Source organism: Adiantum capillus-veneris, chromosome 10, assembly GCF_014529385.1.
Source record: "Adiantum capillus-veneris isolate H3 chromosome 10, ASM1452938v2, whole genome shotgun sequence".
Classification (NCBI taxonomy): Eukaryota; Viridiplantae; Streptophyta; class Polypodiopsida; order Polypodiales; family Pteridaceae; genus Adiantum; species Adiantum capillus-veneris.
The window spans coordinates 134827590-134971768 of NC_140940.1; the positions used below are offsets into that span (position 1 = coordinate 134827590).

Genomic DNA, 144179 nt, shown 5'->3' on the forward strand with positions numbered 1-144179 from the left:
AGAGAGAGAGAGAGAGAGAGAGAGAGAGAGAGTTGTTGTCATTCTAAATCTTCGTCATCCATGTGGACAGTCCCCACTCCATACTAGGGCCTTTTTTCCAGCACTAGACTTAAAAATGAATGCAGCTTTGGGAAATAGCATTTGAAATGACATGATGTTTTTCTCTTCAAGATTTTTTAAGCTTTCTCGAGGGACACATGTCAAACAATGAGAAATGAACGACCTTCACCCCTATGGATAATAAGGCCTTTAGCAGGCCAAAAACGGGATCAAACCTCAAATTCAGCACTCCCAGTTCAACGTGCCCAACTAGAGAGAGAGAGAGAGAGAGAGAGAGAGAGAGAGAGAGGAACACAGAGGGCTTTAAGAGCAATTCAGCTCTGAAGTTGAAGCTTAGGAAAAGAGAATGATCAAGCAATATCTACTATTTAAAACCTATACAAGAAAATCTGAGGCGAAGAATTCCTGTCATTCACCTCGAAAATGCTTGTTGAGTTTTCAATCTAGAATGTGCATCCTTTTACGTGTTGCATGATGCATCCTTGGTGATCGTGAGGGTGGTGTACATTTAGTGACAATCATAGAGACTCAGTTTCTTGCCAAAAAAATTCCCTTGTCAAACAACTTACTTTCAAAATTTAGGTACAATATGTTCAACAACAAAGGGCATCGATAATTACTTGGAAAAAATTGACCGGCTTCAAAGCTTCTCTCAAGTTTTCAACTTACACAGCTGTGGCAGTGGCAAGGGTTGGGGTATACCATCCCTGCTCCACTTCCAAAACCCTTTTCGCCCGTGACAATCTAGACTTCCTGCGGGCTCCAGTATTCCTATGAAGTGTTCCAACTTTCACTGATTTGTCAATCGTCGAGAAAGCCTCACCAATGAGAGTTTCAATGGGGGATAGCATCTGTTCAGAAGCACTTGCATCCTTCTTCAGGCCCTCTATCGCAACAAAAACCTGTTTCAAAAACAGCTCAAACACAAACAGTATTAGTTGCTATCATGGCGTGTCAGGCCCAAAGAAGAGAGATGTAAAATTTAACAAGAATGAATCAAGCTATTCACTAAGGCCAGAATCTATCTGGAGAGACTTAATCCTCAAGTTTCCTTGCTTGAAGGTAAGGCAGACAAAACATGCTTGGAAGGAAAAAATTATGGGGAAAAAAATCTCTCTATGTAAGAAAACATTTCTTCCATATTCAAGGAAAATTAAATTACCCTTTTTATTTATAACCAATGACTTTCCACTTGCAAATTTTAGGATCAGAACTCCCATCAACTAGCTTTACAATGTGGGTGGTGCAGAATCTGAAAAAGCTAAAAGTTTATACCAATTGTGCTTCGCTGGTACTTGAGTTAAATTCCCGATTGATAGTGGCTTGGCAAATATATATATAGAGTTTTAGATTATTAACTTGACATAATTGCTGGACAGTGGTAGACCTTGAGTTCAAAATCCTATATAACAACGCCTAACGGCATAACTCTTAGCACAAGTAGCAGCAGAAGGCAAAAAGCTCTCAAAATTGGGGCTCCATCAGTACAGCCATCCTTGGCGTTTTGTAGCAGCACCCAGTCAACCTCATCTCTCACGGGGCAATCGTTCCCAGCCAGATTCACAGTAGACATACATGCCAGCCCATCACGACACAATTTAAGTTGCTCAAAGAAGTTTTGTTGCCAGTTTGCAACCCCAGCTTTCAGCCTCCTTGTGTCACAGTTTCATCGCTAAGGAAGGCCCCTTATTCAGCCCTCCCATCTACTCTTTCAGTCCAAAGCTAAGTATGAGATGTTGGGTTAAAGGCCAAAATAACCCCTTTTTGTACATTTTTATACTTTGTCCAAGTTCGCATTGAACCTGGACACATTTTTTTTAAGTCACTTATAATAAAAGTAGGAAAATCCAAAACTCACTTATTGAGTTTTCCCCAAAAATGTACGAGCTCTCTCTCTCTCTGCTTCCGATTGCTAGCGCTAGCTCTCTGCTGCACCTTGTCTCCCACTTCTTGCCCCAATGGTGCACTACATTGTGACGTGCACCTATCAGTACCCTCTGATTCACGCTTTCAACTGGTATCAAAGCCCTAGGGTTTCAAAACAGCCTTGCGCAGTCTACTGGACAGCAAGTAAATATTGCTCTCCCGCGATCAATTTCGCTTCCATCGCGAAGCCCCTTGCTTCCGGGGTCGAAAAGGTTACCAAAACTACCAAAACAGCCCAAAACATGCTGTTTTTAGGTCAAAAAATGTGATTTACAGGTTATTACAAGTCAAAACAGCAATACGCAGTTGTCCCAAAGTTGTGGGATCAAATGTATTGATGTTTGTCGCAACAAATTGAGTGAAAAGCTGAGTACAGGTGCTTAAAATTGCACATTTGAGCTGAAATTTCAGATTTGGATTGTTTCATGTAAAGAAACTGCGGCTCTTTGTATGCAAAGTCTTCTGGTTGCTACTATTTGCTGAAATTTTCAGCCTATTGCATCTCTCTTGTATACACACTTGTGATTGAATGAAGACGGCTTCTTCCTCTTCCGCATCTGACACTAAAAGTTTGATGGAAATCAAACGGTTCGATGGTCAAGGCTTCGATCTTTGGCAAGAAGGCATGCAAGGTATCCTTTTTTTAAAGGATTGTGAAGATGCATTGGAACAGAATAAGCCACCAGGTTTGTCTGACGAAGAGTGGACCAGGTTAAATAAGAAGGCTATAGCTTACATCAAAATGGCTATCAATGATGACATTTTGACGGACATCAAGCGTTTGGACTCTGCTTATGCAATATGGCAAAAGCTAAAGCCCAATTATAAAAACACGATGCCTGTGAACCAGGTGCATTTGATGCGAAAGTTGGTGAATATACAGTTTGATGACTCGAAGTCAGCTTCTGAGCATTTGAGTGCTTTTACATGTGTGTTGAGTCAGTTGCAGGACAGTGGGCTTCAGCAATCCGATGATAAGCTGAAAACTATTTTCTTGCTTATGACATTGCTAGATACTTGGGAAACTTTGGTTGTCTCCTTGAGCAACAGTCCCACCCTCACTTATGACGGTGTGAGAGAGTCTATTCTCAATGAAGAGATTGGACGCAAGTCTAGTGGGAAAGGTGGCAGTTCTGCCTACAATGCAAAAGGTAGAAATCAAAAGCGTGATGCAGACAATAGGACTCAAATTAGAAGTAAGAGCAGGACAAAAGATAAGGATGTCACTTGTTATCAATGTGGCAGAAAGGGTCACAAGAAACCCGATTGCAGGTATTTCAAGAAAGAGCAAGAAAGGAAGAAGGAAACGCAAGATAAGAAGAAGAAAGATGAGAAGAAAGGGGAAAAATCAACAGGTGATTCCTCCAGGGATGCTGAGAATGCAAATATATCCTCTAGTGTGGTCATTGAGGAGTTGTCAGACGTTGAGAAAATTTTGGTTGCGGCTTTATGCCCCTCAGATTTGGTGATAACTAATACAAAAGACATGCTTATCTCGAAGAAAGATGTCATTGATGCATTGCTTAGTGCTAATGATGACCTATCCCAGTCTTGGATAGTGGATTCTGGTGCTTCATTCCATGTGACTCCATCTTTGGAGTGTTTTGCAACATATGCTGCAGGCAATTACGGCAAGGTGTACCTTGGTGATAATTTTGCTTGCAATATTGAGGGAATGGGTACTATGCGTTTGGCTCTTAACAATGATCAAGAGCTTGTGTTGGCTTTCTCGGTTGGCAGTGCTCCTGTGCCAGATTGGATGCCAGGAGAGGGTTTCAGGTGGATTTTTCCAGGGACTGCAGTTCGGTACTTGGGTTGTCAGGTTGGTTTGGACTTGTCCCCCGAGCAGCAGATTGCTCCTCTTCTCCTGTCCATCAGGAGAAAGCTGTTACATTGGAGCTCAGCACGACTTTCGCTGGTTGGTAGAGTAGTAGTTGCCAACCAAGTGTTGTTGGCGACTATGTGGTACATCACTTCTTGCTGGATCTTCTCGAGTTCTTGTATCAGCCAGGTAGAGAGGCTGATCAGGAACTTCCTTTGGTCAGGTCGCGACACTCAGATTGCCCGAGCCAAGGTGGCTTGGTCGGTCATCACACTTCCTTGTTCTCAGGGAGGGCTTGGGATCATTGATCCAGCACAGCAGAGCAGAGCCCTTCTTGGGAAGTTCGTCGTCAGAGGACTTCTTCCAGGCGAGGAGCCCTGGAAGGAGTTCTTGCTGCAGAGGCTTCGTGCCAAGGTGCCTCAGTCAGGAGGCCCTTGGCAACCTTCGACCAGATGGATCTTTACAGAGCTGCACCGAGTTGGTTTCAACAGGAGACTGGAGGACCGATTTGCTGTGAGTTTGCTTCGATCGTGGGAGCTCTTACGGCGTGGCCTAGAGCAGAGACCGCCGGCGTGCACGGAGGAGCGCCTACGGCAGCCCCTCGTCTGAAACCGCATGGTTAGCACTCAGAGAGGCCACTTGGTTGGGAGTCGGCCTCATGTTTCTTGGGGTCCCATGGCAGCTGGTCCAGCGCGCTCTCTAGGTGACTGGCTAGAGTTCACAGGTTTGTCGGAGGAGGCGCAGGCTGTCCAGCTACAGGGCATGAGAGGGGTGCAGAGCATGTGTCAGGACATCTCAGAGTCAGTTCCAGCTGAGTGGCTCACGCCTCTCGAGCCAGTAGCACCCCGGTGGATGGGAGCCTTCACACGATTGGAGGTTCTCATTTCAGTCAGGGCTTGCTCAGAGACTGTCCCAACCCTGTTCTTCGAGCTTCAAGGTGAGGGACACTTACAACGAGTTGCAGTAGAGGCCCTGCAGGTAGCAGAGTGTTGTTTCCAGAGGATCCGAGTTGTGGGCATCTGTGGGAAGACTTGCGTCTTAGACCCTGACCCAGCAGCTCTTGAGACAGGACACTGGAGGCTATGGGCTTGGGAGTGCTGTCCACTGGCACGAGTACAGTGGGATCCTGGTGAGTGGCTATGGCGGGACCCCTTCTCTTCTGCAGACCGCCCAGGAGTCCCCTTCTTTCACTACACTGTTCGGCTTGGACGTCATATACTTGCAGCACAGAGAGAGGCCCGCCCCGCTGCAGCACGTCATTGGCAGGAGGAGGGCCTCACAGTCGAGTTCTTGGCAGCTTTTTGGCAGAGGCTGTGGGACTCCAGACAGCCGAGGCGAGTCACCTTGTTTCAGTGGCTGGTCGCACATAGAGCCACAGCTGTAGGGAGCTGGCTTGTGCATAGTGGTCTCTCGGCCACATGTGCAGCTTGTGACCATTTGGTGGAGAGTCAGCGTCACTGTCTTTGGGACTGTCCCTCGGCCCAGCAAGTGTGGCTACGAGTTCTTCGGCTGATGCCTGCTCTCTCCACGGCTCGACAGTACACTTGGGGGGCAGCGGCTTGGTCCACCCTCACGGGCCCGGCACTTCAATTTGAGCTATCTTCCACCAGCAGGATGATAGTGATACAGGGGGGGCGACCTACACTTCAGCCTGCTATAGAGCTTACTCCACCGGAGTGGTGCAGTGAGAGAGAGGAGTGTTGGGAGCTCATCAGTGGCCTGACACTTTGGTTCATTTGGCGGGCCCGTTGTTTCCGCATCTTTGAGGCTCGCCCTGTGCCACCAACAGAGACTGTTCGTGACTTTTGGCTAGAGCTGATCCATACTCTCAGAGGACAGCTTGAGGGACTACAGGGCAGCTCCGACCGCATGCGGGAGCGCCGCGAGGCTTTCCTTCGACTCTAGCACCCTGGGCCTTTCTACACCATAGTCCAGGGGGTGCTCAGATGGCACTACTGTCCACCTGTGTCGCTTTTCCCTCCTCCCATCTCTTGATTTAGCCCCATTGTTTATATGTTGTTTTTTCATTGGGAGAGTCTCCCCATCATGCTTGTTGTAGCCCTCTCTTGCAGAGGTGGTTGTAGCCCTATGGGCAGTTTTCATTAACTAATAGAAGGATCTTTTTCTCGGAAAAGAGCTTGTGTTGAATGATTTCAGGTTTGTACCAAGCATTAAGAAAAGTCTACTATCCGTTGGCCAATTGGATGCACATGGTTATACGACCATTTTTGTTGGGGGTTCATGGAAGTTGCTTAAGGGCTCTATGCTTGTTGCAAAAGGGTCTAAAAGAGGTACTTTGTACTATCTTCGATGCAAAGCTTTGCCTGGCAAGTTTCTTGTTGTTGCTGAAGTTGCTTCACACACGGAATTGTGGCATAAGAGACTTGGCCATATGAGCCAAAAGGGTATTGATGTGCTTTTCTCTCTGAAGAGGGTTGATGTAAAAGGCAAAAACTTCGATTTTTGTAACGATTGTCTTTATGGAAAGCAAAAGAAATCTTCTTATTACTCTGGTGTCTCTCGCAAAGCTAATCCTCTTGATCTGATTCACTCCGATGTATGCACTATGCCTGTTAAGTCTTTTGGTGGTGCATTTTATTTTGTTACATTCATTGATGACTGTACTAAGAAAGGATGGGTGCATTTGTTGAAAAGTAAGAGTGAGACTTTTAATGCTTTTAAGAAGTTTCATGCTTTTGTCACTACGCAAAAGAGTACTAAGCTTAAATGTTTCAGATCTGATAATGGAGGAGAGTATGTATCTGCTGAATTTCAACGTTTTTGTGATGAAAATGGGATTAAAAGGGCATTGACAGCCCCTTATAATCCGTCTTCTAATGGTGTGGCTGAGAGGTCGTACTTTATGCAAGAGAGTGCGTTGCATGTTGTCCACCGCTAGTCTTTCCCAAGAATTTTGGAAGGAGGCATTGAAAACTGTAGTTCATATTTGCAATCGCTCTCCTAATAGTACGCTGAAAAATGACATTCCAGAGGAGGTTTGGTCTGGCAAACCTGCCTCTTATGATCATTTGAGAGTATTTGGCTACGAAGCTTTTGTTTATGTACACAATGACTTGAGAATAAAGCTTGATATGAAGTCCATTAAAAGAGTCTTCCTAAGTTATAGGAAAAAAGGTGAAATGGGTTATAGAGTGTGGTTACCACAGTTTAGAAAGTAATACGCAACCGAGATGTAGTGTTCAATGAGGCAAAATTGCTTAAGAATGCTACAAAATCTGATGTTGACAAGAAAACAGTCAAATTTCAGCCTTCCGTGCCACCCATTGATGTTGAAAAAGAGCCTCATGATGCATTACCGCAAGCTGAAATTGATAATCAGCCGGTTAACCTTGAGCCAGAAGAGGTAGGACATGATTTTGATGCTCCTAATGAGGATGGACAACCACCTCAATTGGCTGAAAATGATTTTCAGCAACATGATAGAGCTGAAAATGAGTTGCCTTATGATGTAGAACCGTTGCCAAAGAATGTAGATCATTGGGTATACAGATCAACTCGTTTGAAAAGGCAACCGCAGAGATTTAATCCCTCTTTGCATCATGTAATGTTGATAGATGAGGGTGAACCTCTTACTTATAAAGAGGCTAAGTCATGTGAGTCAAGCAGTAAGTGGGAGCTTGCAATGCAAGAGGAAATGAAATCCTTGTATGCAAATGATACTTGGGATCTTGTGCCATTGCCTAAAGGGAGAAAGGCTCTTCCTAATAAATGGGTATACAAGATTAAGATTGTGAATGAAAAACCCAAGTACAAGGCAAGATTGGTTGCAAAAGGATATGCACAGAAAGAAGGAATCGATTTTCAAGAAATCTTTTCTCCTGTTGTAAAGCTTACAACTTTAATTGTCCTTTTTTCTCTCGTTGCGGTTCTTGATTTGGAATTGAATCAAATGGAAGTAAAGACAGCGTTTTTGCATGGTGACATTGAAGAGGACATATATATGAAACAACCTGAAGGTTTTGTAGTTCCTACACGCGAGGAACTTGTATGCAAACTGAAAAGGGCTCTGTATGGTTTGAGACAATCATCACGGCAGTGGTATAAGAAGTTTGACACTTTTAACGCAGCCATGAAGATCATTGTTTCTATACGAAAAGGGATGAAGATGGTAGTCCCATCTTGTTCTCTATGTTGATGACATGCTGCTTGCCGGGAAACATAAGACTAGTCTTGATGCTCTGAAACGTACGCTAAGTTCAACATTTGCTATGAAGGATTTGGGTGATGCAGAGCATATTTTGGGCATGCGTATTAAAAGAGATAGAAAGCTGAGATTGTTGTTTTTATCTCAAGAAAGGTACATTGCAAAAGTACTTGACAGGTTTAATATGGCTAATGCTAAGCCTCTTGGAGTACCTTTACCTCCATACACTAAGCTTAGCAAAGCAGATTGCCCAAAGGATGAGGTGGCATTGAAAGCAATGAAGGGAATCCCATATGCATCAGCTTGTGGTTCTCTTATGTATGCTATGGTTGCCACTCGTCCCAACATTGCTTATGCAGTGGGAGTTGTTAGTTGATACATGTCAAATCCTGGCAAAGTGCATTGGGAAGCTGTCAAATGCATTTTGAGATATTTAAAAGGTACACAATCAAAGTGTATTTGTTATGGAAAAAGTGACTTAAAAGTTGCAGGGATATTGTGATGCAGACATGGCAAGTGACATGGATACCGAGAAATCTACTAGTGGATATGTATTTGCCATTGCTAGTGGTGCAGTCTCTTGGTGTTCTAGGTTGCAAAAAATTGTGGCATTGAGTACTACTGAGGCTGAATATATTGTGATAGTCAGAGTGCTGTTTATTTAGCCAAAAATGCCATGTTTCGTACGCGTACCAAACACATAGATGTGCGGTACCACTTCATACATCAGGTATTGGAGGATGGTCTAGTCACCTTGACTAAGATCCATACATAGGATAACCATACAGATGTTCTCACCAAGAGTCTTGCTAAGGCTCAACATGAGCATTGCATACAGCTCGTGGGAGTTGGTTAACTTAAAGACGTCATTTATGCCTTTAAGTAGGAGGTTGTCGGGTTAAAGGCCTAAATAACCCCTTTTTGTACATTTTAATACTTTGTCCAGGTTCACATTGAACTTGGATAAATTTTTTTTTAAGTCAGTTATAATAAAAGTGGGAAAACCCAAAACTCACTTATTGAGTTTTCCCCCAAAAAGTAGCAGCTCTCTCTCTCTCTCTCTCTCTCTCTCTCTCTCTCTCTCTCTCTCTCTCTCTCTCTCTCTCTCTGTGCTTTTGAGAGCTAGCGCTAGCTCTTTGTTGCACCTTGCCTCTCGCTTCTTGCCCCAATCGTGCACTACATCGCGACGTGCACCTACGGTACCCTCTGCTTCGCGCTTTCATGAGATACTATGGCCCTTTCCAAATTCAAGAGAAGATAAATGATGTATCCTTCAGACTGAAGTTGCCAGATACTTGGAAGATTCACAATGCTTTTTATGTGAGTCTCTTGAAACCTTTTAAGGGTGTGAGGAGCTAGTCATAGAAGAGAGCGAGGAGATACTCATTCCTGAACAAAATAAAGCGCAGCCTACTGACCTGGCAAGACCTCCGCGAATCGCACTCACTGGCTAACGTGGCACGCTATACAGACGCCACAAAACACACTGACTACTGACGTGGCACAGAGAACGGATTTCTGCGATTTGCACTGCCAGCTTTTGGGACCTGAAGCTTTTGAGTTTGAGGCTTTTTCATGTACTGCTTCTGAGAAGCCATGGGCCTTTAAATATGTACCTAGGGCCAGTCTTCCACTCAATTTGGTTGACGATCACTGAGCAAAGAGGATCCGTGGAATTTGTAACTTTGCTCAAGCGTTAATATAAAAATAAATACCGAAAGGGATGCCAGACTTTGGGCCAACACCTCTGGGCATGGAACTACGTCAGGCCGTGTCGACTCTATTGAATTGAGATAAAGTTTGTGAAGTGTTTTCAAGTGACCTCAGATTTTGTAACTTTGCTCAAGCATTAATATAAAAATAAATACCGAAAGGGGCGCCAGACTTTGGGGCCATACCTCTGGGCACAGAACTACGTCGTGCCGTGTCGACTCTATTGAATTGTGATCATAGCAACCACGATAAGGGACGAGACGTTTAATACGCAGTGTACTGTCACCACATGGACACCGCGTGCCAACAGAAAAGAACAGACTGAACAAACTTTTAGCACTTCAAATAACAATTGAACGGAAAGAGATAGACCACACGGGGAGTAGCGAAGTTCCACCCCAGAGAGCATTGGCCCCAAACCTTGGCGCCCCTTTCGGTATTTCTTTATATTACTTGAACTCAATACAAGGCCGGTACTCCACCCTTTGCACCTTCGTGCTCAAGCATGCCAAAGAATGAACCCTTGGCTCATATTTGAAGACCCTTGGCCATAAAAAGTAGTTACATGAAAAGCAACTCAAAACTCAAAAGCAATTGGTCCAAAAGCAGGTGCTCAAAAGTTGCCAGCGCAAAAGCAAGAATCCGTACAGCTCTGCCACGTCAACAGCGAGTGCAAATCACGAAAATCCGTACAATCTTCAACGTCAACAATCAACGTAAAATCCGAAAATCCGTACAATCTGCCATGTCAGCAAGCCATCGCAAAATGCAAAATTCCATACAGGATGCCATGTCATCAACTTCTACGCTTTTTTTGTAAGTGTGTGTGTGTGGGCTACTTTACTTTAGGCCCCATCGGGAAGGAACCTTAAGTTGGTTGAATCTTCTTCTGCTGCTTCTGTTGCTTCTCTTAGGGTTTAGGCATGTCAGCAATTTGTGACATCCCTCCTTCTTTAAAGAAAGTAAATGTCCGTGATTACAACATATCTGCAAAACAACTCAAGTCAGCTCAAAAATTTTTGAGGGACATTCCAAGGGACAATCAGTTTTCTCATTCCAAATCGGAGCTCTTGATTTCTTGGGTCATTGGCTTCCCAAAAGAATCTCCTCCAATAAGAAGTCTCATTCCATATCAAAACTCTTGATATCTTGGGTTGTTGGTTTCCCAGAAGTATCTCATCCAAAAAGGAATATTCAATGGATGGCACATCGTAATGCAACACAAAAACTCACCTATGCATGTTACAAGACACAACGAACAGCGCCGCTGAGCACTCCCCGACGGTATAAAGCTACTCAACAACTACCTCGTCACTCCACCCACAAATAACCTAAGAGGTCTGCGCCATGAGTTCAGAGAACTAGTACAACCAAACGCTCCCCAGACAACCCGTCTGCTTCGTTCGGAAGTTTTCCAGCATACAACGAAACGCTCCCAGACATCCCATCTGCATCATTCCGAGGTTCAAACAATACCAAAACAACATTTCTCACTACTCCACCAGGGAGTAAAATCACCAATCATTGAAACCAGTATTGAAACCAGAGTCAAACGGTTCAAATTGGCACCAAGATAGGTTTAAAACAGATACCATCCATTTCAAACAACTTGCAAACAGGATCACCAAACAAGTTCTCAAACAGATTCAAATTTAAGAAGAAATCTCGACATCAGTCAAGCTCGAAAAGTCAATTGACTTTCCATCTTGAAACCTGCAGCAAAAATTAGGGTTAGTGTCACAAATGGGTGACGTGGCATGGCCTTGGACACACTCACAGAGTGAGGCAACATACCGGACACTCACCCTGACTGGCAACAGTGACACGTGGCAACTGTAAGACAATTCCGAATTTTCCGCCGCAAATCCAGCTGACTTGCTGACGTGGCAGAGCGTACGAACTTCTGCTTTTTATGCTCCTATACAGAAATCCCTGGATTTGCGTTGAGTTGCTTTTTGGGCTCAGTAGCTTTATTTTTGGAGAAGCTTTTGATTACTGCTTTTGAGGCTTTGCTTTTGGGCATCCCTTGTAACCTATAAATAAGTGGGCAAGGCCTCACTTCTCAAAGCATCTTCTCACTCTCTTGTACTTAAACACAGATTAATACAAAAAGAAATACCGGCGCCAGTCTTTGGGGCCAATATCTCTAGGCTCGGAACTCTGCCGGGCCGTGTCGAATCAAGTGTGAATTGTGAATTGTTTTGACGTGAATCTCTGTTGTGTTGCGGTAAAATCTTCACTTGGAGTGTCCAAGTTTGTTACAATGGTATCAGAGCGCAGCCGATTTCTCTTCTACCGGAAAATCCGATCTTTTTCTTGCGACACTTATGGATTCCAACAAAGAACAGTCGACTTCTTCTGCATCTGGGGATGCAAGAAGAGATCACGAAGAAGATTCGCATGAAGAGTACGGCCCACCTCGGCCTACTCAAGCAGAGATTGAAGAGATGAAACGTCGACAATTGGTTGACGACGCGACAAAGATGATGATCAACGTTGCCAAGGATGCGAAATTTGTAAAAATTTTGACTCAGACATCCTTCGAAGAGGTGTACACCCAGTGACAGAAGGCCACAGAGCCACCCATCAAACCAGCACTCAAGAAACCTCCTCCTCCAAGGATGTTTACAAAACAAGAATTAGAAGAGGTGGTTGATGCATGGATTAGTCATCTTTTTTACGCAAACAACAAAGCCAAAAAGCATGACAAAAAGCAGAAGAAAGGAACCGACTTCCCGGGTTATTTGGGTCGTCAATCTACCTTTGCATCGGCAAGAAAGCAAAAAAAGCGTGTACGATTTGAGGGAGTATCGAGTTCTTCTTCTTCTTCTTCTGACAGTTCTTCTAGCTCTTTTGACTCGAGCGAAGAAGACACAAAAGGGAAAAAGGCAAGCAAAAAGCAAAGCTTCGGAAAGGGCAAGAAAAAAGCAAAGAAGCCTAAGTTTCCCCCAGTTTCTGACAGTTCTATAGAGGACTCGTCCTCAGATAATTCGGACTCCAACGATCACAGATTTTACGCAAAGAAGAAGCATTTCTATAAAGCCAACAAATATGACTTCCTCGAAGATAAAAGCAAGAAAGTTGGAGAATTTAAAGGAGGAGGACAGTCAATTAAGTTTGACACTTTTTCTGGATTCCGAGATGCTTCGAGGGCTTTGGCCTTCATACAGCAGTTTGACATAGCTTTCTCTGGAGGGCATTACTCAGAGCACTCCAAGATTCGGAGGGCTACCTCTTTCTTCAAAGGAAATGCGCGAACATGGTGGTCCACCCTTCTACTGAGAAAGGAAGCGCCAGTTAAGTGGCTGAAATATGAAAGGCATTTTATTTCTTCTTGGCTGACTCGGGAGTACGAACGAGATATACGAACTGCTTGGAATCAGCTTCAAATGACCAAGAGAGATTCTCTGGACACATATTGCGAGAGATTTTGAAGCTCTTTTCTACCAATTTCTTCATTTAAGAAGATCTCGTTTAAAGAACCGATTGAGCGGTTTTGCTACGGACCTCCTACAGAGATCTGAGATCAGTGCTTAGAACAAAAGTCAGATTCTATTCAAGAATGGATGGGTCATGTGAAACTGGGTTTTGCCATACGTTCAGGCAATCTGACTTACCCCACAGATGAGATCATGACTCAGAGAACCGAACAGACTTCTAATAATGAAAGTAGAAAGAAGAAGAGCCCCCAAGAAAAGAAAGATAAGGATTCACGACCCCGGCTCACTCTTCAAGAGAGGGCCAATTACATCAAAGAGAGGAAGTGTTTTGGATGCCGGGAACATGGGCACATCTCCGCGACGTGCCCTAAAAAGGCACAACAAGAACAGAATGAAGAAATGCTAGAGAGTTTGAAAGCAGCTGAGGAACGTGGACGAAAAGGCAAGATGAAAGCAGGCCTGGTTCCAAATTGCATGGGTATTGACCCAAGCACGATTGATGAAAGTACAGAACTTTGTCGAGCTTGGGGCAAAGTGAAAGATCAAGAAGCCTTGATTTTCTTTGATGGAGGAGCCAAGGCCAACTTCATTTCACCTGAATTGGCGGCGCCGTGTAACAGACTTGGACACTCCAAGTCGAGAATCTACCGCGACACCACAAAAGATCACTTCAAACAGTTCACAGTTCACAATTCACAATTGATTCCACACTGGCCCGGCGGAGTTTCGTGCCTAGAGATATTGGCCCCAAAGACTGGCGCCCCTTTCGGTATTTCTTTTTGTATTAATCTACAACTCAAAGTACAAGCGAGTAGCCGGAACTCACTCTCAGACTCTGCGTCCAGATGCTCTGAGTTGTGAGAGCCCGAGCTACCAATTTAAAGACTTACAAGGGATGCCAAAAGCAAAGCCCAAAAGCTGAAAATCAAAAGCTGTCCAATAAAGCACTTTCAATTTTCTCTCATAAGCTCTCTTGAGCTAAAATAAAGCAAGGCTTTCAAAATAAAAACTCTCTTAATCTCCTTGTGTAGAATAAAGCAGCAAAAGCTGCCCCAAAATCTGCCCCAAAAGCTGCCGTAGAACAGCCCGCCAAAAGCGCCGCAAAATACGGGCCAGCTTGTACGGACTTGCCACGTGTCATTATTTTCACAGAATCCGAGCAGCCTCGCCACATCAACATTTCAGCCTCTTACAAGGCAGCCACGTCATCATGTCACAGGCGGGTATGTGTGTATATAGCAGCCGCGTCCAATTTGTGACATACCCCATACCCCCCTCTTGAAAGCATTGTAATCGCCCTCGATTACGCCTGCAAAACAGACGGAAGCCAGAAACTGTCTTAGCAAACACTTACTGTTAGTACCGACGCAATAGGAACACACATCTAGCACATGTACCGATCAACAGTCACATCACAGGACATCACAGGACATCACAGATGTCCGATCGACTAATCCCTATTGCAACCATGTCTATCGAGATCATTTAGACCAAAATGCTGCAGTCATTTCGTCTATCAGTTCCTGCACTTCAGCAAGTCAAGAACAAATCAATTTCATATAATCCAGAATTCCATTTCATAAAGTCGTACAACAGAATACTGTCAGCTCTCAGTATCCCTGAAGCTCAAAGAGACATCATTGACTCTAGTACTCAAAAATTAAGACATCTGTTGACAAAGGAGCGGAGCAACTCCCCTCTTGTGCAAACCCACTGCACCAAATCTCCGGCCAAGCTGAATTCGGGATTCCATTTGAAGTAGACTATGTTAAACCAAAAGCTTCAAGGTAAAGGTTCACAATCTGAGGAGTATCTGCTAGGTCCTCCTCCTCCATCCACTTCGCATCCAATGCAGGATAGTTCTTGAATTTAACCAAGAACCGCCTTCTTGCTTTAACCTTATTCTTTCTGTCCTTATGTGCCAAAATCTGTTCAGGAACAAGGATCTCCTCGTTTTCTTCCACTTCGGGTTGCTCATCAGGCTCCCCATCTACAGACACATCACCTTTAAAAGGTTTCAAGAGACTCACATGAAATGCATTGTGAATCCTACAAGTGTCAGGCAGTTTCACTCAGAAGGACACATCATTTATCTTTTCGGAGATCTGGAAAGGTCCGTAGTATCGCATACTAAGCTTTGGAAAAAGCCTCTCCTTTCCCTTTTTCTTTCTCAGGCGTGCCTTTTCAAAACGTAAGAGCACCCAATCATCCTCCTTCAATTTCAAATCACGACGATGACGATCTGCTGCCTTTTTCTGTCTTTCTTGAGATTTTTGCAAAGCCTCGTGGACCTTGGCAAAAGCCGTGTCCAAGTCGCACGTGTACTCATCGGCTTCAAAAATCTTATCTTTCGTGCTTAGGAAGGGTGGAACCTTCGCAGCACCTTCAATAATCTCAAATGGCGCCTTCCCCGTCGAAGAGTTTATCGTGTTATTATAGGCAAATTCCACCAAAGGTAGATACTTTTCCCATTGAGTCTTCTGATCCGAGATATAAGACTTCAATAAATCTAAAACCATTGAATTGGCAATCTCGGATTGCCCGTCAGTCTGCGGGTGGAAAGATGACAAGAACTGCAACCGCATGCCAATGTTCTCCCAAATTGCCTTCCAAAACAAGCTCGTAAATCTGGGGTCCCTATCGGAGACAATCGTCTTGGGCATGCCATGTAATTTGAAAAACTGAGCCACAAACAGTCTCGCTAAGTGATCCGGCTTGATTGTTTTCTATACCGGAATGAAATGAGCCTGCTTGCTAAATCTATCAATAACAGTCCAGATACCATCGTTACCGCTCTATGTTCTTGGGAGATCAAAAATGAGATCCATTGCAATACTTTCCCTGTGCTTTATGCCTGTCAAACTTGACGTTCTGACATACCAAGCAACTACGCACATACTCAGCCACATCCTTCTTGAGTCTCGGCCAAAAGAAGTATCTCTCTACCCCTTCAAGGTGATAGCAATGATGCGGTGACCCGTAAAAGGCGGACAGTGGCATTCGGTCATAACCTTTTCCCTCAATGGTTGTGTAACGCACAACATGGTTTTCCTCATCAAGTAGCCATCCCGAATGGAATATCCCGCTATTGTCTCCCCATCCCGTATCCGTGTGAAACGTCTGCAAAATATGTATATGTGGCATACCGATCGACCATATCCTCGAAGCTCCTATGATGTATCGTGGAAATAGCCAGAACCAACGGTTTCCGAGACAAAGCATCTGCCACCAAATTCTTTTGTCCCTGCACATGGACAATCTCGAAGTGAAACTGTGACAAGAAGTTCGTCCACCGCATCTGCTTTTCCAATAGCTACTTCTAAGTAGCGTAAACTCTGATCGTCTGTAAAGACAGTAAAATCCTCTTCGAATAGGTAGTGCCGCAACTGAGTAGAGCATGAATAACCGCCAAAAGCCCTTTCTCATGAATCTGTGCTGTCAATTCTGGCCTTGAGAACAATCGGCTCTCGTAAGCAATGACATGGCCTTCTTGCATTAAGACCGCACCCAGACTACCACCAGAAGCATCAAAATATACTTCAAATGACTTCTGCAAGTCCGACAAAGTCAAAACTGGTCCCGTAGTCAATTTCTCTTTCAATGTCTGAAAGGAAGTCACCTCTGTGGGTCCCCACGAGAAAGAGACTCCTTTCTGTGTCAAGATATGCAAAGGGGAAGCAACCTCTGCAAACTTTCTAATGAACCGCCTGTAGTACGAACACAATCCCAAGAAGCTTCTAACTTCATGCACTTCTTCAAATCGGGCCAATCACGGATAGTCTCTATTTTGGCCGGGTCCATTTGCACTCCTGCTTCTGCTGAGACAATGTGTCCCAAAAAATGTAGCTTTGGTAGAAAAAATTCACTTTTCTTCGCATTAATCACCAACTTGTGATCTCGTAATGCCTCAAAAGCCCTGAAGCAGATGATCTCTATGTTCTGCCTCATCCTTGGAGAAAACAATAATGTCGTCAAAAAAAGTGCCAACAAATAGTCTATACTCTCGAAAAATCCTGTCCATCATCCGGTTAAATGTCGCAAGAGCGTTGGTTAGGCAAAAAGGCATCACCAAAAACTCAAATAACCCAAAAGTCGTCTGAAAGACTGTCTTGTAGACGTCTCCCAGCGTGATTCGGATCTGATGATATCCACTTTTCAAGTCGATCCTGCTAAAGCACGAGGATCCCTAAAGTCGGTCAAGTATATCATCGATTCTAGGAGTCGGAAATCTGTTCTTGATGGTGATTTTGTTGCGAGCTCTATAATCGATGCACATTCTCCAAGATTCGTCTTTCTTTAAAACCAACAACACAGTACGGGAAGTACTAGGCTGGACAAGACCCTTTTCCAAGATGTCTTTCACTTGGTTCATAATCTCTTCGTTCTGGGCTCGGCTCACACAGTAAGGTGGTCGGTTTGGTGGTGTGCTTCCAGGTATCAGAATGGTATGATCTTCAGGACGAGCGGGTGGTAACTCGCCTGGCAAGCCCTCTGAGAAGCAATTGGCATGAGAGTGAAGAAAATCTTGGCGTTCTTTGTCAAGTTCAGACATAATTGTCCTATCCTCATCACTCAACTCTTTCAAAAAGATCAAGTAAACAAACAGACTAGATTTCATTAATTTAGAAATGGCCGAAGCCGATACAATATAGACAGACTCGCCCTTAAGTTTTACATCGAGTACAATAGTTCTGCCCTTCTCTGTGGTCAAAGTCGCTTTTCTCGCCCGATAATCGACCACGGCGTTATTCTTGTGGTACCGGGGAATTCCCAAGAGGACATCACAACCTTCCAAAGGCATTATGTAAAAGTCCTCATGCCCCAAATACCCCTAATAATGCAACCGAAGTTTACCAATGACAGGTGTAATGGCTACGTCCCTATCGGGTACCGCTAGAACTGCCTCTGCAAGTGGCCCCATCCGATCGGGAGTGATCTCAAGCCGCGCCGCCAATTCCGGTGAAATGAAGTTAGCCTTGGCTCCTCCATCAAAGAAAATTAGGGCTTCTTGGTCTTTCACTTTGCCCCAAGCTCGACAAAGTTATGTACTCTCGTCCATCGTGCTAGGATCAGTACCCACGCAATCTGGAACCAGTCCTATTTTCATCTTGCCTTTTCTTCCACGGTCCTCAGCTGCTCTCGAACTCTCAGGCCTTTAGTCGTCCTTGTCGTTTTGTTCTTTCTGTGCCTTTTTAGGGCACTTCGAGGAGATATGCCCAGTTTCTCCACATCCAAAGCACTTCCCCTCTTTGATGTAGCGAGCCCTCTCTTGAGGAGTACGTTTGGGTCATGCATGCTTTTCTTTCTTTTCGAATTGCTCTTTCTCTTTCTACCTTCATTTGTCGAAGTCTGTTCAGCTCTTTGCGTCGTGATTTCATCAGTGCGGTAGGTCAAACTGCCCGAGTGAATGGCAAAACCCCGTTTCGCATGACTCGTCAACTCCTGAATGAAAGCTTACTTTTGTTCCAAGCAATGATCTCGGATCTCTGTAGGAAGACCCAAGGTAAACTGCTCATCAACTCTTGAATGGAAGCTTACTTTTGTTCCAAGCAATGATCTCGGATCTCTGTAAGAAGACCCAAGGTAAACCGCTCAATCTGTTCTTTGAACAAGATCTTCTTAAATGAAGAGGCGGGTAGAAAAGAGCTCCAGAATCTCTCGCAATAAGCGTCCACTGTATCTTTCTTGGTCATCCGAAGATGGTTCCAAGCAGTTCGTATATTGCGTTCATACTCTCGAGTCAGCCAAGACGAAATAAAAAGCCTTTTGAATTTCAGCCATTTAACTGGCGCTGTCTTGTTTAATAGAAGCGTGGACCACCAAGTTCAAGCATTCCCCTTAAAGTAAGGGACAGCCCTCTGAATCTTAGAGTGCTCTGAGTAACGCCCTTCTGCGAAAGCGATGTCAAACTGCTGTACAAAAGACAAAGCCTTCGAAGCATCTCTATAACCAAAAAACGTGTCAAATTTAATTGACTCTCTACCTTGCTTGAACTCTCGGACTTTCTTGCTTTTGTCTTCCAGAAAGTCATGTTGGTTGGCCTTATAAAAATTCTTCTTCTTTGCATAAAAGCTGGTGTCATCACAATCCGAACTATCTGAAGACGAGTCCTCTGTAGAACTGTCAGCCACGGGGCGAGATTTAGGCTTCTTTGCCTTTTTCTTGCCCTTTCCGAAGCTTTGCTTTTTGCTTCGCTTTTTGCCTTTTCTGTCTTCTTCGCTCCAGTCAGATGAGCTAGAAGAACTCGAAGAAGAAGAAGAAGAAGAAGAAGAAGAACTAGGTACTCCTTCAAATTGGACACGCTTCTTCTGCTTCCTTGCCGATACGAAAGTAGACTGACAACCCAAATAACCCGGGAAGTCAGTGCCTTTCTTTTGCTTTTGTCGTGCTTTTTAGCTTTGTTTTGCACGTCAAAAAGCAGAGCAATTCGTGCATCAACCACCTCTTCTAATTCTTGCTCTGTGTACATTCTGGGAGTAGGAGGTTTCTTGAGAGCCTGTTTGAGGGGTGGTTCTGTGGTCTGCGCCACTGTGTGCACCTCATCGAAAGAGGTCTCGCTCATAAATTTTGCAAATTTTGGGTCCTTCACAAAATTAAGCATCATCTTTGTTGCATCGCCGATCAATCGTCGATGCTACATCTCTTCGAGCTCCGCCTGAGTAGGCTGAGGCGAGTCGTACTCTTCACCTGAATCCTCGTTGTGATCTCTTCCCGCATCTCCGGATGCAGAGGAAGTCGATTGAACTTTGCCTGAAGCCATAAGTGCCGCGTAAAAGGATCGGATTTCCCGTAAAAGAGAAATCGGCCGCGCTCTGATACCATTGTAACAAACTTGGACACTCCAAGTGGAGAATCTACCGCGACACCACAAAAGATCACTTCAAACAGTTCACAGTTCACAATTCACAATTGATTCCACACTGGCCCGGCGGAGTTTCGTGCCTAGAGATATTGGCCCCAAAGACTGGCACCCCTTTCGGTATTTCTTTTTGTATTAATCTGCAACTCAAAGTACAAGCGAGTAGCCGGAACTCACTCTCAGACTCTGCGTCCAGATGCTCTGAGTTGTGAGAGCCCGAGCTACCAATTTAAAGACTTACAAGGGATGCCAAAAGCAAAGCCCAAAAGCTGAAAATCAAAAGCTGTCCAATAAAGCACTTTCAATTTTCTCTCATAAGCTCTCTTGAGCTAAAATAAAGCAAGGCTTTCAAAATAAAAACTCTCTTAATCTCCTTGTGTAGAATAAAGCAGCAAAAGCTGCACCAAAATCTGCCCCAAAAGCTGCCGTAGAACAGCCCGCCAAAAGCGCCGCAAAATACGGGCCAGCTTGTACGGACTTGCCACGTGTCATTATTTTCACAGAATCCGGGCAGCCTCGCCACATCAGCATTTCAGCCTCTTACAAGGCAGCCACGTCATCATGTCACAGGCGGGTATGTGTGTATATAGCAGCCGCGTCCAATTTGTGATACGCGACTCGAGATTACACCCGATCGGATGGGACCACAAGCAACGACAGTTCTAGCGGCACCCGGCAAGGACGTGGCCATTACACCTATCATTGGCAAACTTCGGTTGCATTGTCAGGGGTATTTGGGGCATGAGGACTTCTATATAATGCCCTTGGAAGGTTGTGATGTTCTCTTGGGAGTCCCTTAGTACCATAAGAACAACGCCATGGTCGATTATCGGGCGAAGAAAGCGACATTGACCACTGAAAAGGGCCGAAACATTGTACTTGATGTGAAACTGAAGGGCGATTCTGTCCCTATTGTATCGGCTTCGGCCGTTTCGAAATTAATGAAATCCAGTCTGTTTGTTTACTCGATCTTTTTGAAAGAGTTGAATGATGAACATAGGACAAATATGTCTGAACTTGATAAAGAACGCCAAGATTTTCTCCATACTCATGCCGATTGCTTTTCTGAGGGCCTGCCAAGCGAGTTGCCACCAGCTCGTCCTCAGGATCATACCATTGATCTGATACCTGGAAGCACACCACCGAACCGGCCACCTTACCGTGTGAGCCGGGCCCAGAATGAAGAGATTATGAACCAAGTGAAAGACCTCTTGGAAAAGGGTCTTATCCAATCGAGTACGTCACCTTACTGCTCTCCGGTGTTGTTGGTTTTGAAGAAAGACGGATCTTGCAGAATGTACATTGATTATAGAGCTCTCAATAAAATCACCATCAAGAATAGATTTCCGATTCCGAGGATCGATAATATTCTTGACCAACTACATGGATCCTCTTGTTTCAGCAGGAATGATTTGAAGAGCGGATATCATCAGATCCGAATCGCGCCGAGAGATGTCTACAAGACAGCTTTTTGAACGACCTTCGGTTTATATAGAGAACATCTGCTACAGGTCTTTCACGCATTGCGGGATCACAAGTTGGTGATCAATGCAAAGAAGTTGAGGCAAAACATAGAGAACATCTGCTAAGGTCTTTCACGCAATGCGGCAATGCGGGATCACATGTTGGTAATCAATGCAAAGAAGAGTGAATTTTTCTTATTAGAGATACACCTTCTAGGACACATCGTCTCAGCAGCAGGAGTGCAGATGGACCCGGCCAAAATTGAGACTATACGTGATAGTGAAACCGGCATGTTAACTTCAAAAAAGGGCGGTAGACCTTAGACTTAATCCTTATTTGCTTTCACCCATTTAATTTGTCGCCCACTTTACCTGTACTTTCAAGACACAACAAAGGGGAAAGGGATACAGGCTGCTAGAATGCACCTGTATGAGAAGACCGACACCAGATTGGCCCCTAACTTAGGCGCCCCTTTCGGTATTTCTTTATTGTTTAAAAGAGGGAATAAACGTTGTGGTTCCCTACAAGCTGCCCCGCACAAGCTTGTCTGAATTTCAACTGTTCCGGCCCGATTTTGGCAACATAACTGTACTAGGACCCTTCACAGTCAGCATTCCCACGCATTGAATGACTTTCCCGACGCATAAGGGCACTTTGCGAAACCTGGCGAGAATCTGCAGCACGCTGAATTCTCTGTTTTCAGCCCCGAAAATGCGCCAAATCACCTGTACAGCGGTCCCATCGCGTCCCCGAACCTCCTGGGGGTATTAGGGTCTGTTTAGGGCCAAAACCCTAAACCTGCCGGACGAGATTTCTGACGTGAAACCTCTCCGAATTCACCTGTACCTGCGGGGGATTAGCCGCTAGCTAATCCAGTACCTGTGCAAGAGGCTCTTGCCTCGACAATCGCGTATGAACCCACACAACTGTACATTGGTCAATTGAAAAGCCCACTAGAGGGGCATAACATACTGCCATAGAGGGGCATAACATACTATACATTGGTCAATTGAAAAGCCCACTAGAGGGGCATAACATACTGCCATAGAGGAGAGAGAGGGCAGTGCGTAGCGTACAGGGCATCACTCTTGGCACCGCATTGTACATAAGAGGGAAAGGAAGCACTCCATAGCTCTTAACCTGTGACAGAAACTTGCAAAATGAGCCTCCCAGCTATAAATTCAGCGCCACTTTTTGTTGCATGAGGAAAGTGCACCAGGATGTGCCACTTGGCGCATTTACAAGCATTTTCCCGTTTCGGGTTCGCCGCTTAAAAATATCCCAACTGGTCGCCCAGTTGACTTCGCAGCAGAGTTGTAAAATGTTCCCCTAGTCATACCGGAGGTAATGAGGCGAACACATTTTCAGGTCCCAAAATAGCAGTTCCCTAAATTTTAGGAGATGCTGCCATTGTATCTTTCTAGGTCATCTGACCCCCTTTGTACACTGCAGCCACACCCAGAACTGAAATGTAGCCTCTGTAGCAAAGGATTCCACTTTGGCTAGTCAATGACCCCACTTTGGCTAACCATAGTCCTTGTCCAACCTTAGTGCTCTCTTGCCCTCAGGCCTGGACTCCCTCTGGACAGTTCCACACTAGCTATGCAATGCAGGGCAGTTAGGTGTTTCCAAAAAGTGGAAATAAATAAATAATAGGAAAGAAATCAACAAAAAGGATAGATAGTAGTCACACGCTGGTGACAGATAGGCCCGATTTGAAGAATGTCCATGAATTTAGAAGCTTCTTGGGCTTATGTTCTTACTACCGGTGGTTCATTAGGAAGTTTGCAAAGGTTGCTTCCCCTTTGCATATTCATATTTTGACACAAACAAGAATCCCTTTCTCGTGGGGACCCACAGAGGTGACTGTCTTTCAGACATTGAAAGAGAAATTGACTAGAGGACCAGTTTTGACTTTGCTGGATTTGCAGAGGTCTTTCGAAGTATATTGTGATGCTTATGGTCTGGGCGCGATCTTAATGCAAGAAGGCCATGTCATTGCCTATAAGAGCCGATTGTTTTCAAGGCCAGAATTGACAGCACAGATATATGAGAAAGAGCTTTTGGTTGCTCTTACTAAGTGGCGACATTACCTACTCGGAGCCGATTTTACAATCTTCACAAATCACCAAAGTTTACGCTACTTCTTGTCACAGAAGCAGCTATCGGAAAAGCACATGCGGTGGGCGAACATCTTGTCACAGTTTCAGTTCCAGATTGTCCATGTGTAGGGACAGAAGAACTTGGTGGAAGATGCTTTGTCCCGGAAGCCGTTGGTCTTGGCTATTTCCGTGATACATCATAGAAGCTTCGAGGATATGGTCGATCAATACACCACAGATCCAGATTTTGCAAATGTATTCGGTCGAATACAGAATGGGGAGGTAGTAGCGGGATATTCCATTCGGGATGGCTACTTGATGAAGAAAACGATGTTATGCGTTACACAGCCGTTGAGGGAAAAGGTTCTAACCAAATGCCACTGTCCACCATTTACGGGTCACCGCGGCATTGATACCACTTTGAAAGGTGTGGAGAGATACTTCTTTTGGCCGAGACTCAAGAAGGATGTGGAGGATTTTGTACGCACATGCTTGGTATGCTAGAAGTGACAGGCATAAAGCACAAGGATTGTTACAGCCTTTACCCATTCCCGGGAAAGTATTGCTATGGATTTCATTTTTGATCTCCCGAACAAATAGAGTGGGCGCGATGGTATCTGGACTGTTACTGACAGATTCAGCAAGCAAGCTCATTTCATTCCAATGAAGAAAACAATCAAGCCGGATCACTTAGCGAGACTGTTCATTGCCCAGATATTCAGATTACATGGCATGCCTGAGATAGTTGTCTCTGACAGAGATCCCCGATTCACGAGTTTGTTTTGAAAGGCGATTTAGGAGAACATTGGCACACGGTTGCAGTTCTCGTCATCTTTCCACCCGCAGACAGATGGGCAATCTGAGATTGCAAACTCAGTCATAAGGATTTGTTGAAGTCTTACATTTCGGATTAGAAGACTCAATGGGAAAGGTTTTTACCTTTGGTGGAACTTGCCTACAATAACACGATTCATTCTTCGACGGAGAAGCCACCATTTGAGATTATTGAAGATGCTCCGAAGGTTTCACCCTTCTTAAGCACAAAAGATAGAAGACGACCAGTACACTAGGGACTTGGACTGCTTTTGCCAAGGTCCAGGAGGCTTTAGAGAAATCTCAGGAAAGACATAAAAAGGCAGCAGATCGACACCGTCGCAATCTGAAATTAAAGGAAGACGATTGGGTGCTCTTACGTTTTGAGAAGGCACGCATGAGAAACAAAAAGGGAAAGGAGCAGCTTTTTCCAAAGCTTAGCATGAGATACTATGGACCTCTCCAGATAAAAGAAAAGATAAATAATGTCTCCTTTAGACTGAAGCTGCCCGATACTTGGAGAATTCAGAATGCTTTTCATGTGAGTCTCTTGAAGCCTTTTAAAGGTGATGTGTCCGATGATGGGGAGCCAGATGAGCAACCCGAAGAGGAGGAAAGCGAGGAGATAATCGTTCCAGAACAGCTACTAGCACACAAGGACAGAAAGATAAAAGGCAAAGCGATAAGGCGGTTCTTGGTTAAATTCAAGAACTATCCCGCATTGGATGCGAAGTGGATGGAGGAGGAGGACCTGGCAGATACTCCTCAGATTGTGAAACTATACCTTGAAGCATTCGGTTTATCATAATCTACTCCGATAGAACCCCGATTTCAGAATGGGCGAATCTAGTGCAACGGGTATGCACAAGAGGAGAATCACTCCACTCCTTTATCGACAGATTGCCCCGATACTTTGATTTGATATAGAGTCACTGATGTCCCTTTGGGTTTCAGGGATACTGCTGAGCTGACAGTATTCTGCTGTATGACTTTATGAATTAAAATTCGCGATAATGAAAATGATATTGATTTGTACTTGACTTGTTTAAGTGCAGGAACTGATAGACGAAATGATTGCAGCATTTCAGTCTCATAAATCTCTATAGACATGATTGCAATATGGGTTAGTTAATCTGCCATCTGTGAGGTCCCGACTGGATCTAGATGCGATTGCTAAATACGTTGCCGATTAATCATGGTCTCAGATTTGGAATGATTTTTTAATGCGATTTGTCATGTGATGTCAAGTGATGTCTTGTGATGTGATTGTCGATTGGTACATGTGCTAGATGTGTTGTTCCTAGTGCATCGGTACTAACAGTCAGTGTCTGTTAAGACAGTTTATGGCCTCTGTCTATTTTGCAGAATTAATCAAGGGCGATTACAATGCTTTCAAGAGGGGGGTATGTCACAAATGGGTGACGTGGCATGGCCTAGGACACACTCAGAGTGGGGCAACAGACTCGGACACTCACCCCGACTGGCAGCAATGACACGTGGCAACTGTATGACAGTCCCTGATTTTTCGCCGCAAATCCAGTTGACTTGCTGACGTGGCAGAGCGTACGAACTTCCGCTTTTTACATTGCTGTACGGAAATCCCTGGATTTGCGCTGAGTTGCTTTTTGGGCTCAGTTTCTTTATTTTTGTAGAAGCTTTTGATTACTGCTTTTGGGGCTCTACTTTTGGGCATCCCTTGTAACCTATAAATAAGTGGATAGGGCCTCACTTCTCAGAGCATCTGGACGCAAAGTCTGAGAATGAGCACCCTCCCACTCTCTTGTACTTTGAACACAAATTAATACAAAAAGAACTACCGAAAGGGGCGCCAGTCTTTGGGTCCAATATCTCTAGGCACGGAACTCCGTCGGGCCGTGTCGAATCAAGTGTGAACTGTGAACTGTTTTGAAGTGAATCTCTGCTGTGTCGCGGTAGAATCTTGACTTGGAGTGTCCAAGTTTGTTACAGTTAGGTTCCTTCCATAAGGTCGTAGCTGACCGCAGCATGATCCATAAACTCTTGAATAGTCGAAACAAGCCTCAACAAGCAATGTTCCTATGGCGGTGATTGTAGTCTCAAGACCTGGCAATCACACTGGACCTCCAGGGTTATCAGCTCGAGAAAAGACACTTATTGAAAGATATTCCAAGAAATTTCAAGTTGTAATCTGTTAGGGTTTCTGTAGCAAGCATTTCAAGATACCCCACCCTGCCAAAAGCTGCAATTCAAAGGAAGATGTTTGAAGGCGTGTAACTTCGGGCAAAAATTTTCTTGAAGGCTTGCTATGTCCTTGGAGTGTACGGCTTGGTAGCTACAAACATCCACCATTGCATGACACTGCCTCTAAGAAAAACAACGCCTTGAAAAGAAAAATCCTTGATCCTATTTTGCAAGTGATCTTTATAGCTTATGCCCTGTAAGACAAAACGGTGAAGACAGGAGCGCGCCCAATGTGTGATGAAGTAAGGGTGGAAGTGGCTAATAAGTCCGGGGTCGGGACACGAAGATTCTTCAAATAAAATTCAATTCCAGTAGCCTTTGAAGCGCCTATTTGCTCTGTCTGCTCTTTGGTGGGACCGGTATGCTTTTAGAAAAGCACAGGCCTGAAGCTTTGATACCACTGTCACCAGACGGGCACCACGTGCCAACAGAAAAGAACAGAATGAACAAACTTTTAGCACTTCAAGTAACAACTGAACGGAAAGAGATAGACGACACAGAGTGGCGAAGTTCCACCACAGAGAGCATTGGCCCCAAACCTTGGCGCCCCTTTCAGTATTTCTTTCATCATGGAAAACATGTTGGCGATGGCAAAGGCTGAAAACGTTGATGTTTGCAGCTTTGCCGACAATGAAGCTAATGCTGAAAACGCAAGGCAGATAGGGGGAGAGATCCTAGGCGATGGATGAGGAAAAACGTTGGCCTTGCTTGCTGATGAAAAACGTTGAGCCTTCTTCTTGATGGAAATCGCTCAAGTGCTTGGGGGAGTCTTGCTGAGTGAGAGGGAACCTGTCGTCGAAGCCTGTTGTTCTCCTTGTTCATCATCCATTTAGTGCTAAGCTTGGTTTGCTTATATATTATCTTGCCCAATTTGCCCTACCTACTTTCCAACAAAAGACACTTAAATTAATAAGTGAAAAATGTCAAAAATAGGTAAAATAGGCTAAATACACTGAAAAATTCCCCTAAAGGATTTTGATGGGAATGCTTATGATCATGCTATGTGCAACCAGAGGATATGCATCTACACTAAGTGACTGGGCATGCACGGTCTACGAATAGACTCACAAAAGTGTCAGATCACTTCTAATCTAAACTAACTGGACTGACGGAACCCTGTTATGCTGTAGCTTGTCCTCGAACACATAGGGTTGGATGTGTCACGTGACATCTCCTCCTTTTTAAAGTGAGGTACTGGTACCAAGCTGCATGGCTTCCTTGTAGTCGACCAACAACTCTGGATAATCTTTGAAAATCTCTTCGTCGACAACACCGCTTCGTGGGTTCTTCGATCCTTGAACTTCAAAAAGTATTGTCTTACTTGCTTCTTCGAACCATGTCCAAACCGATGCAACAATACTTGTTCCGGCTCCATAACTTCAGCTTCATCAATAATATCCGGTTCTTCTTCTTCCGAAATGTCCTTTGGAGGTGTTCCGTGAAACACTTTTAACCAAGAAACATGGAAAACGTTGTGCATTGACCATGAGTTAGGCAACTGCAATTTCATTGAAACCTCATTTATCTTTTTAATGACTCGAAATGGACCATACATACCAAAAGACAACTTTGGACACTTCTTTCCAACTTGCTTAAGACGTTGCTTCATGATTCTTAAATACACCCAATCTCCTTCCTTGATCGAAACATCCTGACGATGCTTATTAGCCTGTCGATAATAAGATTCATGAGCCTTGCTTGGCCGAAGCTTCACACTTTCAGAAATCTCATCCAATGACTGACTTTTAGCATTGGCATTGGGCACTTGACTGACCGAGCGAGTCAAAAGTGACTGGAACGGACGGCCAAAAGCTGCCTCATACGAAGTTTGACCAATAGCAGAAGAAAAAGAGTCATTCAAAATAGCCTGAACCAATGGGAGACAGAGCTCCCACTGAGACTGCTGATCATGCACATATGACTTTAAAACATGAAAAACCAATTGATTGTAAATCTCTATTTGACCATCTGACTGTGGGTGAAAAGCCGATGAAAAATTTAACTTAGTGCCAAAATTTTCAAAGAGTGACGCCAAAAATTGGACGTGAACTTAACATCCGTATCTGAAACAATTGATTTTGGCAAACCACAGAGGGGATACCAATGCTTAATGAACAATCGTGCTACATCTTGTGCAGTAACTGTGGCTTTAAAAGGAATCAACATGCAAAACTTACTGAAACGATCAACAATTGTCAAACATTGAGTGTTCCTTGAATGCAAACTTAGTGGTAGGTTAGTCACAAAATCCATAGAAATATCTTGAAAAGGTCCATCGGGGATAGGCAGCGGAAGCAAGAGGCCTTGCTGCTTAACCCGAGGAGCTTTTACTTTTTGACATATAGTGCACTGTGTGACATAACGAAACACATCTTTTCGCATTTTAGGCCAATAAAAGAATCTTTCAATTTTTTCTAAAGTGGTGTTCATTCTCCTGTGCCCACCCGTGAGAGAATCATGTGTATCATGCAATATGGTTGGCCTGAGAGAGAGCAACACACATAAATGTTGACAAAAATACAACAAACCATCACGAATGAGATAGTTGCTTGGCCCTTGGGAAGCAAGAGCCTGCAACCAATGCTTACCAAACTCGGAATTCGCAAATTGATTCTTCATACTGTCAAAAGACTCACTTTGAATAGAACATGTGGATCTGGACTCAAGAGTCAAAATCTGTCCTTTGCGACTCAACGCATCTGCAACACGGTTAGCTTTTCCAGGCACATACTCAATCAAACCTCCAAATTGCTCAAAAAATTGTGACCACCGTGCTTGGCGATCACTCCAATGTACACTAGGCATAGACTGGAGCCACTTGAGGACTTGATGATCTGTGCGAACTGTAAACTCTCTACCATAAAGAAAATGCTTTCAATGCTTAAGAGAGTCAATGACAGACAAAAGTTCTTTATCATAAACTGAATAATTCTTTTCCGCACTATTGAGCTTCTGGCTAAGGAAGGCTACAGGACGACCATGCTGCTGAAGCACAGCGCCCATGGCGACATTGCTCGCATCCGTCCATACCTCAAAGGGATCATCCCAAGAGGCAAGGATAAGACACTGTGCTTCTGTCACCGCAACCTTGAGAGCTGCGAAAGCCTCAATGGCTGCTTCGGGCAAGTCTACGCGCTGACGGCGAGTCTTGACCCCTTTCAAAACATCAGTCATAGGTGCAGCAATGCGTGCAACATTCTCTATGTGCGAACTATATGCTTGACATAAACAAAGAAAAGAACGCACATCAGATGCAGTTTTGGGCAAATCTCAATTACGAACCTGTTCCACCTTCGCAGAATCTAGCTTGACACCTTCTGCAGAAATGATATATCCCAGATAAGTGACTTCAGTAAGAAAAAATTCAGACTTCTTAGCTGCAATGTACAACTGACACTCATCCAAACGAGTTAGTACCCTTTCGACATCTCTTTCATGTTGTTCCCACGATGCAAAAAAAATGAGAATATCATCCAAAAAGATGCACACATACACCGACCATATCGCTGAAACGACCTACCATGAGACGATTAAATGTATCCACGGCACCTGTCAATCCAAAAGTCATAACAATATACTCCCATTACCCTCGCTTGGTGCGAAAATCGGTCTTGAAAATGTCGCCTTTGAATACCCGTACCTGATGGTATCTATCCACTTTTGAAATCGACCTTGCTGAAAACCTTTACCCCATTGAGCCTACCGAGGATATACTCAATGCGAGGCGTCGGAAACTTGTTCTTCACAGTCATCTTGTTTAATGTCCTGTAATCAACACACAAACGAGACGAACCATCCTTCTTGCGAACAAACAAAATAGGGAAAGCAAAAGGACTTACACTAGGATGTATGAATCCTCTAGCCACCAACTCCGTGAGTTGTCGCTCTAACTCTTCCTCCTATGTCTTGTTCAAACGATAGGGAGCCTTACTGACAGGTCCATAAGCTCGATGCGATGGTCCTCCGGCCGCTCGGGTGGGAGACGAGGTGGAAGATCATCCTACAAAAAGAGATATTTAAACTTGGTAAACAAATCTGAATACTTAGCTGGAGCCTGAATGCTCTGGGAAACTGGAGCAGCATAGATGAATGCCGTTTGTGCTCCTCGTCGTAATTCACGCTTTACCTACACATGAGAGATGAGAGGCAAAGAATGAAAGCCCTCCTCAACACGAATAATGAGAGGGGAGTCAGTTTTGGCATGTAAAGTGAGAGTGTTAGCCTCTCAATCAATGAGAGGGTTAAGTTCACGAAACCATCTTATGCCCAAAATCATATCACATCCTGAGAGAGGAGACACAAGAAATTTCCTACTGAAAGAAGCTTATTGAACGGTAAACATCACATCAAGGCACTTCTTCGTGATGAGAGAGTCCATACCAGGAGCAAAGCCAGAAACCTCGAGAGGAGATTTCTGACTAACCTCTAGGCGGGCTCTCTCAACAAGAGAGGGACTAATCACATCATGCATACTGACTGGATCAAACAATATGAAAAACGTTGACTCTTTACATGACCATAACATTTCATGAGAGACTCATCAATGTGTGTGTCAGAGTCATGAGAAGATTCAGCGTGGTGTGTTATAGTGCTTGTGGTTGCTGTGGGTGCCTTCTGTTCTTTAGGTGGGGCTGTCTTAGGACAAGCCTTCTTAATGTGACCCTTGACGTGACATTCAAAACATCTACCTTCCTTAGCATAAATCACTTGTTCTTCAGCCGTGATGTATCCTTCTACAATTCCTTGTGCAGCTTTTTCATCTGGGGTTAGCTTAGGTTTTGCAGGTGCTTTAGCTTTACCATTAGATTCATTGTTAGAATTCTTTTCCGAGGAATTAGATGAAGAAGGGCTAGAAGAATTACCATTCTTACCATTCTGCGTGTTCTGCGTGTTCCTTGAGAAGTCTTGTTTTCCTCAGGCTTTCCCTTGTTATGCTTCATCTCATGTGCGAGAGCAATCGCTACCGCCTTGTTGAGATTGATTGGATCAAGTACCTCGACATCATATTTGATATACTCGTCCAATCCGTATAGGAATGCCTCCTTGCGCTCCGAATCCAACTTGCGTAATTGAGTGCCGAGCTGCAAAACACGATTAGAGAAAGACATAACTGACATACCATTTTGCTTGAGAGCGTGCCAATCGTCCTTCAATCGAGAGAGGTACTGAGGTGGCATAAACCGCGCCTTAAGCTTGTCTTGGAAATCAGCCAAACTGAAGGACAAGGACGTGAGTTCGTCGGCTTCCTCTAGGTGCACGGCTAGCTGTGCCTCTTGCCATGCGTGGCACCAATTGATGGCATCATCGACAAGGTACATAGCTGCCGTCAATACCTTGCTATTCCTTGTCTTCTTAGTTGTCGCAAAATAAGCATTAAATTGATGCAACCAAGAATGAATAACCGTAGCATCCATCTTACCATCATACTTACTGAAAGTCAACTTCTCTATGACTGGGTTGTTGAAATCCGCATCGTGGCTTGCGCCACTTGAGGAACTCCCACGATCTTTGGCTGGTTCGGACTTCGAGGTAAGTACTTGTCGAACCACTTCTTGAGGAGCCTCACGCTCGGCCTCCTAGACCCCGCGTCTTGCTGCAGCTTCCTCCTCTCTTTCTTTTCGTTCGTCGCGTTCGCGTTCCAAGGCAATGCAAGTCTTTTCTTGTTTAGCAATCATGTCCATCATCGTCTTGACCATTGCCTCCATAGGATTTGGTACACTTTGTGGCGTAGATGGCGAAGGGGGAGGGTCGAAAAAATCTCTTGGTGGGGAAAATTCTTCGTCGCCTCTCTCATGCTCATCACCTGTATGCGAAGTATCCATTTCGCTTCGGGTGACGACCATGCACTATGATCTTTGGTTCTTAAGTTCATGAGGAACTTGGGTTCTTGAGGGTCTTGATGTTCTTGAGGTTCTTGAGGTTTTCTTTCGCTTGCAAACCGTGTTTGAGAAGGATCTTCTCTTCACCCGAGTTCTACTCCTTTCCGCGGACGCACCCCTTGGCGGCCTTGCGCTCACACCAAGGTTGCTTTTTCCCACCTCACGTCGATTTGCCGGCCGCTAAGTGCACGGTCCGCTCTCCATGAGTGAAAAGAGACACAAGGGGAGGCTGGACAAGCCCTTCTTTCTTGGGATTCCTGTCACTCTTCAAAAACACGATTAGGAATCGACACGCCCAAGAGAACTTGGGTTCGTGCAACCACAACAAGCAAAAAAAATTCTTGTGATTTTTGTGGTTCTTTCCTTGAGTGATACAGAACACTGCCAAAGCTCTGATACCAATGTAAGGTGCAGCGGAATGAATGTTGTTCGTTCTCAAGATGAGTATTCCATATTTTGCTCAAGGTTCCTTTTAGTTCTTATGAAAGGGAGAGCCTTCCGTTCTTTAATGGAGAATGCTATGATCACGAACAAAGTGAGTGGACACTGTGCGTGCAAGTGTATGAGACTGCGAGATAGAGAGAGAAGAGAGATACGACACCAGAGACATTGTAAAACCCTCCTCCGAAGGCCCCACTCTCGTTGGCGAGAGTGGTCTACGATTGATTGCACAAACTGGTACAAAATGTATGCATGTGAATGATGCAATTCGGGGCTATGTCGGTGATGACCGACGGGGATGGCGAGACCGACCTAATGGCTGAAATCTGCAATCTTTTATCTGCTGTCCAAAAACGTTGATGGCTGAATTCTGCCTTGCTTGAAAACGCTAGGAAAAACGCTGATCTTGCTGTCTTTTAAGGCTGGAAATCTACTGCTGTGTCCGGGTCGAATTGGCTATGAAAAGAGGGGTGAGAATCACCTGCTGAATTTGTCCAAAGGCTGAAAACTGAGGCTGCTCTGTCTTGGACCAAAAACGCTACCATGGAAAACCTGTTGGCGATGGCAAAGGCTGAAAACGCTGATGTTTGCAGCTTTGCCGGCGATGAAGCTAATGCTGAAAACGCAAGGCAGATAGGGGGAGAGAGCCTAGGCGATGGATGAGGAAAAATGCTGGCCTTGCTTGCTGATGAAAAACGCTGAGCCTTCTTCTTGATGGAAATCGCCCAAGTGCTTGGGGAGTCTTGCTGAGTGAGAGGGAACCTGTCGCCGAAGCCTGTTGTTTTCCTTGCTCATCTGCCATTTAGTGCTAAGCTTGGTTTGCTTATATATTATCTTACCCAATTTGCCCTACCTACTTTCCAACAAAAGTCACTTAAATTAATAAGTGAAAAATGTCAAAAATAGGTAAAATAGGCTAAATGCACTGGAAAATTCCCTTGAACGATTCTGATGGATTCTGATGGGAATGCTTATGATCATGCTGTGTGCAACCAGAGGATATGCATCTACACTAAGTGACTAGGCATGCACGATCTACGAATAGACTCACAAAAGTGCCAAATCACTTCTAATCTAGACTAACTGGACTGACGGAACCTTGTTATGCTGTAGCTTGTTCACGGACACATAGGGTTGGATGTGTCACGTGACAGAGCCCCAAAAGCTGGTAAAAATCAAAAGCTTGGGTTTCTAAAAGCCTTCATAAAAATAAAGCAAAGGCTCTTTCTCTCTCTTAGGCTTTAATAAAATAAAGCAAGCCCAAAAAGGCCCACCGTAAGCTTTCAGCCAGCCAAAAAAGCACGTCCTTAGCGTAGCCAACCAACAAAGTTGCCGCAAAACTGCCACGTCATCTGTTCGTGAAATGCGCTGCAAATCGTGGAGACTACAACGTCAGCATTACTGGTTTTTCTGCAAAGGGTGGTGTATGTGTGTATAGCGGGCAGCCACGTCACCGTTTGTGATGTACCCCCCTCTTGAAAGCATTGTAATCGCCCTCAATTACGCCTGCAAAACAGACAGAAGCCATAAACTGCCTTAGCAGACACTGACTGTTAGTAGCGACGCACTACAAACACACATCTATCACATGTACCGATCGCCACTCACATCACACGACATCACAAGACATGACTAGACATCACAGGACATCACATGACATTCAACATTCATTCGGATCTTAGACCATGATTTATCGGCAATGCAGTTAGCAATCGCATCTAGATCCACTCACGACCTCATAGATGCTCGATTGACTAGCCCCTATTGCAACCATGTCTATTCGAGATCATTCAGACCAAAATGCTGCAGTCATTTCGGCTATAAGTTCTTGGACTTAAAAATAAGTCAAGAACAAATCAGTTTCATATTCATGAATTCCTTTTCATAAAGTCATACCGCAGAATACTGTCAGCTCTCAATATCCTTGAAGCTCAAAGAGATATCAGTGACTCTAGTATTAAATCAAGGCATCTATTGACAAAGTAGCGGTGTAACTACATCTATTGACAAAGTAGCGGTGTAACTCCCCTCTTGTGCAACCCACTGCACCAGATCTCCGGCCAAGCTGAATTAGGAGTTCCATTTGGAGTAGACTGTGCTAAACCAAAAACTTCAAGGTAAAGGTTCACAATCTGAGGAGTATCTGCTAGGTCCTCCTCCTCCATCCACTACACATCAAATGTAGGATAGTTCTTGAATTTAACCAAGAACCGCCTTCGTACTTTACCCTTAATCTTTCTGTCCTTATGTGCAAAAATCTATTCAGGAACAAGGATCTCCTCGTTTTCTTCCACTTCGGGTTGCTCATCGGGCTCCCCATCTTCGGGCACATCACCTTTAAAAGGTTTCAAGAGACTCACATGAAATGCATTGTGAATCCTCCAAGTGTCAGGGAGTTTCAGTCAGAAGGAGAAATCATTGATCTTTTCGGAGACCTGGAAAGGTCCGTAGTATCGCATACTAAGCTTTGGAAAAAGCCTCTCCTTTCCCTTCTTCTTTCTCAGGCGTGCCTTCTCAAAACGTAAGAGCACCCAATCATCCTCCTTCAATTTCAAATCGCGACGATGGCGATCCGCTGCCTTTTTCTGTCTTTCTTGAGATTTCTGCAAAGCCTCGCAGACCTTGGCAAAACCCGTGTCCAAGTCGCGCGTGTACTCTTCACCTTCAAAAATCTTATCTTTCGTGCTTAGGAAGGGTGGAACCTTCACAGCACCTTCAATAATCTCAAATGGCGCCTTCCCCATCGAAGAGTGTATCGTGTTGTTGTAGGCAAATTCCACCAAAGGTAGATACTTTTCCCATTGAGTCTTCTGATCCAAAATATAAGACTTCAATAATCTAAAACCACGAATTGGCAATCTCATGCCATGTAATCTTAAAATCTCGACAACAAACAGTCTCGCTAAGTGACCGGCTTGATTGTTTTCTTCACTAGAATGAAATGAGCATGCTTGCTAAATCTGTCAGTAACAGTCCAATGACCACTCTGTGTTCTCGGGGGATCAAAAATAAAATCCATTGCAATAGTTTTCCAGGGGCGGGTGGGTATGGGCAAAGGCTGAAACAATCCCTGTGCTTTATGCCTGTCAAACTTGACCTTCTGGCATACCAAGCAATTGCGCACAAACTCCTCCACATCCTTCCTGAGTCTCGGCCAAAAGAAGTATCTCTCTACCCCTTTCATAGTGGTAGCAATGCCGCGATGACCCGTAAAAGGCGGACAATGGCATTCAGTCATAACCTTTCCCCTCGACGGCTGTGTAACGCACAACATGGTTTTCTTCATCAAGTAGCCATCCCGAATGGAATATCCCGCTACTGCTTCCCCATTCCGTATCCGTGTGAAAATGTCTGCAAAATCAGTATCTGTGGCATATTGATCGACCATATCCTCGAAGCTCCTATGATGAATCGCGGAAATAGCCAGAATCAACGGCTTCCGAGACAAAGCATCTGCCACCAAATTCTTTTATCCCTGCACATGGACAATCTGGAAGTGAAACTGTGACAAGATGTTTGCCCACTGCATCTGCTTTTCCGATAGCTACTTCTGTGACAAGAAGTAGCGTAAACTCTAATGGTCTGTAAAGACAGTAAAATCCGCTCCGAGTAGGTAGTGCCGCAACTGAGTAAGAGCATGGATAACTGCCAAAACCTCTTTCTCATAAATCTATGCTGTCAATTCCGGCCTTGAGAACAATCGGCTCTCGTAAGCAATGGCATGGCCTTCTTACATTAAGACCACACCCAGACTACGACCACAAGCATCACAATATACTTCAAATGACTTCTGTAAGTCCGACAAAGTCAAAACTGGTCTCGTAGTCAGTTTCTCTTTCAAAGTCTGAAAGACAAATCACCTCTATGGGTCCCCACGAGAAAGGGACTCCTTTTTGTGTCAAGATATGCAAAGGGGAAGCAACCTCTGCAAACTTTCTAATGAACTACCTGTTACGAACACAATCCCAAGAAGCTTCTAACTTCATGGACATTCTTCAAATCATGCCAATCACGGATAGTCTCTATCTTGGCCGGATCCATCTGCACTCCCGCTGCTGAGACAATGTGTCCCAAAAAGTGTATCTCTGTAGGAAAATTTCACTTTTCTTCGCATTAATCACTAACTTGTGATCTTGTAATGCCTGAAGACTTGAAGTAGGTGATACTCTATGTTCTACCTCATCCTTGGAGAAAACAATGATATCGTCAAAGAAAGTGCCAACAAATAGTCTGTACGCTCGAAAAATCCTGTCTATCATCCAGTTAAATGTTGCAAGAGCATTGGTTAGGCAAAAAGGCATCACCAAAACTCAAATAACCCAAAAATCGTCCAAAAGGCCGTCTTGTAGACGTCTCCCAACGCGATTCAGATCTGATGATATCCACTTTTCAAGTCGATCCTACAAAAGCACAAGGGTCCCTGAAGTCGGTCAAGTATATCATCGATTCTAGGAGTCGGAAATCTGTTCTTGATGGTGATTTTGTTGAGAGCTCTATAATCGATGCACATTCTCCAAGATCCGTCTTTCTTCAAAACCAACAACACAGGAGAGAAGTACGATGAAGTACTAGACTGGACAAGACCCATTTCCAAGAGGTCTTTCACTTGGTTCATAATCTCTTCGTTCTGGGCTCGGCTCACACGGTAAGGTGGCCAGTTCGGTGGTGTGCTTCCAGCTATTAGATCAATGGTATGATCTTCAGGACGAGCGGGTGGTAACTCGCCTGGCAGGCCCTCTGAGAAGCAATCGGCATGAGAGTGGAGAAAATCTTGGCGTTCTTTGTCAAGTTCAGACATATTTGTCCTATCCTCATCACTCAACTCTTTCAAAAAGATCGAGTAAACAAACAAACTGGATTTCATTAATTTAGAAATGGCCGAAGCCGATACAATATAGACAGACTCGCCCTTAAGTTTTACATCGAGTACAATAGTTCTGCCCTTCTCTGTGGTCAAAGTCGCTTTCCTCGCCCGATAATCGACCATGGCGTTGTTCTTGTGGTTCCGGGGAATTCCCAAGAGGAAATCACAACCTTCCAAAGGCATTATGTAAAAGTCCTCATGCCCCAAATACCTCTGACAATGCAACGGAAGTTTGCCAATGATAGGTGTAATGGCTACGTCCCTGCCGAGTGCCGCTCGAACTGCCTCCGCAAGTGGCCCCATCCGATCGGGAGTGATCTCGAGCCGCGCCGCCAATTCCGGTGAAATGAAGTTGACCTTGGCTCCTCCTCAAAGAAGATCAAGGCTTCTTGATCTTTCACTTTGCTCCAAGCTCAAAGTTCTGTACTCTCGTCCATCGTGTTGGGATCGGTACCCACGCAATCTGGACCCAATCCTGTTTTCATCTTGCCTTTTTTTCCACGTTCCTCAGCTGCTCTCAAACTCTCAGGCCTCTCGTCGTCCTTGTCGTTCTGTTCTTTCTGTGCCTTTTTAGGGCACTTTGCGGAGATGTGCCCCGTTTCCCCACATCCAAAGCACTTCCCTTCCTTGATGTAGCGAGCTCTCTCCCGAGGAGTGAGTTTGGGTTGTGCATCTTTCTTTTCTGGGTTGCTCTTCCTCTTTCTACTTTCATTCGTCGAAGTCTGTTCGGCTCTTTGTGTCATGATCTCATCGGTGGGGTAGGTCAAACTGCCTGAGTGAATGGCAAAACCCCGTTTCACATGACTCATCAACTCCTGAATGGAAGCTTACTTTTGTTCCAAGCACTGATCTCGGATCTCTGTAGGAAGACCCAAGGTAAACCGCTCAATCTGTTCCTTGAACGAGATCTTCTTAAATGAAGAGGAGGGTAGAAAAGAGCTCCAGAATCTCTTGCAATAAGCATCCACTGTATCCTTCTTGGTCATCCGAAGATGGTTCCAAGCAGTTCGTATATCGCGTTCATACTCTCGAGTCAACCAAGAAGAAATAAAAAGCCACTTGAATTTCAGCCATTTAACTGGCGCAGTCTTGTTTAATAGAAGCGTGGACCACCAAGTTCAAGCATTCCCCTTAAAGTAAGAGGCAGCTCTCCGAATCTTAGAGTGCTCTGAGTAACGCCCTCCCGCGAAAGCGATGTCAAATTGTTGTACAAAAGACAAAGCCTTCAAAGCATCATCTCTATAACCAGAAAATGTGTCAAATTTAATTGATTGTCCACCTTCCTTAAACTCTCGAACTTTCTTGCTTTTGTCTTCCAGAAAGTCATACTCGTTGGCTTTGTAAAAATTCTTCTTCTTTGCATAAAAGTTGTTGTCATCACAGTCCGAACTGTCTATAGACGAGTCCTTTGTAGAACTGTCAATCACGGGGCGAAATTTTGCCTTTTTCTAGCCCTTTCCGAAGCGTTGCTTCTTGCTTCGCTTTTTGCCTTTTCTGTCTTCTTTGCTTGAGTCAGATGAGCTAGAAGAACTCTCAGAAGAAGAAGAAGAAGAACTAGGTACTCCTTCAAATCAAACACGCTTCGTCTGCTTCCTTGCCTTTAGACTGACGACCCAAATAACCCGGGAAGTCGGTGCCTTTCTTCTGCTTTTTGTCGTGCTTTTTAGCTTTGTTCTGCGCGTCAAAAAGCTGAGCAATTCGTGCATCAACCACCTCTTCTAATTCTTGCTCTATATATAGTAGGAGGTTTCTGGAGAGCGGGTTTGCGGGGTGGTTTTGTGGTCTTCTGCCACTGCGTGTGCACCTCATCGAAAGAAGTCTTGCTCATGTATTTTGCCATTTCGGGTCCTTCGTAAAATTGAGCATCGTCTTGGTTGCATCGCCGATCAATTGTCGACGATCCATCTCTTAACGCTCCGCCTAAGTAGGCCGAGGCGGGCCATACTCCGCGCATGAATCTTCGTTGTGATCCCTTCCCACATCTCCGGATGCAGAGGGAGTCAACTGATCTTTGCCTGAAGCCATAAGTGCCGCAGAAGAAAGATCGGATTTCCCATACAAGAGAAATCGGCCGTGCTCTGATACCACTGTAATAGACTTGGACACTCCACGTCGAGAATCTACCATGACCCCACAAATAATCACTTCAAACAGTTCACAGTTCACAATTGATTCGACACTAACCCGGCGGAGTTCCGTGCCTAGAGATATTGGCCCCAAAGACTGGCGCCCCTTTCGGTATTTCTTTTTGTATTAATTTGTGTTCAAAGTACAAGAGTGCAGGCAGGCGCTCACACTCAGACTCTGCGTCCACATGCTCTGAGTTATGAGTCCCTGCCTACATATTTAAAGATTACAAAGGGATGCTAAAAGCAAAGCCCCAAAAGCTGGTAAAAATCAAAAGCTTGGGTTTCTAAAAGCCTTCATAAAAATAAAGCAAAGGGTCTTTCTCTCTCTTAGGCTTTAATAAAATAAAGCAAGCCCAAAAAGCCCCAGCGTAAGCTTTCAGCCAGAATTGAGTAGCCAAAAAAGCAGGTCCTCAACGTAGCCATCCAACAAAGCTACTGTTGCTAATTGGACTATTTTCTAATTTTTAATGATTAATTTCTTTCTCTAGGATATTTCATTGTGTACACTAAGAACTGTTAAAAGATTGTAGCTACAGGAAGCGCCATCAAGAACGGACAACTCTGATGTGTCATTTGATGGGTGACGGTAAACATCGCGAAGGAGTTTCCGTAAGTTCGGTGGAAAGGGCCGGATTACGAGTGCCCCTGATGCGTCACATGATGGGTGACAAATGCATCAGAAAGGGGGCATTCCGTAGGCTGAGGAGGAAATCCGAACTGAGTAAGAAAATACGCGTAAGAACGCAAGCACAAGAATAAAGATGGGTTCATAGAAGCTTTTTACGAAAAGCAGGAACTTTCGCGGGAGGGCAGATGCTTTCCCGCGAGGAGTCTGTGTCTGCATTGCATCTGTGCCCGTGTTCTGCACCCGGGGACGCCTGGAATGTGTTCGTGTAGCATTGTTTTCACTAACTGAGTGAGTTTTTAAAGTTTAAACAAGTTCACACTTTATTTTATAAAGTGGCCGGTCACTTTTAAGTGACCAGCCCTCTTATAATAAAAAAAGCAATGCCCTAAAAATCCTACGTTAAAACTCTACAAAAAAAGCCTACGCAAGGCTGGCTGAATTCAGCGATTTCTCTCTCTCCTCTCGCTAGGGGCGCCAGGCTTTTGCTTTTCGGCTCCTATTCCCGCCGGGTGCAAGGGCCTATAAAAGGGCAGTTAGCGTTCCAATTTTACACACGCCAGGAGCAGCAGGAGGAGTTAGCGCTGAGAATTTGGAGCAGTCATTGCGAAGGAAATTCAGCAAGTGTTCGTGTGACGACTGAGTACGGAGGTCGCTTTTCCGAGCAAGGAGCTACAGGCATAATTTGTTGATACGCATTGTGAGCTATTGCTTTGTGTGGTTGTTTTGCAGGAATCCTCCCTCACGGGAAGTCCCTCACGAGAAGTACGACCTTTGCGTCTAAGTCCCTCTCAGGAAGTACAGCTTCACGCCTAAGTCCCTTACGGGAAAGTACGGCCTCGTGCCTAAGTCCTTCACGGGAAAAGAACGACCTTCGGGTCTAAGATTACCGAACGGAGGGGTTTCCTCGGATTCTTGTGCTTGTATATGAACTTTCCCTGAATAAAGAATACTCTTGACGGGGGGACCAGCCCATCTTCTAGTCCCCAATACTGTGTCGATCTTCTCCCTTCTCTCACATTTGCAAAGTATTTTATTTTTCAGATTTCTAAGTGCTCGTGTACACTCCCGTTTTGTGAAAGTGGTATCAGAGCTCGGACTCCTCTCTTTCTCTGCAAAGAAGGACGATTCCGGGAAGAACGGGAAGAACCATGTCGAGCCAAGGGAGAAGCGTTGAAGAGGAGCTTCAACAAGTGCGAGCTCAGCTTGCGGATTTGCAACAAATATTACTATTGCCAGATGTCCAAAAGCTCTTGGGCGGAATGAAGAGAACGAATGGAACCGATGTAGCCAGGCATCCAGACCACACTGTTGGCGTGAGACCAGAGGAAGAAAGAGAAGAAGAACGTGCCGAGGTGCACAAAGGATCTTCGGATCGGAATGAACGGCCTACTCCAAGGAAAGGCCAGGAAAAAGCGCTCTCTTTGCTAGACGAGAGCAAGGACATCTCTATTTCATCTCCATCTTACTCCCCTGATTATACTTCTACTTCTCAATCTTCTCACCAGAAGAAGGAAGCCCCTACTACTACTACCCTACATCAACCTAAAGATAAGCCTCGATTCAAGAAGCATGGTCGCAAGTCTCAACATCGCATGAGAGTCTTCAAATCGGGCGACAAGGACATCAAGTTCGAAACCTACAACGGACGGAGAGATATATCCAAAGCATTGTCCTTCATCAGACAGTTTGAAGTCGCCTTTACCAATGGGCACTTCACAAAAAGATCCAAATTGCGCCATGTGGGGATGCACCTCGAGGAAACGGCCAGTAATTGGTGGTTAGCCAAGATTCTGGAAGGTTCTCAGGCCAGAACTTGGGAGAGATTCAAATCTGAATTTTATGAACAGTTTCTTCCACCCAACTTCGAGCAGGACATACGGAAGGAATGGGATTGGCTCGCCCAGAAGGAACATGAGAGAGTCACGACCTATGTGGACAAGTATTGGTCGGTTCTTCTGAAGGTCACTCCCTTCATGAAGATTGCCAACGAGGAAAAGAAACGAAAGTTCGAAGCGGGTCTCCAGCCGCAGCTTCGAAAGAGTATGAAAGTGTATCCGCATGACACTCTTCAGAGGATGATGGAGTCAGCAATCATTGCTGAGGATTTGCACTCAACTAGGACGCCCAGAAAAATGGAGCATAGCACTTACCGTGCGAGACAAAGAGGGGTCTACGATGACCAAGGGGGCCAAGGAAGAAAACGTCCTCCATCTAGGGACCATGATCATTCTAAGAAGCCAGAGGGCAATGGCAAGCGAACTAAGTATCTCTCTCCTACTCAACTCCAAACCTTCAGAGGAAGGAAGATGCTTCTACTGTGGAGAGAGGACATATGAAGCCAGACTGCCCTCTAAAGAAGCAACGGGAAGAACAAGCCCCTACGAGGCAAGATAAAGCAAGGAAGGAACCCGCTCCACCAAGCTTGAACTCTATTCCAGATGTTCAAGGAAACACAGAAACGGAGAAAGGGAAGCGTCAGCTTATGAAGGGCTGGGGGTCTTTGAACAACCAGCGAGTGCTGATTCTTCATGATCCAGGATCCACGGATAACTTCATCTCCCTGGATACTGCAGAACGTTTGTGCCTCACACCGGCTCAGCTTGGCACACCGGTTACATCTGGATCGGCATTCGAGGGGTTGACAACCAATGCGACTCCCGTGTAAGGACAGCTCAATCTTCGAATTGGCGAGTACAAGGACCACGAATCATTTTTGATGGCACCCATCGAGGGATGTGATATCATCTTGGGTATGCCATGGCACTTCCACATGACACCTGTCCCCGATTATGTGGAAAAGACCCTCACTTTTGATCATGGGGGTAAGAAAATAAAGATTCATGCTGATGTAGGAGATTTGCAGTTCCCAATTGTAAGTCATATCTCCATTAAGAAAGAAATGAAGAAGTGTGTTTCTGCTTACTTGATTTTTGCACGTGAGAAGGATAAAACTAGTGGGGATTCACTCTCTAGTCTGGAAATTAAGCGTTTTCAATTTATTAAAAAGTACAAAGATTGTTTCATAGAAACACTCCCTGATGAACTACCTTCGGTACGCCCGGAAGATCACCGCATAGATCTCATACCGGGTAGCTCGCCTCCCAATCAACCCCCTTATCGGGTGAGTCTTGCTCAGCAAGAGGAAATTCTGAAGCAAGTCAACGAGCTTCTAGAGAAAGGGTTAGTACGGCCAAGTGCTTCACCTACTGCTCTCCAATTCTACTGGTGCAGAAGAAAGATGGCACGTTTCGAATGTGCATAGACTATAGGTCTTTAAACAAGATCACGGTCAAGAATCGCTTTCCGATCCCTCGGATTGATGATATACTTGATAAGTTGCAGGGTGCAAGTGTCTTTAGTCGCATAGACTTAAAGAGTGGGTATCATCAGATACGGATCGCCCATGAGGATGTCCATAAGACTGCTTTCCACACAACCTTTGGACTATATGAATTTTTGGTAATGCCTTTCGGCTTGACCAATGCTCCTGCGACATTCAATCGCATGATGGACCGCATTTTCAGCCCGTATCGAGCTTTTACGGGAGTATTCTTTGACGACATACTCATCTTCTCTAAGTCAGAAGAGAAACATCGAAAGCACTTGGACCTAGTGTTTCAAGAATTGCGAAAGCATGAGTTGCATGTGAATGCAAAGAAGAGCGAGTTCTTTCTCTCAGAGATACACTATCTCGACCATATAGTCTCTCACAATCAAGTGAGTATGGATCCTGCCAAGATCCGAGTGGCAGAAGATTGGCCTATTCCCACTACGGTAAATGATGTACGTAGCTTCCTGGGATTATGTTCGTATAATCGAAGGTTTGTCCGAGGATTTGCCCATGTAGCACGACCACTTCATGATTTGACAAAGAAGAAGATTCCTTTCAGATGGGGATCGAGACAACAAGGAGCTTTTGATCGGCTCAAGTACTTGCTAAGCCATGGACCTATTTTGATAGTGCCTGACTTAAGGAAACCATTTGAGGTTCACTGCGATGCTTCAGGCGATTGCATCGGAGCAGTCTTAAACCAAGAAGGCCATGCAGTGGCCTACGAAAGCAGACGGCTTAAGGATGCAGAGTTGCATGCATCAATCTACGAAAAGGAACTCACGGCTGTGATTCACGCCTTATCCAATTGGAAGCACTATCTTCTAGGAGCGGATTATGTGATCAAGACTGATCACCAGAGTTTGCGGTATTTTCTTACGCAAAGGAAACTATCTAAGAAGCAGATGAGATGGGCAAACTTTTTGTCTATGTTTCACTTCCAGATCCTTCACACGGCTGGGAGTAAGAATGTGGTCGCGGACGCATTGTCTAGGCGGCCAAGGGTGAACGCTATCACTTCGGTGTATCACCAAGAATTAGAAGCACTACCGGATTTGTATCCGAATGATCCAAACTTCTCCACCGTTTGGGGAAAGCTACATCATGGAGAGAATGAGTTTCCCTATTCCATTCGGGACGGTTATCTCTACCACCATCAGACCATATGTGTGGCGGAACCATTAAGAAAGAAGATCATGGATGAAGCACACACTTCGCCTTATGCGGGTCATCGGGGTATTCTCCCTACGACCTTAGCAATGGAAAGATATTTCTTTTGGCCTAGCCTTAAAGCAGACATTGATAAGTATGTCAGGGAATGCTTGGTTTGCCAAAAAGTGAAGTATGATCGGCATAACACGCCTGGGTTGCTACAACCATTGTCTGTGCCTAATGAACCTTGGGAAAGTATTGCCATGGATTTCATCATGGACCTCCCTAGAACTCAGACTGGAAATGACGCGATATGGACCATTGTGGACAGGTTTAGCAAGCAAGCACACTTTATACCAGTCAAAAAAACGATCAAAGCAGATCATATGGCTAGGGTTTTCTGGCACATATCTTTGTGCATCATGGAATGCCTAAGTCTATTGTGAGTGATCGAGATCCTCGCATGACCGGAAATTTTTGGCGTGCCTTGATGGATAATCTTGGTACGAAGTTGAATTTTTCATCTGCCTACCATCCTCAAACGGACGGGCAAAGTGAGATAGCCAATTCCACAGTATTGGATATGTTAAAAGCTTATGTGTCAGACCGGCAATCTGACTGGGAGAAATATTTGCCTCTTGTCGAGTATGCGTATAACAATACCATACACTCATCGACGGGGAAAGCACCTTTTGAGATTCTCTATGGTAAGCCTTTGCTTCCACCGATCCTTTTAACTAAGGATAAGATCTTTGAAGCAGATGAATTTGTCAAGGATTTGGACACGGCCTACGGGCAAGTTAGCAGAGCTATTCTACGCTCTCAGGAAAAGCATAAGAAAGCTGCAGACAAGCACAGGAGGAATCTAGACTTAACAGTCGGACAGTTAGTCTTACTCAAGTTTGAGAAGGCAAGACTTAAGAAACAAGCGTCTCATAAGGGGAAGGTGGTAAAACTTTCTACCCGTTATTATGGGCCTTTTAAGATCACTGAGCAAGTGAATGATGTCACCTTCCGATTAGAGCTACCGCCTAATTGGAGGATCCATAATGCTTTCCATGTCAGTTTACTCCAGCCGTATGTGGGACCGCCTCCGAGTCAGCCTAGTGCTGAGGAACCTCCTGAGGTTGAGGAAACAGAAGAAATACTCCAACCGGAACAGATAGTAAGTCATCAGGAGCGGCCCCTCAAGTCCGGAAAAATAACACGGAAGTATTTGGTTAAGTTTAAGAACTATTCGAATCTAGATGCTCAGTGGATGACGCAGGAGGAATTAGCAGCTTATCCCGAGATACTAGAGGTATATGTTCAAGCACTACAGTTGAGGTCAACTATTTAGAAGCCAGAGGGATGTTGCTAATTGGACTATTTTCTAATTTTTAATGATTAATTTCTTTCTCTAGGATATTTCATTGTGTACACTAAGAACTGTTAAAAGATTGTAGCTACAGGAAGCGCCATAAAGAACGGACAACTCTGATGTGTCATTTGATGGGTGACGGTAAACATCGCGAAGGAGTTTCCGTAAGTTCGGTGGAAAGGGCCGGGTTACGAGTGCCCCTGATGCGTCACATGATGGGGACGAATGCATCAGAAAGGGGGCATTCCGTAGGCTGAGGAGGAAATCCGAACTGAGTAAGAAAATACGCGTAAGAACGCAAGCACAAGAATAAAGATGGGTTCAAAGAAGCTTTTTACGAAAAGCAGGAACTTTCGCGGGAGGGCAAATGCTTTCCCGCGAGGAGTCTGTGTCTGCATTGCATCTGTGCCCGTGTTTTGCACCAGGGGACGCCTGGAATGTGGTCGTGTAGCATTGTTTTCACTAACTGAGTGAGTTTTTAAAGTTTAAACAAGTTCACACTTTATTTTATAAAGTGGCCGGTCACTTTTAAGTGACCAGCCCTCTTATAATAAAAAAAGCAATGCCCTAAAAATCCTACGTTAAAACTCTACAAAAAAAGCCTACGCAAGGCTGGCTAAATTCAGCGATCTCTCTCTCTCTCTCCTCTCGCTAGGGGCGCCAGGCTTTTGCTTTTCGGCTCCTATTCCCGCCGGGTGCAAGGGCCTATAAAAGGGCAGTTAGCGTTCCAATTTTACACACACCAGGAGCAGCAGGAGGAGTTAGCGCTGAGTATTTGGAGCAATCATTGCGAAGGAAATTCAGCAAGTGTTCGTGTGACGACTGAGTACGGAGGTCGCTTTTCCGAGCAAGGAGCTACAGGTATAATTTGTTGATACGCATTGCAAGCTATTGCTTTGTGTGGTTGTTTTGCAGGAATCCTCCCTCACGGGAAGTACGACCTTTGCGTCTAAGTCCCTCTCGGGAAGTACGGCTTCACGCCTAAGTCCCTTACGGGAAAGTACGGCCTCGTACCTAAGTCCTTCACGGGAAAAGAACAACCTTCGGGTCTAAGATTACCGAACGGAGGGGTTTCCTCGGATTCTTGTGCTTGTATATGAACTCTCTCTGAATAAAGAATACTCTTGACGGGGGGGGCCCAGCCCTATCTTCTTGTCCCCAATATTGTGTCAATCTTCTCCCTTCTCTCACATTTGCAAAGAATTTTATTTTTCAGATTTCTAAGTGCTCGTGTACGCTCCCGTTTGGTGACAGATACTGCAAAACTGTTGCCACGTCATCTGTCCGTGAAATGCGTCGCAATTAGCGGAGGCTGCCACGTCAACATTACTGGTTTTTTTGCAGAGGGTGTGTGTGTATAGCAGGCAGCCACGTCACTGTTTGGGACACCGTACAACTCTGCCATGTCAGCAATCATCGTAAAATCCGGAAATCCATACAATCTGCCATGTCAGCAAGCCAGTGCAAAATGCGGAATTCCGTATAGGATGTCACGTCATCAGCTTTTATCCTTTTTTTGTATGTGTGTGTGGGTTGCTTTACTTTAGGCCCTGTCGAGCATGAACCTTAAGTTGGTTGAATCTTCTTCTACTTCTTTTGTTTCTTCTCTTAGGGTTTAGGCCCCTCGGCCAAGAGCTACAAGTCAGCTCCGTTCTTAAGTGGCTTGACACATCTGCAATTTGTGACATGTACAATACACGTACTTAGACGTATTTTTTAGAATCAAAACTAAAATACATCAACTTTTTGAGATATACTACTTTAATAAGGACAAATGAAGCGGGTCATGCACCTCCGCAATGAATCTTCAATGTTTAATCAGCATACATAAACAAGCATCATGAAGCTCAAAACACACTTAATCAACTAGCAAAAGACATTAGAATAGCATACATTTTGAGCAAAAAAACACTAGAATAGAAAACGTTATAAGACGTACTGTACGTTTCAATACGGGACATCCCATATTATAAATAAAGTACGCGTATTATAGCTGCTATAATTGTGAGCCAGATTCCCGACTTGGGATGTCCAGGGCTGTTACACATATAGCACGAAAGGAATCACTGTATCACGGTCGTTGTTAAACCATTCATAGAACCAATGTAGATAGATGTTCAATGATAAGATCCAAAACCGATCTACATTGTAAATCCGTCTCCACTCACGATGAAACCCTCATAGAAGATCTTGAATCCACTATCACGTACGAGTCATTGACCTCCACTCACACAAAAGGAAAGTTGCACTCCATTGCTGGTGGTGTTTCTTTATTTTATCAATCAATTATCGAGGATACAATTATTCTGTGTAACCACACTCAATTCATTATAGCTCAGACCCTTGACCATTATTTGATAGTTACTTGAACAGAAAGCAAGTTAAAAATCATCTGCCAAAACAACTAAGCATAGAAGCACCTAAAAGTTATCTATTTGATCGTCGGCACCCCATGAATAAACCCCATCAAAAAATAAGCCACGTCATCAAAAAATAGGATCAGTCATTTGTACACTTTGAGACATCGCTACACGGTAATTAGGACAAGGTATTTCGACTATGGCCTCTATCCATTGAGTACTTCCTTGTCATCTCGGTGGGTGTGTCTTCTTGTCTAATGCATATCGCAACATCATCAAGTTGTGACAAGAATGCATTAGTAGTCTTCTCAAGCAAATGCAACTTGACTGCATAAACTAGCAACATAGGAGCTCTCCCTCTAGCCATGGATTCCTTCACACCCTTCACCGATATGCCCTTTCAATGAATTCGCTTTGGAGATCCAAAGAGGATCCTAGGATTCTGCCCAAACTTACCAAAACAGTCTTCTTCCTGAATGTTCTCTATGCACTAGGCTCACATTCTTGCGGTCATATTTCTTGTGTTGGTTACTCTCTCTCTCCCGGCCTCGGCCTATGCCTTCTATTACGAAAAAGCCCTCGCAATGGATATTCAAACACAACCTTCAAACAATATAAAATGAGATAAAATTGTAATTTCTCCAAGCACTATATCTATCCACCAATCAACCATACGAGCATACCAATAACTCATAGAGTGTAGAGTACAAGCCCTTTGTATATATGCTACCATATAAACTATGAGGGAGCCTATGAGTCCAAGTGGGATCCTAAACACAGTTAGTGCCTTATAAGACCATACTTCATGAGCCATCATACAAAATTTGTATAAGACTCCGGTGGTGATGGATAAATTTAGCCATGATAAAGGCCTCGGCTTAAATTGTAAGAGCATTTCTACGAACACAATCAAAATAAAATGAACAAGACCCTAAGCTAAATCATAAAAAGGCTATTATCAATTGAGTTCCCCATTCTTATCATATTATTCCTGTTGTATGTATTGCATCATTCCATAAGAAGAAGTGTGAAAGAGTAGAATTTTTTTCTTGAACATTTTTTCCAAACACTTTCAACATTCTCTTGAAGGTGTACCCTTTTTTAGAAGGTATGGAATAAAAGAGATTTCTATAACGTAGATTGCAATTAGGATTTCTAGAAACAAAGAGCACCACATTCAGCTATGCAGAATTTTGAAAGAGGAACATTGAAAAAGTATAGGACATAGGAGAAATATCCATCTCCGTTTATTCTAGGCCTTTACTTTAAACATCTACTTCTCAATGCGAAGGAACTTGAAAATCTTAAAATCTTAAATGTCCAGTTGTAAGTAGTACAGGGAAAAATGTGCATTGATATGTGCAATCATTCACCAGTATTAAATACTTGATAGCATTTAGTTCTTAGGAGAAGAGAAAGACGCATAGCGTACCTCATTTTCCCCAACCCCAAGACTTTTATAGAGCCATGATGCTGATTACCAATATGCTGCATGGGGTGCTAAGACCTTCTCCTACTTTTGATATGCAATTAGTATTGCTGTTGAAAAGACTCTGATGCCAGACATTCATAGACTAGAAAAATGTTTTTGCAGACACACAGGATAGTAAGAAGTGAGTCTCTCTCTCTCTCTCTCTCTCTCTCTCTCTCTCTCTCTCTCTCTCTCTCAAGTGTGGTAGATTGGTTATGCCATTTCCCTCTTGAATAACAAGTCTTGAGTTCAACTCTCGTCGGATAGATCTTTGAGGTCTCTTGGGATAGTTTCCTACAACGATAAAATCCTCTTCTTCTTCTTCTTCTTCTTCTTCTCTCTCTCTCTCTCTCTCTCTCTCTCTCTCTCTCTCTCTCTCTCTCTCTACCTTCTTCATGCGAGTGCGAATCTCTGATTTCTGAGCCTTGTTACGCACACGCCGATTCTCTGCTTGACGAGCTCTCTTGACAGCAGAATCAGCCTTCTTTTTATGGGTTGGGGCAGCTGCGGCGACTATAATGGAGGCACGCCGTCTGACATCCGAGACAGAGAATCCCCTAAAGGCCACTGCGGCAACCCAGGCATGTAAGCAAGACATATGCGAAACACATGAACGGAGCAAAGAGGGGCTTACCGTGAGCTAGTGGAGTGAAACTGTGCGAGGAAGCGAGACGCAGATTTCCAGGTTTGGGAGAAGAGGTGGAGGCGCAGGAGGTCGAGGAGTGGAGAAGGGAGAGGCGCGAAAAAGGAAGCGTTGCCACTGCCATGGCTACCCACTCTGCTGCCTCGCTACCGAGCTTATTATTAAGAGCACTTTGGCTGTATAACGTCCTCGTCAAGGTTATGCCGTGATAAGTAACTAGTTTGCCTTGATTGACTCACTCTGCAGACAGTGAGAAGTAAAATAGCGATAGTGGTGTGGATTTTATCGCCTGGCATAGCTTGTGATGATGACTCCACAGCATATCTCCTCGAAGCTTTCGTCAAAAGCTTTATGACCTCGCATCACAAATGAGATTTTACATGAAAAGATGTATGAATGTAAACAGTTACACATTATAATAAAAATTGAACGAAATGCATTTCGTGCACTTACGATGTTCGTGCCCGTAAAAAAAAAAAAAAAACCATACATATGTATGGTGTGGAGTTGGCACCGTTCTCCATATTTATAATAATATCGTAAAGAACATGCCCTTCCCCCTCCCATTTTTATCCCTTTCAGTGTTGAAGGGGGACTTATGCTTCTCCCCCAGTGTTGGAGGGACTTTCTTATTGTAAAAATACTAAAGCTTTACAAGGAAGAACTCACTACCGATGTTTTATGAAGACATGTATTATTCCACGTTGCCTTGCCGTGGCGTATTGTCTATGTGTTCCTTTGTCAGACATCACAAAAATTCTTCAGCCTTTGTCACCTTCATTTATAATCTTTTGAATAAAAATGATGTAAATTTATTGCCTAAAGTGTACATATTTAATCTAAGTACTTTTAAGATCACACAGAGAAAACCAAAATACGAAATATAAGTGTACCTTTGGTATGGGTCGTATAGATCAACGCACCATCTTGGATGGAGCCGCTTCTAGACCTTCCTTGCATTGTTCTCCCACCTTCCCTCGAGTATACGTTACCATCGTCATCCATTTTGCGACTTCTGCAAATATGTCGATTGATGTTGAGTCCGTCGTATCGTTCGTCGGTAGGGTCACATGTACACATACACAAATTCGTACTCTTTGGGACACCCCATTCCTTGCTTTGCATCTGCTGAAAACAGCCTAGAGATTTCTAGCGGCGCCCTTTTGGAGCAAATCTTGCAATCATGAGGGAGGCCATCACTTCGAATCTGTTGAAAACATACCAGAGCTATCACTTCAAATATGTTTAAAATAGACTAGAGCTTTATGGCCTGCCCCCTGTGGGGTAAATCCTACAATCAGTACGTTCGAGGAGTCCACACTTTGGATAGGAAGCTTTTCAAGAAGTTCTGGTGCTCTCTGAAGTGTAAGTGTGGCTCTCTACTACATGAGCTGTAGGTTTTCTCTTTTGCTTCCTCGTGTTGAATGTTGTTTTAGCCCAATGCCAGTGTAGCGGGGTGATCTGACAGGCATGCGTATGCAACAAGTATGATGTTACGACTCCAGCAAGGCCCTCCTCCCTTCTGCTTACTACTTGCTAGCATGTCAACATATTTAAGGTTTTTGATAGCCTCGTTGACAGTACATATGGGATGAAGTTGGAGAAATCCATGGAGAGAGAGAGAGAGAGAGAGAGAGAGAGAGAGAGAGAGAGAGAGAGAGAGACAAGATGTTGCTACAGCTTGAACAAGAATGCCTCAAAGTATATCAAAAAAAAGTTGACCAAGCAAGCCATTCCACGGCTCCCCTGCATTAGTTGACTGAATGGTGAGAGATACACTCGCTTTGCATCCGCTGAAAACAGCCTAGAGCTTTTTGTCCCTACTCCTGTTTCGCATATCCCGTAATCAATGCATTCCAAGAGACGACATTCCGGACAAGAAGCTCCTCAAGCAACAAGAGCTTTTTGTCCCTGCTCCTGTTGCGCATATCCCGTAATCAGTGCGTTCCAAGAGACGACATTCCGGACAAGAAGCTCCTCAAGCACTTTTTATGCTTTCTAAAGCGTACCACATTTGACATACATATCGACCAAGGGAGTGCCAACCACGACCTCTATTTTCAAAAGCCCCAGACAAACAAAGAAATTGTAAATTTTTGTGCCCATATCAACATCTTATGTAGAGCCACATACCTTCAAGATGCATACGTAGGTGATTGCATCCGGACAAAGGCTCTCACTATGCATCTGCTGAAAACATCCTAGAGCTTTCTAGCCCTACTCCCGTTGTGCGTATCCCGCAATCAGTGCATTCCAAGAGATGTTGTTCCGAACGAAAACCTCCTAGAGCACTAATTGTGCTTTCTCAAGTGCACCACATTTGGCATACACATCGACCAAGGGAGTGTTAGCATGGCATCTCTTTTCAATAGCATATGAGTAACAATATCATCATAAATTTCAGTCCATATCAGCTTCTTGCGTAGAGCTACATGCCTTTAAGATATACATGTAGGCGATTGCATCTGGAGATAGCTATCGCTTCACATCTGCTGAAAACAGTCCACAGGTCCTCTTATGCATATCCTGCATTCAGTGCATTCCAAGAGATGCCACTTCAAACAGTAAGCTCCTCAAGCACTTTTTGTGCTTTCTGAAGTGCACCACGTTTGGTATACATGCCAAGACAGTGCCAAGTACCTCGTTTTTCTTTCGATAACCTCTGGCTAACAATATCATCGTGAATTCTTTTTCCCATATCAGCATCTGCATAATGCCACATGCCTTGAAGATACAAGCGTAGGTGATTGCATTTAGGAGAGCTGCCCTCTCTTTGCATCTGCTGAAAACAGCCCAATGCTACGACCCTGTTTGGCATATCTAACAATATCATCGTGAATTCTTTTGCCCATATCAGCATCTGCACAATGCCACATGCCTTGAAGATACAAGCATAGGTGATTGCATTTGGGAGAGCTTCCCTCTCTTTGCATCTACTGAAAACAGCCCAGCGCTAGGACCCTGTTGGGCATATCTTGCAATCAATGCATTCCACAAGACGACATCCCGCATAGTAAGCTCGTCAAAGACTTGTTGGGATGCCTTCAAGCTGCACGTGTAGGCGATTGCATCCGGAGCTTGAGACCCTCTCTTTGTATATGCTGAAAACAGTCTAGAGATTTGCTCTCTCTCTCTCTCTCTCTCTCTCTCTCTCTCTCTCTCTCTCTCTCTCTCTCTCTCTCTCTCTCTCTCTCTCTCTCTCTCTCTCTCTCTCTCTGTGCTCCGCGCACCTGATTCTCTCTCTCTCTCTCTTCCCGGCTACGGTATCATCATGAATTTCTGTGTCCATATCAGCATCTTGCATAGAACTACATGCCTTTAAGATAGTGATTGTGTCTGGAGATAGCTCTTGCTTCACATCTGTTGAAAACAGTTCACAGCTTCCTAGCCCTGGTCCTCTTGTGCATATCCTGCATTCAGTGCATTCCAAGAGATGCCGCTCCGAACAATAAGCTTCTCAAGCACTTTTTGTGCTTTCTCAAGTGCACCACATTTAATAAACATGCCAAATCTTTCTCCAATAGCCTCTTGATGAACAATGCTATCATGAATTTTCTCAACCATGTCAACATCTTGTGTAAGGTCACAAACGACATGGAAAATTTCTTTTAACACAAATCAATCATAATTAGGAACTAACAAGACAAGATGATTGGTGAAGGACGACATGACATATCATATTAACAAATAGCAATCATAATCTACAGAGGGCAACCAGCCAACCAACCAAGAAACACCTACATTACAAGATACTCCTGGGAATTAAGACTTCACTGATGTTCTTGCTCTAGGGATCAGCCAAATGTGTGGCAAGATTCTCGAGAGGCCAAGTGCCAGGGTAGGTTACTGCTTGGATGGCAAAGCCCACAATGGCAATGAGGGCAAGACGACCATTTTTCAACTCCTTCACCTTATACTCCTCAAACTTCTTAACATCCTTGGAGAAACCAAGAGGGTCAAATGCCCCCCCTGGATACTTCCTTCTCTCAGGGTCTTTCTCCTCATTTCTTAAAGCCTCTGAAAAAGCAATGGCAAAAAATTTGAAGGCAATAATGAAGTACTGGCGTAGCTGCCCACTTATGTGCATCCACCCAGTTGGCATACAAGTGAGACGAGAACCATTGCTGCAGGCGAGGGCAGGTGCGAAGGAGGAAGCGCCGCACCCAGAAATCTGGATTTGGGTAAAGGAACTGACAGCGCAGGCACCAGCTGGTGCAAGTAGGCATTGCCCTCACGTCTTCTGCTGCACACGGGGTAGCAATCGCTCTCTTGATCACACTTCACTGTTTCCTAGCTGCCTCTCTCTCTCTCTCTCTCTCTCTCTCTCTCTCTCTCTCTCTCTCTCTCTCTCTCTCTCTCTCTCTCTCTCTCTCTCTCTCTCTCTACTCTCACAAACACACACACACACAATCTTTGCGCAGTCGACTTCTACGTAGTACAAACGCTACATGCTTCACTAAGCTATTTCCAGCTTTTACTGCCTTCTTTTTCGGTGCTTACCCACACACTCTTTTTCAAAACAATAGCTTCCATAGCTTTTCCAACTTCTCTGTCTAATGAAAAGCAGCCAGATGGAGTGTCTCTCCTTGCAGCGATTCCAAAATCACTCTTAGATAATCAAGGTAAAGACTTTGTTAAGTCGATCGTAATAAGCCTCGATGAGAGATGGTAGACATCCATCTTGTCATCCCTCTCCTTTAAGTGCCACGGGTCCCAAAGCATGAGATCAATGGTCCTAATTGAAAGGTGAGATGACGGTTGATCTGGACCATTGATCGATTAAATCTAAACTCGGGATCTCGAATTTAGATTTCAAAAAATTAATCTCGGGAGGTTAGTCACGCGGACCTATGGAGATCTAATCTCGGGACGCCGTCGCTTCCCCAGCCAAGTTTTGAACCCTCACCATCAGCTTGAGGAGCATACGCCTTGACCAACATGTTCGCGTGCATTTCGTTGAAATAGATGTGATTTTACATCTATTTGAAGGTAAACTCGAGATCTCGACATAAAAACTAAACTCAAAATCCTGAGTTTAGCTTTTGTGGGCCCCACCATAAAAACTAAACTCAAGATCCCGAGTTTAGTTTTTACGTGCTGACGGCCGAGATTTACGAACGCCTTTGATTTTGCACAAGAGCCCTTGATCCCATGATTTGACACCCCGTGGTACTTAAAGTTGAGGCTTGTCATCCTTGGCACCTCAAGGCTCGTTTTGTAATTTTAGGGTGTGCTTAATTATAATTCACTCCAAAAAAAAAAACATCCTCGATAACTAGGTTGTATAATATCCTCAACCTCAAGGCCTTCCTTGAAAGAAGGTAGAGGATATATTCACCCACGAATTGTGGGTTTTGCAAATATATATATATATATATATATATATATATATATATATATATATCTCTTAACGTGAGAGGAGGATTATATCGTAGAGGAGATACATCTAAATGTGAGTGGAGGATTAAATCAAGAGATCTAGGTTTTTCGCCTACATAAGGCTTTCCTAGACCCTTGTGGACCATTGGATTAAGCTTGTTGTGAGCAATTGAGGACCATGGAAATTTGCTTGTTGGAACCACATGGCTACTTTATGAGTGTTAACACATGTTAACTAGGACGCTACACACACACACCCTAATATTTAAGAGTGAGCATTAACTTAGGGGCCACGTACACTCTCCCATCGTCTTATGAAGGCCAATGTGACTATTCACCTTGTTTGCTGGTATATTAGCTTTACCCTCACAAGAACAATACAACACCAAAGGCCATAAGGATTTCTTGCTTACCATTAGAAAATAGCCCACACTCATCATGCAAAGTAATAATTTTATTTAAGGGTTTGGGTCATGGTGCATACCCAATTTGGTTCAAGGCTTTGTGCAGCACAAGGTGGATAAAGTTAAAGTCAAGAGGAATACATCAGGAATGATAAGTATACACACAATTCGTATCAAGGCTTTTAGAACACAAATAATCAAACACCATAATTAAAATAGGGCACGTTATTAGCACAATACTATGGTTCTCAAATTGAGCAATGCTATTAGGGTTTGTATTAACTTCCTTATCATCTAGTCATTATATACAAAAAATTGAATAATGGCATCACACTTGGAACATAGTGATTGTGCTATTGATACTTACTCTCGGGTTTGTTACCAAGATATAGAGCCTTACTTATTAATGCTTACAATAGCACATAGTTTTGTAAACTAATTTCTCATTGGACCCCTAGAGAGGCTAGCCAATAGGCTCTAGGCACCTTATGAGGACAACATGGAGAGGAGTTTGACATTTGTCCTTGTTGCCTCCTTGGTCTAGGCTTGCCTTGTGTGAGGGTGTGTGTGTTCTCTCTCATGCCCCCTACTTGTAGGGCTTGCCTCCTCCTTGTAGGGATACTTGTTGATTTTTTGACACCTCAAGCCCCTCAACCTTGGGCCTTAAGCCCCCACAAGCTCGGCCCTTAAGCCCCTCAAGCTTGGATCGGATTCCCACCTCAAGTACAATCCTAGCATCTAAGCACCTCAAGCATCTCAGTCATCAAGCACCTCAAGAACCTCAAGCTTGGGCCTAGTTCCCACTTCAAGCACATCCCTAGCTTACCTAAGGTCCAAGGCTTTTCACACTAACTATTGGAGGTCTTTAATGAAAGTAACCCTAAGGTTTTTCAAGCTCCATTAGCATTTCTCTTTGATAGACCATCTCCCGTTTGGACCCATTACCTTTGGTCTCGTGCTGAGATGCATCTAAAGCACATATCTATATTCTAGCTCTTGTTCCCATTTATTCTCTTATATTAAGTGACCGGTTTAATATGAGAAAATCATTTGGGTATAGTTAGATATTATGTATTATGACAATATCCATCCATCTGATCGCTTACAAAGTTTTTTCGTCACGGCAAATGTAGTATCTCTATGGAGTTATTACAGATCTACCAATCTCCGTATGAGGTCGTGACTCGATATGGGTAATTTTAATAGGTTAACTAAACTCCAAAGTTAGCCACACTATTTGTTGACAATTTGTATAGGCTATACAGATTGTGCAACAATATTGTAAGTGATCGTGCTCCTCAGTTAAACAATCACTTTGAGAGGGCTATGTTTAAACAATGGGGAACGCAACTCATATCAGTTATGTGGATCATCCTGAGACCATGGGCACATTACAATATGGACATGTTGAAAGTTGCTCCAAGATACAAGAAGTATGCTGATCAGAAACATCGGCAACTCACTTTCATGAAAAGCTATGAAGTGGTATTTTTACATGTTCCAGTACCTTCAGAAAGTCCAAAAACTAGTCATTCATGTAATTACCTCTTAGGTGTTGTGACCCATTTCCAATAATGAAGAGAGTTCCCGATTTGGTCTATACACACTGATATTCTCCTGATAATAGGGACAACGTTGTCATCAATCAAGATATTTTAGTTGATTTCATTGAACCTCCCACATAGTAGGAACAGGGGGCATGGCCTTGAGTATATTCTTGACTATCATCAAGTGGGAAAACAATCGTGTTCTTATGAATGCCTCTTTCACTTTTGTTTTTGAGGACGAAAACGCTTCTCCAAGGGGGGAGAAATGTCAGGGCAAGGGTAGGACCAGGGGCCCTAAGCTACACATGCACGTTCAAGAGTCTCCTAAGTGATAGACTAAGAGCTTATAAAGGAGACAGGCGTCCTGTCCCTTGATATCTTCATACCGAGTATCCGCTTTGCAGCACCTAGATCTTTCATCGAAAAAGATTTAGATAGATCCTCTTTTAGGTCTTTGATGTCCTGCATGTTAGCACTTGAATCAACATGTCATCAATATACAACATTAGGATGATGAACTTCCCATCTCCCAAGTTCTTTGTGTAGACGCAATGACCTGAGTTGCATTTTTTTAATCCGTGATCCAACATCCATCGATCGAACTTCAAGTACCATTGTCTTTATGCTTGCTTTGAACCATACAAGCTCTTCTTTAATCTGCAAACCATTTTCTCCTTAACTTTAACTTCATATCCCTTTGATTGAAGCATGTAAATTTCCTCCTCTAAGTCACCGTGAAAGAATTCTGTATTTACATCCATTTGCTCAAGATTTAAAATTATGAGCAGCCACAAGGCTTAAGACAAGCCTAATTGAGTTCATTTTTACAACAGGAGAAAATATTTCATTGAAGTCAATACCTTGCTTTTGAGAAAACCCTTTCACCACAAGCCTAGACTTGTACCTTTTCCTCCAACCTTCTTCTTCCTTCAGCTTATACACCCTTTTTGCTGTAGTGCCCGCTTACCTTTAGGAAACTCAACCAACTCCCATGTTTACTTCATTAGCGTAGGAGCCAAAATCTCACTTCTGCCCTCTCGTTCGTCCACGTGGCTTTTCGTTTTGAAGGTCTGTACACCACCGAAGTTAAATAAAACAAGAACGTTGCTTTTCTTGCGCCATTCTGAAGGTCCGCACATCTGTCGGCAAGCATGGCCCTCCCTCAACAATTCACCAATGCGCCATCCCTCTCATCACCAACCACCTCGCGCGTGTCATAGCTCAGCATGGCAAATGCAAAGAGATGGCATCTCTCCAGATGCAATCACCTATGCTTGCATTTTGAAGGCATGTGGCACTATGCAACATGCTGATTTGCAAGACTTGCGCAACAGGGCCTTATAGGGCAGGAAGCTTTGGGTTGTTTTCAACATATGAGAAGAGAGGGCATCTCTCGAGATGCAATCACCTACTCTTTCGTGCTTGACACTAACTTGGTCGACTTGTCGACATGTATGGCAAATGTGGTCTGCCTCAGAAAGAAAACATGCTTGAGGAGCTTATTGTTCGAAATGTCGTCTCTTGCACTGTATTGATTGCGAGATATGCCCAATAGGACAAGGCCAGGAAGCTCCAGGCTATTTTCAGCAGATGTAAAGAGATGCCATCTCTCCAGATGCAATCACTTATGTACACTAGCATCTAAAAATCATGCGGCATTACCCAAGATGCAAGGAATCCATGATTATATTTTTAGTCAAAGGTTGTTGCTTGGTGGACATGTATGCCAAATACTTAAGATGACTCAGAAAAGTGCTTGACGAGCTTCATGTCCGGAATTTTGCTCCTTCGAACACACTGATTGTAGGATATGCTCAATAAGGACAACTGTGGGCTGTTTTCACCTGATGCAAAGAGATGGCATCTCTCAAGATGCAATCACCTATGCTTGCATTTTGAAGGCATGTAGCACTATGCAAGACGTTGATTGTGCAGGATTTTCCCAACAAGGGCCGGCAAGGCCTTACAAGGCAGGAAGCTTTGGGTTGCTCGCAACATCTGAGAAGAGAGGGCATCTCTTGAGATGCAATCACCTATGCTTTCGTGCTTGACACTAACTTGGTCGATTGGTCGACATGTATGGCAAATGTGGTCTGCCTCAGAAAGGAAACATGCTTGAGGAGCTTCTTGTTTGAAAAGTCGTCTCTTGGAGTGTATTGATTGCACGATATGCCCAACAGGACAGGGCCAGGAAGCTCCAGGCTATTTTCAGCAGATGCAAAGAGATGGCATCTCTCCAGATGCAATCACTTACGTACACTAGCATCTAAAAATCATGCGCCATTACCCAAGATGCAAGGAATCCATGATGATATTTTTAGTCAAAGATTGTTGCTTGGTGGACATGTATGCCAAATACTTAGGATGACTCAGAAAAGTGCTTGATGAGCTTCATGTCCGGAATGTTGTTCCTTAGAACACACTGATTGTGGGATATGCTCAATAAGGACACCTGTGGGTTGTTTTCACCTGATGCAAAGAGATGGCATCTCTCCAGATGCAATCACCTATGCTTTCATTTTGAAGGCATGTGGCACTATGCAAGACACTAGTTGTGCAGGATTTGCCCAACAAGGGCCGGCAGAGCCTTACAGGGCAGGAAGCTTTGGGTTGTTTTCAACATCTAAAAAGAGAGGGCATCTCTCGAGATGCAATCACCTACGCTTTCATGGTTGACACTAACTTGGTCGACATGTATGGCAAATGTGGTCTGCCTCAAAAAGAAAACATGCTTGAGAAGCTTCTTGTCCGAAATGTCGTCTCTTGGAGTGTATTGATTGCGAGATATGCCCAACAGGACAGGGCCAGGAATCTCAAGGCTATTTTCAGCTGATGCAAAGAGATGGCATCTCTCCAGATGCAATCACTTATGTACACTAGCATCTAAAAATCATGCGGCATTATCCAAGATGCAAGGAATGCATGATGATATTTTTAGTCAAAGGTTGTTTCTTGGTGGACATGTATGCCAAATACTTAGGATGACTCAGAAAAGTGCTTGACGAGCTTCATGTTTGGAATGTTGTTCCTACGAACACACTGATTGTGGGATATGCTCAATAAAGACAACTATGGGCTGTTTTCACCTGATGCAAAGAGATGGCATCTCTCCAGATGCAATCACCTATGCTTGCATTTTGAAGGCATGTGGCACTATGCAAGACGCCGATTGTGCAGGATTTTCCCAACAAGGGCCGGCAAGGCCTTACAGGACAGGAAGTTTTGGGTTGTTTTCAACATCTGAGAAGAGAGGGTATCTCTCGAGATGCAATCACCTACGCTTTTGTGCTTGCCATGCTTACCTCAACAATTCACCAGTGCGCCATCCCTCTCATCACCAACCACCTCACCTTTGTCATAGCTCAGCATGGCAAATGCAAAGAGATGGCATCTCTCGAGATGCAATCACCTATGCTTGCATTTTGAAGGCATGTGGCACTATGCAACATGCTGATTTGTAGGATTTGCGCAACAGGGCCTTATAGGGCAGGAAGCTTTGGGTTGTTTTCAACATCTAAGAAGAGAGGGCATCTCTCGAGATGCAATCACCTATGCTTTCGTGCTTGACACTAGCTTGGTCGACTGGTCGACATGTATGTCAAATGTGGTCTGCCTCGAAAAGAAAACATGTGTGAGGAGCTTATTGTTCGAAATGTCATCTCTTGGAGTGTATTGATTGCGAGATATGCCCAACAGGACAGGGACAGGAAGCTCCAGACTATTTTCAGCAGATGCAAAGAGATGGCATCTCTCCAGATGCAATCACTTACGTACACTAGCATCTAAAAATCATGCGGCATTACCCAAGATGCAAGGAATCCATGATGATATTTTTAGACAAAGGTTGTTGCTTGGTGGACGTGTATGCTGAATACTTAAAATGACTCAGAAAAGTGCTTGATGAGCTTCATGTCCGGAATGTTGTTCCTTCGAACACACTGATTGTGGGATATGCTCAATAAGGACAACTGTGGGTTGTTTTCACCTAACGCAAAGAGATGGCATCTCTCCAGTTGCAATCACCTATGCTTGCATTTTGAAGGCATGTGGCACTATGCAAGACCCTGATTGTGCAGGATTTGCCCAACAAGGGCCGGCAAGTCCTTATAGGGTAGGAAGCTTTGGGTTGTTTGCAACATCAGAGAAGAGAGGGCATCTCTTGAGATGCAATCACCTACACTTCCGTGCTTGACACTAACTTGGTCGATTGGTCGACATGTATGGCAAATGTGGTCTGCCTCAGAAAGGAAACATGCTTGAGGAGCTTCTTGTTCGAAATGTCGTCTCTTGGAGTGTATTTATTGCAAGATATGCCCAATAGGATAGGGCCAGGAAGCTCCAGGCTATTTTCAACAGATGCAAAGAGATGGCATCTCTCCATATGCAATCACTTACGTACACTAGCATCTAAAAATAATGCGGCATTACCCAAGATGCAAGGAATCCATGATTATATTTTTAGTCAAAGGTTGTTGCTTGGTGGACATGTATGCCAAATACTTAAGATGACGCAGAAAAGTGCTTGACGAGCTTCATGTCCGGAATGTTATTCCTTAGATCACACTGATTGTGGGATATGCTCAATAAGGACAACTATGGGCTGTTTTCACCTGATGCAAAGAGATGGAATCTCTCCAGATGCAATCACCTATGCTTGCATTTTGAAGGCATGTGGCACTATGCAAGACGCTAGTTGTGCAGGATTTGCCCAACAAGGGCCGGCAGGGCCTTACAAGGCAGGAAGCTTTGGGTTGTTTTCAACATCTTAAAAGAGAGGGCATCTCTTGAGATGCAATCACCTACACTTCCGTGCTTGACACTAACTTGGTCGATTGGTCGACATGTATGGCAAATGTGGTTTGCCTCAGAAAGAAAACATGCTTGAGGAGCTTCTTGTTCGAAATGTCGTCTCTTGGAGTGTATTGATTGCGAGATATGCCCAACAGGACAGGGGCAAGAATCTCCATGTTATTTTCAGTTGATGGAAAGAGATGGCATCTCTCCAGATGCAATCACTTACGTACACTAGCATCTAAAAATCATGCGGCATTACCCAAGATGTAAGGAATCCATGATGATATTTTTAGTCAAAGGTTGTTGCTTGGTGGACATGTATGCTGAATACTTAGGATGACTTAGAAAAGTGCTTGACGAGCTTCATGTTCGGAATGTTGTTCCTTCGAACACACTGATTGTGCAATATGCTCGACAACTGTGGGTTGTTTTCACCTGATGCAAATAGATGGCATCTCTCCATATGAAATCACCTATGCTTGCATTTTGAAGGCATGTGGCACTATGCAAGACCCTGATTGTGCAGGATTTGCCCAACAAGGGCCGGCAAGGCCTTACAGGATAGGAAGTTTTGGGTTCTTTTCAACATCTGAGAAGAGAGGGCATCTCTCGAGATGCAATCACCTATGCTTTCGTGCTTGCCATGCTTGCCTCAACAATTCACCAGTGCGCCATCCCTCTCATCACCAACCACCTCACGTGTGTCATAGCTCAGCATGGCGGATGCAAAGAGATGGCATCTCTCCAGATGCAATCACCTATGCTTGCATTTTGAAGGCATGTGGCACTATGCAACATGCTGATTAGCAGGATTTGCGCAACAGGGCCTTATAGGGCAGGAAGCTTTGGGTTGTTTTCAACATCTGAGAAGAGAGGGCATCTCTCGAGATGCAATCACCTATGCTTTCGTGCTTGACACTAGCTTGGTCGACTGGTCGACATGTATGTCAAATGTGGTCTGCCTCAGAAAGAAAACATGCGTGAGGAGCTTATTGTTCAAAATGTCCTCTCTTGGAGTGTATTGATTGCGAGATATGCCCAACAGGACAGGGCCAGGAAGCTCTAGGCTATTTTTAGCAGATGCAAAGAGATGGCATCTCTCCAGATGCCATCACTTACGTACACTAGCATCTAAACATCATGCAGCATTACCCAAGATGCAAGGAATCCATGATGATATTTTTAGACAAAGGTTGTTGCTTGGTGGACGTGTATGCTGAATACTTAAAATGACTCAGAAAAGTGCTTGATGAGCTTCATGTCCGAAATGTTGTTCCTTCGAACACACTGATTGTGGGATATGCTCAATAAGGACAACTGTGGGCTGTTTTCACCTAACGCAAAGAGATGGCATCTCTCCAGTTGCAATCACCTATGCTTGCATTTTGAAGGCATGTGGCACTATGCAAGACGCTGATTGTGCAGGATTTGCCCAACAAGGGCCGGCAAGGCCTTATAGGGTAGGAAGCTTTGGGTTGTTTGCAACATCTGAGAAGAGAGGGCATCTCTTGAGATGCAATCACCTACACTTCCGTGCTTGACACTAACTTGGTCGATTGGTCGACATGTATGGCAAATGTGGTCTGCCTCAGAAAGGAAACATGCTTGAGGAGCTTCTTGTTCGAAATGTCGTCTCTTGGAGTGTATTTATTGCGAGATATGCCCAATAGGATAGGGCCAGGAAGCTCCAGGCTATTTTCAGCAGATGCAAAGAGATGGCATCTCTCCAGATGCAATCACTTACGTACACTAGCATCTAAAAATAATGCGGCATTACCCAAGATGCAAGGAATCCATGATTATATTTTTAGTCAAAGGTTGTTGCTTGGTGGACATGTATGCCAAATACTTAAGATGACGCAGAAAAGTGCTTGACGAGCTTCATGTCCGCAATGTTATTCCTTAGATCACACTGATTGTGGGATATGCTCAATAAGGACAACTATGGGCTGTTTTCACCTGATGCAAAGAGATGGAATCTCTCCAGATGCAATCACCTATGCTTGCATTTTGAAGGCATGTGGCACTATGCAAGACGCTAGTTGTGCAGGATTTGCCCAACAAGGGCCGGTAGGGCCTTACAAGGCAGGAAGCTTTGGGTTGTTTTCAACATCTTAAAAGAGAGGGCATCTCTTGAGATGCAATCACCTACACTTCCGTGCTTGACACTAACTTGGTCGATTGGTCGACATGTATGGCAAATGTGGTTTGCCTCAGAAAGAAAACATGCTTGAGGAGCTTCTTGTTCGATATGTGGTCTCTTGGAGTGTATTGATTGCGAGATATGCCCAACAGGACAGGGCCAGGAATCTCCAGGCTATTTTAAGCTGATGCAAAGAGATGGCATCTCTCCAGATGCAATCACTCATGTACACTAGCATCTAAAAATCATGCGGCATTACCCAAGATGCAAGGAATCCATGATGATATTTTTAGTCAAAGGTCGTTGCTTGGTGGACACGTATGCCAAATACTTAGGATGACTCAGAAAAGTGCTTGACGAGCTTCATGTTCGGAATGTTGTTCCTACGAACACACTGATTGTGGGATACGCTCAATAAGGACAACTGTGGGCTATTTTCACCTGATGCAAAGAGATGGTATCTCTCCAGATGCAATCACCTATGCTTGCATTTTGAAGGCATGTGGCACTATGCAAGACGCTGATTGTGCATGATTTGCCCAACAAGGGCCGGCAGGCCCTTACAGGGCAAGAGGTTTTGGGTTGTTTTCAACATCTGAGAAGAGAGGGCATCTCTCGAGATGCAATCACCTACGCTTTCGTGCTTGAAACTAACTTGGTCGACTGGTCGACATGTAAATTCCGGACATGAAGCTCGTTAAGCACTTTTTTGAGTCATCTTAAGTATTTGGCATACATGTCCACCAAGCAACAGCCTTTGACTAAAAATATCATCATGGATTCCTTGCATCTTGGGTACTGCCGCATGATTTTTAGATGCTAGTGTACGTAAGTGATTGCATCTGGAGAGATGCCATCTCTTTGAATCTGCTGAAAATAGCCTGGAGCTTCCTGGCCCTATCATATTGGGCATATCTCGCAATAAATACACTCCAAGAGACGACATTTCGAACAAGAAGCTCCTCAAGCATGTTTCCTTTTTGAGGCAGACCACATTTGCCATACATGTCGACCAATCGACCAAGTTAGTGTCAAGCACGGAAGTGTAGGTGATTGCATCTCAAGAGATGCCCTCTCTTCTCAGATGTTGCAAACAACCCAAAGCTTCCTACCCTATAAGGCCTTGCCGGCCTTTGTTGGGCAAATCCTGCACAATCAGCGTCTTGCATAGTGCCACATGCCTTCAAAATGCAAGCATAGGTGATTGCAACTGGAGAGATGCCATCTCTTTGTGTTAGGTGAAAACAGCCCACAGTTGTCCTTATTGAGCATATCCCACAATCAGTGTGTTCGAAGGAACAACATTCTGGACATGAAGCTCGTCAAGCACTTTTTTGAGTCATCTTAAGTATTCGGCATACACGTCCACCAAGCAACAACCTTTGACTAAAAATATCATCATGGATTCCTTGCATCTTGGGTAATGCCGCATGATTTTTAGATGCTAGTGTACGTAAGTGATTGCATCTGGAGAGATGCTATCTGTTTGCATCTGTTGAAAATAGTGTGGAGCTTCCTGGCCCTGTCTTGTTGGGCATATCTCGCAATCAATACACTCCAAGAGACGTTTTCTTTCTGAGGCAGACCATATTTGCCATACATGTCGACCAATCGACCAAGTTAGTGTCAAGCACGAAAGCATTGGTGATTGCATCTCAAGAGATGCCCTCTCTTCTCAGATGTTGCAAACAACCCAAAGCTTCCTGCCCTGTAAGGCCTTGTCAGCCCTTGCTGGGTAAATCCTGCACAATCAACGTCTTGCATAGTGCCACATGCCTTCAAAATGCAAGCATAGGTGATTGCATCTGGAGAGATGCCATCTCTTTGCATCAGGTGAAAACAGCCCACAATTGTCCTTATTGAGAATATCCCACAATCAGTGTGTTCGAAGGAACAACATTCCGGACATGAAGCTCGTCAAGCGCTTTTTTGAGTTATCTTAAGTATCATGGCATACGTGTCCACCAAGCAACAACCTTTGACTAAAAATATCATCATGGATTCCTTGCATCTTGGGTAATGCCGCATGATTTTTAGATGCTAGTGTACCTAAGTGAATATGCTAAAAATAGCCTGGAGCTTCCTGGCCCTGTCCTATTGGGCATATCTCACAATCAATACACTCCAAGAGACGACATTTCAAACAAGAAGCTCCTCAATCATGTTTTCTTTTTGAGGCAGACCACACCTATGCTTGCATTTTGAAGGCATGTGGCACTATGCGAGACGTTGATTGTGAAGGATTTGCCCAACAAGGGCCAGGAAGCTTTGGGCTATTTTCAATGTATGATAAGAGAGGGAATCTCTCCAGATGCAATCACCTATGCTTTCGTGATTGACATTGCCTTAGTCACCTGGTCGACATGTATGCCAAATGTGGTGTACTTCAGAAAGCACAAAACTTGCTTGAGGACAGGGCTTGCAAGCTCTAGGATGCTTTCATCAAATGCAAAGAGATGGCACCTCTCCAAATGCAATCAACTATGTACACTTGCATGTTAAAGACATGTGGCATTACGCAAGATGTTGATATGGCAAAGGAATCCGCGATGATATTTTTAGTCAAGGGCTATTGCTTGGTTGACATGTATGCCAAGTTGGCTCAGAAAAGTGCTTGACGAGCTTCCTTTTCGGAATGTCATTCCTTAGAACGCACTGATTGCGGGATATGCCCAAGAAGGACAGGGCCAACAAGTTCTGGGCTATTTTCAGCAGATGCAAAGAGATGGCATCTCTCCAGATGCAATCACCTATGCTTGCATTTTGAAGGCATGTGGCACTATGCAGGATGTTGATTGCAGGATCTGCCCAACAAGAGCCGGCTGGGCCAGGAAGCTTTGGGTTATTTTTTTAACGTATGAGAAGAGAAGGAATCTCTCCAAATGCAATCACGTACGCTTTCGTGCTTGACACTGCCTTGGTCGAGTGGTCGACATGTATACCAAGTTTGGTGTACTTCAAAAAGCACAAAACTTGCTTCAGGAGCTTCTGGTCTAGAATGTCATCTCTTGGAGTGCATTGATTGTGGAATTCGCCCAGCAGGGATAGGGCTAGGAAGCCCTGGGTTGTTTTCAAGAGATGGCATCTTTCCAAATGCAATCACCTATGTACACTTGCATCTTAAGGCATGTGGCATTGTAGAGTGCGTAGGTGATGCAGAAGCCATTCAACGTGCTGCTCTCACTCTACTTCTCTTTGAACTATTATCTTTACAACATGGTATAGTCCGTGTCCGGCCGCCCATAGCACAACGGACATATTCTTTAACATCATATTCTTTAACACTCCCCCTTAAGCTCACAATGAGCTTGCATATGATGGATTCCCAATGCTTCATGAAAGTAGCAAAACTTCTCTTTTCCAAGAGCTTTTGTAAATATATCCACAACTTGATCATTTGACTTCACGCCAAAACTTTTTCTCTAATGAAGTGATAATGTACTTCAATGTGTTTGGTGCGAGCATGGTAAACTGGATTCTTTGCCAACATGATGCTGCTAATATTGTCACAATATATAATGACACTGTCAAGATTGTCAAAACCAAAGTCTACCATAAGTACTCTCAACCATGACTCTTCACATGCTGCCAAAGCTGCTCCACGATATTTAGCTTCTGTACTTGATAATGCTACAGTTAATTGCTTCTTGCTACTCCAACTTATCATACCATTGCCAATGGAAAATGCATAACCACTTGTAGATCTTCTATCCATAAAATCTCATGCTCAATCTGCATCTGTGTAACCATAAAGACAAAGCTTCCCATTCTTTTCATAAAACATTCCATAACTGACAGTGGCTTTCACATATTTCATAATCCGTCTCACTGCATCAAGATGACTCTTACATGGCTTTTGCATGAATTGACTCACAACACCCACTGCATAACTCAAATCTGGCCTTGTTATTGTCAAGTAAATAAGACTTCCAACCATCTTGCGATACATAGTGACATCCTCAATGTAATGTCCATCATCAATCAACTTCACATTTTGATCAAGAGGTGTATCAACCGGTTTGCACGTTGTCATTCCATACTTCTCAAGCATATCCAACGCGTATTGTCTTTGTATCATCCAAATTCCTGATAAAGTGTCGACAATTTCAATTCCCAAAAAATATCTCAACTCACCAAGGTCCTTCATGTTGAATTCTCTCAACAAACTCTTCTTGACATGCAAAATTTTCTCATCATGACTTCCAATGAGAATCAAGTCAATAACGACTATCTCTCCATCAACATGCTTCAAAAACAATGAGTGATCAGCAGTAGACTGTTTAAATCCAATCTTCTTTAAGAATCTGGTTATCTTTTCACACCAAGCTCTAGATGCTTGCTTCAAACCATACAATGCTTTCTTCAACTTACACACATAATATGGAAACTCTGGATGTTGATAACCCTCTGGCTGTATCATATAAACTTCTTCTTTCAAGTCACCATTCAAGAATGCATTATCGACATCCATTTTTCGTAACTTCCAACCGAACATACTTGCCATTGCTATCACCAATCTGACTGTTGTCATCTTTGCAACTGAACTAAATGTCTCATCATAATCAGGACCTTTTGTTTGTGCATAACCTTTAGCAACAAGCCTCGCTTTGTATCTTTCCACACTACCATCTGACTTGCACTTGACTTTGTATACCCATTTTGAACCAATTGCTTTCTTTCCACTTGGCAAGCAAACCAAATCCTAAGTGTCATTCTTCACAAGAGCATCCATCTCATCATCCATAGCTGACTCCCATTCCGATTTTCCAATTGCCTCTTGAAAACATGTAGGATCTTTATGTTGCACACGTGAAACCATGTATGCATAATGTGTACGCATGTAACCGTTGTATGTCAATTTATCAACTCGATAACGCACCCTCTCTGATCTTCTCAACTGTGGTGCACTCTTCTCTTCAACTCTTGCATATGGGGGTACATATTGCTCAGTATGCTTACTGCCAGGTGTCCTCAAATGTGGTAACCCATGCTCTTCATCGAGGCTTTCATCTCCAGAACTCTCCTCAACCACTTTCTTCTTGCCTTTCTCGTCTTGCTTCTTATCTCGCAAACGACCACTCCATGGGTTGACACTTCCTCTACTCTCCTCTGCCATATGTGGTCCTGAAATAGTTCTTGTTGATGGTCCTGGCTTATCAACAACATGACACACATTCTCTTGCTCTTCATACTCATCTTCTATCATCACTGGCTTTGGTTTATACCATGGTTCATGCTCACAAAATCTGACATCTCTATTGACATAAACTTGTCTTGTCGTAGGATCATAGCACTTGTAACCTTTCTTTTCAACTGGATAGCCCAAGAATATACACTTCACTGCCTTTGGCTCCATCTTCTTTCTTGCTTCATTTGGCACATGAACATAGCAAACACATCCAAAAAATTTCATGTAGGAAACTGTTGGTTTGATTCCATAAAGTCTCTCATAAGGTGAAATTTCATGAATGGCAGCTGTTGGTGTTCGATTCATAATGTGTACTGTTGTATGAACTGCTTCAGCCCAATATGTTAATGGCATATTCATCTCATTCATCATGGATTTTGCAATCTCTGCTATGACTCTATTCTTTCTCTCAGCAACTCCATTTTGTTGTGGTGTGGATCTGCAAGTAATCTATCTTCTTATGCCTTGTTCACGTAAGTAATTATCAAAACTGTGTGACATGTACTCTCCCCCTCCATCTGTACGTAGGCATTTAATTTGACAACCATTCTCTTTGTCAACCATAACTTTGAACTCCAAGAATACCTCAAATGCCTCTGACTTTGCCTTTAGAAACTAAACCCATGTCATTCTGCTGTAATCATCTGTCAATGTGATAAAATATCGACAACCATTCGGTGTAGCATGATCACAAGGTCCCCAAATATCTGAATGAACAATTTCCAAAGGACTTTGGCTAATTCTCCCCCTCTTTGGAAATGGTAAACGAGATTGCTTTCCAAATTAACAAGCTTCACAAACATATCAAAATTCAATCTGCCAAACTTTGGTAATCCACGTACAATTTGATTTGATTGCATATGCTTTAGTCTTCTAAAATTGACATGACCAATCCTCTTATGCCATAACTCTACCCAATCATCTTGAGTGGCTGATTTGTTTGCATACATAGCACTGTGTAAACATGGATCTCTAGCTTTCAATGAGAACCCGGGGCAGTCACTTATCAAAAGATCCCTATATCACGTGCGTTCAAGAGGTAATTAATAATACCCCAATATACATATGAGCCTATTTAAAAATCCCCCACCCCCCTCTAATGTATACATAAAAGTATACATTTTTATACATTTTGGTCTTTTAATAATCCTCTCCGGTTAACTCGCGTGATATCATACACATTCTAAAAAGTGACTGCCACGGGAATGAGACCAAGAGACCTTTCTTTCTTCCATGTGCCAATATCTTGCATGGTCTGCCTTTGTGAAACTCCTCTATGAAACAACCATAATGATTAAAACGGACTTGCAACCCTTGATCTGTCATTTGTCCAACTGATGCTAAATTCTTTGTGATTGAAGGCACATATAGAACATCTCCCAATGTGTTGTATGTCCCGTCTTTTTCTAGCAATGGAACTGAACCAGCATGCGTAATCCGATGCATAGTATCATCACCTGTAGCAACAAACTCATCCTCTTCTAACTTCTCTTTTCTGTCAAACCATTCACCATGATATGTCACATGATTTGTGGCACCACTATCTAAATACCAATTATCTGTATGATGTGGCTCCACCATGCTTCCAACAACATGCTCCATAGGAAATAAGTGTCCACTCGATCTATTGTCATATATATTTTGATCATGAGGATTGTATCCAACAAAGTTTCCTCCATGTCTACCATAACCTCGGCCTCTTCCACCACCATCACGATTTTGATTTAGCCTTGTGTAACATTCTCTTTCAAAGTGATCATAAATGCCACATCTGTTACAATACCCATCTCTTTGAGGATGTACAAATCGTCCACCTCCACGTCCATGAGGTCGGGCTCTCTCCCTGCCTCTTTGGCTGTAATCATTGTAACTTTGACTTTGTTGGTTTTGCCATTGACCTCTTCCAGCATTGTTTCCACGATCATAGTTTCCTCTTCCACCTCTATTGTTTCCACGACCTCTAGAGTAAAAAACCTGATCTCTGGAATTGTTATTTGATGTAGAAGGACCTGACTTGCCTAACTTCACCTCTTCTTGCAAACAAAGATTTACTAACTCTTCAAAATCAGGCATGTGTCCTCGAACAGATATAGATGTATCCAATGACTTGTATTCCGGTCCCAAACCATTCAATGTCAGAAAAACTAAGTCATCATCTGGAACTTCAACATTAATGCTCGCAAGATCTTCCTGTATTTGCTTTATCTTTGTCACATAATTTGATATGGATCTATTTCCTCGCCATACACAATGTAACTTTTGCTTCAAGTGAACTTTTCGTGGTTCTGTATTGCAGCTATTCATTCTTGCTAGTATCTCCCATGATTCCTTTGGAGATTGAGCCTTCTTCACACGTGGTATAAAGAAGTCACTAATGAATAGTGAAATCCAATGCATCACTTTCCTTGAATTCTTGATCCACTTCTTGTAAGCTTCTATTCCTACTTGCCATGTTTTATGTGCTTCAACATTCTCTCTGTTTGGTTCCAAACCAACCTCAGGACACTCTTGTTCACCTATAATGTAGTCCCATAAACCTTTGCCCATGATAAAGTTTTCCATCCTGTAAGACCATATGTTGTAGTTCTCTCTGGTCAGCTTCTCTCCAACAATCTGTGTGACTTGAGTTGAACTTTCTGTCATCTTTACTCTCTCAATTTCTTCCAAAGGATTTTGACAAAATTTCGATAGAGTTTCGTTTGTATTTGGACAATATCTCAAGTGACAATCTCAACCAAAGTGCTCATAAACACTGACAGAAAATCTCTCACTGCCAAGGGAAAACCCACCAACTCACTTTGCCACAGACTGACTCAATACTATGCATAAATACTCTAAAACAATGTCCACATGGACCTATATGCAAATGCAATCCATACGCTGTCCTGTACCACATATCCATACATCCACCTTCATCCCATAGTCGTAAACGACATATGAGGTCTTTAGCGGGGCCAGTCGGGGGTTCGCTCCAATACCTAATCCTCCTTGCCAAGGTACCAAAGCTCCCAAGGCAAGGCTTCAAAAAACCTCACTCGACCCTCACAAAGGTTGCAGTTTTCCAAAATACATTAACCTCATATCCATACATAACCACAAAGTACTCAATCTGACAATATAACTGCCTCAACTTCTTCCCACAAACTTTCTTACATAGGGGGCTCTCCATAACGGACCCATAACAACCAAACATAATCTTCGATAACACAATATCATGATGCAAAAGCTCTATGTCGCTCTCCAAAACCTGTGTAAATGCTGAATTCTTCACCTGTAACCTGTAAATCTACTATCTAGCGCAAAAATGGAAATCTCCTATGCCTATGTGAGCTGGCTGTTTGCTACAAAAAATTTTCTATTTTTGGCAAATCTGAGTATTCCAATGTGTCCGGAATGCCCAAAAACATAAAGATAGACTCGTGGATCACTGTATGCCGAGTTCGGCTAAGGGAGTTATGACCAAAAAACCTCTCTTTTGTGCTGTTTTTCAGAGCTGCGGAAATCTGTGTATTGACTGTAGCTCCTTAAACTGAGCTCTGATACCACTTTGTAGAGTGCGCAGGTGATGGAGAAGGTAGGAAAGAAGACTATCCACACACACCAACACACATCGAGACACACACATACATAATCGTTACCCTGTAGTAGCCATTCAACGTGTTGCTCTCACTCTACTTCTCTTTGAACTATTATCTAAAGTATATTTACAACATGGTATAGTCAGTGTCCGGCCACCCATAGCACAACGGACATATTCTTTAACATCATATTCTTTAACAGGCATTATGCAAGATGCTGATTTGGGCAAAGGAATCCACAATAATATTTTGGCAAAGAAGCCTTTGGAGAACTGGCTAGTTGGAGACGTCTTTGCTCGAGAATGAGCTGCTGGATTTGTTATGTAGTCAAGACAATTTGGAGATGGAGATTGCAATAATCCAGTTCATCATCATCACATCGACTGCCCTGTAGTCATATTGATCGTCATCATCACAACACAGTCCTCGTCGGTCACACACCAAAGCATTGGCAGCAGAGCAAGATTTCAAGTTGAGCATTCAGTGGAGGGTGCGCCAGACCTTTGAGGTGGTGCAATATAGAGATGACACATGAGAAAAGTAATGAGAAGCATAAATGTTTGCCAAATGTCTCAAAGAGAATTACCGCTCTGGAGGATGAACCAGAGGCTTTCTTTTAATAACAACCTCATGCATTCTTTTGATATTATTCCCCAAAATCAGCTTACACCATGACGCCAAATCATGATGCGAAGGCGATGATGGGCTAAAAGCTTCAGAAGGTTAGCACAGAGCTAGAAGGCGGATAAGAATCCTCACATGCAGCAACCTTCAGAATCATCAAAGACAACAACCTGTTGTGAGGTCGTTCACATCAGCTTGCTTTAAAGTTCTTCTGCTGGTTCTCTTGCGAAAACATTGGGTGTGTTGACAGTCATCTGCATTACAATTGCCACCATCGATTAGCGGTTGTTGTCCCTTGCTCTACCGAACACCCTCAACAACTTGGAAACTTCCTACACCAACAATCACCCAAGCCTCCCGGATGATGACCTCCAACCATCTACGAACTGCTCAATCCTGGCTGGCTCCACGTTGTTTCACCTGGCATTTAGCATACATATCAATGAAGCCCTGCCAAGCATGACATCCTTTACCGACAACGCCAAACAAGGTATCTTCTCGTTAATTCTCTCACGCATGTCAACAGCTTGCATAAGGCCACTGGCCTTCAAGGTGCAAGCGTAGGTGAATGTATTTGGAGAAAAGTCTTCCATTTGCATCCGCTTCCAGAGCTACACTGTCACAATGAAATTGGGCATATCCAACAATCATAGCATTCCAAGAGACAACATCCTGCACCACATTTGGCATACATATCGACCAAGGCATTTTTTTGCAACAGCCCCTATTAAAGTGAATTTTCAAGTCCATATCGGCATCTTGCGTACATCAAGATGCAGGCGTATATGATTGCATCTGGAGAGAGGCTCTGGCTTTATGCGCGTATCCCACAATCAGTTAACGCCGTTCCGAAGAGTAAGCTCCTCAAGCACTTGCAAAAAACAGCACAGAGCTCCTAACGCGGCCCTTGTCGGACATATCCTATAATCATAGCGTTCCAAAAGACAACATCCCGCACCACATTTGGCATAGATATCGACCAAGGCATTGCCAAGCACAACAAATTTTTGCACCAACCCCTATTAAAGGGAATCTTACAATTGTGGTGTCCTCACAATAGCACAAAAACTTCTTGAAGGGTATCCTCCTTGGGATGTCGTCTCTTGCAGCGGGTTAAGTGCAGAAGATACTCAACATCGTTGATATAAGGAAGTGCATTGGCGATAGACATTCAATCGCACGGTGAGTAAGCATTATCATTTTTTGATTTTTGTCATTGAGAACGCAGTTAATGAACACACTGAAAATCGCACGTTACCGTGGGAATGGCACGTTCCCTCGTATTATAAAAATTGGGGAGGACTGTGCAAACTCCCCCATGCAAAGAGACTTGCATGTTTTCTTCTTTTTTTTTTAAAACATAAAAATGGAACAACAAACAATTAATAACATTCACATCTTGTATGATCATCAACATTGAGCTTGACAAAACTCTAACACTCCTTGTGGTTTTTGGCGAGGTACCCCTCTGAAGCACTACGATCGGTATTCAATTTACGCGGAGGTACACCTGTGAATAACGACGATCGATATCCTAAACACTCTCAGGTAGAAAAATCTAACACGCTTTCATGAAAAATCTCTCTCTCTCTCTCTCTCTCTCTCTCTCACACACACACACACACACACACACACACACAATTTCCAATATTTTGTTCGATCTCAATTCAATGCGAATGCAGCTAACGTAGCACTCTAGTTTTTACTTCGTTAGCGTAGGAGGAATTTTCCTATCCCTGGCGTCTCGTTAATCCACATGTTTGTTTTCTCTTACCCTCGGACTCACTTCAATTCAATACAAATGCGGCTAACGAAGCACTCTAGTTGGTTGTGATGTAATGAGTCCATCTCCACTTGCATGCTCTTCATCTATTCTTCTTTGGATTCATGTTGTGTAGCTTCTTTGTATGATTTTGGCTCTCCAAAATCTGAGACTAAGAGATTGTTGAAATAAGGAACAAACCTTTTTGAAGGTCTAGTTGCTCTTCTAGATCTTTGGGGAATAGGTTGAGGCTCCTTATTTGGTTGACGTTTTTGCACGTTGTCACTGTTTGCACTCCTTGAGTCTTCACCATCCTCAAGATCCATGTACTCATAACCTGTTTCTTTTATTTGTTTTCTTTTCAAGTAATCTTTGTGCATATTTTTTCATTGAAAATTATATCCCTACTTCTAAAGATTTTACCATCTTCAGGATTCCATAGGCGATACCCAAAGTTAGCTTCTCCATAGCCAATGAAGAATCACTTTTTGGACTTTGCATCTAGCTTTAACTTTAGGCTTCTATTAATATGCATGAAAGTCTCACACCCAAACACTTTGAGAAATACATAATTCACCGGTTTACCTATCCATGCCTCTTCTGGAACTCCCCCATCCAATGCCGTTGAGGGTGACCGGTTGATTAAGTGCCCCCCTACTTATTGCTTTGCCCAAAACTTAAGCGATAGGCATGCATGTAGCCGCATGCTTCGTGCTCGCTCCATGATTGTTCTGTTCATCTTTTCCTAACTGCCATTTTGTTGAGGTGTCCTTGGGATTGTCCTTTGCCTCCGAATGCCATTGCTAGCACAAGCTTTCAAAATCTTGGCTTCAATATATGTCTCCATTGTCGAAGTTGAGGCATTTAAGCTTGGTGCCTGCTTCATTCTCCACAAAGGCTTTCCACCTTTGAAACATGGAAAACACATTGGACTTATTCTTCATTACATAAACCCATGTTTTCGTAGTCGCATCGTCTATGAAGATTCTTGGAGGAGCTTGGATACAAGCAAGACAATTGTGTCTTGTATAGTGACAAGCAAAGCGCCATTCATCTTGCAAAGAATTCAGCCTTTCACTTAAGGACAAAGCACATTGAGGTGAGATATCACTTCATACGTACTCTTTTGGAAGAGGGACAACTAAAGCTAGGAAAGGTGCACACAAGTGAAAATCCTGCAGACATGTTTACAAAGGTGGTCAACAAGGAGAAGTTGAGCTTTTTCTCATCTTCAATCAACATTCAAGGATAAGAAGCTAGGATAGAAAGCAGTCATAGGTTTGGTGTGGAGATCAATCTCCAAGTGAGAGATTGTTAAGTATGGAGTCTGATTTACCTCTTGTTATTTTTGTATTAAAAAAAGCACATTTGTAAGGCCCCTGTTATGGGGAGAAGCCATAGTATTATGGTAAGTGACCAAAAAGTGGTCAAAAAACGATCGATCAGTTGGCCGGTGGTTGGAAGTCGGCTGTCGGTGGACAATGGCCGATTTCAAGGTGGACTTGTCTTCTCAAGGGCGGCCACACATGGACGCATTGAAGAATCTAACTTGGACTTGTCTACACAAGGGCGGCTACACATAGCCGCCTCTCATGAGAGAGGGTAGCCCTTTTGGCCTATAAAAGGAGGCCTCTTCTACACATAAAATGTATTGTGGTGCATTGTGAAGTTGATGTGAGGTGGTGAGAGTGAAGCAAGGCAAGAGCTCTATTAAGGGTATAATCCCTTTGTAATCTGCTTCTTGTTTGAAGTACTAAGCCATTGAGTGGCTGCTTTCCCATGGATGTAGCCCACATTGGGTGAATCATGTATATCGTGTGCTCTCTCTCTCTCTCTCTCTCTCTCTCTACTCTACTCTATAATCTCTCATGTGTGAAAATTACCTCTCTCCATTAAGTAAACTACTCTGATATCTACTTAGCTACGTCCTATTTCCTAACAATTGGTATCAGAGCAAGGTTTGCTCGTAGCTAAAAGTATCTCAAGGAAAGGATTCCTTGAATTGAGTGGGAATAATGGCAGAGGAAGGGAAGCTCAAGATTGAAAGGTTCAATGGCAAGAGCTACCAACACTGGAAGATGCAAATTGAAGAATATATGCACCAGAAGGACCTTTATTTGCCACTAGGCAGTCTTGCAAAGAAGCCCGCAACAATGGTAGATGAAGCATGGATTGCCCATGACCGAAAGGCATTAGGAACAATCCGTCTAAGCTTGGCGTCAACAGTGGCCTTCAACGTTTTGAAGATGAATACCATGGAGGAGTTGATGAAGTCACTTGACGGCCTCTATGAGAAACCATCAGCATCCAATAAGGTATTTCTCATGAAGCGCTTGTTCAATCTAAAGATGGCAGAGAATGGTTCAATTGCAGAACACCTAAACGACTTTAACGCCAACATAACTCAACTTCGATCGATGAAGGTCAATTTCGACGATGAAGTGCGAGCCCTCCTTATACTATCATCTCTATCGGATAGTTGGGACAACCTTGTGATGGCTGTAAGTAACTCAGTTTCTGACACAAAGACTCTTAAGTTTGATGATGTTGTGGGTGTTCTCCTAAGCAAGGAAATGCGAAGGAGAAGCATAGGTGAATCATCAAGTGTTTCATTGCCATTGGAAACAAGATGAAGGCCTAAGGAGAGGTTCAAAACCCAAAAGGGCCGTGATCGCTCAAGGCGGAGCAGTGACGCGATTGCTGGTCCAAGAAAAAGAAGGAGTTGGAGTCTTAAGACAATAAGCCAACATCAAAGGCCAATGTGGCAAGTAAAGTAGAGCAAGATGCTCTAATTCTCTCATTACACAATGTGTCTAATTCTTGAATAGTAGATTCTAGGCCTTCATTCCGTGCAACACCGCACATGCAGCATTTCCAAGATTACACCAAAGGTAATTTTGGGTATGTATACTTGGAAGATGATGAAGCTTGTGAAATTGCCGGCAAAGGTACAGTTTGTGTCAAAACTGCTGATGGAAATGAATGGAAGATTAAAGATGTTAGGTATGTTCCTTCTCTTTGCAAAAAATCGATCTCTACAGGACAATTGGATGATGAAGGTCATAACATTGCATTTGAAAACAAACGTTGGAAGATCTCAAAGGGATCTTTGATGGTTGCCAAAGGAGAAAAGGTTGGTACACTTTACTTGTGTAATCTCAACACAAAATTTTCAACTTGTGCAACAACTACAGAAGTCGACTGTGCGGTGTGGCCTCGGTGTGGCACTATCGGCTGTGACAATCTCTCTCTGGTTGAGGAGCCTCTTCTTGCATTTCCTCTTGGTTATAAACATGCTATAACCTAGCTAAGCCTTTATTCACAAGAACCGCAATGTCCTTTTGTCCATCTCATACCTTCTTCCTTTAGGTCAAAACATAGGAGGTAGAGGTTGTACCGGCCACACCACTCCATGTGCTTCTCTGATCTTCTGTCGCTTTGAAGGGCAGGGCCCGCTTTGGTTGTCATAATACGTTGTAGTTGGTACTAGTGCTTGTTTATTAGATGCTTCCATCATCGGTGTGTATCTCATATCTATATGCATGCTAGCACCTGCCAGCAGAGGTTGTTGTCATAAGATAGGTTGTGGCCTTGAAAATCCTATTGGACCTGGCGCATTCTTCGTAACGTATTTGGGTGGAGTAGGTGCTACTGGAACAGGTTGTACATACCTCTCCCTAGCATCTTCCATGCTATAGTAGCACTCTTTTCTCGTATGGTTTGTCCATTTTCTCTCAGGTCTAAACCCGCCAATTGTCTATAAGTCTAACCATAGACTCTCCCAATCCTTCTCTTGTTTCAGGCCTTCTACTATGGCCAGGTTCTTCTTTGAAGGGATTGGTCATCTATTGGAGATTCGTCTATTAGGGAGATTCACTTGAGGAGGCACGTCTGCCATCTCTATGATCATTTCATCTCTTGTTATCGCTCAAGGAGGGAATCCAAGTGGCTTCCTCTTTGGAATTCTCATAGTAATTCTCGTGTTTGGTGGAGGTATGTGGCCCTTCATTGACCAAATATCAACCTATTTCTAATGTAGTATGTGGATTTGTGCTCACTACAACTCTGTATTCTCATCCATACTTCCATATGTATAGACATATAAGAGAATGTAATCCGTTAGCTCTTCTAAGTATGGCTCTCAGCACCTATAAAGGTTGACCTCACTACTATCAGCATATCTATACAGTCCTTCACTCTCGTGATCTATCATCCAAACTCTCTTAACTAGATTGGTATTTTTCAGTTTCAAGTTTGGAAGATCTATTATGGGCGGATGCTCCTCTATTATTGGGATCCTGAAGCTTTTATAAGCTGAGTTTGAATCTAAAGAAGACATGATCTCTAGCTCTTTGCAATACACCCTACGTGAAGCCTTGATTTGTACACATCCATCAAAAAGATAGAATGGATCATGAGTTCTCATAGCTAATAGGTGCTCTTATTGACACATAGATGTGAAAACAGAAGAAAATCAACCTTATCAAGCTTTCGCTGAGAATTAACCTTTATGAATCATACATCTTATTGTCCTTACAGTGCACAATATTGAAAGAGATAGCTCATGAAGGTTAGATATCTAACTTCATCTAATTGCCAAACTTGGCTTTACCAAAGCAACCTTTGCTTGTCAAGTTTGCATTGTTAAAAAAATTGCAAGAGTAAAAAATTTGAAAATTTGAAAATTAAATTTAATGTACTTTCCAATTTTTTTGGAATCACAGCCATTGGCGTCACAAGTCGTAGCACCCCATGGTGTGATTTTTCTCATGCAGGAGGAATCCCATAAGTAGAAGCCTTGTGTCCACATGCAAAATTGCATCTTAAATCCTGCTTGTTGCCGAGCACCCTTGTCACCTTCGTGAAACAAAGATAAGTGAGAAGAAATGTGCATGAAAAGTCACATGATAGAGTAGTTGGTGGTATAGCCAAAGCGTAATAAATGATGAGTTAGGGCCATAGGGTGCTATCTATGTTATGAGGAACTCTATGGACCTAGGTTCATAGGGTGCTCTTTTTGCTAGCTAGAAACCCTATGGTCCCAAGGCCACATGGTGCTCTTTGTGTAAGTTAGAAACCCTATGGCCCTAAGAACACAGGGTGCACTTTGTGTTAGCTAGAAACCCTATGGCTCTAAGACCACAGGGTGCTCTTTGTGTTAGCTAAAAACCCTATGGACCTAAGGCCACAGGGTGCTCTTTGTGTTAGTTAGAAACCTTATGGCCCTAAGGCCACAAGGTGATCTTTGTGATGGCTAGAAACCCTAGCCATCACAAAGAGCATTATGTGGCCTTAGGGTGCTCTTTGTGTTAGCTAGAAACCCTATGGCCCTAAGACAATCAACTGCTTGTTATTTTAGCTAGAAACCCTATGGCCCTAAGGCCACAAGGTGCTCTTTGTGATGGCTATAAACCTTAGCTATCACAAAGAGCATGTTGTGGCCTTAGGGCCACAGGGTTTCTAGCCATCACAAAGAGCACCCTATGACCATAATGCCACATGGTGCTCTTTGTGTTGATGGATAAAAACCCTATGGCCCTAAGGCCATAGGGTGCTCTTTGTGTTAGTTAGAAACCTTATGTCCCTAAGGCCATAGAATTCTCTTTGTGATGGCTATAAACCCTAACCATCACAAAGAGAACCCTGTGGTCTTAGGGCTAAGAGGTGGAAGCGCAAAACAGACCTGATGGCCTCTACACCAAGACTATGCACGATGGTCTCATCATGGGGTGTACACAATAGGGGCACCACCTAGCAAGATATGCGGCTAGGACGCATACATATACACAATCAAACATGCCATGGAAAAAAATTTCAAGATCCACTCCCAAGTGTAGGATAGGGTGGTCAGAAAACAAGATGAGAGGAATGGTTAGTGAGTGAGAATGGGCTTGCTACTCGTGCATGTAGTAGGGAAGATAATGAGGTAAGGGAAACATGCAAGTGTGCTCACTTATCATACCAAAGGTGGCAAATCTGCACACCGTAAGATGCAAGTAGCAAGATGATAGGAATATGAGAGGGAGAGAGAGAGAGAGAGTGTGTGTATATGGTGGTGAATCTGCACACCTCACCATACAAAAAATAAAACAAGCTTAAACCATACTCACAATGAAGTATATCCCAAACGACACAATCTATGGCACGAAGATGAAGTGTGTTGATTGCTTGCAAAAGATGAATTCAATAGGTAGCACAGGGCAAGAAGATAAGAAGGGGACAAGACCATAGGATGCATAATGGAGAGATGGGAGTTGATGGCAAGGAATATCATGAGTGTAGCCATCATTCTTCTTCTTGAAATTGTGCCTTCAATCCTTCATTACAAGTGTGTGGAGACATGGTGATCATTTTGTGGATGGTGATGGTGATGGTGTTGTGATTATGTGATTAGGGTTCATGCTACTAGCATGTAGCACAAGGGTGTGTATGTGTAGGTGTGTGGGTATGTGGATATGGGATAGTGTGTGTATGTGTAGGTGTGTGGGTATGTGTAGGTATGTGGGTATGGGATAGTGTGCATATGGGGTAGTGTGTGTGTGTGGTGTGTGTGTCAAAGCTTGATTATCGTGTCATTTACAAAAGAGAAGGACTCCTTTTATAGGCCAAGGGAGTGATTAGGAGAGAGATTATGACCAAGAGGAGTTACTACAAAGTAACCTCAGTTAGAGGCATTCCCCCAATGAGAGAGCTCCACGTGCCTTGCTTATTGACCAATTTCCTCCTAATCGCCTTCATCATGGCGAGCTTTGTCTCCATGCCACCTTCCATAGCTTGAGTCCAAGAGCTTTCTTATGATATTTGAGAGAATATTGACAAAATAAGAGAAAATAGAAAATAATGGAGAGAAACCTATAAGAAATTGTGTGTGTGGAGTTGGATAATCATGACTTCTTCCCATGTGGATAGATAGGTTCCATCATTTTGGCCATATATCCCAAACCGTAGCTCCAAAAATGTTAAAAAAATAGGGACCAAAAGATCAGCTCAACGCCTACAACTTTGTTGTTGATTACTTTTTCCAATTCAGAATGGAAAAAATAGAGAAAAACCACACAAATATGTGTCCGTCTTTTCCCTTCCAAAAGTCTTCCAGGTGACCCCCTCTTGACTTCATGTGCAAGCCTTGTGTCCACAAGTGAATTATGTTTGAATCTGATTATATTTTATTGACTCCGGTAGAATAAGCATCTAGTGAAATTTTTTGTTTTCATAGGGTTTGTTCCTACCTCTCCTTATTTTTTAGATCCAAATGTGTCCAAACCACATCTATGTACAAAATATACATAGATTTAGTGCATCAGGTTCCTCCTCCTTCTCTGCAAAGCCTTGAAGCCTTGCCATCAGGTGCATACCGAGAGAGAGGTGGTTCAAAATTTGGAAAGCGATCCTCATTAGCCCTCTTGCTAAAGCTAGAGGCATTCATGCCTCTATTCCATACTTGAGTTAGACTATAGCAAAGGAGTCGATATCTAGTTGCCTTTTGAACTAGCCATTGCCTATGGCCATTTGTTAGATCTCTGGGACATCCACTTGTTTTCAAGAAAAGCAATACATTCTGACCACGCTCCCTCACTAGAGCATCAATGATCAACAACTCAAACTTCCTTTGAGTAAATGGGAAGCCTAAAACTTCCAAAAGTTTGTGCCAATATCCTCTAGGATCCCATAATAAAGAATATGATAATCACCTGCAATGTCCTAATAATAAGACTTGTTGCTTCATGCCAAAAAGGATAGGATCTGTAACCACCATAAGTGAAAGGATAATTAAGGACTTTAGCTCCTTCCAAGATAATACTTAGAATTATGATCCCCAAGATTGTACCAAGAGTCCTCCATCTACGGCTTCCTTGTTGATGTGGCAAGTCCCAGTTTTCTTCAGAACCTAGCTTACTGCTATTACTGAAGCGATCAAAAGAGTCACTTTCCTCTTGGGTGCTATCAAAAAGGTCCATTTCCTTTACTGACATTGGTAATAAGCCACCGACCTTGTAGCTCAAAGACAAACTTGATGCATGTTGTACCAAAGTGCATAGCATATACAAAAGATAGGTTGCAATCCACTGGTTGAAAAACACTTCATCTCGACTATATACATGCAAGATCATACTGCCATCTTTCTCACATTGGGATCCATTTTCTGTGACCCTTATTCCCATTCCTTGTACTAAGGGTTCTTCAAAGCTTTTCTTAAATGCATCAAACATAGTACGATCAAACACAATCTCTACATCTAGGTTGACAAACCTAGATTGTCAAAAGGTTGCCACTGCATCCACTTGCTTAGGAATCTCCTTAGGGTGGACTTGAAAATCCCACTCCTTGGTAACAAAACCATTTGAGTTTGGTTTGCAATTGCTTCCTCTAATTGGTGTAGTGCCAAAGACTTCATGGTTCCTTCTTGCAGTTGTATATCTGGTGGATCCACCTTGTTGTGATCAGTGAGAATGAGACCCATGATTTCAAGAGAGTTGTCACTATCATTCGTTGTCATAGATTCCTCCTCTAATGTTGTAGTAGATTTTCTAGAGAGTTCACTAGTCTCTAGGTCCATCCCTTGTTGCTTACTAGCCTTCATGTTGTATGGGATCTCCTTGCCCTTTATAGCTTGCATATTGAGAGTCCCTATGTCCAAATATTGATTTGCTCTCATGGCCATGAGCCATGGCCTCTCTGGGTAGCTCTGCCCCTTAGGGATCTTCAAGCCCTACATAGAAGCATCATTCACAAGATCACAAGATTATGTAGACTCACCAATTGTGAAGTCCAAAATGCCAATTTTTCATCGTGGCTTAGACTTCCTCTTGATTGACTCTCCCTTGGCCTTCATCTTTTCTTGCCTTTTTGAAGCTTCCTCAGGCTTAGAGTGCTTAACTCCCATGGTGTCTTCCTCTTCAACATTGGTCTTACCTTTTGCCACTTCTTTGACATCCTCCCCCACTTTGGCCTTTTCCTTACCTTCAAGACTGATGACACTCACAACCTGGTTGCCGATTAGTGGTGGTGGGGGTAAGGGTGGAATGAGAGTATGTGGTGGTGGTTGTGGTTGCACAGTTCGTTGTAGGATTTTCACAGGTGATTCTTATTGTGGTGGCCTCGATGGTGGTGGTCTTGCTCTTGGTGGTGAAATTTGGTTTTGTCTGGCTCCTTTGATGAAATTTTTCCTCCTTGGGTGTGGGCAATAATACATGCCATGACCATCTTCTCCACAATTGTACCAGTAGTACTCCTGGTTTTGCCTTTGTTGTCCTCTCCCGTGCTCTTGATTGCGGTTGTGTGCATGCCCTTGTTGCACCAAATGCACATATAGATTCTCTAGGTGAGTAGTGCTGCGGCTCAACAGGTCTTACTACTCTTCTGATGCCTCTTGTGGTTTGGTTCTTTGAGAGGTTTTTGCAGTTACTGGGGTTAGCTGGACTGAGCTTGATTCCTCTAACTCATTGACTCTTGCTTGCATGCACAACTTCTTGTCTTTAAGGCGGACTACTTTCACTACCAACTCATATGTTGCATGGAATCTCCCCTTCACCTTTTCTTTAAGCGGCGACCACAAGCCAAAAATAAAATGGTCCTTCTTTAGGAAATTAGGTGCTCCTTCACCTTCCTCCAGTGAGGCAACCCATCTCTCCCACAAATCCACAAACTTGGATTTGTAAGTGACACACTCTAGTAGCACTCCGTGCTTTAACTCTGTTAGCAGCTGCCATAACTTTTTTGAGGTCCTGCCTCTGCCAAACCTCTTCACAAAGGCAACACATAGTAAGTCCCATGCATCCTTGGTAGCTTGGGGCAAAGCATTATACCAAGACTTGGACTCTACTTTCATCAATAGAGGAAAGATTCATAGCCGTGAGGCATCATCATCCTTGCTGGAAACCACACAAGCAATGTCAAAGTTATCCAGAAAATCGATGGTGATGTTTTTTCCTTCTTGCCACTGAATGTGGGAAAAGAGACACTTGCCATGGTAGTAAATCAATGGGCAAACAATTACGATTTTTTTTTTCACTTAGTGATTCATAAAGGTTTGTACATGGGTGGAAAACTTAAGTAGGAGCTAAGAAGAGCACAAGGCTAGAATAGAATAAAGATGCTTACATCAAAAGAGTGGTAGTAATAGAGAATGGACAAGATGATGGGACGCGGGGATCTAAGGATTTCATCAAGCATCTCTGAACCAATAGGAAAACAATCTTTTGCTGATAGAATATCTTCTGATCGATGTACACGTTTACATGCATGTGTTGTAAGAAATGGAAAGGAAAGAATTTTGGCCTATTGTTATTATCCATGTTGGGTGTAGGGCTAGGCTTTGAGCACTAGAGTTGCTGACCTTAAGTGTTGACAAGGTGATACCTTCACCACATGACTTTACCTCTTGTTGAAGACCACTTAATCCACCATATTGGGTTGAAAAAAGACTGGGTGAGAAGAGTCTACCTCAATTGGCTTTCCATTTTGCATGCGGTGGTGACACTTGGGTGGTTGTACTTCACTTGAACTCTCTAGGCTTAGGGAGAGCATAGGCCCACTTTCTTCCACCAAATGCTTTAGGCTTTGTGGCTTAGACTTTGTGGTTGATGTAGTTGACAAAACTTCGTTGATCGTTGGAGAGAAAACAGTGGGTGCTCTTGGATATCGATGAAGCTAAACCTTGCAGTAGCACTTTAATGAAAGCCTTGAGTGCTTCTACAGTCTCCTCTTCTTCAGTCCTCCAGTTTGAAAACTCTTGTAGCCACTCATCCATGATTGATGGCATATATGGCTACTCTTTGTTGACTGAAGGTCTTTGAAAAGCCCTCCTCAATGGGGGCACCAAATGAGAGGCAAAAGCACGAAACACACACCGCCTCTATACCAAGACTATGCACGATGGCCTCATCATGGGGGGTACACAATAGGGGCACCACCTAGCAAGATATGCGGCTAGGACGCATACATATACACAATCAAACATGCCATCGAAAACAATTTCAAGATCCACTCCCAAGTGTAGGATGGGGTGGTCAGAAAACAAGATGAGAGGAATGGTGAGTGAGTGAGAATGGGCTTGCTACTCATGCATGTAGTAGGGAAGATAATGAGGTAAAGGAAACATGCAAGTGTGATCACTTATCATACCAAAGGTGGCAAATATGCACACCTTAAGAGGCAAGTAGCAAGATGATAGGAATATGAGAGGGAGAGAGAGAGTGTGTGTATGGTGGCAAGTCCGCACACCTCAACATAAGCAAAATGGAAAGAAACAAGCATAAACCATACTCACAATGATTATACCCAAATGACACAAGGTATGGCACCAAGATGGAGTGTGTTGATTGCTTGCAAAAGATGAATTCAATAGGTAGCATAGGGCAAGAAGATGGGAAGGTGACAAGACCGTAGGATGCATAATGGAGGGATGGGAGTTGATGGTGAGGAATATCATGAGTGTAGCCATCATTCTTCTTCTTGAAATCATGCCTTCAATCTTCATTACAAGTGTGTGGAGACATGGTACTCATTTTGTGGATGGTGATGGTGATGGTGTTGTGATTATGTGATTAGGGTTCATGCTACTAGCATGTAGCACAAGGGTGTGTATGTGTAGGTGTGTGGGTATTGTAAGCCTCCAATTTCTTCATCAAAAAGGCTAAAAGATGCAAGTTAATGATAGCGTGTCATTATTTTTACATGTGCTTGTTGGCATCTATGCCTATGTGTACCCTTGTTGCTATGCAATTTTTGCACCATATTATAATTTGTAAATGCTTGGCTTATTTAGGGGGTCCGCACAATTAAAAGCCAAAGCATGGAAACTCTCTCTTGTATTGAAAAGTCAAGCCATAGCTTATGTACACACAAATAAAGCTTTAAGCCTAAGGTTAAAAAATGTATCACTTTTCAAGTTTTGAATAAAGAAAAAGGGAAAGGGAGAGAGGTCGTGTGATTTGGGGAGTTAGAGGAGGTTGTAGCCAACTTCTCTTTATCAACCCATGCACGGCTCCTTTTCAAACTCTCTTGGATTGGGCATAACTCTCTCTCTTGTTTCTTGCTTCTCTCTGTGTAAATTCTTCCTAGCTATGGAGGGAGAGAGTGAGGATGAAGAAGAGGATGGGATTCTTGCATTTCTCTTGTGTGCTCTAGTATAGTATAGGCTTTCCTCTGTGTGCATGGCTATGGCCATTCTTGAGAGAGGAGAGAGATGATGAGCCTGTGTGTGTTTCTTGAGAGCATTCTTGCAGCCTTCGTGGCTATGGAGCACTCCAATGCGTATATCTCGCATGCTCAAACCCGGTTCGGTGTGTTTTCTTTTGTTTGGAAGGCAATTATCATGGGTGCGTCCATCAGGAAGGGATGGGCATGAAGCTCCAGGAAATGGGATACAGTTTTGAAGCAGGTGAATCAAGAAAGGATGAGGAAAAGCATATCTTTGAGCCTAAAAAGCAGGAATAGACAAAAGTGCAGAGGAATGTGTGAACGAGTATTGTCGTTGAAGAAAACCATTGAGGTTGGGTATGAAGATGGGAGAACATTGGAGGGAATCAGATGGTGATGGGATCGTGAGAGGGAATGGTTTGGGTTTCCTGTGGCAAGTTTGAGCAAGGCTAGTACAAGAGGCAATATGAAGAGCCTCAAGAGGACGAAGAGACAAAGTTTGTCTATAGTACGCTATCGAGGACAATTGTCGAGGAGAGTACAAGCAGAGAAAAATCGATTGCATGATGGGATGATAAAGGCAAAGGAGAGAAGGGTTTTGCATTTGAGGCCATATGCAGAGCTGGACAAGGATGACCTAGAAGAGATGGGCTGAAGGGAAGGCACCAGATGAGCCAAAAAAACCGGAATAGAGGGAATTAGGGAAGCATGATGTGAGCAAGATGGGTCAATCAACCCGAGGTGGATAAGGGAGAAGCTATTGAGGGTTTGGAGAGGATTCAATCTGAGATTCTGATAGATGAAGCACAGAATCATGGATGCAGAGACAGGGATGAGCTCATGGTGCTAAGAAGCAGGTGTGGTAGAGACATTGTGTGAAGCAGAGAAAATTCCAGGAAACAAAACTGTGCAGGAGGCTGAGCATGGTGGTGCAAAAGCTCGTAACATCGGACTAGGAAAGTCCAAGCAGCACATCTAGTGCCTATGGCACTCTGCATAGCAGGTTCTGGATGTGTGAGTTTGTTTGTATTCTCTCTCTTACCGACGTGTTGGTATCATCTCCGAAAATGTCTTTCTTTTCTAAAGCAACCAAAGGGGAGGTTCATACATACATGCAAAACAACCAAACTATCGATTTTCGGGCATGCTAAAAAACCTTACAGTGTGCATATGGGGTAGTGTGTGTGTGTGTGTGTGTGTGTGTGTGTGTGTGTGAAAGCTTGATTGTCGTGTCATTTACAAAAGAGAAGGCCTCCTTTTATAGGCCAAGGAAGTGATTAAGAGAGAGATTATGAGCAAGAGGAGTTACTACAAAGTAACCTCAGTTAGAGGCATTCCTCCAATGAGAGAACTCCGGGTGCCCTGCTTATTGAATTTCCTCCTAATCGCCTTCATCATGGTGAGCTTTGTCTCCATGCCACCTTCCATAGCTTGAGTCCAATGAGAGAAAATAAAAATTAATGGAGAGAAACCTATAAGAAATTGTATCTTGAGTTGGATAATCATGATTTCTTCCCATGTGGACAGATAGGTTCCACCATTTCGGCCATATCCCCCAAATCGTAGCTCCAATTTTTTTTTAAAAAAATAGGGACCAAAAGATCAGCTCAACGCCTACAACTTTGTTGTTGATAATGTTTTCCAATTTGGAATGGAAAAAATTAGAGAAAAATCTCACAAAAATACGTGTCGTCTTTTCCCTTCCAAAAGTCTTCCAGGTGGTCCCCTCTTGACTTCATGTGCAAGCCTTGTGTCCGCAATTGAGTTATTCTTGCATTTGATAATATTTTGTTAACTCCAACTCCATAATGCATAAAAGTCTCCTCCCTTTCACTATTGACTCTTATTCTTCACTTGTAGTGACCGTTAGGTAGTGACCGTCGGGTAGAATCAACATCCAATGATTTTTTTTGTTTTCATAGGGTTTGTTTCTACCTCACCTTAGTTTTGAGATCCAAATGTGTCAAAACCATAGCTATGTACAAAATATACATAGATTTAATGCATCAAGTCTCTCCTCTGGGAAGCCTTGAAGCCTTGCCATCAAATGCATACCAAGAGAGAGGTGGTCCAAAATTTGAAAAGAGGCCCTCCTCAGGGCCATAGGGTTTCTAACCATCACAAAGAGCACCCTATGGCCCTAAGTACACATGGAGATCTTTGTGATGGCTAGAAACCCTATCGACCTAAGGCCATGGTGTGCTCTTTTTTATAGCTAGAAACACTCTGGCCATAAGGCCACAGGGTGCTCTTTCTACTAGCTATAAACCCTAAGGCCCTAAGGCCACATGGTGTTTTTTTTTGTTAGCAAGAAACCCAATGGCCCTAAGGCCACAAGGTGCTCTTTGTGTAAGCTAAAAACCCTTTGGCCCTAAGGCCATAGGGTGCTATTTTTGTTAGCTAAAAACCTTATGGCCCTAAGGCCATAGGGTGCTCTTTGTGTAAGCTAGAGTTTCTATGGCCCTAAGGCCACATGGTGCTCTTTTTGCTAGCTAGAAACCTATGTCCCTAAGGCCACACAATACTCTTTTTTTAAAGCTAGAAACCCTATGGCCCTAAGGCCACAGGGTGCCCTAAGACCGTAGAGTTGTCTTTGTGATGGATAGAAACTGTATGGCCCTAAGGCCACAGGGTGCTATTTGTGATGGCTAGCAACCCTATGGCAATAATTCCACATGGAGCTCTTTGTGTAAGCTAGAAACCCTATGGCCCTAAGGCCACATGGTGCTTTTGGGTTTATCTAGAAACCTTATGGCCCTAATGCCACATGGTGCTCCTTTTTTTTTTGCTATAAACCCTATGTCCCTAAGGCCACAAAGTGCACTTTTTGTTCGCTAGAAACCCTATTGGCCTAAGTCCATAGGGTGCTCTTTGTGTTAGCTAGAGACCCTATGGCCCTAAGGTCAAAAGGTGCTCTTTGTGATGGCTACAAACCCTAGCCATCACAAAGAGCACCCTGTGGCCTTAGGCCCATAGGATTTCTAGCTAAGAAAAAGATTACCCTATGTAGGGTGCTGTTTATTTTAGCTAGAAACCATATGGCCCTAAGGCCATAAGGTTCTCTTTATGATGGCTAGAAACCATGTGGCCTTAAGACCATACGGTTTCTAGCCATCACAAGTAGCACCTTATGGCCCTAAGGCCACAGGGTGCTTTTTGTGGTGGCTAGTAACCCTATGACCCTAAGGCTACATGGTGCTCTTTATGGCAGCTAGAAACCCTATGGCGCTAAGTCCAAAGGGTTCTCTTTGTGCTAGATAGAAACCCTATGGACCTAAGGCCACAGGGTGCTCTTTTTGTTCGCTAGAAATCCTATAGCCCTAAGTCCACATGGTGCTTTCTGTGTTAGCTAGAAACCCTATGGCCCTAAGGCCACATGGTGCTCTTTGCGTTAGGTAGAAACACTATGTCCATAAGGCCACATGGTGCTCTTTTTGTTAGCTAGAAACCCTATGGTCCTAAAGGGGTGGTATCATTTAATGAGCAATGAAAAGCGAGCGAGGGACAAAAATCGAGCAAAGGATAGAACAAAATGACTATGTCTTAATGTAAAATATGATTTGTGCCTTCCCTTCATGTGGCCTTGATTTGGAATTAGCATGCATATCCATCTGCTACTCACTATAGATAAATGGATAGCAATTCTAGATGCTTTACTACACATGGTACTACTAAAAGCATTAGTGATTTGGAAATGTTCTAAGATTTTTAACCTCAAAGGAAGGTCAACATCACTAGTTGTTAAGTATGGAGCGTGATTCACCCTTTTATTGTTATTCTAGAAAAGCACATTTGTAAGGCCCACGTTACCAGGATAAGTCATCGTGCATGAGAAAATTCACTCACCAAAAAACCCAAAATCAATCCCTAGATACTTGGCTGGTTGGTAGCACAAATTCAGCAAAGAAAGATTAGAGCAAGAAAAAGGAAGTGAACGACATTCAACATAATACAATGACAATATATTTTTATAAATTCATAGAATTTTGTTCTCCATTACATGATTTAGTGCCTTTCATATATAGGGGTGACACTCACGGACTGCCTTTCTCATACTTGTCACTTCTAAAATCAATATCAATATTCCATATTTCCTCCTTGAAATGCTTAAGTGCCTATTCATTTTTATTTGAAATGCTTGAGCCTTCAAATCAACATAAGATAAATTAAATATTAAGATGAGCAAAAATAATTTTTTGTTAAGATGAGTACTCCTCTTTAAATAAGGGTACCGCATAAATACCCTATGGCAAGATAAAGTAAACTAATACAAAGTAGTAAAATCAAGGATTAATTAAGTGTAGATCCTATGCAAGCAATAAAAAATAGACAGTAATTATAATGTATATTATTGGTAAAGATGTTGTTATCGATGTCAAATTTGGGCAAGAACAAGGCAGCCATGCTTATGTGGTGTGTGTCCATTGGTTGCATAAAAAAATGCTTTTGGGTTGCAATTGGTGCTTGTGGGATTTCCAAATTCTATTGCCAAGTCATCTTTTTAAAGGCTTGGCCAACTCCAAAATAGGAATTTGTGAGCCCAGTTGATGCATAGCCAATAAGTTGAAGAGTAGTATGCCCGTTGGCTAATGCCCATTTGCTATATTAAGTATAAAGAGCCCCATTTTTACTTGTGTTGAGTGCACGACATCTTGTTTAGAGAGGTGCCCACCTAGAAAAGCTTTATGGTTGGGTCTTGGTGACCATTCATGAAATGAATGCTTTCTTACAGTTGACCTAGCCACAAAATGTTATGCACCTCCTTTGCACTCTACGTCCTTGGACCAAGGTGGTGTCTTCTCTCTTTCTTAAATGGTGGGTTCTACCATGCCAGTGGAAAGCACATCAATATCAAAGGAAAAATAGCATCCGAACAAGATTAGATTGGTCTTAAATCACCTCGATCTCGTCAACTACCATAACTTTTTTAAGACTATAGCCCTAGCTTATCCTTCATCTCATGACAATCTCCTAAGTTTCTCCTCATATAACTTTTTTTAGCACTTAATATCCCTAGACTATTTCCCAATTGCGTTTGAAAACATAGGTATTTATACCTTAATGGCAACGGCTCATCAGCGGGTTGTGTTTGGAAACAAAAATATGTATAGCCCGGTGATGATCCCCAATCACTGATCACTGCACCTTCCCAAGTTGCGTTTGGAAACCCAAGTATTTATACCATGGTGATGAGGGCTCATTAGTAAATCATCACAGCACCGTTCTTGGTTCTGTAGGAAACTTATGCCCCGGTGAGGATCTCCAGTCACAACACCTTTCTTAGCTGCGTTTGGAAATGTAGGTATTTATGAGAAAAGTCGTCACGCCACCTTTCTTGGTTGCATTTGGAAACGCAAACATTTAGATGGCGGTGACGAGTCCTAGTCAATGCAGCATAGAAACACAACCACTATATTTGTTTGCAATGCGCATGACATGGACGCTCTGTGCAGAGAGTGTTTCCAGGGCGTTTGGAGGTTAGGTAGTCCTTACAGGCCATGGCACAGACTGAGGGGTCGGTTGATGAAAGACTTCAGCCCTCAAGGCTCAGTAGTGTTCAACATTGCTCAAGAAAATCAATGTCTTCATGTGTCGAGCAAAGCTGTGCGCACGCCAGTGCTGTCGGGCAGCAAGGCATGGATTGTGCCGGGTTTGTTATCGTTCTCATGACCTCGAGGCTCTCATTGGCTAGCTATCGACTAAGTGGCAGTGTTAGCATTGTGCTAGCTAGGGGTCAAATGCATGGCCGATGATCGAATGGCATGCTCAATTACAAACCTTCAAGAGGAATGCGCAAATAGCTGCAAGCACCAAAAAAGGATTTATTTTAAGTTCATGGGCCGCAACACCATTGGGCTGGAGGCACAACTAGCACTCATGGATCGATTCCCTCTAGGGGCACCACTGGTAGGGTGATAATGGGGGTCCTTGTCCTTGATCCTGGTATGTGGAATCTTAACAATTGGGGGTACTTGCCAGTGAGAACATTGATGTACTAGCTCTGCTCCTACATGTCGACTAGTACAATATGAAGAGTTTAAGAGAGCATCTGAAAGAGGCATGGACTCACCTAGTCAAAACTTGAGAGAGAGAGAGAGAGAGAGAGAGAGAGAGAGAGAGAGAGGGAGGTTTGCATGAACATCTACTACCTATGGCCCTAATAGATCTCATCATATATATATAATCTTCTCCTACCATATGTGAATGGCAAGGGATGTAGAACCGGACCAATAGCTGCATGTTGAATATTCAAGCCCCCATTGGTTACTGAATTTTTAATAAATTGTGAGAAATCTATTCGAGTAGTCTTTTACTGAAGGCTTGATATTTGATCAAGAGAGCAAGCAAAATCTTGCATTTATTGCAGCAATTATCATAGCTCGCATCAACCAATCTTATTATTTAGAAGAACAACAGAAGGTCCATTCAACCTGCAATATTTACTTATACCATGTTAAGACTAGATATCTAAGATTGTTAGAAGCTTACAAAGAATTGAGGAGGGCATGAATTACAGGAGAAGCGAGCGAGAGCAAAATCTTCAAGGTTTCAATTACCATATATAGGCCACATGGCAAGGAACATGAAGGCCGAGGAGACTCGAGGAACCAAGAGGTATCTCAAAAAAAGAGTTCTTTCTTTTCTAAGCCATCACATCATGAAGGGACATCAATCAATTGATCTCTTAGAATGTGAAGCTTGAGCTTTTTGTGATAATATTTGAGTGGCACTTGTAGGGAGATTGTGATTACTAGATACAAGTGCCCATATGAACTGAGCCTTGTTTGACAGTTACGAAAATTCTCAATTTAAAGATTTATATGGCTAGTTTGCCTCCATCACTCGGACTTGGAGCACCTTTAGTTTAGAGCTCATCTAAGAAAGCACATAAAATGAAGGAACATACTCCAAAATGATACCCATCACTATTGTCTTCCACATATTTGAACACATGCTACCTACATCAACGGCTTTTCCAGCTTTACATTTGTTCTCATTTCTTACAAAACCATCTTTGATTACCTCTTATTCTCACCATCCTCTTCCACCTTATTTTCTTTCTACGTATAAGAGAAACACATGTGTAAGCTCATAACAAGTTACCATTGCACTCATTTAGAGAGAAAGAAAGAGAGATATAGAGATTGAGAGGGAGAGGGGGGAGGGGGGGGGGGGGGGGGGGGGGATAGAGTCTCGATGATCATGAAAGAAGATTTCTTGGTAATCTAAGTGAACATGAAAGAAGATTTCTTGGTAATCAGAGTGAACATTGCTAGCATAACAGCTAGAAACCATCAATAATATATTGCTATTTTATTACTAGGTAATGGATTGAGTCTACTTTTATTATCTATTTAGCTTTGCTCTAAAGTTTAAATTGTGTACTCAAGAAAAAAATGGCCTCAATATTGAAAATGTTGGGGAATTTTCCCTTAACTTAGGATATGCCAGAATTTCCTTATGCAGGCATAATGTTGACCTGCATTGTCTGCTTGTGGTACAACTACAATGTTGTGGTCCTCTACTGATGTGCTCACATGCCCCTGTGGTATAATTGTTTCCTAACGCCTTCTACATTGGTAGTAGGGTGCCCCAATATCCCAAAGGTAGTAGTGCTATGCAAATTTGAGAAGACATGTGCTCTACTCTACTCCTCCATGTCAAATCTATACATAGCACTTCTATCAAAGTCATAGATCTTCTTATACCAATGGTGATCACATGATAGACAACTTGCACATGGTTGAAAGTCTTGCAAAGCAATCAAAGTCAACAAGGACCCAATGTTTGTTCACCATTAGGGCCATAGGTAGTAGATGTTCAAATCAAGGCCACATGAAGGGAAGACACAAATCAGATTTCACATTAAGACTTGGTCATTTTGTTCTACCCCTTGCTCGATTTTGTCCCTCGCTCGCCTTTCATTGCTCGTTAAATGATAGCACCCATCCTAAAGCCACAGGGTGCTCTTTTTTTTAGCTAGAAACCCTATGGCCCTAAGGTCACAGGGTGATTTTTGTGTTAGCTAGAAACCATATAGCCCTAAGGCCAAAGGGTACTCATTTTTATAGCAAGATACCATATGGCCCTAAGGCCACAGGGTGGTCTTTGCGTTAGCTAGAAACCCTATGGCCCTAAAGCCACACGATGCTTTTTTTGTTACACTAGGCCCCGAGGCCACAGGGTTCTCTTTGTAATGGCTGGTAACCCTATGTCCCTAAGGCCATAGGGAGCTCTTTGTGTTAGCTTATAGTCCTAAAGCCATAGGGTGCTCTTTGTGTATGCTAGAAACCCTATGGCTATAAGGCTAAGTGTGCTTGTTTTGTTAGCTAGAAATCCCATGGCCCTAAGTCTACAAGATGCTATTTTTGCTAGCTAGAAACACTATGGCGCCATGGCCCGAGGGTGCTCTTTGTGATGGCTAGAAACCCTATGGCCCTAAGGGAACATGGTGCTCTTTTTGTTAGCTAGAATCCCTATGGCCATAAGGCCACATGGTGTTTTTTTTTTAATAGCAAGAAACCCTATGGCCCTAAGGTGGTCTTTGTGTAAGTTAGAAATCATATGGCCCTAAGGCCACAAGGTGCTCTTTTTGTTAGCTTGAAATCATATGGCCCTAAGCCCATAGTGTGCTCTTTGTTATGACTAAAAACCCGATGGCCCTAAGGCCACAGGGTGCTCTTTGTGATGGCTAGGATTTATGGCCATCACAAAGACCACCCTGTGGCTTAGGGCCACAGGGTTTCTAGTCATCACAAAGAGCACCCTATGGCTCTAAGGCCACATGGTGTTATTTGTGATGGCTTTAAACCCTATGGCCCTAAGGCCACAGGGTGCTCTTTTTGCTAGCTATAAACCCTATGGTCCTAAGGCCACAAGGTGTTTTTTATGTTAGCTAGAAACACTATGGCCCTAATCTGTTTACACAAAAGCACTATGGCCCTAATCTGTTTACACAAAAGCTAGAAACACTATGGCCCTAATCTGTTTACACAAAAGCAAACACCTGTTTACACAAAAACAAAAACATATTTACATAGAATACCTTCTCTAAACAAAAGCAAAAACATGTTTACTTACACAAAAAACCCTAATTACACAGATTTGAAATAATCTGTTTATATATGTTTTAAAAACATACCGACGTTTGAGGGCAAAAACAACGCCTTGCTCTTGCCAAAAGAGTAGCACGTATGGGGAACGGGCAGCACCGATGGCATAGGAGCAACACGAACCTCAAATATGTGAAGAAGAAGAGCAGTAGGAGGCAGCAAGGGAGTGTGTAGGGGACCGAGAGGGAGTAAACGACAGAGATGGATTGTGCAAGCCAAGAGAGAGTGGTGGTTGAGATGGACTATGCAGCCCAATAGAGAGTGGCGACTGAGAGGGAGTGTGCAAGTGGTCGAGAGGTAGTGTGCAGACCAAGCAACCGACGACGACAGGTGGGAGAGAGCGCGACGACGATGACAGCAGAGAGAGAGAGTGGCAATTGAGTGCAGGTAACGAGACATAGACAGATACAGAGTGTGTGTGTGTGTGTGGTAGAGAGAGAAATAAAGATAAGACCTAAACTCTAAAACTTTAATTAAACGAATTTAACTTTGAATTTCAATTTGAGTTTCTGAGATACTTGAGGAATTTCACATGGTGAAACCCCCGCCTATATCATCGCTTTTAAAATCGCAAGGCGATTCTGCAAAAAAAAAAAAGGTTGGCGCAAGGTTTTGCAAGTGTTCATATCTCGCTGCGGCGAGTGGAATGGTACCCATGTTCAATTTTGGTGTCATGGGATCCAATTTTCCATACTGAAAAATACACATTTGAGAATTTCTCTAAAAAAAAGCGTGCTATTTTTTGGTGCAGTATTGACTAGGCGACTTGAAAACTCATTTTGGAAAAGTTTGGGGTAAGCCAAAATTTTTTATAAAAATCTCAATTTTGATATTTTTTCAAAATTTTTATCTTTTTTTCTAAAGATTTAACATGCACGTGCAATTGTACACCAGTTGCACTTGTTTTGAAAGTGTGAGAATTCGTGCAACATACACATATTTCTAAAAATAGTATTGAACAAGTGGATATATACTAGAATGGGTTGCAAAGGGTTGCAAAGGTGCACATACGCAGTGCGGTCACACATTTGATCATGCGATACGTGTGTACCACCATTTTTTATGTACCTTTAAAGAAGTAAGCATATTAGATGGATGTACATCCACGAGACTACTTGAGATGGGAGTCCTAGATAGGATCAATGGATGTGGATGCGCCACATGGCATAGGATCAGTGGTTGTGGATGCACCGTGTGGCACAGCGTGCGGCTCTTACATGCCCCCTTACATGTTGGCAGGCTCTCACTTTTTGAAATCATTAAATTGTGAGCTTTTGTGCCCTTTGCCGCACGTGTCGAAGGCTGGAAACTTGCCAAAACATCGTGTGCAAGCCACGAAAGGCTACAAGCACACAACTAGAAGATCCTAGCAAGCTCAAAGGGACAGGGGTGTGTCACTCATCGCTCAATGCTTTCGTCGTGAAGGATCCTGTACCGCGAAGAAGAAGGAGCCGCCGCCGTCGCCGCGCTCAACCGTCTCGCCATCGTTGATGCCGCCGCAATGCTCGATCACTCTCTCTCTCTCTCTCTCTCTCTCTCAAGCATACACACACACACACACACACACACACACACACACACACACACACACACATGAGCACACGAAGGAGGAGAAGACAGAGGTAGAGCAAGAGCACTTCTTAGCTTGCACCTCAAAGAATGAGGATTTTAGGTCAAAATAGATCTTTTATAAGAGTTTGACCCATTCACACATGGGCGCCCACAATGATCGATCGTTGCAAAAATGCTATAAAATAAGATAAGTGGTGCGCCTCTCATCGACGATCACAGACACACCTTTTCGATCTACAAGCCCGGTTCATGACTCAATCAAATAAATGATAAGGCCTCCATCGAAGGTGATAGGGTGTCTGTGAGGGTTAACATGCCCCCCTTCATGATGTAAATTCCGTCCTCAGAAGCTATTGAGATGAAGCTCGTTTGTCGAGGTGGAAGAGCATCTGAGGTTGAATGTCTTTAGCTTTCTTTAACCACTGCAAAATCAACCAAAAGTGGCACAATAATTGCATTCTCATATACAATTAAAAATCATATGCAGTGAGTAAGCACACAAATTGATTGGTTAACAGAATATTAAAAAATTTGTCAGCACCAGTAGACATTAAACTGTAATATAATCAAACGCATAAGCAGTTATAAAGGTCAAAAAATAAACAAGTCTAGGGTCGCTAATTTAACGATCAAGAGGCACTAGAGGTCAACTATTAATACCATGGGCAAGGTTCCTAATTCTCTCTGGTTAATTAAGCTGTTTAATCGCGAGAGCAAAGTATTTCATGTTTGAGGGTTGACTAGAGGCTATACCTAGAAGACCTTGTAGTTAAGCTACGATAAAAGGAATTGCTTATGAAATCATCACCTGAATTATTCCCTTGTTTGACCCACCAAAGTTTTTCAATGCTGATTCAATTTTGGATGTGTGTGCTTATTTGGTATACCTTGGGCTTTTTGCTTTTCAAGGAAAAGCGTCCACACTGGGAACCTCTAGGGCTCTAGTACCATACACAATACATGTGAGTGAAGTACCAAATTAAGATTTTGCATTGTTGACACTTGTTAGCAGCAAGCTAACTCGGATAACATTTTTTGGAGCTCTTGTTGTAAAGACACTTACTATTTTGATGAATTGAGAATGTTGTAACTCCTACTTTCCAGATAAACAGTGTAATTGATGAGCCGGGGCTACAAGCTTCCATATTGTATCAACTTGTCTTTAGTTAGAGCTCCCACATTATCAGTTTTGACCACAAAAATAAAAGCCAATTTTTGTAAGTATTTTGTAAGTTTTGGATAATGGAAACATAGCATGAGCTAACGACGCTCACTTCTCTCCTTCTTGCCTTCTTACTCCTTTTTCGGTTGTCACATTGCAGTGCCGTCTGTTGCGTTGCAATCACAGGTAAGAGCTCTACGCATTGACGTAAGCATTTCATGGTGGTAATCGGTAGCTTTTGGTGTCGCTGACCCGCTAATTTCATCATAAGTAGAAATTTAAGCTTCAAAATCATAAACTAAGTATAGGCAAGGTATTGGGGCATCATTGCTAAGCATTTAAATGCATTCTGGATTGAAAACGACTAGGTCAAAAACTCATTGTTGCTGTTAATAATTGTAATTTTTGCACTTGATCTTAAATGATATTTAAGACCATAAGCATGTGTCCTCAGGTCTTATGAACATGTCCTAGAAGTTTCGTAACGTTTGGATGTCGTTTGATGCTATAACGGTTGTGATTTGTTTGTGATGAGCAATTAGCTTTTGGTGATTTCTGTCATTTGAGTGTACCTTGAGTTAGATGCGAGTTGTTTGTTGTTTTCCAAGAGATTGAGAACCTCTTGTAGCCTCTATGCACTAGTTGAGTCAGCTTTGTCCCATGGATTGACAATTATATTCGTGGTTCTCGCTATGTCTGCAATAAGATAAGAGTAAGGTTAGACACCCATCCCACAACACTTTTGTTTTTCGCATGTTTGTTTTTCACTGCCTTTTAATTTTGTACCTTTGGGGGGTCATATTGCACTGTTACCCTCCCCAGGCTCATCACAATAGAAAACTCCCTTTATGATAGTTAAACTAAAGGTCAATAGGGATTAAGTCCACTAGAAAGCACTAGTACATTGCACATAATGCTGCCTAAATCGGATTAAGAACCTAAAGTAACCTTTGAAAATTAGGAAGGCATTTCCCATGGTATTAAGAAAAGATCTCTAGCACCTATCTTAGTCAAACTAGCTTAGTCAGATTGCTTGATTCTTAAACCTAGACAAGGGATCATGACAAAAAATTATATTGAATCTAATGTTTAATACTAAGCAAATGTGTTGAATATTATGCTACCAATCATAGTTAAAGCAGACAATCATGGATGCTAAAAAAGACAAGAGGCAATGTTAATGGACAAGAAACACCTGTTCATGTTGATAATCACGCTCGATTCAAAGAGTGAACAAGAGAAAGATTCCATGAAGTTCAAAATCCTAACAATGGCAATGCATTCATATACACACAAGAAAACACAAGGAATACCTCTAAGAGGCACAGTAGTGGGAAGAGGCACCAACCTTTATTGAACACAATCAAAACACATCAAGAATCCTAACCTAATTATTTGCACTCCCCTAGAGAGTCAAGGGAACATGATATTGAATAGATGGGCGGGTAGCTCTAGGTCTAAACCCCTATTCTCTCGTCATCGTTGAAGAAAACAAAGTCATCATTCGTGAGACCATACATGCCATCCGTGTAATCATGTAACTGCTCCTCATCATTAGAGGCACAAATGTTCACTAAGAAGGTCACTAGACGTCTATAGTCATCTTGGTCAAAAGGATAGGCTTGTGCAATCGGAGAGACGCTCTCTACTAAGTAGAGATCAATCGTGGTCTAGAGATGTATCAGCCATTCTAATTCCTCAAAATTCTTTTCACACGCTAGCATATCTACCATATCCCATTCAAGGGCAAGCACTGGGTAGACTATGTGAAACACTTGTGAAAAGTAAAGTGGGCACCTCTCACCCAAGGTAGGAGTGGATGACTCTACCATACTAGCCATATCTGTACACACAGATAGATGATGGTTAGAGTGCAAATATTATAACGGTCATGTCAAAAGGTCCTATCCTTGTGCATAATGTGTTTTTATGATTTTGGGTCATGTACTAGAACTTGTAGGTTTCCAGCTTTTTGTTTGGTGGCTCTTGCTCATTTACTTTTTTTATTATTTTTATATTGAGTATAGGGCTAATATATACATTCCCTAAGATTGGAATATTTAGAGGTCAGGGAGGAAGGTTAAGAGGGGAGCAAGTGAATGATGGATGTCAACAAACACTCCCCCCTTCCTTGGGTAGATCATACCTTTTGGAATGATGTCGTCACCTCTTGAAACCAATTTTTCTAAGTTGCTATGGGTGAAGACTTTGCACAATAGTTTTCGACTGCCCTAGGAGTTTCATCTAGTTGCAAGGGTGCTAAGGTAATCTCCCATGATTTTATTTGCAATATTGTTATAGGTGGTGAACTTACAACGGGAGGTAAAAATTCTTTCTTGTTTGTATGGATATTTACAATGGTAGGTGGAGGTTGTGTCGAAGCTTGTATTTTTGCATATGAACTACATGAAGAGCAAGAAGCTTCAGCTTTTTTTTTCTATAATTGAGGTGATCGAAACAAGGCCTTCTCGCTTGGGTACCCAAACTAGCTCCAGATGAGGTGTGTAGTGTTCTGTGATCTTTCTCTTCCCACGATCTTCAATCGGCTTTATCATTACATGATTTGACTCACATGGGTCTGTAGGTGATAGGTAAGAACACAATTTACATTTTGGCACCCAGATTTGATCATTCCCTTCATAGTAGCATTGGGATTCCAATAGTTGTTTAGGAATCCAATGCAACATTTCTTACATTTCTTGGAATGAGTAGGGCATCTCTTACAAGGCTTCTGTTTTTTAACATAAAAAATGGTAGCTACACAAGCTTTAGGGACCCATTTGTATGTTTTCTTTGTTATATTACAGTGAGTCTTGTGTGTCTCATGTTTTGTTTTAGTAACAATAGAAGTTGAAGTTCCCGAGGGTTGGGCTATAGTTACAGATGTTTCAACCTCTTGGACATGCACTGTTTTGGGTTGTATTTTCTCGAGAGGTGATATCTCAGGCACTATCACTTGAGTGGCAAGGCTGAGAGTTGGTTTCTGTATTGTGACACTCCCAGTTCCCTAATCAATAATGCATTTGATCGCTATCATCTACGTGCATCCTAGATTTATATTACCTTTCATAGTTCCAGCATGCACATGAACCAAAAGTCTTGAGCTACAACCCCGTTGTCATAACGGACAGAAGTGTGCTAGATTCCAAAAAACTGTAGTTTTTTTCTTGTTGACACCCTTGAATTGGATAGTACTCTCAGATAGAGAGCTTTCCTAACTGACACCACACCCCATATGATAGCAGATTATATTTAGCACCCGTGTCCAATAAGGTGTTATATAGCACTTTCCCATAGGTGCTATTTAGCTCAATAGGGTATCATAGAGGTGTGTCAGAGTCCAACCAATCATCCTCTATTTCAATGTGGAATGCATGTGTCACTCCAAGGTTGGCCTCTCATTGGTGTCTTATACGTTGTTGTCGCTCCTTAGCCTCCACTTGAGCTTGTATCCTTTTCAATTCTGCTTTTGCCTTGGCTGCCTTTTTTTAATGGATGGCACGTAGCTCCTCTTGGCTTAAAGGATCATAATATCTTTTAAATTTGCTCCATTGAGGAATCCAATGGTTTCACTCCATCAAGAGTTTCCCCATGAATGGTACCTTGTGGGGTGATTTCGCATACTCTATATGGTCCTTTTCCCCCATATTTCAAATTTTTATTCTCATTTTGTACTCCATACATAAGGACTTTATCCCCAACCTTGATATCCTTGTTCTTTAGATGACGGTCAAACCATTTTTTTCTCCACAAGTGCATTTTGCACAGCCAATTGCCGTCTAATCTCTCAAGGATATATAAACGCTCAACTAAAGGGTTACCATCCCAACCTTCTTGTGAAGCTACCTGCAAACTAGGAATTATAAACTCCCATGGTATAACTGCTTGTTAGCCATATACCATCTTGAATGGTGTACAATTAATAGCCACTTTGTAACCAGTACGATAAGCCCATAGAGCTGATGTCAGCTTCAAATCCCAATCTGTGTGATGAGCTTCCACTTCTTTGGTCAAGATAAAAACTAAGGTCTTGTTAGTGTTCTCAGCTTGGCCATTTGCTTGTGGATAATAAGGTGTAGAATTATGGTGGCCTATCATGAAGTTGGTAGTGAGTTCCTTTATCACTCCATTTAAAAAATGAGTACCATTTGCACTCACAATTTCAAAGGGACAACCAAATATTGTAATAATGTTCTCAAAGAGAAACTTGGTGGTTGACCTCGCGTCAGCCTTGCATGTTTCCTTGGCTTCCACCCACTTTGTCACATAGTCAGTTGCAACAATAATATATCGAGATTAAGTGCTATGAGCTGTCGGACTAATTGGGCCTACAAAGTCTAAACCCCATTTTTCAAATGGTTGAGTCACTTTAATAGGATGTAAGGGCATCTTATCCTTTCATTGTGTGATCTTGTAACGCTGACATTCATCACACTCTTTTTCAAAAAGTGATGCATCCTTGAATAAAGTAGGCCACCAATAGCCTGATTGCAACACCTTTCTAGCAATTAGTTCCCCTGAGAAGTGTCCTTTGGCTACACCCATGTGGGCTTCTTGCAATATGTATAAATACTCATCCTCACGAGCACAACAACTAAGAATGTCATCCTTCCCTAACTTGTAGAGAGTTCTTGCAATTAGAGAATAAAGTTCACATTCCTTTAACAGTTTTTGAGCTATATCTTTACGAAGCTCTTTGGGTGGAAAACACTTAACTAAAAAGTTAGCAATCTTCCCACTCCATTTGGGCATGGTCTCGACTAGGAACAAGGAAGTATCAGGCAATTCATCATCAATTCCAGAAGGGGCTTCACCATTGGATATGTGAGACAAATGATCTGCCATGACAAGTCTTTTATTGGGTCTCACCACAATTGTAAAATCAAACTCAAGAAGAATTAACAACCATTGTGTAATTCTTCCCATGGAATAAGGTTTATTTACTAGATACAACAAGGCTTGATGATCAACATAGAAAATAAACTTGTTGGCAAGAAGGTAGTAGCGAAATTTCTTCACTGCATAAATCATAGCTAAACCTTCTCTCTTTGTAGTGGTGTAGTTTCTCTTAGCATCATTTAATTGACGACTTGCAAAGCTAATGGGGTAGTCCAATTTATGTTCTCCTGGTTGAGCTAGAACACACCCAATAGCAAAGTTTGATGCATCAATATGCACATGGATGATTACATTCCAATCAAGCACTCATAGAATGAGAGCACTGGTTAAGGTCTTTTTTAATGCTCATAAGCATGGTCACACTCCGCGGTCTAGTGGAACTCAATAAGAAGTTTGTACAATGGACGAGCTATCTCACCAAAGTTTAAAAACCGCCGGTAATAACCAACATGGCCCATGAATCTTTGAATCCCCTTATAGTTTGTAGGTGGTGGAAAATTGGAAATGGCCTTAATTTTTCTCTCATCTTTGGAAATTCCATTTTTTGACACTATATGGCCTAAAATGACTCCATGTTTAATCCAAAATTGGCATTTGAAAGGGTTTAAGGAGATGCTATACAACCTGCACTTTTCAAACACTTTTTGTAAACATGATAGATGCTCTTTCCAAGAGGAATAAACGCAAAGGTCATCTAAGAAAGCTTCACAAAACTCCCTCAAATATTCCCTAAAATTAGTGTTTATTATTCTTTGGAAGGTAGTAGGGGCATTGATTAAGCCAAAAGCAAAAAATTCTCATTCATAGCAAGGCCATTGTATGATTTAACTAAAAAGAGCGTTAAATTTGTATGGACTATAAAAGAGAATGAACCTTCTGAAAATTTTAAGGCAAAGCTTACCTCTCAACCAGTTCTAATATTACCAAGCCTTTCAAAGCCTTTCGAAGTCCAATGTGATACTTGAAGACAATGCCTTGGAACCGTTTTGCTTCAAGAAGGGCATCCCATAGCATATGAAATTAGGAGATTGGATGACCAAGAAAAGAATCTAGACATCTATATGAAAAAGAGCTATTGGCTATCTTACATGCCCTAGACGCATGGATCCTATGCACTCTAATTATTTTACGCACATATCACCAAAGTCAAAAATACTTCTTGATGAAAATTAAATGCGGTTGAAAAACACTCTTTTGAAATTAACTTTCATATTGCTGACATAGTGGTAAGCATAATCAAGTGGTCGATACTCTTTCATGAAGACCAAGGGTGAATGCTATATCAATAACTACTTACAATGATCTATCCTCTATGATAGATGAGTACACTATGAATCCACACTTCAAAGAGGCAATGTCAACCATTGCCCTAGGGAAGAAAGAGGAACTATACAATGTGCAAGATGGTTAGCTTCCGTATGGCAATAGGTTATGCGTTACATATAGTTTATGTGAAAAGATTATGTACGAATTTCATTTTCCACCTTATGCAAGACATAGGGGGATTCAAGCTACTCTCAAGGGAGTGGAGATGTATTTTTAGACATATCAAACTATGTTTCCAAATGCATTGTATGTGAAAAGACAAAGTATGATAGAGGGATGCAGTGTAGCTTACTTCAGCCATTGCCTATACCTGATTTCCCATGGGAAAGTATATCCATGGACTTTATCTTTGGATTTTAGAGTCCATACATGGGAATAACGTAATATGGACAATAGTATGACAATTTACCAAGAAAGTGTATTTTATATTGATCAAAAAGACTATTAAAGCATTTCATATTGCAACCCTCTTTATCTCACAAGTCTTTAAGTATCACAGCTTACCAACATCTATAGTATCCACCAACAAAGATCCACCAAGAATGACTACCAATTTTGGAAGGGTCTCTTGAGGGTACTAAGTTGAATCTCTCTTCATCCTATCACCCACAAATGAATGGCCAAATTGAGATAGCATATCCAAAAACTATTGGTCTACTTAAAACCTATGTTATGAAAGTAATTTAAAGAGATCAATGGTACAAGTAGCTACCCTTAGTAGAGTATGCATACAAGAACATTGTCCATACTTCTATAGGAAAGTCACCCTTTGAGGTAATTGAAGGAAGACTCAAGCTCTCATTGATAGTCAAGACATTTGGAAAATATTTGCTCCTACCAATGAGTATAGTAGAGACCTTAAAGAATCTTTTAAAAATATTAAAGGAAACTATATCTATCATGCAACACAAGTAAAAGGCTACTTCTTATAAGCCTAGATTAGCCTTGTCCTTCAATGTTTGGATATTACTCAAGTCTCCAAAAGCATGCCTAAGACACACTACGGGCACGGGAACACAAGGACGCCCAATGGGTCACCAAAAATATAACACTAAGTTAGCAAACATATATAATAGCCCATTTCAAATTCTTAAGTCTATCAATGAATGAGCTTACAAATTAAGGTTACCAAGTACCTGCTCATTCACGATTCCTTTCATGTGATACTCTCCCAAAGAAACAGTAATTGAAGGACCACCTAAGTTTTAGGGCCAAGAAGATATTTTGAAATCAAAGAGCATCCTACGACATGAAGACAAAGGTTTTAAGAAGTGGTAAGACTATCCGATGATATCTTCTCAAATTTTAAAATTATCCTTTTGAAGAGGCAAGGTGGATGCAAGATATCTTGGTAAAGGATATTGTAAAACTTGTAAACACTTACAAGGTTTGACTCCTATCAAAGGTAAGAACTAGGTATGAACAAGTATATTTTATAAAGAATTTTATCTTTTTTTCACTCTAAGATTTATTTTAAATGTTCATAAGTTTTTAAGTGTAGCATATCATGAATCAAACTTGTGGTAGCTTAGTGTCTCAAGCATCTAATAGACCTTACCAATCTACTATGATAGATTATTAAGGGCTGATTAAATACATGCTTGCAACAACTAAGCCTTCCAAGCACCAAGCGGAGTTAGTCACCACTGTGGAAGAACGTCGACAGTTAAAAAGTGATCCTCTACCTTAAGTAATAGGACTAGCTATGACTTTATCTTCCCTACCTCATATTTGAGAACGAGTATGATTTCAAGCGAGAGATAATGTCATGAAAATCAATTTCTAACTTTCTAAAAATATTTTTCATCTTTAATTTGGCCACCTAAGTCCTAGGAAAAGAAAAAGAGAACAAGTGACGCTGATTAAGTGCTTATGGATCATCTCGGTCAAGGGCTTGGGACCAAAAGGGGAGAAGTCCATAAAAGAGAAAGGATAATTGATATTTAGTTATCACAGGCACATGTCCAGGAAGAATGAATATATCATAAGAATCCTTTATTAAAGGTACAAAACAAAGAGGCTTGCCCTTTATTAATCATATACGAAATACCAACCCCTTGCTTGAAAAATACTTCTTTCACCTCGTCTACCTCTTACTCCATAGCTCTTTATCCCCAATGGGGCGTTTAGGGCTTGGGAAGGAGGGTTATACACTGAACTTTGAAGAAAAGCATCTTTTCGGTTCAAGGAAAGCTCCACATGAGCACCTAAGTCGTGTTGTAATCTAAGCTCTCTTCGAGAGAGAATTATAATACAAAGACCTTTTGGAGGGGGAACTGACTCCAAGAAAATTTGGTCCTCATCAAGTTGTCAATCTTAATTGTGGTATTCTCTTTGAATTATGTGCATGACTTTAGTGTTTTAATGTGTAATTATGTAAAGAAATCAACCCGACACAAACTATAGTCTTGTCAACTCAGAATATGGAATTTATTTTGCCTAATCCTATATTAATTTATGAACTAATGTAGTCAAAATATGTCTCAAGCTGGAGAGCAAATAAGGATTTTTCGTATTTGGTATAATATCTTTGCTAGTTTCCTAGTAGCTTTATGTAGAATATATGGCTAATAGCAAGCACAATGTGTGATTTTTGCTTTAATTATTAGCAAGTTTGCTACAAAAAGTATATCAGTATATCTACAAGATAGAATATCTAAGAGACGGAATGCTGTGTCATGAGTGCAACACTTTGGGAAAAGTACATACCAAGATTCATGCTCACTACAACAAGACATTATACATGTATTTTTAGTTCAATTTTTCACATGAGACTTTCTCTTCAAGAATATTTTGATGTGGCTATAAGTATAGGTTATATGGCTTATTTTGACTTTTCTTATTAGCATCACTACAGCAGGACACTACAAGTGTACAATTTGAATTTATCTTTGATCATATGTAGGATCATGTTTGGCTACTCAAACTAGAGGCAAAGTGTAGTTGTAAAGGACACCAAGTTTTAAGCAAAGGGATGTAGGCTTAGTTCTTGTGCAACCATGATTGGGCATACTGTAACATCCATTAGATTGTGGAGTTAATAAGTTTCAAGGATCTAGTTTTATTACGTAGAGATATTTTATATGTGGCTCTTCTTCTTTTATGAAGGACAAGACCAGGTTTGAGATTTCCCTTTGCATGTGGAGAGTAAATGTACCCATGGACTTAAACACATGGTGACAAACCTTTGTTATGTGTCATAAGAAAGTCCACATGCGCTTGATTGATTTGCATTACTATGTTAGCATTCCTGTTTCTAAAAGGACTTAATAGAGAAGAGTGAGCAATAAGTTTTTCTCAATTAGAAATTTTTTCTTGAGGTAGGATCTCATATTAGTTTGAGCTCCAAGTAAATGTTCCTTTTGGCCAAAGGAATATTCTCTTAAGAGGATGTTTTAATGTAATCATTCAGTTCAGCTTTTGCTATGAGCCAAATAGTTCCACATCTGAAAACCAATTGATGATTATCTAGTGGATCGGTTGACTTGATGCAAGTGTAGATTAAGAAACATTGATGTTCTTGAGAAGAGTTGTTTTATTTATGATTTTGAGGATGAAAACTCTCCTTCAAAAGGGTAGTGATGTTAAGACAGTGGGACACAGCCATAGGCAAGACCTGCTAATCATGAACCATTCAAGGGTGCCTAAAGATGAGTTAGATGTGCTATAAGAAGAGGAGGTTGGGTGGAGAATAGAATGCCCTAGTTCTTCTAGTCTTTCACCTTCATATTGTGAAGTCATAAAAAAAAAACTTGGAAAGGGAACCAAAGTTGAGAATTACTTTTTGTGAAAGAAGTCCAACAAGCATAAGAAATATTATAGAATTAAAGATGGTCTCTCTAAGCTTAGGACATGCAGAAAGCTTAAGAAAGCTTTCCTACTACTGGAATATAGTGAGAATAGAGAGGATGAAGATGCCTCATGAACTGGACATAATTAGGTAGGGAAATTTATCAAACAAGAGCTATGTTGAGAAAATTAAAGAATTAACTAGACAAGTGAATGAGCCACCATCAGAGAAGCAGATGCTTGCATGGTTTTTGAGTGGGTTTAGAAGCAAAAAGCTTGGGGAATAGGAGAGACTAGCACTGACAAAGAAACTCATGGATCTAGTCCAAAGGGCTCTAAAAATATAGCAACAAGTGAAGAAGGAGAAGGGCAAAGAATGGCAAAAAAAGAAAAGGGTAGCTCTAGTCCAAGTGATTTGTCTAAAGAATTGTTCAATAGTTCCAAATCTACAAAAGAGTGAGAAGTTGAGGAGATGGTCAAACTAGAAAGAAATTTGGATGGACTAAGAAGGTTGAGGATCTCTCTAAACAGTCTCTAAGATCTTTAGAACCATGCCCTCAATAGGGAAGGTAGAAACATGGTGCATGAGATGCTGATCAAAGGAACATAGAGCTAATGCGTGCATTCAATGCACATATTGCAAGGTGTTCGTGTTAGGAAATATGACGTAGCTAAATAGATATTTGAGTAGATTACTTAATGGAGAGAGATAGATTTCACACATACAAGAGATTATAGAGTAGAGAGAGAGAGAGAGAGAGAGAGTACACATGATATACGTGGTTCACCCAATGTGGGCTACGTCCACGGGAAAGCAGCCACTCAATGGCTTTAGTACTTCAAAACAAGAAGTAGTTTACAAAGGGATTATACCCTTAATGGAGCTCCCACCTTGCTTCACTCTCACCACCTCACACTCACCTTGTTGCATCAACTTCACACTATGAAACGTGTGTAGAAATGGCCTCCTTTTATAGGCCAAAAGGGTTTCCCTCTCTTATGAGAGGCAGCCATGTGTAGCCGCCCTTGTGTGAATAAGTCCAAATCGGACCCTCCAATCTGCCCATGTGTGGCCGCCCTTGTGTAGACAAATCCGCTTTTGAATTCGGCCACCGGCCACTGAATTCGGCCAACCATCGGCCAGCCATTGACTTCCGACCACCGGTCACTGGCCATTGACTACCGGCCGTCGGCCAACTGACGGGTCGTTTTCTGACCACTTTTCGGCCACCGTCCGGCCATAATATTCTGGCGAGGGGAAAAAGAAGTCTAAAGTTGCCCCTGATTTTTGGCCGTGAAAATTTTGGTTTACGGCGAGTGATTTTTATTTCCGGTGAGTGATTTTCCTTTACGCACGATAGCTTCTCCTCATAATGGGGGCCTTACAAATGTGCGCTTTTACCACAAAAAATTACTAGGGGTAAATCAGGCTCAATACTTAACAGTTCGGTCATCTCTAGGGCAATTGCAAAATCAAAATTCACCAATTCAAAGATGGAATTGATGTGTCCATGTTTGCCTTAACAAATACTGAATTTGCAAGGCAAGACAATGCATCTAAAAATTAAAATGGGCCTAGTACCAAAATGAAGTGGCTAAAAGAGGAAGAGGCAAAGACAAAGGACAATTTTCTAGAAGGAACTTTAACGGCTACACTCATGAAAAGTACGGGCACTTTTTAGCACAATGTCCTAAAAATCAAAATGTTGAAGCATCCAAGAAAAAAGCACCAAATCCAATTCAGAGTGAGTGATCACTAGGAGCATTGGTGTGGTTATTGAAGTGATACTAGATGAGCCGAAGGACCAAAGTTAAATCAATGATGAGGCTTAAAATTTGGAGAAGCAAAGGGCTGTATGGAAAGCTAAGGGAAAGGCCAAAGAAGTGGATGAGTGGAAAGAGCAATGGGTATAGGTGGCTTATCTCAGTTGTACGCTCCAAAACTTCAAAAACCTTGATAATGATAACCGTGTCCTTTCAGACTTACAAAAATTAGACTTTATACCTAGGTCTTCTCTTGGACAATGGTCAACCTACATGGCTCAGACTCAGATTTGGACTTTACAACTCAGATTTTACACAGAGTAACTCATAGATCAATTGGAGATCCTCTTAATTACAAAGCATTTCCACAAAAATAATAGTGAGATTACAAAATATTATGGCTTCATGATGAGGTGGCCGGCTAGAAGGGTGCTCATCTGGTCCATCTTCCAACATTCCCCCCTTCCTAGTTGTTGCATGCTCTCATGCAAGCTTTGTCTTTGTCTTTGGCAGCAATAGCTGGTGACGTGTTGGAGTCTTTAGTGACTAAATGTTCTTTTCTCTAGAGTCTTTGTGATTCTTCAAATTTTATCTGTACGGACCACCATATCTACTTGGATTGGTTCTTCTTTCTTCCCTAGTGCAAGGGCTGAAATCACATCTCTAAAATCGGGATCAAGAGCATACTCATCTATCATAGAAGATAGATCATTGTGAGTTGCTATGGAAACCGCATTCACTCTCGGCCGTCTTGAGAGTGCATCGGCTACTTGATTATGCTTGCTAGCAATGTGAGCAATATGAGAATGAAATTGCGAAAGGAAATTTGCTCACCTCATTTTTTTGTTGGAGAGCTTGGTCTGCATCATGAAGTACTTAAGACTTTGGTGATCTGTTAGCAGAATGAAGGAGTCCCCAATAAATAGTGCTTCCATGAGTCTAAGGCATGTAGAACTGCAAGGAGTTACTTTTCATATATGCCTAGAGCGTGCTCAATAGGATCGAGCCTTCAACCTTCATAGCCTATGGCGTGCCCTTCTTGAAGCAAAACAGCTCCAAGGAAATCACCACAAGCATCACATTGGACCTCAAATGGTTTTGAGAGATCCGGTAGTGTAAGCACATGTTGAGATGTAAGCTTTTTGAAAGCATTGTTCTCCTTGGTAGACCATGTGTACCTAATGTTTTTCTTTGTTAGGTCATGTAATGGTCCTGCTATTAGTGAGAACTTTTCTATGAAGCGTCTATAGTATGCACACATACCTATAAAGCTTCTTAATTCATGAAGATTCGTTGGTTTAGGCCATCCTTTTATTACCTCTAACTTTGATGGATCCATTTGGATGCCATCTTGAGAGATAATGTGACCTAAATACTGAATCTCACTTTTCTTTCAATTAACATAAAGTTTATTCTCTCTTAGAACTTGAAATATTACCTGGAGGTGTCACTTGTGTTCGTCTAATGAATTAGAGTAGATGATGATATCATCAAAGAACACTCTAGTAAAGGTTCGATGAAGCATGAATAGCTTCTCCATCAAGTGGTTGAATGTGGCTAGTGCATTGGTCAAGCCAAAAGGCATGACAATGTATTCGTAAAGACCAAACGTAGTGCAAAATGCGATCTTTACAATTTCTTGATCTACTATCCTTATTTGATGATAGCCACTTTTTAGGTCAATCCTACTGAAGTAGGTGGACCCTTGTAGCTTATCAAATAGGTCTTCTATCCGTGGAACGGGAAACCTATTTTTGATAGTGATCCTATTTAGTGCTCTATAGTTGACACACATACGATATGTGCCGTCTTTATTTTGCACTAGTAGCACAGGAGAAAAAAATGGAGATGCGCTAGGCCTAACCATGCCCTTCTCAACTAACTCATGCACTTGGCGCATAATCTCGTCTTGTTGAGCTTGAGAAACCCTATAAGGAGGTTTCTTAGGTGGTGAACTTCCTGGAAGAAGTTCAATTGCATGGCCATAAAGACATCTTGAAATCCCTAGAGAAAATTGGATAACTCTAATTCCTTTTGGTTGTGTATATTTTCTTTTGCTAAAACATTAGGTTCATTTTGAGAATCTTTAACAAAAATCATATACACGGAAATAGAGCTCTTTATTGACTTGTTGAAAGCTTGTGTATGTACAATGGGTATAGTGTTACCCATTTCCTTAGCATCTATATACATATATTTTTCCTTGAACTTAAAGGAGATTCTTCTTTCAGGGAATTTAACATTGGCAGCCATGCGATCAAACCATGGTGCCCCTAGGATTACATCCTCATGCTTGAGAGGAGAGATAAAGAAGTCCTGTTTGTCCACATAGCTTTGGACATGGAGCCTCAATTTCTCGATTAAGGGAGTGACTGGAGCTTCTTGCCCCTTGAAAGCACCATCTGTGGGTAGGACATCTCCCATCTCGTAGGTTTGTATGCCTAGCTTGGTGGCCAACTCTATAGATATAAAATTATGAGTAGAACCGGGGTCAAAGAGAATAAAAGCATCATGTTGTTTACCTTTTCAGCATGGCATAGAGGATATCCTTTGTGGTGAGTTTCCTCCTCTTGGATTTCGACCAAGGTAGCTCTAGGAGGATCATGGTGGTTGTTCTTTTGGGGACAAGCACGGTACGCATGCCCTTGTTCGCCGCACTTCAAACATTGGTTATCCTTGCGATAACGCTCAAGCTCTTCAGGAGAGAGTTTATTTTTGCCTTTGTAAATTCCCTTCTCCTTAGCTTTGTTGGAATTGCCCTTAGGAGACTTTTGGATATTGTCCTTCCCCTTAGGCTCATTGGAACCCTTGTTTTCAGGGGGCTTAGAATTCCTCTTAGCCTCTGTTTGGAAATTGATTTGAGAGGCCACCATAGTATGATGTATTACCGCCAATATGGTGCGTGGCCTTTGGGAGTTGACATACTTCGCTATTTCTTCGGTTAAGCCCACACAAAATTGCTACTTTTGCTCTCCAAAATCCAATGTTTTGAAGACAATGTCTTTGAGTTGTAGGTCCCAAAACTTGTCTACATATTTGTGGATGGATTCATAGGAAGAGAGCTTCAAGCTTCGCCATTCGGTGAGTACTTTGTCTTTGGCATTGGTGGCCAAAAACTGCTTCATAATGGAAGCTCTTAAAGCTTTCGATGGTCGTGGAGCTTCACCATTGGCCCGTAGGCTAGGCCACCATTGTTTGGTGGACTTTTGAAAGTGCATAGCTACATGACATAGCTAAGAGGACTCCGTGAAGCCCTCATCTCCAAACGCCACATTGAATTGTTGGATAAAGGCCAAGACTTTGTCCGTAGCACCAAAAGTGCCATCATAGGTAAGGAAAGAGATGCTCTTCCCTCCCTCTTTGAACTTCTTGAGCTTGGATGACCTCTTCCATGCGGCATAGGATTTCCTATGGCCTCTTCTTTTTGATGGTTCAAAGGTTGCACCATCACTTTCTTTAGAAGATGAAGAATTTGAGGAAGATAGAGAAGAGGGTGACCTCTTTCTCGCCTTTTTCTTGCCTTGATCTTTGTTGTCTTGGCCATCACTTTCATAAGAGGAAGAGGATGAAAAAGATGGAGAAGAGGGTATCATTTTTCTTGACTTTTTCTTCTCTTGCTTTTTGTCATCCCTCTTTGAAGTATGGTGTGGAGAAGTATGCAATGGTCTTCTCCATTTTGGAGGTGATGGAGAGCGTTTAGCCCGTTGTCTTTGTGGAGCCATCTCCACCGAGGTGGCAGGAGAGTCAATTCTTTCTCGTCCCTTCGGTGGAGGCTCTTGAATTCTCCTTTGAGAAGGAGATGCGTCATCAAGGAGCAAATTTATGAGCCCTTCATATGGATCCTCTTCTTCTTCCCGAATCGAAGAGAGAACACTTTTGGAAGTCTCGCAAGGAGGCTTCCTAGGTGTTATCTCGTCATGGTGGGGAGCTTGGAGAATCCCATGAGCACGAAGTTGCTGTTGCACTTCACTTTGGAGGGATGGACTGACCATAGCTTGTTGAAGCCTAGAAACAAGATAGTTAACAAACATCGGGGCATCATTAGTAGCTTGCTCATTAGCAAAATCAAAGTTATCAACATTAATTTCACTCTCTTTACTATTGTCAGCCATTCTAACAACTTTTAGGTGTAAACTTTTTAGGTGTACTTTGGCACTTCAAGCCCTAGTTGCTACTCCTCTTTACCCCTTTAGAAAAATCACTCAAGCTACTGCACCTGTGGCTCGAATATCATTAATTGCAAGGAATAGAAGAGAGGGTCGTTCAACACCAAAATAGCACCAGCTCCTGTCAAGCTTCTAATAGCTCAATAGTGGTTAAGCCGTAGGCAAGCCCTGTAGGACTCCACTATTAAGACCGTAGCTCTCGAAGGTGATGCCCCGTTAACTTCACAAAGGCAGGCACACTGGAAGGCTGAAAAATCCCTATTCTACTTACTCACATGCAATTAATAGTACCAACCATTTATAGCTAGCTTGAGGACCTCCCTTCTTGAGCAAGAAAAGAGAAACCTTGTGCTCTGATACCAATGTTTCATTTAATGGCCTAGAAACTTGTGTGTAGCGGAAAATAGCATGAACATAGTGAGCATTTCATTAGATAGATTCCTAATGAGATTAACAAGAGTTCTTGGGTGGAGAGAGCAACAAAAAGCATAACACCTAGTTAGATAGCATGAACAATACTTCAAAAGAGAGAGAAATTAAGCAATTGACAACAGTTGAGGACCGGATTTGCATGGAGCCGGTCCCCCCTCCAAAAGGCTTTGTATTATGGTTTCTCCCATCAAGAGAGACATTTTACAATACAATTCTTTGTGCTCCTTCAATACTAGCTAGTGCAATGAAGATGGAAGCTTCATGCACTAAGCAAAACATTTATTAAACACAACATCAATTCCCTCATGATCTCGGACCCAAGGCCTCACACACCTTCGAAGATGGTGAGAGCTAGCGGGGTATGAGAGTAGATTGAGAGGAAGAAGGAGTATTCTTATGAGAAAGATGTAAATCTCCTCACATAATCACTCATATTAGCATAGCTTAGCTTAGTAATTAGCATGGTAGAGGAGATGAGCATGCATTGAAGCTTGGCTCTTGGTTGGATTTGCATCACAAAGCCAAGAGTTGTTGGTGTAGGCCTCCCTTCTCACAAGCTTGGACTAGGTGGTAAGCTTTCCATTAAATCTTGAGAAGGAGAGAGAGTCTTCTTTACTTCACACATGAGATTGTGTGAGTGTGTGTGTGATAATCCTTTCCATTAAATCTTGAGAAGGAGAGAGAGTCTTCTTTACTTCACACATGAGATTGTGTGAGTGTGTGTGTGATAATCCTTGGAAAAATCAGCCCCCTCTCTCTCTTGGTCGACCCCTCTTGCTTTTTGCTCTTGCTAGCATCCTATTGGACCTCCCCATGCTTAGCCAATGGTAATTAAGCAGCATATGTGATAGCCTTCTGACATGTTTCCCCCTTTCCCCTTTTGTGAGAGCTTTAGGTAATTATTTAATTCAACGGAACTCTCATTGGACCCCTTTGCCTCCTTGCCAATAGGAATTAGGCAAGCCATTGGGCTGTTGAATGCTCATTGGTCCCCTTGGGAGACTGTCCAATTGTCTTCTAGAGAGCTTAATTCTTATTGGTTCTTTTATTAAGTGTTTTTAAATTAATTAAACTAGATTTAATCTAGCCTAATTCTCATTGGTCCACCTCCAAGGCCATCCAATAGGAATTGGGTACATCTTGTGGGAATCTGGGCTAGGGAGATGACATGTGTCCCTCATTCCCTTTGTGTAAAGGGAGCTTGCGTGTGTGTGTGTGTGTGTGTGTGTGAGAGTTTCTCTCTCATCCCCTACTTGCAAGGCTCGCCCCCTCCTATGTAGGGATTGCTAAAGACTTTTGGGACACACACAAAGCATCCACTTCCCCCAAAGTTTGACCTTTGGACACAACCTTTGAATTTTGGAACCTTAGCATTTTGGAAGTCTTAATGGGATGAATGAACCTTAGGGTCTTTTAAGCCCATTGTTGCACATGGATCTTTTACAGATGGCCCCCCTTTGGATCCCTATTTTTCCTCCTTTGGATCCCTATTGTGGCTGGTCTGCTAGCTTAACCAATATTCTAGCTTTTTCTCTCCTGGCACTTCCCCATATTAAATGATCAGTTTAACATGAGAAAATCATTTAGGAAAATTAGATATTGATTATTATGACATGGACAAACTGATTGCACTAAATTTTTCATATTTTGGTATGTTGGGGGTCATGGATTGTGATCCATGTCTAGCAACATTTTACATTGTGATTGCTACAGTGTGTAGGTGATTTCAAGAGCAATCTTTTGCACCACTTGTTTTTGCAAATTGAGGTGGAGGGTCATGAATCACGATCCATGTTCCATCCCATTTGGAAACTGTGATGATATGGCCTAATTTTTCCCAGTGAGAGGAGTCTTTTGGTGAAACAATTAATAAATTTGGATTTCAATTATCCCCCCAAATGAGCTTGGATAGTTTGCACAAATCTCTACATTGCTTTAATTGATATTGGTTTTTGTGCAAATATTTTGTTGTTTTGACAATCCACAGAGGTTCTAGCACTAAAGAGGGGCATACCTGTCGAATCATATGAAGCATGAATCTCCCAGGTGACTGCAACAAGCAAAAGTTTGGTAGGGAGCTCTAGGTCAACAAGCACCTTCTCTCTCTCTCTCTCTTTGTGACTGTGACTAACTGCAAATGAGGTCTAATTTTCCCTATTTGCATATATGTGCCTAGCTTACCCCAAGTGCAATGTGCATACTTACCTTACTTGCCCACATTTCTCATGTCATACCACCTGCGACTTAGATGGCTCATCAATCGGCGGACACCTGGTCATTAATTGCTCTTGATTTTGCAATTTTGGTTTGTTGTAGTTTAGCCCAAATTTTGATATGTGCCAAATCCTTCCATATTTGACATGTTAGAAGCCTAGATTTGCTTTTCCTTTCAAAATTTGAATCCGAATTTCTTGTCTCTGTTTATTAATTTTCTTATCATTATTAGGTTGAAAAGAGAGAAACTTGTTGAAAATTAGTATAGGTAGCTCCCTGGGAATGTCATCCGTAAACGTATCTTCAAACTCTTTTAGAAAACTAGAGAATTCAAAATCTTCTTTAGTTTCATTTGTGGCTTTCTTAGGAACACAAGCATCTCTTTTAGAATCCTAGAGAAATCTAACTCCTCTTTAGTGTCTTTTTTTACTTCTTTAGGAAAACATGCATCTTTCTTAGACTCCTTGACAAAAACCATGTAACAAGAAAGAGAGATTTTCATTATTTTGTCTAAATTTTGAGTGTGTACAAGTGGTATAGTGTTGCCCGCACTATTTACATTAAGTGCAACATCCTTGCCTCTATAAAAAAGAGGACTCTCAAGAAATTTCATAGTGGCAAACATGCAATCAAACCATGGTGCCCCTAGGATAACATCTTCATGCTTGAGTGGAGGGATGAAGAAATATTCTTTGTCAACATTGCTCTGGACATGGAACCTTAGCTTCCCAATCAATGGAGTCACTAAGGCCTCTTGCCCTTTGAAAGCTCCATCTTCTTGTACCACATCTCCCATCTCAAAGTCATGAATTCATAGCTTAGTAGCTAGCTCAGCACAAATGAAGTTGTGGGTAGAGCCAGGATCAAACAATATGAAAGAAAAAGAATTATGCTCTCTTACTTTTCCCCAAGCATAAGAGAGTGGCGCTCCTTTGAAATTGTAGAGCTTATGGTGGTGACAGTTGTTGTTCGGCTCTCTGTAATTGCCATAATGAGCTACCTCACCCTATCAAAATCACTCAAACACTGTGGTTATCCTCAGTACATAGGCGTGTGTGAGTTAGGGGACTTTCCCCATATCTCCTTAAAACCCTCAGCTAGATAGTAATTGGGCTAGTTGAATCAATCTATATATATATATATATATATATATATATATATATATATATATATTATGGCCCATTTGTGTGTAGGTGTTTCATTGTATATAAGGCCTAAATATAGGGATTTTTAATCATTATTTTGGTGTTTAGTTAAATATTCCCACCTAAGTGTGTGTTATTTACCTAAGTATGCTATGTACATTTACTCACCATTACCATAATCTGTCTTACCATGTATTCTATAAAAAAATCATTTCATGCAAGCTTCTCTTATTTTTGGTGTGAATCCACTCCAAAAGAAAACCTCAAAAAAATACCTTTCACAATCAATCATTGCCTTTCACTAAATTCCTATTTTTTACAAGTATTTTTCCTTATCTCTTGTAAATAAATATACATCAATAAAAACAAATGAGGATCCTCCTCATTTGATTCGCTATATTTGTATATAGCGCTAACACTATTGTAGATTCCATGAATTAATTATATACTAATCTTTATTTTTTCCATCATATCCATATATTATATTTGTGCATAATCCACAACCATGCATTTTTTCAACCCTTGAGAAATCTATTAGATCCTGCTCTCATGCAAGGAGGGGCTCACCTTTGGGGCCTTATGCAAATTCAACAAAAGGGGGGCCACTGAAGACTTTTTTGTGAAGAAAAATAGGCATTTTGGTGGGATTTTTTATATCTATCTCCACTCCAAATATGAAGTGGTGACTAAAGGATAAAATGTGGACCAAGAGAGGAATAATTACCTCAAAAATTTTGATATTTTTTGCAGCTACCACCGGTGAGATAGGATTTTTTTTGTGGACCCCACTCTGCCCACTTTTCTCATGTAAAGTAACCCATAGTCTTCTCTCACCTCCTTTCCTACTTACACACACACACACACACACATACACACTCACTCATTTTTCTCTATTCCTCACTCAAACCTGCAACTTTCATGGTTTTCTCTCACCCTCTCACACCCGTAGCTCTACCTATATCCACCATCTCCATATCTCTCTCTATTACTTCCATATTATAATTTTATTCTACACTTTTGAGAATGCATCTGATGGCAATGATCCCCCCTTGGGATAAAACAAGCCAAGATGTAAAGTGCCACTAAGGTAGCGGAAAATCCTCTTGACAGCCTGCCAATGCTTAGACCCTGGGCTATGCATAAATCTGCTGACCTGTGAGACTGCAAACTAAATATCTGGCCTTGTGTTGCATACATAAATGAGGTAGCCAATAGCAGTTTGGTAAAGAGTGACATCAACAGGATCGCCAGCATCATGTAAACTCAACTTCAAACCTGTTTCCATGGGAGTGGCAATAGGTTTGCAATCCTCAAGTCCAAACTTACATAGCAATGTCTTTATGTAACTTCTTTGACACAAGGCAATACCACCATCACACTGCTTAAACTGTATACCCAAGTAATGATGCAACAGTCCCAAATCTTTCATCTTGAAAGTAGCATTCAAATCAGACTTAAATTCAGCAATATGTCTCTCATTTGGTCCAGTGATCAGCAAATCATCGACATAAAGAACCACAATGAGAAGTACATCACCCTCACGCTTTACATACAATGTGCTTTCTGTTGGACTATTACAAAAGCCTCGTTTAACCAAATGAGTGTCAGCTTTCTCATACCAAGCACGAGGAGATTGCTTCAACCCATACAAAGCCTTCTTACATCTGTACACTTTGTCCTCTTGTCCTTTTATGACAAAACCGCCAGGCTGCGTTACATAAACTTCCTCAAATATGTCACCATTCAAGAAAGCAGTAACAATGTCTGATTGATGTACATCCCAACCAAAATGAGTTGCCAACGCACATAGAAAATGCACAGTAGTCATACAACAAGTGGGAGCAAAAGCCTCTTCATAATCTTTGCCTTTTTGCTGCAGATAACCCTTTGCAACAAGTCGAGCCTTATGGCAATCGATCTCACCATCGGGCTTGCGTTTCAACTTGTAAACCCACTTCGTACCAATGGCCTTTTTGCCAGGAGGCAAATCACATAAAGTCCATGTTTCATTTTCTATAAGTGCATCATATTCTGATTGCATGGCAGCCATCCAATTTTTTGAATTTTGTGCTTCATCAAAAGAGAGAGGCTCCTCAACATCATGTAAGCTAGACACAGCCAAAGCATAACAATTTGATGCATAAGATGCATGGCGAGAGCCTGAACGAGTACGACTAGACAAAGCTGCATCCAATTACTGTCACGCAAAGTGTGCACCAGCAATTTTGCCATACCTCTAGCTTGCTCATTTTCAGCCCTTTCCTCATCAAGTACATCATGTACATCTGCATCAGTGATAGGCTGATCTGTAACATTTCCAGAAACCCCTATAGGATGTACATTTGCCTTATTGGAAATTACGTTCGTATTTCCACCACTGAAAGAAGGCAACAAAGTGTCATAAATGTCCTGTGAGCTTACATTACTGTCTCTAGTACATGACAGCAAGGGCTGAACAGACTCTTCCACAAACACTACATCCCGTGAAACCAGAATACGTTTTGTTTACGGATGATACAACCTGTAACATTTGCTTTCAGCACTATAACCAACAAAAATACATTTGACAGCCTTATCATCCAATTTTTTGCGATGTGTTTGTGCTACCAAAGCATATGCCAAACAACCAAAAACACGCATGTGCTCAATAGAAGGCTTTCTATCATGCCATGCTTCATATGGAGTAATAGATTGCAAAGCTTTTGTAGGACACCTGTTTAGTACATAAGTGGCACAGATGATGGCCTCAAGCCAAAAAAAATGTGGCAAAGCTTCACTTTTGACCATACATCGTGCCATTTCCGTCAGTGACCTATTTTTCCTCTCAGCAACACCATTTTGTTGAGGTGTATAAGGCACTGTACATTGGTGTTTTATCCCACGACTAGCCAAAAATGCATTAAATTCATGAGACATATACTCCCCCCCTCGATCGGAATGGAGGGTGCCCATAGTACATTTCGAGACATTTTCAGCCATAGCCAGAAATTGTTTGAAGCACATAAAAACTTCGGACTTTGCTTTAAGCGGAAATACCCATGCATGCCTGGAGTAATCATCAATGAAAGTCACAAAGTAAAGGTAAGTGCCCAAGGACGGAGTTTGCATGGGCCCACAAACATCACTATGCACAAGCTGCAACCTGCATGTGGCCCAAACTAAACCATCCTTTGGAAACTTAGAACACTGCATCTTACCCAAAATACAGCCTTCACAAACATGTTTGACAGGTGCTTCAAGAGACGGCAAAGAAGCAACCATAAGAATTCTGCAAACGCAGCAAACTGGCAAAATTCAGATGAACAAAATGTGCATGCCAAAGTTTTGCATCTGAAATAGCCCTTGAATCTGTAACAACATTTGCAAAATTTTGTCCACACTTGTCATACAAAGTGATCTTATACAACCCACGACACAAAAGGCCAGATGCAACAATTTCATCACCAAAATTGAGATCATGAACTGTACATCTGTCATCCACAAATTTGTCTACAAGTCCAAGTCTAGCAAGTGCGGATACAGATAAAAGATTCTTTTTTATCTCAGGTACATAAAGTGCATCAACAAGTGTGAAGGAACTACCATTTGCAACAGTAAGCACAATCTTTCCAACTCCTTGAACCGAATAAGAGGCATTGTTGGCACAAGTGACTGAATTCCCATGAGGGACAAACTCGAGAGAGGTGAACAATTCACGATGTGAGGTAATGTGCTTTGTAGCACCACTGTCGAAATACCACACATGTGAATCTGCAGAAATTGACAAGCGTGCATCACGGACAGCAGGATTGTAAGTGCACTCTACGCTAAAAGCCCATTCTGCATCAACATCAGGATTACAGTCTCCTTTTACAGAAGACTCAACAATGGCTGCATTTGTAGTGGAACCAGCATTTGCATTGGAACCACCCTCTTTCTTCTTAGCCTCTTTTGCCTTCAACTTAGGACACTGCTTGATCAAGTGATCATTAGCTTTACAATAATGGCAACGCATCTTCTTTTTTCCCTTATCACTAGAATTGCCAGACGAAGTGCTACCAGTAGAAGCATTGGGAACATAAGTTTTGTCACTCGCAGAAGAACCATAAGAAGTGGCTGCATTGCTGTTACCACCCTTTCTTCGAGAAGCAATAAAATCCTATTCAACTGCAGGCTGTCTACTTTTGTTTTTCCTGGAAAGTGACTCTTGCAACAGCAATGTGCATAATGCATCAAACTTGACAACTTCTGGATTTCCTTGGGTCATAAGTCTCCAAGTACTTCCAAAAGTCTGGTAAGGTATCAAGAACAGTCTGCACTAGGGAACTGTCTGAAATGACTTCACCTGCAGAAATGAGTTGCTCATTGATATCCTTGACACTAGCAAGGAAAGTGTCCATATCATCTTCCTCATGCATAATCTTCGACTCCAACTCTTTACGCAGCAAAGCAATTTTAGCCTCATGGCGACTTGCTTAAAGACCAGCCAATATATCCCAAGCCTGTTTTGCAGATTTTGCTGAACGGATGTGAGGAACAATGGTGCGCTTCACAGACAACGCAATCAATGCATGAGACTGCGCATCCTTTACATCCCAATGAGCTTGTTCTGTCGTAGGCAAAACAACTCTAACAGCTACAATCCTTGCAAGACCTGCAACATCCTAAACATCGCCTACATCCTCAGAACCAGGACGTACATCAATGCCCTGCACAATGTTCCAGACACCCTTTGACACAAGAACATGTTGCATCATATAAGCCCACATAGGATAGTTGTCCCCACCCAACCTGTCCTCAACAACAAACATCTTGAACACATCTGTGTTGTTGTTGTCAGCCATGGTAAGTGTTGCACTTGATGTGAAAACTGCCCAAAAATAGGAGAAACGGAGCGGGAACAACACGTGCTATATAGCACAAACCCTAGAAGACTGTAAGGCACCTGTTATGCAGAAAATGGCACTGACAAAAATTTTGCACAAAATGATGAAATAGCCTGTGTAGCACTACTTGTAGTGGAAACGGAGGCCGAAATGAGCCCGAATCGAAAATATGAGCAGAATGAGCTCTACGAGCGCATCCAAAATATTTGTCGACCTGTAAAAGCTCGCCAAACCTCGCTGTAATCGGAGAAAGTGAGCAGGCGTGTGGTGGAGCAGCTGGCGACTAAGCCCGGGAGGATGCAACCTACTCTGATACCAATTGTTGGAATTAGGGTTGCAGAGGAATGCACACAGCTTGGAGAAGATGAAGGAAGCTCAAGGCACACAATAGAGAGTATATTTCTTAGTGTGCAATGGAAAGATAGATATCCCTAGAGTGATGGGCGTATATACAATGCTCGGGGAAAAAACCTCCTAAAGAGTGAAAAAATGCCCCAGTGGTCCTAGTGTGTTCACACACATCACTATCACATGTATATGGTAACAGTCGTGTGTTCACACAACTGTGTGTTCACACACATCACTATCACATGTATATGGTAACATTTGCCTGCCCCGGACCGCCTCAATTTTGGTGCCCCCACTGAGGAGGGCTTGTATATATTGTTGTGAATACTTAGCCTTTAGAGTAATCAAGTAGCTTGCATGAACACGAGAGTTTGTATAATCCTTTCATTTCCATTGCAAGGCAAGATATACACATAATTGTTAGTAATAAGTTGCAATTTCAACGTGTAATTTGTAGGATTTCAATCCTCTTAGGTTGGCCAAGATAAACGCTTCGATAGATCCTTTTATTTTTCCTCTCATTAGTGATCAACATAGAAAACAAACTTGTTGGCCAGAAGGTAGTAGCGAAATTTCTTCACTACATAAATCATACCTAAACCTTCTCGCTCTGTAATGGTGTAGTTTCTCTCAGCATCATTCAATTGAAGACTTGCAAAGCTAATGGGGTAGTCTAATTTATGTTCTCCTGGTTAAGCTAGAATACACCGAATAGCAAAGTTTGATGCATCAATATGCACATGGAAAATTACATTCCAATCGGGCACTCGTAGAATAGGAGTGCTAGCCAAGGTCTTTTTCAATGACTCATAAGCATGGTCACACTCCGCGGTCTACTGGAACTGAATAAGAAGATTGTACAAAGGACGAGCTATCTCGGCAAAGTTTAAAATAAACTGTCGGAAATAACCAACATGGCCCATGAACCTTTGAACTCCTTTATAGTTTGTAGGTGGTGGCAATTCAACAATGGCTTTAATTTTACTCTCATCTGTGGAAATCCCATTTTTGGACACTATATGTCCTAAAATGACTCCATGTTTAACCCAAAATTGGCATTTGAAAGGGTTTAAGGAGATGCGATACACTTCTCAAACACTTTTTGTAAGCATGATAGATGTTCTTTCCAAGAGCAATAAACACAAAGGTCATCTAAGAAAGCTTCGCAAAACTCCCTCAAATATTCTCTAAAAGCAGTGTTTATTAATCTTTGAAAGGTAGCAGAGGCATTGGTTAAGCCAAAAGCCATAACAAAAAATACGAACACTTCAAATTTCGGTTACAAAGGTTGTTTTAGCTTGGTCCTCTAGCGCAATTGTGATTTGATGGTAGCCAGAGTACCCATCTAAAAATCTATAAGCTTCCTTCCCTGCAACTCTTCCAAGCACATGTTCTGAATATGGCAAGGGGTAATGGTCCCTCCTAGTGGCGGCATTGATCTTCTTGAGATCCACGCACACTTTGAGTTTCCCATTCTTTTTTAGCACAATCACTATTGGAGACACCCATTCTGAGTACTCAGTAGGGTATATGAATCCGCATTTCACAAGCTTTTCAAACTCTTCTTGAACGATCTTTACATATTTAGGATTCATTGGGTAGGGTCGTTGCTGAACTGGTTTAGCCATGCTATTCATGGGGATTGTGTGTTGCACCACGGAAGGTGGAACACCTTTCATATCATGATATGTCCAAGCAAATATATCCTTGAATTCCTTGAGAAGTTCTTTAAGTACACACTCTTCAGTCTCTATCAGATCTTGGGCAATGAAAACAAGTTCGGACTCTTCTCCTGGTTCTGCTAATTCTATTTTCTTAACTATCGTTGGACCGTCATAAACTCCATTGCTTCCATCGATAGGTTTTCTTTGAGCCTTTGTATACACAACCTTATGTTCCTCTCTGGTGTAGGATTTGAAATGTTCAGGTTACAGGGTATAAGTCTGTGGGGTCCTGTTGTTCTGTGGACTGTGATTTCACTTTCGATTCCTTTTGTTGTTGAGCTAACTCTCAATTTTGTCATGTTCTTACGGTACGGATCAAGTTTGGCTTCTCTGTAGCCTCTAGTTGTGTGATGTCAATGGGTTGTGGACTACACCACATAACCTTTGAAGGTATTCACCCTAGTTATCTACCAACTTCCGATGAGCATCACATGTCCCTATATAATTAAGCCATTTTGTGGTAGATTTCTTTCATTTATTCTAGCATGCACATTTGCTCGATATTGTCACCTCTTATATCTCTTACTCTTCTTGTCTAATTTTTTATTACGAACGATCTCTAGTGAAGAGTCACTAGATGAATTGCTACTTGTGTCTTATGCTCCCTTGGATAGATTGTCATCTAGGGTACCACTGGGCCCTGAATGGTTTGTCCCCACATTTTCACTAAGATTTAACTTAGGTTCTTAATCCTCAGAGTCAATTTCAATTGATGATTTTGACCCCAAATCGTGTGGGCTATTGTCTTGTGAGATGTTACTGGTTCCAATGCCAGTCAGACCTTCATCTTGTAGGTCATCCAAATCTATATGCATTGCTTATAGCATATTTAAGGGAACGAGTGGTGCCATTTCATCCCCCTCAGGTGTTACCCAGGTCATCCCCCTGTTTCCCCAAGTGTCTATGGTTGTTGCTAGCTGGACCAAATCCACATTGTCCAACTCAGTCATCCCAGGTAGTACATCCATATAAGGAGAATCTTCCCCAACATTAGTGTCCTCTTTACACATGTAACAATACTGCAATGGGACCGAGTGAACTGTGGTGTCAGATCTATGATCAATTATAAACCTGTTTCCTAGAGGATGTGCTCGGCCAGTTACTAGATCCACTCGAATGACAAAACCTTGGAACTGCAAGTAGACATGGTTTTTAGACCAGTCATGCACAATTTTTTCTTCCCTCATGAAAGGACGTCCTAAGATCATCTCCGATGCCATAGTGTGCTTGGAGAAATACATAACAATGAAGGTAATTCTTATTTTATGTCCAAAGACCTTGATCTTGAGATCTTCTAGCATCCCAATAGGTTTAACAATAGACCCATTGGTCATCTTTACTACTATAGTTGTGGTTCCAAGGTGAGGTCTTCCCATAGTTTCTTAGCAATTTTTAGTCACAATGTTAACCCCAGCGCCACCATCAAGGATTCCCTTCTTAGTTAATCCCTTGGTAGTGATTGGTATGGTTGCATTGGATTCATCTCCCTCAAAGTATTGCCCCAACTTGTTAAGAGGTATTTCTACAATAGGGTTCTCATCTAGGTTGGATTGTGGATCTAAGTGTTCCTCATCTATTGGCATCTCCCTAACTCCATCCATCTATGCAAATTGTGGTAGCTCACCCTTCAGTTCTCCATTGAAGAAAGCTCAAAGAGCTAAGAATAGCTCAGGGTCTCCATATAGTTTGGACATGATGGTGGTTCTAACCTCTGAAGCCATGAAATCCATCAATTTGGCAATATTTAACGGCACCTTTTGGGCTTCAGTCCCTTGATGTGGGGAAGATGGGATCTCCAATTCTTCGATAGGGTCAAGTAGTCCCTCTGTAAACATTCTTTCCAGTAAAAAGTGAGTACGCCCACTTTCCCATGACTTTAATTCACTTTCTTCTTGGATGACACTAGGTATGGCTAGGGGTCTATGGACTTTCTGAGGTCATTGTTGCGCAGGGAACATTGTGTTTGTAATCTGGATCTGCCTAGGTGCTGGCTCTAGATCCCTTTGGGTATCTTCTACCAAACTCCTTAATTCCTTGACCCGCTCGATCTCCTTTGTAGGGTTTGGCTAAGTTCCTATCTTCGTCTTGGATCCTGGCCATTGTGTCTTATGATGATCTTCCTTGTTGGTTTCTTCTTAGTGTTGATTTTGCTCTCCATGGTTTCACCTAAATGAGAATCCTCTTCAGCATCGTTCATATATACAGGGTCGTCACTAGTCCCTATGTTGGTCTTTGAACTGGGGTTTGACTTCGCTGCTTTTTTCGATCTCTTCCTTCGTGTTTTCTTCTTCTTTTGAGATTGGGCAATTGATGCCGTGTCTCTTTTTTCAAGAATATAATTTTGTTTTTGGAGCATTGATCGTGTGAGTACGTTTACTAGTACCACAAGTGTACTTTGTGATGGCTCCTCGGTAACCTCAATCAAGTTTAATGGCGTGATCTTTGGCGCATTTGGATTATTCGAACATTGGGCAATCAAATGATCTATGCCACATCGATTACACATGAGTATCAGCATTCTAGATGTGCTCGCTTGATTGGTTTGCATTAGTGTGGCGTTCTTTTATAGCCTAATAGAACACTCGGCCACACGATGAGGAGCTTCACACTCATAGCATTGAAGAGGCGGTCTCTTAGCCGTGTAATCGATATCTTGGCCTCTTACAACAAGAGTAGCTACTTGATAAACAGGTATGACTTGTCCCCAATAGTCCTCCATGTAGTATTATGGACTTTCTTCAAGCGCATCAATCCCATAGGCAATATTAGGGTCTATATCTTCCTCACAGCCTTCCAAACAAGCAATAAATGACTCACAACCCACTTGATTCACAAAAGTGATTCTCGGATGTGGTGGTTGCAGTCCTAGCACTGGAGGTGGTAAGGGTTTTGTTTGAACAATATTCGGGGCCCTAGGGACCATGTGTTGTGACGTTTGTTCAAGAGGTGGGGCTGGCATCAATGCAGGCACTTGAGGTGTGTCTGTCCATGCTAAGGTTGGTCTATTGGCCATCGCGTGCGTAAATATTATGCAATCCTTAACTTGATGACTATACCTCCCGCACGCACTGCAATTCCCATTGAATTTTACTCTACAAGTAGGGCATTCACTAGTACTAGGGGGACCATAGCATATTGAGCACCATTGTTGCTCCCTTCTTTGGATACATATGATTGTTTTGTGGAGCACGATTGTCTCTAAGACTCTCTTGAATGGGCTTGCGGGCTAATAGATTTAGGCTCAACACACACTCTTTCTCCTTGAATCATTAAATTATCCTCCAATTGGATCGCATTGGTGGTTGACTGCTTCCCAAGTGGTGATACCTCTAACGACTAGGCCATTGTAGATATCCTCATGTCGTAATCCCCTAATGAATCTATTAAGCAATTGATTATTATTGAAGCACTCATTTGGATTACAACAAGAATTCAAATGCTTTAAGCAAATAATAAAGTCTCTCACTGACTCTCCTTCCTCTTGGGCTTTCTGGAGTTGAGAGGCTACACCCCAAAGCACTCCCTCTCGTATGTATTCTTTCAAGAACAGCCTCCTAAGAGTAGGGTAAATTGTTTTTTCTTCCACCCTTAGAGTTCTATAGCAATCCCCTACCTTCCCAATTAAGGTTAGGCTTAAAGCATTACTCTTATGCAGGTCATTGTGTTCTCCTAGAGAATCGCATATTTGTTTAAACACTTCGATATGCTTTCTCACATCCCCGTCTCCACTAAATTTTTGTGTGAGCTTGGCTATTTGTACCGCCTTACTTCTAGGTTCTCTATCAAGAGTGTTACACATATTCTCAGCAATAGATCGATTGATAGCTTGAGCAAATATTGCCAGGTCACCTAAGTGAGCAGGCACTATGGGTGAAGGCGCTCCAGAGACTACATGTGGAGTAGGTATTGGCATTGGGCTTGGCACATAGGAAGCCCTTGGGTTCCAAGTTTGCTACGGTGTTGTGCCATGTGGAAACCCAAAGTTCATATGTGTGGCCCAAGGAATAGCAAACGTCGGATGTGACATGCTAATGCTAGCCGGTATGGTCCCATGGAAATAAGATCTTGGGTGTTGTGGTTGTGGAGCAGAGGTTGTTGAAACAATGGGAGGGGTAGGAACTACATGAGCACAAGGACCCATAGGTGCATACGATTGATACACACTTGTAGGGGCAGTTGTTGGCATTGAGCTACCATGTAGTGGTGCTTTACTAACAAATGAGGTCCATGGCGTGTTTCTTGGCATGCCCATTATTGGGGTAGGCATGGTAGCCATGGTGTCATCAAGGGAAAGATGAGCTAGACTTGGAAAAGTAAAGCTATCACTTGTGGGCTCAGATTGCACTGAGACCCCTGGCGAAACAACATATGGAGGATCCATCGGACTTACTGAGGGAGTCTTTATCTACGATAAGGTTGGTTGTTTAGCCTTCCCTGTATCGAAGAATCTCATGAGACCCATCAAAGGCATGTTGATCCCCTTGTTTTGTTTCTCTAGCTCAATAACCCTATGGATGACCTCACGAACTCTTTCTTGTTGATCCTCCACACTAGTACCCATTGTGGATTGTAGGACATCTAACCAACCCACGTGATAGGTGTGACCTGTGTATAGGTCGGTTAGAGTTTTTTACTATAGTTCGTACTCCCAGTTCTCATTTAAGAACGCTCCATGTAGGATTGAGATGCTAGGGGTGTCGTTTGAACTAGATGCAATGTGGCTCTCTATGGGTTGACCCTTAGTGGTCGCTAATTCAGGAGCACTCAATTGCTCTCGTAGAGCAAGGATATTGACATAGGGGCTTTTTATTTTAACTCTCTTCATTGCTCCGCCTTGCGTAAGCTCTCGATTTCCTTTTCCCTAGCTGCAATGATATGTCGCTCAACCTCTTGCACTTTGGAAAGGCTTCTACCATCAGTTAATATAACCTCGAAGGGGAATAGCTTTGAAGAGTCGGGGGGTGCAGTGAATGGAGTATTCACGTGCACATTCTCTAAGAGCATGGGGTCTACGTTGGTCATTAATGGCAAATTTACTTCCCCACCCCCCTCATTTACATCGTTAGCTCCATGTTTGGAGCAAGTGGCTCTACTAAAGGTTTCCTTCAAGCGGCTAAGCACGCTCGGCCCGGACCGTGGGCCCATGGCATGCATGTCTTGGTTTGAGCTATCAGGATTAGGCATTGGGTAACCCTCCATGATGTCGTAGTCAGAGGAAGAGTCACTGGACACAATATACGGGTCCTGAGTGGTACTACCTTGGGTTCCCATTGACGGCATAGAGCCTAAGGTAGAGGAATGATGAGAACGGAGACACTCTCAATGTGCTCGTCCTCTAGCACACGACCAGAGAGTAGGTGCGTGTGACCGCGACACTCTAGAAGTGTTGGTGAGTGCCTGTGAAGGCTGCTCACCTAGTTTTTTAGGTGTTTACAACCCAATTTTTGTATTTTTGGTCCCTTTTTTAAACCGAACCACAAAATATTACGTGTGATATATCAAAAAAAGCATCCTAGGTAGAGGGACGTGCCGTGGTTTACAGCCCCCGATTTGATTACGTACAGCCCTCAGAATCCTAAAACTAGTCTTTTCCTAGGTGGGGAGAGGACTAGAATTAGTAAGTCCAAAGGGTGAGTGTGAAGGGGATGGTGGAGAACTTGAGGAACTTGTCCCACATGCCCTCATTCCTTCTTGTGGGGGTAGAGCATATATATAAGAGTGAGTCTAGTATGTATCATAAGACTGAGGACTGAGGCTTGGGCCTGGGCTTGGGCTTGAGGTCTTGGTCCTGATCCAAAATTGTTTGTAGAACACACTCACGTCTCACACTTAAATATTCTCGTTTTTTTTTTTTTTTGGCCGGTCGCCGCACGCGCGATTTTAGCGGCCTTTTTGGGCCACACACACATTACACCTTTACCTACTCTCCTAATTAACCTAACCTTATCTTCTCTACAGCTAGCTACTCGGCTAACTAAGCTTAACTACTCTGCTAACTACTAACTGACAGTGAAGCTTCCTACTCTGCTAATTGCTTACTCATTCACTAGCTAACACACTAACTACTAACTGTGCAAAAGATTATGTGCAAGCAGACATTGATAGAAAACAGAGATTATGCAGGAAATAAAAACTTACAGAAAATAACTTCTTCTTCTTCCTTTTCCTTCCTAACACAAACACTCACAGAAGAAGCACAAAGTGCCTCTTGAGCTTAGTGCAGGGAGATTTCCCAGCAACGGTGCCAAAAATGTGGGCTCTTGCCACACGTATTGAAGCAAGGTACTTACCTAACACTGTGTGCGAGTCACAGATGGCTCCAAGCACGCAACTAACCTAAACTAGTAAGCTCAAAGATGACAATAGAGTGCCACTCACCACTCTACGCTTGCTGTCGTGGAGGATTCCTTGCCACCAAGAAGAGGGAGCTGCCGCTGCGCCGTGCTCAACCGCCTCGCCACCGTCGTGCCGCCACAATGCTCGATCACACACACACACACTCTCCCTCTCTCTCTCTCTCTCTCTCTCTCTCTCTCTCTCTCTCTCTCTCTCAAGCACACACACACGCTAGTACACAAAGGAGACGGAGAAGGAGATGGAGCAAGAGCACTCTTCTTGCATTGCAAAAATGAGAGAATGAGGTATTTTAGGTTTTGATTGACTTTTAATGGGATTGCCCGTTCACATTTGGGCGCCCGCACTTAGCCAACCTTACGCAAACATTATAGATTCTAGTTTTGGAGTGTGCCTCTCATCGGCGATCACTCTTAACCATTCCTACCTGATCGACAAGCCCAGCCAATAACATAATACACTAATAGTGGGTTAGACAAGCCCGGCCCATGGCTACATAAAAGGTGGTCGCTTGGTGGTAACAGACATTAACTGCTAACCCTTTCCTATAAATTGCACCCACTCTACTCTACCTTGGAGTAGGCAACCTCACACAAAAATCACTCACCTCTTTAGAATCTTCTCTATTTCACCTCAATAATTCTCTCCTCTTGAGCCCACATCCATGTGACTCAAGAGACAAGAGAGCCCCACTCTCATAAGAACATATCAACATTTTCATAAACATGGTTTTCTATGTAAATGTTGATCAGGAGATAATCCTAATAAGGGCCCTCCTCATCTATAAATAGAGCCCTTTTCCCTTTGTAAATGGCATGATCTCTACACTATTGCTCACTACTTTGAGCGTACCATTCATCATCTTAGTTGTAGGGAGAGAGAGTGAGATCTCTATACACCATTACTTGTGGTGTATAGGAAAGCTTCTTTGAGCTAGTTGTAGCATTGCAAGGGAGTGAGTGATTCATAACTTCTAATCAAAGTTGTACCTACTATTGCACATCAATTGAATCAATAAGTTGGGTGCTACCATGGTTCAAAACTCTCTTGAGTTTCTCCAATTCACGTTTGGCCACCTCATCTCATTTGGTTTAAGGTGAAGTGTTTCCAGTTTGAGATTCTTTTATAGTATTTTCTTGTATGTGACTCAAGAGCTCTTGTGTTTGTTTTTTGTTGCTTGGGAAAACATTATAAGAGGGTTGTATGGTGAGAGGGTTTCCATAACCCTAAGATAATGTGTAGATTTCAACATCATCAAACTTAATTGTGTCTCTTGACTCTCCTCCAAGCTGTTTATACACCCGCATCAATCATTTAAAGTGAATCTTAATTCTTGCACAAATCTCTCTCTCTCTCTCTCTCTCTCTCTAGGTGTTTGGTGTGTGTATTTGTAGCATTAATCTTAATGTTAGTGTACCCTTCCTTCTCGCTTGTATTGCTCAGGGATTCTCCTCTTCGACGTCCTAGTTTGCTCTCTAACTAGGTGATACCCCTTCACTTGTTCTTGGCTATGGGTTTGTTTTAGTTTCTCTTGTTTGTGGTTGCCCAAGCTCCAACTGAGCATCACGGGAACGGTGAGGGGTGTTTAGAGGTCGCCTCTCTTGTTGCCTGCCCCTAACCACCTCAGTGGATAGACCAACAAGGCATTTCTGGTTTCACCATAGCATTAGATAATTAGGAGTAGACTAGAGAGTGAGCTTAATACACAATGTAGAATGAAAGTAGCTTGCTTAATTGATAAAAATAATACGCACAACAACATGATCCCTCAGGGCTCATCATGAGCCTAAGGTAAATTGTACATTTTCCTAGGAGAATTCAATACATCCACTCTCAATTGTGAGTTTGTTTTTACAAAAAAATTTAGCATGAGTTATAGTTTATTTTTAGCTCATTTCATCTCTATTTATCTATTTTTCCTATGTCTTTTCCACCAAAATTAAAATTTCCATGCCCGATGATTATCTCTTCTTCTTTTTTTGCAAAACTCACAAATAGTGAGAGAAAATTGAATTAAACCAAAAAATTTATATAAGATCCATGCTGAGACCAAGCCATGGCATCTGAAGGCCCTTACATGCCAAAGCCATAGACAACCATAAGGGATATAACCATAAAGCATCCAAGACAAAAAGAAACTGCCCTAACAAGGGGGGGAAGCCCTAGCCATATGAGAAAGCACAAAAAGGAACAGACCATAAACATATCGAGAATACGAGGAATCCCAAACTTTGAGCGAACTTTTTCACGACGTGATAAAATTGAGCAAGTTAAGAAGCACTTTATCAAAACACACATAGCCAAGAGTTGGTATAAGTCACTCATTTCTTACATAACTGGTGTAGATCCTTAGGGAGGCTTTTTTTAATATAAAAACTCTCTCTTTTTGTAGTCCTTTAGGGATAACTTTTTTCTTTTCACTCTCTCTGTTTACTCGGAATACAAAGTGAATAGAGTTTTCTTTTAACTATCTCTCTACCTCCTCTTCTTGAAAGTCTGCCCTCAGGTGCTCAAGAAGGCCCTTGAGATTGTGCAGACATTTGATGTGGTCTCTGGGTCAAAGTGGAGTATTGAGAAGTCTAGATTGATCTTTCTAACAAAAAACGACTCATTTGACCCATCGGTATTGTGTCTAAAGGTAGCACTTTTAGGCATTTGGGGGTCCCCCTTAGGGGTGGACGTTACTCACAAGCAAAGTTTCTAGTGGGTCCTTGAGAAGATTAAGAGGAAAATGAGAAGGTGGGAGTATGTGTTGCTTCCCTTCCATAGTCGACTCAGAGTGATCAATTCATTTATGCTCCCTTACATTGCCTTCACCAGCCCGCTCCTCAAAATAGCAGCTAGACGTAATTGGAGGAGTTTTTAAAACGAGTTAAAATATTCTTATGGAGGAAAAACACTAAAGCCTCATCGTCGTGGCAATGGGAAAAGTGGGAAGGTACCCTGTTGTTCATGTTGAGGCCTTGTGTGCCAAGTTTGTGGTTTCAATCGCATATCAAGACAAATCTTGGGCTATCAAGACCAAGGATATGATTGACAAGGAAAAAGTTTTCTCTGAAGGTGGTCAGTGGAAAGGGATTGAGGTGCAAGGAAAACTTTTAGCCCCGAGCTGGGCTAGCTTAAGACTGAGTGGCATCACAGGGGAGCTGGTGCAATAGTGCAATAGAGCAACAAGGGCACTTGAATGGGGTGAATTAACCAGATACTTCCAGAACCCATCTTGCATTGGTCCCCCTGGCTGTCTAAAGCTGTTGGGGTTATCGTGAACCCCTATTGGAGAGAAATTGCAAGAAGGATGAACAATGAAGGTCTTCAACAGTTGAGCCAATTCTAGGATAGAAATAGCAAGTGTTGGAAATCCTCGGTCCAAGTGGATGCGCAATTTAAACTCAACGACACTAAGAATGTACTTGCCAATAGGGTTGTAGAAGGCTTGGACAATTTTTGGATGTCAATCTATGAATGTATGTTTGAGTGGAAAGCTTGGAAATGGCCCATGAGTAGCCGATTTCCTAAATCCCATATCAAGGGAATTTACCAAGTGTTAATTCATGAGGCTAATTGGTTTGCCGCTTTAAACAAGTAGTGGAAGAAGAAATGGTCAAAGACTCAATGGGTAGAGGTCACAAAGAACATTTGGAATCCACAATGGCCACAGTTTATGAAGATATTCATGTGGAAGGTACTTTGGGAGGCATTGCTGACAGGCGTCAAGATTCAAGCGCGTGGTATCGGGACCAATAGATGCTCAGGGTGCAGATTGGCTAGTGAAGACCTTGGCCACCTTTTGATGGAATGCCCGGCTATTAGAGGCCTTGCGGGAAAGATCTGCAAGTGGATACAAAGGATGTGGAAGATAGGGTTTTTCAAGAGGGATTTGTGCCTTGGGGGCAAAAAGTTTAGAAGTTTTGCACTTCTAATTTGTACTCACATTGTCAAATACTATTTCTTGAGTAATATCTGGAAGGCCAGGAACTATCGTGTCTTTGATAGAGACCTCTCTATGGCTAACTTTGCAGAGATTGTACAAGAAAGTAAGGAGACTATATATGTGGTAAGTAAAAGTCCTAACTCAAAGGATTGTCTTAGGGCAACCCTCACCATCCGATCGAGCCCAGCTTTGTAAGGGTAAGAGTAGGTACTTGTAGCTAAGCTCGGATGTAACCGTCTATCCCTCAAGGCTCAGCATGAGCATGAGATTGATTTGTATATCTTTTGGTGACTTAATACAATCACTCACAATTGTGAGTTTTGCCGAAAAAAAAATCTATCTCTCTCTCTCTCTTTGTAATAAATTCAAAATTGAATACACATTTTTTTTTTTGCAAAACTCACAATGGTGAGTGGATTATATTAGCAGATCCAAAAATTACAAATTCTTGTCATGCTCGTGACAAGCCATGGCCACTTCAATGGATTCTAGATACATCAGCTGATGGGAGAGCCACCCCTTTACTATGGATGATCCCACACATTCACCTTTGCACGTCCATTACAGTAGCCACAAGGGTCCTGCTCCACTCTTCAAAGTTCCTTTACTTTCCAATGGCGATGATCGTTACCTTGATTTCTTGGACTATCTCTGCAAACTTAGCTACCTCTAGAGAGTTCTCAAAAATTCGACCGTTCCTTGCCTTCCAAATGTGTTTAAAGTAGCAATACCTCACGATTGTGTAGCAATGAGCAGTGTATGACTCTTGAATATCTTCCCTCCCAAGAAGAGATCATTCTTGAAGAATCCTATTTTCCAGGTTTTTTGGACCCATTTTCAAATCTTGCCTGCAAGTCCACAGATTGTCGGGCACTCCCTGAATAGGTGGGAAAGATCTTCACAAGCCGTTCTACATTGTGAGCATCTATCTGGACCGATTCCCCTAGCAAGGACCTTCACTCCAGTTGGCATGCTCCCCATAGCAAAATTGAATACACTTTCCTTTTTTAGAGGTCTTCAACGTGTTTTTAAAAAAAATCTCCCTCAAAGGGTCTATGCACCCGTGCACACACAAGTTTTAGTGTAATTACCAACAAAAGCTTCAAATTTTGACCTAAAAACCGAGAGAAATCCAAGTTTGCCCTTGTTTTCACCAGCTAGGAAAAATGTATTTTTCTAGCCCTTCTCTCTCTCTCTCTCTCTCTCTCTCTCTCTCACACACACACACACACACACACACACACACACACACACACATACACACACACACACACAAAACAAAAAACAAAAAAACAAAAAAAATCTTCCTCAAAGAGTGTGCACAGGTGTGCAGACCTTTGAGAGAGATTTTTTTTCTACCACACACACACACAAGGTCTAGAAAAATACATTTTCCCTAACCGGTGAAATTAAGGGCAAACTTGGATTTCTCTCGATTTTTAGGTCAAAAATTGAAGCTTTTGTTGGTAATTACTCTAAAACTTGTGTAAATTTCCTGGTTTTCTTATAGGCAAGCTCAAAATCTAGTAAAGATTTTTTAATTTCAATCAGGAAAAATACACTGGACCTGGTTTTTTTCTAGCACTATAAGAGAGTCTCACTTCTTTCTTTTCAATTTTTATACACATCGAAGAGTTTCACAAAAAAAGGTCCATTCACTTTCGTATTTTAAATGGTTTCTAAGTCCCTTGTCACACTAGAGCGCATGTCTCACTCTTCTTTTGCAAATGGCCGTTAATGTTGTTGTCACACTGGACTTGAAAACAAAAGCTGCACATTTTTCTCAATGAATGGGAGTAGCCCAGGTGGTTAAACCTCCAGCTTAGCCACGGTTCGATGCCTCTGAATTGAACTCCCGCATGCACTGTTTGCAGTCAGTCACTACTTGGAGAACTTGGTCGAGGGTGCGAGGCCGTTCCTTTAACAAGGTGTGGAGGCCAACTTTTTCCTTTTCATCTCCAAATGATTGGCTACCACCTTCTCATGGCCTTTGCTTCCCAACCCTAGTGTGATATGGGCCTAAGACAAATTGCTCTTCTCATTCAAGAGTACTATAAACTCTCTCTCTCTCTCTCTCCCCCCGCTTCCTTCTCCTTCCTTGGAGAAGAGGGCTCAACAATTAGGCTTTTGACAATTTTAAGAGTCTCAGAGATGAATAGATACCATCTCAAGGAACAATACCCTTTTGTGAATTTTAAAATTCAATAACACTCAACAATTAGGCTTTTGACACATGGTGCTTCTCAAGCCCTCATTCTCCCTCTTCTCATAGCGCCTTCATTACCTATCTCTTTCAATTATAAGAGTTAGATACTATACATATTATAAAGATTCTTCCCCCCTCATTTTTTTGCCTAACTAATAACCCTCACCCACAAGTACGCCTTGTCTAGCCTGTGCAACAATGCACCTTGGGGCTTGCCCTGCTCCTCTAGTAGCTTCCATCTTAGCCTACATTCACGAGCACATGTGCAGTATGAGAGAGAGAGAGAGAGAGAGAGAGAGAGAGAGAGAGAGAGAGAGAGCATGTGAGAGGAGACATAGTCTTCTATGTTATGGTCAAAGAGAGAAGAGAGCACATTTGCAACAAGAGAGAAAAAGAGAGGGGATGAGAGAGGAGAAACAAAGAGTATGCGGTATGTCTATGCCCTAAACCTCTTGGAGTCAAAGCCTCATGAGTCACGTCTCTTTGATAAGGACGTGAAGGCAAGAATCGGCACACATAGATCACTTCTCTATTAGGCTTGAAGGTGGTTCTCCATATGCTATGGGGGGAGGGGTAGAGAGAGAGAGAGAGAGAGAGAGAGAGAGAGAGAAAGAGAGAGATAATATTGAAGAAAACTATAGACATGGTCCCTAGGTGGCATGCCCCTTTGTGCTTCATCCTTGATGTTGAGGATGGAGCTCAAACTGCACCACATAGGACAACATGGGCCCATGCCGTATAAATATTCGCTTGGATTTTGGTTCGCTCAAAAAATGTTGCTCGGTGTATGGTAAGACTCCGATAATACAATATCTTCAAGGGTGGGTCCCAGATCCCCATCACCTCATGGAATCCCTTGGAGTGCCACCATGGAGTTGCCTCTATCATCAACAAGCGTCATGACCCAAACAAACAACCAATAAGAGTCGTGTAACCAGAAAAAGAAAACCCTTCGAGACACTAGCCAACTTGAGCAGCAAACAATTAACCCCACGGAAGGCAAGACCTAGCCTCCGCACATGCAAGCTCTCCAAGGGAGCCACACCCTTTAAATATTTGCCACCTGAAACAACAGGGCCAGATAATGGGGATCCCGGACCATTATGTGACCCCCTACCCTGCAACGAGCTGCTCTCCCCCCGGTTGCACCTTGGCTAGGACAAACTATAGCATGGCAATGACATGTTGATGCAGGAGTTGCCATGGACTATAGCTCCTCCTTCTGCATGCATTGTCTGGGACTGCAATTGAGCTTTAGTCGTATCCCTTGCTTTCAGTTTACCAAATGCTTGATTCTCTATGTTCATGTATTTCATAGATTGCAATCTAGGCATTAATGGCAGTCTGTCCCTGAATGCGGGTACATCATATGGAAAAGAGAACCTCTTGGAAAGTGGTCATCTTCCATGCACTTTGTATATTGACATTACAATAGACTTGCGTATAAAGAATCATTAGCCCTGCTATCTGTCGTGCAATAGACACAACGCACAAGAAATCTCTCTCTCTTTGCTTCGACCTTTACATGTATCTCGAAAAATTTCTTTTTCTTTTCCCCTCTCTCTCTCTCTCTCCCCTCGAGGTGATGTGTCCACCTTTTTCTACTTCAAATCATGGAAGGAATCTCCCTGTGATTCCCCCTAAACAAATGCTTCCAAAATTGAATTGACATACTTTCACCTTAATACTTTATGGTTGATACTTTAATCAACCATGAAGCTCTCCATGAAAGTGGGTGAGAATAGTGATTTGAAAAGGAAAATGCCACCTTGGAGAAGGTGATGTCTATATAACTTTCATATTTATAACTATATTTTCTGGAAATTTGAACCAGATTTAATTCCTTGTCATGTAAATTTGAGAAGGTAATTTCTCGAGTTGCACGGGCTGTGGATAAAGCGAACCTATCTTTTCACGAATTTTATCCGGGTAACGTTGTGTGTAAAGGGTTCCACATAGGGTTAACTTCCTATTCAATGTTCTAGCTTTAGCTTGCCTAGCTATTGGTGATCTTGATTCTCAAGCTAGTTTGAAGATTCATTTTGGTTCTTTGTGGTGAGTGGATTGCATTCTCAAGAGCCATGTGTAAATATCCCTCTTTTCCAAAGAGGTTAGTTACTTTCATGTGTAAATATCCCTCTTTTCCAAAGAGATTAGTTACTTTCATGATAATTGGAATATCCTCACTCATTGCCCTTTTAGAGGCTTAAGTTTTTTTATTTTCAAGCTTTAATTAAGAAACCTTTAATGCCTTAAATTTTTGTCGATTTCTATGGTTTGGAAGCTTAACGACTCATTGTTCTCCTTAAGATCTTTCCTCCAGCTGAGGACATGCATGCATTTGTACATGTATTCCAAGATGCAAGATACTATCCCATGGTTGTCAACGATTCTTATCATATCTTCAATAAAGCATAATCTCAATCATAAAGCATGGTCTATGTATGTGTGTCTGTTGGGGGTTTTGGGGGGGGGGGGGGGGGGGGGGGGGAGAGAGAGAGAGAGAGAGAGAGAGAGAATAAAAGAAGAATGTGATGTAGATATATCATTGTGGAATTTGGAGACCATCTTTGAATGTAAAGGAAACAAAATGCATCTTGGTGTATGTGTGTGTGCGCGCGTGTGCGCGCTCTCTCTCAAAGGGGAGTGGGAGAGAAAAAGTAGTATAAACCTACTACTATGCAGACTTCTAAAGGTACAACTGGGTATTTGTCAATCAAAAAATGCATGGAGTTCAAGTGCATGTGTGTGTGTGCGCGCACGAGCACCATAGCACTATCTAACACAAATATTGAATGAAATGCGGGTGGTGGGATCGACGGATGGGGACTCGTTGTGGGGATCTCGAGGAGGACGAACGATTGAGAAAAAAGTCAATGCATTGACACACGACCTCCCCCTCGGTCGAGAACTCAAACACGAGACCTCCTCGTTTTGCAGCCCGACGCCCTAACCATGCACCCACATGAGCTCTCTCATAAAGTGAACTCGGACAAGAGCAAAAGTAAACACAAACCGAAAAAGTAAACAAGGACAAACCGGACGACGTCCGAGATTTACGAGAAATGTGTTTCACATCAGCGTCGTAGATCCCATCGCTTGCACTTCATTCAATATGCGTGTTAGATAGTGTTGAGGGTGTGTGTGTGTGTGTGTGTCTGAGAGAGAGAGAGAGAGAGAGAGAGAGAGAGAGAGAGAAGCCATGCCGCACATGTCATAGTCATGAGATCTTTTATTACGGTAATAATCAAAGAATCAAATCCTACTTTAAAGAAACATGGTGCATATCTAGCAAGAAGTTTTTTTTGGGATGCAAAGAGATAATCTATACTATTATAAAAGGGGCCCTCCCCTCACACATGGTAGCAGTAGATTCATCCAGGTAGTGTTGCCTGCTCTTTCGGTGCGGCATTGGATTGAGCGTCCGAGAGAGAGAGAGAGAGAGAGAGAGAGAGAGAGAGAGAGAGAGAGAGAGAGACGGTCAAAGGCTACCAGCTGGCCACACTAGTTAAGAATAAGTAATTGAACATTTTTGTCAAACAAAAGGACAAGGTTTTTGTCAAGAAAAATCCAAAGGAGCTAGCTTGGTTGGTTAAGCACTCGACCATGGGTCATAGGTTCGAGTGTGACCAAGCAAACTTGGTAGCGCTCACGAATGTGTTTGTCGTTTCGCACGGGATTTGTACAATCTGCCAAAAAAAAGAGACTTTGTCAAAAGAAACCAAATGCTCGAAGGCAAGACATGGTGAAGGAGCACCTTTGCATCCAATAGCGGACCATGAGTAATGGTCATGTAACCTAGTTTGTAATGTAAATGCCCCCATGAAAAATGAAATATCTAGATTATATTGCCAATGACCTTCATTTTCAAATAAAAAATTAGCATTTTCAATTATGATTCCCAATGAATGACTTAATTTTTTTTTCCAAACCTCACAATTGTGAATGTATTAGAAATGCCATGGAGAATTATACAATCTACCTCAAGCTCACGCCGAGCCTTGAGGGGCAGATGGTTACATCAAAGTCTGACAATGAGGCTAGGGTAAACCCCTATTTAAGAACCTTTGCCCTGTCAAACGGGTGGATTCTCCTTGTGATGTGCCATTTTGGGCATGGAGGGGCGCAGTCCCTAGCTATTATCAAGAGCGAGTTGCAGCATAAAACTTGGAGCAAGCAACCCTTCACAGGCGAGGTCGATGCGATTCTTTACAATCGTGTGTATCAAAAAGTGGCACCTATGGCGAAATTGGCGTGGCCCAGTTAGAGGTCAAAAGTGCCAGTGCGAATCGAACCCCCATCCGACGGCGTATAGCTCTATCCCGTCATTGTAAACCACCATGACACCCGGACTCAGATGCCTTAGAAGTGGTCCATACTTTACTTTAATTTAGACTTCTGCCTTTCCACGCACCGGACCCCAACCCATTACTGGGCCCCGTACCCTAGCTAGAAGTACAATCACCTAGAGCCCACTTTACATATCAAGGCCACGACTAGGCCAAGAAATGGGTTTTTTAGGCAACGACCATGAGTGCTCACAATTGCGCGGGGGGGGGGGGGGGGGGGGGGGGGGGGGGGGGGGGTTTAATCACATGTACGGCTCAAAGCATGGCATCTACTGACATAATATGGCGGAAGGGGGAGCCCTTTTCACGTGTCGCAATCTATGACATGAAGGCTAAAGTCCAAAACTAAGAAAGCCCCTTTCCACGTGTCGCAATCTGTGACCTGAAGGCTAAAGTCCAAAACTAAGAAGGCCCCTTT

General features: G+C 42.6%; 1 protein-coding gene across 1 annotated transcript; it reads right to left on the reverse strand.

Annotated features, from left to right (window-relative positions):
• Positions 1-592: 592 nt before the first annotated feature.
• LOC147449705 (small ribosomal subunit protein bS20c-like) lies at positions 593-51023 on the reverse strand. The gene is made up of 3 exons (XM_086522065.1): positions 50834-51023; positions 50588-50766; positions 593-962 (listed from the first exon to the last, which is right to left on the reverse strand). The coding sequence occupies exons 1-3, from the start codon at positions 50964-50966 to the stop codon at positions 726-728; spliced, it is 549 nt and encodes a 182-aa protein (XP_086378191.1). The 5' UTR covers positions 50967-51023; the 3' UTR covers positions 593-725.
• Between the last annotated feature and the right edge of the window lie 93156 nt (positions 51024-144179).

Excerpts from the sequence above, each read along its gene's own strand:
- LOC147449705 (XM_086522065.1), bottom strand. The coding sequence starts at position 50,966 with ATGGCAGTGGCAACGCTTCCTTTTTCGCGCCTCTCCCTTCTCCACTCC. Across the intron at positions 50,767-50,833 it reads TTTCACTCCACTAGCTCACG|TGGCCTTTAGGGGATTCTCT; the intron begins GTAAGCCCCTCT and ends GGGTTGCCGCAG. Across the intron at positions 963-50,587 it reads TTCGCACTCGCATGAAGAAG|GTTTTTGTTGCGATAGAGGG; the intron begins GTAGAGAGAGAG and ends TTTTTGAAACAG.